Source organism: Sciurus carolinensis, chromosome 3 (genome assembly GCF_902686445.1).
Source record: "Sciurus carolinensis chromosome 3, mSciCar1.2, whole genome shotgun sequence".
NCBI lineage: Eukaryota > Metazoa > Chordata > Mammalia > Rodentia > Sciuridae > Sciurus > Sciurus carolinensis.
This window is the reverse complement of record NC_062215.1, coordinates 31,798,653-31,942,441: the sequence shown is the minus strand read 5'-3', so window position 1 is coordinate 31,942,441 and position 143,789 is coordinate 31,798,653. Positions and strand designations below refer to the sequence as shown.

Below are 143,789 nucleotides of genomic sequence, written 5' to 3'. Positions count from 1 at the left end.
ACAACCTACTCTAAGAGACTGTCACCCGTTGAAAGGATACCGAGCTAGAGGCCAGGGATGATAGGAGGAGAGGCAGAATTCACCTTAGTTGCAATGGAAACAAAAACAAAACTAACCACAATACACAACTACAACACAACCACTTGCTTGTGGTCAGGATGTGACATTTATATCATTATTTCAATAAATATTTACTGAATGTTTATCATGTACCTTGCCCAATACCGCTCTTCCATTTCTCACTGAGTTGCATCCTTTATAACATACTGGTAATAGTTAAGTGCTTGTGTGAGCTCTGTATTATTCCCTGGGGTGGAACGGGGGGAACCCCTGAATTTGTAATTGACCTGGCAGAAATGAGGGTGGCCTGGGCATCCCACTTGTGGCTGGTGTTTGAAGCAGGGAGATCTTATGGAACTGAGTGAGCCCTTAACCTGTAGGGCCTGGGTAACCTTGGATAGTTAGTATCAGAATTGAATTGAATTGTTGGACACCTGGTTGGTATCAGAGAATTAGAGAAGTGATATTGATTCTTTTTTTTTTTTTTTCTTATTTTTTTGGTACTGGGGATTGAACCCAGGACCTTGTGCATGCTAGATAACCATACTACCCTTCATCCCTGGAGAAATGATATTGGAAAAGACACCACATATTTGATATCAGGAAGAGAAAAAAAATCTCTCATATATTAATAGAAAAAGGGAAAATATGCATGACCATCTCAATGGACATGGAAAAATTAATTGACAAAAATCCAAGCTTTTTCACAATAAGAACACTAAACAAGCTAAGAGGAGAAGGGAAAATTTATCAGCCTTCATAAGGGCATCTATGAAAACCATTCACTAATGACTACATAATAATGGAAGGTGGAACACTCTCCCCTGAAGATCGGCAATCAGACAGGGATGTCCATTCTTGACATTTCTATTCAACATCATTCTAGAAATTCTAGCCAGGGCAATTAAGCAAAGGGGGGGAAAGAGGCATCCAGAAGGAAGAGGATGAAATAAAACTCTATTTATGGAACATAATCTTTTGCATAGAAAACCCTAAAGATAACAAATATGTTTAAAAAAAACACTTTTAGAGTTAATACATGAGTTCAGCAAAGTTGCAGCATCAATACAAAAATTCAGTTTTGTATATATACATTTTATGTGATGCTGGGGATCAAACAAGGCCTTGCACATGCTAGACAAGTGTTTTACTACTGAGTTACATCCTCAGCCCCACTTGTATTTCTATACATCAGCCATGAATGATCCAAAAAGAAAACAATTCCACTTCTTTCATAATAGTAGCAAAAAGAATCAAAGACTTAGGAATAAATTTAAGGAAGGAAGTGCAAGATTTGTACAGTGAAAACTATAAAATATGGTTGGGAGAAATAAAAGAGAACTAGGGATGTTGCTCAGTGATAGAGCACTTGCCTAAGCATGCATAACGTCCTGCTCTGAGCCCCAACTTAAATAAACAGAGGCCATGTACTGGAAGATGAAATATTGTTAAGATGGCAAGGTGGCAATGCTCTCCAAATTGAGCTATCCACCACTTCAAGAGCATCTCTATCAAAACTCCAGCTGGCTTCTTTGCAGAAATGAATGATCCTTTCCTAAAATATACATGGACATATTTCAAGGGACCCCAAAAGCCTCAATAATTTTGAAAAAGAAGAACAAATTTGGAAGATTCACACTTCCTAGTGTCAAAACTTTCTTACAAAGCTATAGTCATCCAAATAGTGTGGTACTAGAGTAAGATGAAAATACAGATCAACAGAATAGAAGTTAGAGCGCAGAAGACAAGGGTGCCAAGACCATGCAAAGTTGCCGGGACAACTAGAGATTCACCAGCCAAAGAATGAAGCTGGATCCCTACCTCACACCATATGGAAAAATTAATCCAAAAGGAATCAAAGGCCTACATTTACTACTCTTGAACTCCTAGAATGAAACACATAGGTAAATCTTTGTGACCTTGGATCAGGCAACCATATCTTAAACGTAACACCCAAAGCATAAGAAGCAAAAGTAAATGTAGATCAATTGAACTTCATCCAAATTAAAATTTTTTGTTCAACAAAGAACTCTATGAAGGGTTGGGGTTGTGACTCAATGGTAGAGCACTTGCCTAGCATGTATGAGGCACTAGGTTCAATTCTCAGCACCACATATAAATAAATGAATAAAATAAAGGTCCATCAACAACTAAAAATATATATAAAAATTTAAAAAAAGAACACTATGAAAAAAGTGAAAAGACAAACCTGCAGGATGAATAAAATATTTCCAAGTCATATATCTGGTTAAGGGCCCAGAATATATGAAGTCTCCAGAATATTTAAAGATTTCTTAACAATTCAACAATAACAAAAAAAAAGACAAAAAGCCCAATTTAAAAACAAAAGACTTAAACTGACATTCCTCCAGAGAAGATATACGGGTAACCAGCAAACACAGGAAAAGATGCTCAATGCCACTAGTGATCAGGAAAATGAAAAACAAAACCGTAACAACATACCAATGCACACATACAGGAGTGGCCAAGGCATGAAAGACAATAACAAGTGATGGTGAGAACGTGGAAATTCGGAACTCTCAGATATTGTTCGTGGGAATGTAAATGGTTTTGCTACTTTACAACCACTGTGGAAAATGATTTAGTACTTCCTCAAAAAATCAAATGCAGGATTACTATAATGACCCTGCAAAGTCAACTGCTAGGTGTGTACCCAAAAAGAATTGAAACAGGTGTTGAAACAAAAACTTGCACACAAAATGTTCATAGTAGCATCATTGACAATAGCCAGAAGGCACAAACAACCTTCATATGTCCATGAACTGATGGGTAAACAAAAGGAAGTACATTCATACAATGGAATATGATTCAGCCATAAAATGCAATAAATAAATGTTTCCTCTTTTTTATATAACTTTATTTCATTTATTTATTTATTTATGTGGTGCTGAGGATCAAAGCCAGGGTCTGTGCTAGGCAAGCGCTCTACCACTGAGCCACAACTCCAGCCCTGCAATAAACTCTTGATACATACTGTAACATGGATGAACTTAAAAATATTATGCTAGGTGAGAATAGCCAAACAGAAAAGGCTACACATTGCTCCACGTAGATGAAATGTCCAGAATAGGCAAATCTGTAATACAGAAAGTAGATTGGTGTTTGCCAAGGGCCAAGGAAGGGGGAGACTGAGTGACTGTTAAATAGGGTTTTTAGGGGGGTTAGTGAATACATTCTGAAATTAATGATCATATTTGCACAGCACTGATGCTAAAAGTCAGTGAACTCTACACTGGAAAGGGGTAAGATGGTGAATTTTATGTGGTGGTAATTCTACCTCAATTTTCTTTTTCTTTCTTTCTTTGTTTTTTTCTTCTTCTTTGTACTAGGGATTAAACCCAGGGGCAGTTTACCACTGAGCCACATCCCTAGACCTTTTTATTTTTTGTTTTGAGACAAGAGTCTCACTAAGTTGATTAGGGTCTCACTAAGTTGCTGAGGCTGGCTTTCAACTTCCAATTCTCTGGCTTCAGCCTCCCAGTTTGCTAGCCTCATTTTTTCATGTGCCTTTGAAATAATAAAAGGTGGTTCAAGATTTGCTGGCAGAATCAGTTTCCCAACAATGAATTTACTTCTTGGCTCTCTGCCATGTATATTGACACCAGTCCCTTGGTTTTTTTGTTTGTTTGTTTTTTGTTTATATTTTTTTGTTTTTTTGGGGGGGTTATTTTTGTTTTTTGTTTGTTTTTTGGTTCTGGGGACTGAACCCAGGGCACTCTACCATTGAGCTACATTCCCAGTCCTTTTTATTTTTTATTTTGAAACAGGAACTCACAAAGTTGCCCAGGTTGGCCTCAAATATCCAATCCTCCTGCCTCAGTCTCCTTAGTAGCTTGGCTTATAGATAGGAACCACCGCACCTGGTAGCCTCTTGTTTTTACTGTTGTGACCTGGACAGTCCACAGCTGTCTCTTCCCAAGACTGAGGGCAGAGACAGAGACTGGACCAAGGAAATACTGAGAACAGTAAGGCTTCCAAACTTTGAGGAGCCACAGAGACAGCCAGTCTAGGGAGGAAATGAGACTTTGTTCTTGTCCAAATCTATAGGTAGTCCTTTTTTGAGTATGATATGAACAGAAAAAAAAAAAAAAAAAAAAGAAGAAGAAGAAGAAAGGAAAAAAGAACTCCCAAACACACGACAGTGCAGAAAACCTATCTGAATTCCCTCTTTTCCTCCCTTCCTACAACATCCAAAGGCATCAGAACAGAAAAAGAAAACCTCCTGGGTCAGGTGGCCCAGCAAATACCACGGTCACTAAAGGAAATGGCACTGATTATGGAAACGTGAAGGTCCCTCCACGCGGACCTGGGGAGCTGTTGAAGGCAGAAGGCGCCCTTCCCATGGAGGAGCAAGGAGTTACGATGACAGAGCTTGGAACGTTTATTCCAGAGCGAGTAGGAAAAAACACAAGCCAAAGCCATACTTCATCACCTGACCAGTCGCCCTTGTCCTGGAGCTTGGCCGAACCCTACTCTCAGATTCTCAGACACTTAACTCATCTTTTCTCCTCACCACTGTGAAAATCCATCTAGGGGTGTGGGCGGCTTGGCCCTCTCAGAATCGCCCAGTTGCTCTGTCTCTTCGGGTTCTGTATCGGGTTAAATCTTACAGCTTCTTGCAGCTCGCTAACCATCTCCATCCCTGGCCAGCAACTCAGGCCTCTGCAAGACTCAGCTGAGAATCCCCCTCCGGAGGGAGGTCTTTCCTAATCTGCACGCTGGCCTTCTCCCTACTCTTCTTGTGTTCTGTCTTCTCTTGAAATCTCAGGCGATTTGGCAACATCAGGGCTCATACTAATGGGTGGAGACATCGGCTCCCCCTTTGGGTGGGACTTTGCTGGACCCCCACTCTGTCAATCTTCTGTAGGTGTGGGATGTGACCACGCCCACATTCCAGCTCCACATCTGAGGCCCGACTCTGCCCCATCCAACTCGCTCTTCCTTCTTTGCTATTCAGCACTGGATAACCACTTTTAATTTTTTTTTTTTTTTTTTTTTTTTAATTAGGTGAGAGTTAGTGGATAGCCGACATACAATTTTGGGGGGTATTTTTAGGGTTTTGCTTTGTTACTTTCCTTGTATTATAAGGCAGTAGCCACGAGTCTCCCTATTAATTTCTCAAACAATTAATCACCAGATAAGATTTAATCATCCTTAGAAACAATTAATACCAGTTTTCTGGAAAGCACCATTGCTTTTAGGTTATACAACTCACACTTCTGCCCCTGCTTCTCAGCAATGAAGCAAGAACAGCAAACTCCAATTTCAAAAGCACATTTCAAAGGCAATCCAACTGAATGTGGACTTTTGAAAAGTACATCGAATGCTTGAGCAAATCCTACCTATATATAACCATTTAAGCAATTTCAAATACATTTCCATTGCATAATTATGCAAGGACCTTGGTCATAAAACATGCTGCTGCAAACTTAAGTGAAATCACCACAGATTATTATTTGCAAGAAAAATGCCCACTTGCAAGGTAGACCTGTCATCAGCTTCTCAATGGATTTCCATCTTGTCGTTTCCCACCAACCAGTTGGCCCCAATCAGTTCACCCTCAGGTCATTGAAAAAGCCACACAAAATGTAAGCACCCAGCCCAAAAAGGAAACTCAATTAGCATCTAGCTGGGGCTGAGCAGATTGGCTCCTAATGCTGGGGATTTTGAGTTTGAAAGCAGAAGTCATTACGTTCCTGAATGTTAGGGGAAAGGGACCATTATTTTCTTCAGGAGCCTGCTACTCCTTCTATACTCCTGATTGACAGAGCTTAGAGCACGGTCCTCATCCCTGGGTGTGCATTAGGACATTCAGTGGGCTTTAAAAAAAAATTGCCAATGTCTGGGCACTATGGCAGACCAATATAATCAGACCTTCAGAGCAGGGTGCCAGCTGGCACTGAACTGGTAAGCCCTTGGGTGATTCCATTTGCAGCCAGGGCTGAGAACCAGTGGTTTATTGGAAGGCACCGGTTCCCAAAATGTGGTCCTCACATCAACAGCATCAGCATCATCTGGCAACTGCTTAGAGGTGCAAACTCTTGGGCTGCACCCCAGACCTATTGAATCAGAACCCCTGGGGGAAGCAGTAATTGGGATTTTTAACAAGAATTCCAGGTGATTTGGGTACGTAGTTTAAATGTGGATCATAGGTTCAGTCAGGCTTAGGTCTCAACCCAAATCCACCACTTAAGAGCTCTGTGACCTGAGGCAAAGGCTTGCCTAGCTGAAACTCAGTTTTCCCATCTGTGAGTTGGGGATAATGAAGATTTAAATGCAGCAGTACATCGAGGGCAGTTATTTTTATTTTTATTTATGGATTTTTTTGATACTGGGGATTAAACCCCGGGTGCTCAACCAATGAACCCCAGACCTTTTTTATTTTAAGACGGGGTCTCTCTAAGTTGCTCAGAGCCTCACTAAATTGCTGAGGCTGGTCTCAAAATTGTGATCCTCCTGCCTCAGCCTCCCGAGTCACTGGGATTCCAGGTGTGCACGACTGCACCTGTCTATCCATTATATTTAATACTCTGCCTGACACAGAATCAGCACCCAATTAAAAGCTGGCTAATCTTACCCAGGTGCCCAACCTGGAAGCGATCCTCCGTTTCACTTCCCCTCATCCCCAGATGGCTCCTTGACCCTGTCCGCCCATCCTTCCCTTCAGGCTTCTCCCTGCTTCCTTCCACCACTGCCTTGGGGTCTGAGTCTTCATTAACCCTCACTGGAGTGAGGGACAGATACATACCTTGGAATCCATACCTCACTCAGAAGCTCTGGTTCCTCCGTAGGATGGGAGTCCCCGGTCACAGAGCCCCTGAGGGTTACTGAGTCAATTTTTTTTTTCTTTTGAGATGTCATACTGGGTGACAGGTGTGACCCTAAAATTTTGTGGAAACCCTTTAGACGGTAGATTCGCTGTCCTAGCAGAGGACCAAGACCTGCAGCTCCCTGTGTTAATTGTTGGAGCTTGAGGTGTCCTTAAAACCGAAAGAAAATGTCACTGATCTGTCCCCGGGTACTACTGCCCAGAAAGCAAGTGGCATGTCAAAGACCTTGGCCACCAAGCAGCACTTACAGGTGGCCCAAGGCTGAAAAGGTATCGGAGGACTTCAATCCTCACGAGTCTCCTTGAAGGGCATGATACCCATCAGGAGACGCGACCTCTCATTTGACCTGCTCCTTCATGAGTGACCGTTCCCAAATTGTCTCCCCAGGCAACAGTCACATGGTCGGAACACGGGAGGAAAGGGGATTCGGATCCAGAGGGTTGAAGACACATAGGCTGTGACGTCACGGCCAGCTCAATGGCCTTACTCTTCCCCACGCTCACCAGGCACACTCCCATGGCGGGGCCCCCCATGCCAGCTGCCACTTCTGCCTGGCTGGCACTTCCGCCAAAGAGCCTCTAGACAGCCTCCCCTCTCCTCCACAGTTCAGCTCAGAGGCCACCTTCTCAGGAGCCCCACCTTGAGCATTGTATTAGCTTCCCTTTACGGCAACAGAAGAGCTGAGATAACTATAAGAAGCAAAGTGTTGTTTTGACTCAGTTTTAGAGGTTTCCGTCCACGGTCAGGCGGACCCATTGCTTTTGGGTCTTTGGCCAAGCAAGGCATCACAGCAGGGAGCCGTTCATCTCAGGGGCAGGATGAGAAGAAGAGAGAGAGAGAGGAGGGGGATCAGGGACCACAAGTCCTTCAAGGGCATGCCCCAGGGTCCTGAGACCTCCCACCAGGCCTTTGTTTTTGTTTGGGATTGGTTTTTGTGGTGGTACTGGGGCTCGAACCCAGGGACGCTCCACCACTGAGCTATATCTCCAGCTCACTTTTATTTTTTAGAGACAGAGTCTCACTAATTTGCCTAGGCTGGTCTCAAACTTGCCATCCTCCTGCCTCAGCCTCCAGAGTCACTGGGAGTATAGGCCTGTACCACTGCACCTGTCCTAGGCCCCACCTCTTAAAGTTCCACTACCTCCCAGGAATGCCACTCTGGGGGACAAGTCTTTAACACATGGACCTTTGGGGGACATTCCAGATTCATCCTATGGCATTACCCAATTTAAAATCCACATATTCACTCCCTCCCACCCTGGACTCTTGTTCATCTGTTACTTACCACCTTTAGCTCCGGCCTTCTCAAAATTGAGCTTCATCAGCATCACCTGAGGGGTAGTGAAAATAGGCTGCAGGACCAGCCCCGGATTCTGATTCTAACAGGTTCTCAGGGAGGCCGTGTGCCCAGGACCTCACTCAGAGAAACTCAGTGCCAGCTCTTCCCAGGCCCTGCAAAAATATAAGCCCAGATGGGCCCAGGAGAGCCTTTGGTTAGCTCTCTGTATATCCCAAGAGTTGTATATCCCAGAAAAGAGTTGGCCCTAGAGTAGGTGCTTGATAAATTTACCATTTTGTTTTGGTTTTTATATTTATGTATTTATTTACATATTTGCACTGGGCTTGAACCCAGGGGCACTTTTCCTACTAAGCCTCATCCCCACCCCTTTATATTGATTTATTTTTCTATTTCAAGATGCTCTGTAAGTTGCTTAGAGCCTCACTAAGTCACTGAGGCTGGCCTTGAATTTGTGATCCTCCTGCCTCAACCTCCTGAGTTGCTGGGATTACAGGCATGAGCCACTGTGTCCAGCAAATTTCCTGTTTTGAATAAAAAGCAGGAAAATGTTGGAAAGTTTGACCTTGAGAGTCAGACAGTTCTGGTTCAAGTGCAAAAATCCCCTGTTCCCTAGCTGTGAGCTTGGGCAGGTTATGTAACCTCTCGTAGCCTCAGTTTCCTCATTTGTAAAATGAGTTTAATCATAAGTGCTACTGAATTTGTGGGGCCCATTGCTAAAGGAAAACGCAGAATCCCTTGTTCAAAAATGTTTAGGGGCCCTGGGGTGGTGGTTCGGTGGTAGAGTGCTTACCTGGCACGTGTGAGGCACTGGGTTTGAGCCTCAGCACCACATAAAACTAAATAAATAAGTCAAAGAAAGTTATTGTGTCTGTCTGGACAAAAAAAAGTTTGGGAATTCCAAGGTGGTGACAGCAGAGCTCCGTCTGTCTCCGGGCACAGGTCTCTGCATGCTGCCGGCCACCATGCTGGGCTGCGCGTGGTATAAATAGGATCCACGTCCTGGGCTGGTTGAGAAGACCAGACAGGACAAGGGACATGGAGCACACAGTTCCTGTGCACGAGTGTCCCTTACACCTTACCCGCCTCTTCCACCCGTCGGTTACCTCTCAGCACAACAAGCTTCGGGCTCCAATGCCTGTAGTCCTTGCCCTTGAGTTTGGCCCTGCTGGGAACTCACAGAAAAGTCCTCTGCTACTGTCAACTTGGCCTTGCCAGCTGTTCCTGGGCTGAAGAGGGGGATGTCCCTCTGCCAAGGACACACTGATAGCACAGAACCCGGGCAGTTCCAGGGAGGAGTGTCAGGAGGAGCAGGTGGGGCAGCAGGAGAGACCCCCAGCCCGCCCAGTGTGCACGAAGCTGCTGCCCTTGGATGAATGAGTGATCACACTGAGCATCTGTAGGACCAGTGAGTTTGTCCCATCCAGAGCTCACGGCTGCTCCTGCCACCCATCCAAGGGAATGGGCAGAAGGAGCAATTATTTTTGGCACTGGAAAACATTCCCCATCACTTGACTATGTTAGCTTACCTCTCAGATCTGCAGTAAACAGACCAGGAAGGAACGATTGGCCCTCCCACGGGTGTTGAGATGGGAAGAGGAGGGGGAGAGGGGGAGGGAGAGAACGAGAACCCCTCCCCCAAGTCCTGAATTCTGTGGGCTACAGATACCTCCTACCCCAACCTGCTGAAGCAAAGGGCCAGCTGGGGACCTTGCCCACTTTGGGGTCACTGTAAACCAAGACAGGACACCGAACTTCTTGCAGTTGTACACTTGATAGTGTCTGATTGGGAGTGGGGGCAGGGGGAGTGAGTCCTAGTAGCTCCTGCTTTAGGGAAGTTCTAGCTACAAACACCTACAGACTTACACAAAAGATATGATCCCCCGGGCTGGGGGCGTGGCTCAGTGGTAGAGCCCTTGCCTAGCATGTGCGACGCACTGGGCTGGATTCTCAGCACCACATATAAGTCAGAAAAATAAAGGTCCATTGACAACTAAAAATATTTTTTAAAAAGGAAAAAAAAATATGATCACATTTCCCAGAGGCCTCAACTCAAGTCTCCTTTTAGACCTTTATTTTATTTTTGTCAGCTCTCCTAATAAATAATGTGATTCAATTGGCAAAACTTCCATTTGTGCTTTCTTTTTCTTTTTTCTTTTTTTGGTTCTGGGGATTGAACCAGGGGCACTTTACCACTGAGCTATATCCTCAGTCCTTTTTATTTTTTATTTTGAGACAGGGTCTTGCTGAGTTGCTGAGGGTCTCACGAAGATGCTGAGGCTGGCCTCGAACTTGCAATCTTCCCCAGTCGCTGGGATCACAGGCGTGCACCAACGCGCCCAGCTCTTATGCCTAGTCTTTGAGGTAAGCGATGCTAGTGGCCTGAAGTGGCTTCACATGCATATACCTGTGTAAAAGCACACACCCCTGCACATATCGCACAAGCCTACAACTGCCATTAACAGAGGCTCCACGTCCTGGAAACCACAGGGCTTCTGGCTGGGTCTGGTTCAAGGTCTGTGATGTCGCTTTTAAGTCACCTGACCCTGCTGGAGATACTTCATTTTTCTGCTCTGCTTCTCATTTGCCCATGGAGGAATCAGGAAGATGAGGGAGAATGAATATTAACGAGGTGCCTGGCACAGAGTAATGGTTAATAATAGCAAATTGGCAAGTTGTTGGCCTGGTCACAAAGTAGCACAAAGTAGCGAATGCACCTGGCAGGTGGGAGTTGCCCAAAGCAGCCACTGAATGGAGTTGAGGAAACTTGGTCCAATATCCACACGACTTTCCCAGGTGTCATATTGGACCCTCCCTTGCCCCCTCCTCCTCCCACTCTGGTTCTTTCCTTCTGGGAATAGTTATCCTTGTATTCTTTGTATAGTTATCTTTGTATTCTTTTCTTTTATTTTTCTTTCCTTTTTTTTTTTTTTTTTTTTTTGGTACTGGGGATTGAACTCAGGGATATTTAACCGCTGCGCCACATCCCCAGCCCTTTTTTGTATTTTTTTATTTAGAGACAGGGTCTTGCAGAGCTGCTTAGGGCCTCGCTAAGTTGCTGAGGCTGGCCTCCAACTTGCGATCCTCCTGCCTCGGCCTCCCAAGATGCTGGGATTACAGGCATGGGCCACCATGTTGGGATTAGTTTTCCTTTTTATTACCACTTTACAAATTAGTTAAATTGGGAGTAGCGTTGGCCCCCTCCCCCAACACTGCGGAGACAGCTAGAGGGCCACGCAGAAGGCTGGGGCAGGCAGCTCCTGAGACTTAGCGCTGCATCCATGGGGTTTAAGCTGCTCAGCCTCCAAGGACAAACTAAACTTCAACATATCTCTAAAATGCTGCATTCGGAGTGACGCTCAAAGGCTGGAAAGAAGATGGCCTTCATACTATAACTTTATTTTTTAAAAATATTTTTAGTTGTAGATGGACATAATACCTTTATTTAATTTATTTAGTTATTTATGTGGTGCTGAGGATCGAACCCAGTGCCTCACACATGCTAGGCAAGCATTCTACCCAACCCCAATCCCTATACTATAACTTGAAAAGTATGTCCACTCTCACGTGCTGTTACGGGAGGAATCATTGTGCAACGGTTTTGGAAAACTGTTTGGCAGAGTCGTATGTGTGTGTACCCTTGTACCCTGTCCAAGAGAGATGCATGTGCAGGTCCACCAGAAAAGCACACTCAAGAACACTCACAGTTTAACACCAAAAATACAAATCACCCAGTCAATAAATGGGGTAAGGAACTGAGCAGACACTTCACAGAAGATATCCAATCAATCAACAAATATATGAAAAAAATGTTCAACATCTCTAGCAATTAGAGAAATGCAAATCAAAACTACTCTAAGAGTTCATCTCACTCCAATCAGGATGGTAATTATCAAGAATACAAGCAACAATAAATATTGGTGAGGATGTGGGGCAAAAGGTACACTCATACATTGCTGGTGGGACTGCAAATTGGTGCAACCACTCTGGAGAACAGTATGGAGATTCCTTAGAAAACTTGGAATGGACCCACCATTTGACCCAGCTATCCCACTCCATGGCCTATACCCAAAGGACTTAAAATCAGCATAATACAGTGATGCAGTCACATCAATGTTCATAGCAGCTCAATTCACAATAGCTAGGTTGAGGAACCAACGTAGATGCCCTTCAATAGATGAATGGATAAAGAAACTGAGAATGGAATATTACTCAGCCATAAAGAAGAATAAAATTATTGCATTTGATGGTTAATGGATGGAGTTGGAGAATATCATGCTAAGTGAGATAAGCCAATCCCAAAAAACCAAAAGCCGAATGTTTTCTCTGATAAACGGATGCTGATACATAATGGGGGGTGGGGCAAAAGGGAAGAATGGAGGAACTTTGGATGGTGTAGAGGGAAATGAGGGGAGGGGAGGGAGCAGGGGGAAGGAAAGATGGTGGAATGAGACAGACATTATTCCCCTATGTACAGGTATGATTACACGAATGGTGTGACTCTACATGGGATGCTGTAAATATCCTGGGTGGCTGTGACAGGGGTGCATAATAAAAACCATCCAGAGAAATGAAAATTTGTACCCCATTTGAGTACAATGAATCAAAATGTATTCTGCTGTCATGCATAACTAAATAGAAGAAACAATAATTTAAAAAAGGAATGCTCACAGCACCTTATTCTCAGGAGCCCCAAACCAGAAACCACCCAGATGCCAGACACAAGAAAATGAGTAAATTAATTGTACATATTCATAGGCCTGGGAAACTACACAATAAAAAGAGTAGACCATGCTACATGCAGAAACATGGAGGGGTTCTCAGATATGATGATCACAGGAAGAAACCAGACACTGTACTATTCCACTGATATAAAACTCCAGAACCATGAGGGTAGTCCATGGGGGTTACCTCTTGGAGACTACTGACGTTGAAGGGACATGGGATGCTGTAAATATCCTGGGTGGCAGTGACAGGGGTGCATAATAAAAACCATCCAGTGAACTGGGCATGGCACCTGCCTATAATCCCAGTGGTGTGGGAGTCTGAGGCAGGAGGATCACAGGTTCAAAGCCAACCTCAGCAACTTAGCAAAACCCATCACAAAATAAAACATAAAAAGGGCCAGGGAGGGGCTGGGGAAATAGCTCAGTTGGTAGAGTGCTTGCCTTGCTGCTGGTTAGACCCCCAGCACCCCCCCCCAAAAAAAAAGGGCCAGGGATGTGGCTTGGTGTTTAAGCACCCCTGGGTTCAATCTGAAAGACACTGCCCATCCAACTGAATACCCACGATTAGTGCACATTTCTTTCTTTTCTTTTTCTCAGTGCTGAGAACTGAACCTTGACCTTGTACATGCCAGGCAAGCACTCCACCACGGAGCTATTCCCTTGGCCCCGAGATTAGTGCACTTTACACATACTTCACAGTTTATAGGTTGTACCTCGATAAAATTGAAAGAATAATAATTATGCTCCTTTACCAGATTCTACTGTGAGCTCTCAATAAATTAACCCAGTAACTATCTTGGGGAAAATCATGCTTATATTACAGTATATTGTGGTGGTGTGTGCGTGTGTGCGCGCTAATGGTCTTAATTTTTCACAGGCAGACCACAGTTTCTGCAGCCCATTTCCACATTTCTTCATTGTTCAGTAAACCAAGGCTTAGGGAAAGGGCCATGGAAAGGGCCGCAGCCCCCGACACACTGGCCACAGGAGGGGCACAGATCCAAGCAGAGGGGTTCCCAGGACTCGGGAGGCCCAGCCAGGAGAAGGGTCGGGAGTGGCGGCAAGCAGGCCTGGGAGCCCCGGCGCACGTGTCCTCTCTGCTTTCTGCCTGGAAGGAACCTGCAGCTGCCCGAGGTTTCAGAACCCAGTCTGCGCCCGAATTTTTATAGTGACCGCGCACGTGTGTCCTCTCTGCTTTCCGCCTGGAAGAAACCTGCAGCTGCCCGAGGTTTCAGAACCCAGTCTGCGCCCGAATTTTTATAGTGACCAGGGTGTCATGTGGTCCATTGCCTGGGCGGGGGTGGTTTTGTCCATCCATGAGGACCCCACCTGGAAACAAGGATCGGAGCTGGCGGACCGTCAGGGAGCTACCTGAAGGGGGCGTCGCGGCCAGCTGCCCGGGGTGCATCCTCCGCGTGGCCACGCTTGGAAAGGTTGTGCCAACACCGTGGTCGCCGTCTTTTTCTTTCTTTTTTGTTTTGGCACCAGGGATTGAACCACCCACTTAACCCCGGAGCCACATCCCCTGCCCTTTTTATTTTTTATTTTTTTGAGACTGGATCTTGCAGAGTTGCTGAGGCTGGTTTTGAACTCGCGATCCTCCCGCCTCAGCCTCCCAACTCCCTGGGATTGCAGGCGTGTGCCACCGAGTCTGGCCCGTGGTCACCATCTTAAAGTGCTTAATGATTGTTAAACCAGGGGCCCTGCCCTTTCATTTCCTGGCAAATTTGGTGACCTGTCTCAGAGGGAGCAGAGGGCGCTGTGACGGCCACGTGCCTGGAGTCTGCGGAGTCCCCGAAACCGCGCTGTCCTTGCAAGCTGAGGCGGTTGGCCAAACTGCTGAGCCGCTGTGCCTCAGTTTCCCACCCGTCATGTGGAACCACAGCTCTGCCCATCCAGAAGGTGTTCAGAGAATCCAGCCAGCCCTCCGCCCTTGGGCCCCGTGCATCCGAGGGCCGGGTGCAATTCAGCACCTGGCGTTGGGGTGACTGACGGTCATCCAGGTGGTAGCCTTGTCTGGTCCTGGCTGCAGAAATGCCTTTGCTACAAGCAGGCGACCAGGAAAGGATGCTTTTTCTCTATCCTTTCCCAGAAAATGCGCGGGTCTGAGAACCCCGAGGATCCGGCCGTGCGCACATTAGCCTCCGGCAGCCCCCGCGCCTGCTCTTATGAGTGGGAAGCGCACAGAGAGGGCAGGAAGACAGGCGCTGCAGTCAGAGACGGGACCAGGCCGTCTGAACACCACCGCCTGCCAGTCCTGTGGCCTGGGCATCTTGCTGGGTCACTCTGTGCTTCTGCTTCCTCATCTGTAAATAAGGACGGTATGGTACCCACCTCCCAAGGTTGTTGAGGACCAAGCGAAATCATATACACAAGGTCCATAGGATGGTGCCTGGAACTTAGTAGTGGCTCAGTAAACACCAGCTGCCAATCCTGAGCATCAAGCCACAGCCCTGCAGGAAAGCGGCAGTGGCAGCTATTATTATTGTTATTTAGTCTACCCCAGGACCTTTGGCCTGGTGGATATAGACCCCTTCTAGGGAAGCTTTCAAAGGTAGGAGACCCCTGAGGGGCACCAGGGATTGCCAAGGTCTAGGGATAACTTCAATCTGAGATTTCCTCAAACTTCCTTGCTCTAAGGATAGGACTGTAGAAATCAGGGTCATTTAAATATCAGAACAGAAAAGGACCTTAGAGGTCAGTGAGTCCCCATTTTTCACTTATAGAGGAAGAACTGAGGTTCTGAGAAGGCAAGTGACCTGTCCAAGGTCACACAGCGAAACAGGGGCTGAGATGGGAAGACAGCTCAGGGCTCAGGACCTTGTACAGTCTGCCCTGCTCATTCCTGCCCACAGCCCATTCTGTCTCTCAGAACCTCGGGCTCTGCCACGTCTCCATTTCCCAGATGGGTTTCCTACTAGGTCATGGGCTCATCGAATTCTTGGCCACATTCTCCTGGAGACCCATTTTTCTTACTGAATCGGGCCGCCATCGGGTCCTGAAAGCCCCATAAGTCTTCTATGGATGAGCAGATCCTTTAATCTATTATTCCAGAGCCCTATTTATATATATTTATCCATATGGCTATATAAATAGGGCTTTGAGACATATACGTGGCAGGTTATTGCTGTAGCATAGTTCTTCTCCCCAAGAGGAAAACAGAAATGATGTATGGCGGAGGCTCTTTTCCACGCGGAAAGCTCCCGCCTGATTTATTAAGAGCTAGCTTGCAGCCACATGCTCTGAACTAGAGAATCTATTGCAAAGTTATCTAAGAACAGGATGCTCTCCACTCCAGAGGCCAGGAAAGGCAGGTCTAGGGCCTGGAGGGAGCTCAGCACCTCGGGACAGTCGCTTCCTAGGCACTTGCCACACCTTGTGCATGAACTGGGACTTCTGGGCTCCAAGTTTAAGCAAAAAAAATTAAAAAGGGGGGAGGTTATCACAGGAACACTGGTGCTCTCTGGAACTCAAGGAGCGGAACAGGGCTGGGTCCCTCTCTCCTCAGGTCTGCTTCTCTCCAGTCTCCGTCCTGCTTTTCTCTCCCCCTCTAGATTGATACGCTCCAGGTGGGAGAAACCTGCAGCCCGCAGCTCCCAAGCTTCATCTCGTCCAGCTTCCACCGACTGACTTTGTGCTCTCGCTGGTCCCATGGACAAAAAAATCCCCACGAGATGGAACTCGTGTCCCCTGATTGACACAGGGGTCGTGAGGGACCACAGCAGTTGCTGCAAGAGTCACAGGACTGGACGGGGAGTGGGAAGGAGCCCTCCCCAGATGCCGGTCATTAGGCAGAGCGACCAGGATGCTTTTCCTCTTCGTTCACGGACTTGAAAAAAGGCCCTGGACCACTCCGTGTTTCAGAACCCTGACGTGGAAAACCGGGCGAGTTTGCTGCATAAAGGCAGCGAGTTGTGACAGTTTTGTCCACTGATAGCTCCCCCGTGCCCGATCCATGCCTGGGACACCATGGTGTTCACTATCTATCCATCAAATAAATAAATGGATGACAACTCCCTTGGAGGATTATGGGGAGGGTTAATTGAGATAATGAAAAGTGCCAACACTTAGGTCCCAAGAAGGGTCGCAAGCATGTAACTTAGTCGGGTACTTAGCCTGGTGCCGTGCCCGTGCACACCAAAGCCAGCACTCAAGTCCCGGGAAGTAAGCAACTGGCCCAAGCTCCGGAGCTGGCAAAATCAGGACTGGCCCCTGGGGCTTGCTCACACACCGTGGTGCCCTTCCCTGCGGGACGTTCTCTAGTCCGGTGGTTGCTGACCGCGGGCTGTGAGTTTGGGGATCAGGGAAGGGGAGGCGTAAACTGGAGGATGGAGTCCGGCTTCCTTCCCATGTGCCAAAAGCCCTGAGCTTACCCTGCGTGAGCAGGCCGACCAGACACTCGTGAGAGTGTTCAGCGAAGCACCGATTGAGAGTGTTGAGCGTAACCGCTCTGTTTTCTGTCATCCAATACTGCCAGCCTATCCGCTGTCACCGGGGAGATTGGTGAAATTTTAATTTTGGCAGAAACATTCACATGAAGACCCTCTGCGTTAGGCCGACCTCCTCCTGGGACAGAAGACAGTCAAGGTCCCCTAAGGTCACACAGTAACCAAGGGTGGACTCAGGGCTGGGACCAAGGTCCCAGGACCGTCACGATTTCCAGAGCATCACTCGCCAGACTGACGGGGAGATTTCCCACCCCAGCAGTACCCGGAACAGGTGTGGATGTGGAGCGACAGGCAGCCAGGCCCTGCCCCCGAGGGAGCGGTCCACGCTGGCAAGCACTTGGAGGACAATCTGGCACTTTCCAGCAAAGCTGACCAGCAACTGCACTTTTAGGATTATGCCCTGGACACGTGAACAAGGAGACATTCTCAAGATCCTTCACTGGCATTTTAAAAAATGGAAATAGGTAAGTAACCATCCAGAGGAGAGCAGATAGAAGTATTCAGTGCCTATCTACCCAGCAGTTGGAAAAATAATCCAGAGTCACCTTCCTCCACAGAAATAAATCTCATGGTAGGAAATACAACAACCTTGGCTTGTCCTTGACCTTTATTTATTTATTTATTTGTTTATTTATTTATTTATATTATTGTAGTGCTGGGACCAGACCCAAGGCCTCTGCGCGTGGCAGACAACTTGTCTACCACTGAGCTACATCCCCAGCCCATTGTCTTTGACTTCTTGTTAGAGCTTAGTCCCTTCCCCTGGCCAGACCTCAGTTTCTTCATCTGTAAAACGGGGCCTTGTGATTAGATCCATAATTCTTCCATCTGTGTTTGGCAAAAGCCTCAGGGATGCTTGGCTGGTTCCGCCAATGTTTGATTCAAATGTCATCTTTCAAAAATATTCGACACTCTGGAAAGCAGTGTGGAGATTCCTTAGAAAACTTGGAATGGACCCACCATTTGACCCAGCTATCCCACTCCTCAGCCTATACCCAAAGGACTTAAAATCAGCATACTACAGTGATGCAGCCACATCAATGTTCATAGCTGCTCAATTCACAATAGCCAGATTGTGGAACCAACCTAAATGCCCTTCAGTTGATGAATGGATAAAGAAACTGTGGTATATATACACAATGGAATATTACTCAGCTATAAAGAATAATAAAATTATGGCATTTGCAGGCAAATGGATGAAATTGGAGAATATCATGCTAAGTGAGATAAGCCAATCTCAAAAAACCAAAGGATGAATGATCTCGCTGATAAGTGGATGATGACACATAATGGGGGGTGGAGGGGGCAAGAATGGAGGAAGTAGGGACTGTATAGAGGGAAAAGAGGAGTGGGAGGGAAGGAAAAAAATAACAGAATGAATCAAACAACATTACCCTGTGTAAATGTATGATTATGCAAATGGTATGCCTTTACTTCATGTACAAACAGAAACAACATGTATCCCATTTGTTTACAATAAAAATAAATTTAAAAAATATTCAAAACCTGGAAATCAACATGCCCACTTCCCATGCTTTGCACCAAATGTTGAGCCCATGCAGCTCAGCACTGCAGTTATACAGAATGTCCACTTTGCCCATTCTTCTGGAAAACCCCGAATGAGCCTCTCCTGCCTTCTGGGTTTGATTGAATCATATCCTGAGACCGCAAGAACAGCTGTTAAAATCTGTTGCTGCTTTCCATTGCTTAGCTGGGAGAGTCAAGATTTTTTTTTCTCAATATTGTGAAACAAAAGTAAAGCAGCAATAATTTGTATATGGTAGAAGACAATCACTGTCATCCATAACTATAAATTCAAAATTATACTTGTTCATTATTTAACCTCTATTCACTAAGGCAATAAAAGTTTCTAAATTAACATTTTTTTCCTTTGGGAATAATTTTAATACTAGACAAAGGTGCCAAAAACTTACAATGGAGAAAAGACAGCCTCTTCAACAAATGGTGCTGGCAAAACTGGAAATCCATATGCAGTAAAATGAAATTAAACCCCTATCTCTCACCCTGTACAAAACTCAACTCAAAATGGATCAAGGATATAGGAATTAGGCCCAAGACCCTTCACTAAATAGAAGAAAAAGTAGGCCCAAATCTCCATCACGTTGGCTTAGGACCAGATTTCCTTAACAAGATCCCCATAGTGCAAGAAATAAAAGCAAGAATCAATAAATGGGATAGATTCAAACTAGAAAGCTTTTCCTCAGCAAAGGAAACAATCAATAATGTGAAAAGAGAGCCTACCGAGTGGGAGAAAGTCTTTTCCACACAATCTTCAGACAGAGCACTAATCTCTACAATCTATAAAGAACTTAAAAATTTTTACACCAAAAATACAAAGAACCCAATCAATAAATGGGCTAAGGAAATGGGCAGACACTTCACAGAAGAAGATATACAGGTGATCAACAAATAAATGAAAAAGTGCTCATCATTCCTAGTAATTAGAGGAATGCAAATTAAAACCATCCTAAGATTTTATCTAACTCCAATGAGAATGACTCTTATCAAGAACACAAGCAATAATAAGTGTTGGAGTGGATGTGGGGAAAAAGGTACACTCATACATTGCTGGGGGAGTTGCAAATTGGTGCAGCCACTCTGGAAAGCAGTGTGGAGATTCCTCAGAAAGCTTGCAATGGAACCATCATTTAACCCAGCTATCCCACTCCTTGGCCTATACCCAAAGGACTTACAATCAGCATAGTACAGAGATACAGCCACATCAATGTTCATAGCAGCTTAATTCACAATAGCTAGATTGTGGAACCAACCTAGATGCCTTTCAATTGATGAATGGTTAAGGAAAACGTGGTATATATACACAATGGAATATTACTCAGCCATAAAATTATGGCATTTGCTGGTAAATGGATGAAGTTGGAAAATATCATGCTAAGTGAAATAGGCCAAGCCCAAAAAACCAAAGGCCGAATGTTTTCTCTGATAAGTGGATGATGATACATAACGAGGTAGGGTGGCGGCTGGGGAGAGAAGAATGAAGGAACTTTGGATAATGTAGAGGAAAATGGAGCAAGAGGGGTGGGGGAAAGGAAGATAGTAGAATGAAACAGACGGTATTACCCTATGTATATGTATGATTACATGAATGGTGTGATTCGACATTGTGCACAACCATAGAAATGAAAAGTTGTACCCCATTTGTGTGCAATGAATCAAAATGCAGTCTGTAAAAATTTTTTAAAATTTTAAATTAAAAAAAAAAAAAGAAAGATAGTACCAATGGTTCCTATATTTTGGCAGGGGGTGGGGACTGGGGTTTGAATCCAGGAGTACTTTACCTCTGAGCTACATTTCTGGTCCTTTGTAAATTTAAAATTTAAATTTAAAAATACACATATTTTTATATTTATACATTTTTATAAAAATACATATGTTTTTTGAGACAAGGTTTCACCAAGTTACTGAGGCTGACCTCAAACTTGCGATCCTCCTGCCTCAGCCTCCAGAGTCACAGGAATTACAGATGTGGGCCATCACATCCAGGCAGTGCCAACAGTTTCTAAACAGCTCTCTGCTGGTGTCAGCTTCTCCTAACATTATCTTCAGACATAACCCCAGTACTCGTGTCAAAACTAAGATACCAACAGGGGTCTATTACTACGAAAGCAAATTCCAGATTTTATTTGATTTCACCAGTTTTCCCATGAAGGTCCTTTTTCTGTTTCAGGATCCTATCCAGAATGTCACATTGCATTTAGTGAAATCTGTATTTTCATCAATCTTAATGTTTTTATACAATAATACTCCTATAAGTGTCAGCATAGACATTTATTACTTATTTATTTATGGGGATCGAACCCCGGGCATCACGCATGCTACTGACCTACATCCCCAGCCCATGCATACAAATTCAGACAAATAAAATATTAACTTTGCCTATTTTGCAGGATGGAGTTCCAGGAAGCTTTCTTTGGGGGCGCGGGGAATCTACTGGTCCTGTGTTTTGCGTGCGCCTGGTGCTGGGATGTGAATCCAGCGGTGTCTAACACTGAGCTATGTCTCCAGCCCTGTTTGACTAGTATTTTTTTAAATGTTGAGACAAGATCTCTCTCAATTACCCAGGCTGACCTTGAACTTGCAATCCTCCTGCCGAGGCCTCCCAGGTGACTGGGATGGGGAGTGCACCACATGCCTGGCTCCACTGTGTTCAGACAGCAAACGATTGCAGGAGCTGTCCCTTAGGGCCAGGCGTGACCCTGACAGGCTTCAGCACAGAGGGAGGTTCTGCCAGGACTGACTAAGGGAGCGGAAGACGCGGATCTCTCCTGTGGAGGTTACATGGCCTTTCCAGGTTGAAGCTGCCTTGGGCCTTTCAACCCACAAGGACTGTGTGCTCTTTTCCAACTGAATGACCCCAAGCTTGGTATTCATCTATTCATTCGCTTTTTTGCTCATCTTTTTAAAAAAAATATATATATTTTTTAGTTGTAGGTGGACACAATACCTTTATTTTATTTCCACGTGGTGCCGAGGTTCAAACCCAGGGCCTCTCATGTGCAAGGCAAGCGCTTTACCACTGAGCCACAACCCCGGCCCTCATTTGCTCTTTCAAAAAAAATCCCTGAGCACCTGCTCTGTGCCGGGCACTCTAGGGATGGGGGACGGTGATGAACAGAGAGACTAGTTGCTGGTCTGGCTGAGCAGAAGGAAGCTGTAGGATGTGCTGGACAGGGATGCCTGCCAAGGAGAAAAATCCAGAAAGCGGAAATGAAAGGGCAGTCGGAGGGTGGGATTTTAGATAAGGGGCCAGAGCAGCCTTCCCCTGGGCGGAGGCTTCTGAGAAAAGGCCTGAAGAACTCAAGTCACAGTGGTCTGGGGGCGGAGCCTCCTGGGCAGAGGGGAGCAAGCGCACCCTCCTGCGTTCCCAGGCCACCAGGGAAGGTCAGTTAGAAGGCTGGCGTGGAAACATGAGAGGAGAGCTTTCCAGAAAGCAGCAGGCCACCTCGTGGGGCAGCACTGAGGCTTTTGGTCAGCAGCAGGGCTGGGCATTTGTAACAGGAGCTTTCACGTGAGCGTGCCCGTGTGAGCACCCCGAGGGAGCCTGGAACACGCCCCAACGAGGGAGAGTGGCAGCTGTGTCCTGGCCGGGAGCAAACTGGCAGAGCAGGGCTGGCCCGGGCGTGCTCTGTGGCCAGGGCCCCTGCTGACCCAGCTCCCTGAGGCTCCAGGGCCACAAGCACGCCTTAGCCTGCCTCGTGGGCCCGGCTGCCTGCCCCAGGTCTGCCTGGCAGGTCTGCCTGTGCTGGCCAGGGAGCCAGCCCTGCTGCTCTGGGGGAAATGAGGGGAACCAAGAGAAAGGAGTGGACAGGGGAGACGTTTCCACGTGAAGGTTAAACCCAAATGTCCTTCAGCAGGCCACTGGATAAACAAAGTGGGGCACGTCCATTCCACAGAGCCCAGCAGTGAGACGGAAAGAACCGGGGATCCACAATGAACGCGTGGCCAGGTCTCAGGAAAGTTCCGCTGAGTCAAAGAAGCCAGACGGAAGAACACGCCAGGCGATTCCAGAAAAGGCAAAGGAATCCATAGTGACAGAAAGCGGATTATGGGCTGCATGGGGGATGGGAGGGCCAGTGAGGGGAGACAGGGAGATCACCAAGGGTGCAGTGACCCTGTGGGGGGTGAAGGAGACCTTCCTTATCTGGATTGTGGTCATGAGTTCCTGGATGTGCACAGATTCTAAGAGTCATCAGGCTGGTCCTGTATCCCAGGGGACAGCCTCGCTTAGCCTGTGTCAGGCCTGGGTTCCCTTCCCAGCCCTGCAAATAAAACCCCCAAAGCAGAACAATTTTTTGAGTTGTGTACTTTAAATATGCAAATCACACATCAAGAAAGGTCCAAAATGTGAATGAGCTAAACCCTTCAAAGAAGAGAGATCATCAGGATGGGAAGGATAAAAAGATGGGATTTATATTATATATATGAGAGACGAGATTACACATTCTAATTTTATGTACTTTACATACATGATTACATATTATGTACTTATATTACATATTTGTATTATGTAAACAAATTTGTTATTTTTTAAATTTTTTAAAAATTTCTTTTAGTTGTCAAGGGACCTTTACTTTTATTTACTTATATGCGGTGCTGAGAATCGAACCCAGTGCCTCACACATGCTAGGCAAGCACTCTACCAGCTGAGCTATCTCCCCAGCCCCTATATTTTACGTTTTATCTTTCATAGGATTTTGGACCTTGGTATACTTCTCATAATGTATATCCATATATTATTTTGCTTTTATACATTTTAAATGTTGTAAATACTGTATATTTGTGTGTGTGTTTATATATAGAAAAGTACAGATGCCAGCAGGGGTCTCCTGGACCCTTGAGGAAGGTGACGCTGATTCCATCCCCCATTCCACTGTCTACAGCTCTCTCCAGGATTCCTCTAAATTTCCAGTGGCCTGAAGTTCTGAACCTCCAGCTTGGCACTGCATCTCCTGATGGTGGCTTTATCTCCCCCCTGGCATTAGCTCACAAATGACATAATACCTCTTTTTCCTCCCCCAACCCAACCCAACAACATCCAGGACAACAAGGCTGATGCTTAAAATTCAAATTTGGGGGCTGACTAGGAGGCTTCCAACTGGGTGGCTGGGACTTCTAACCCACCCATGGTCCCTCCCTCCCCAGCGCCCCTCCCCAAAGGATCACCACCTCTGCCCCAAATTCCTCCCTTTTCAGAGCAGGGCAATTCTACTTGTCCAGAACCTCCTCCCAAACTCTCAAGTGTTTGGTAGAACAAAAGGCCGATGGCAGAGAGAAAGAGCTGGCCACAAATAGCTGGTTTTTTGTTTTTTTCTGCCTCCTCTATATACAGGTTTGGAACAACACGTGCATCTGTATCCATGTGCCTCTTGCACACACACCCCGAGCGAGCTGTACAAGAAGCTAACCCAGAAAGCAGAGCCCAGAGCCGGCAGGTTCCCTCCTCCCTCCCCACGCTCCTCCTGTGATCCTGATCCCCATCCCGGGGGCCCAGGATTCCTGTCTCACCTCCTCCCTCTCTCTGAAGTGTCTTTCCTTCTGTCCTAAACTGTTGCTCTGCGTCCCTGAGCTTTGCCTCTGAGGGCTGCGTTTCCTGAGTACGTAGCAGGCCAGCCAGTACAAAGGCTGAATAAACAGTCGGCAGAAATTAACTCGAACGTTCAGGGAGAAGAACAAAGACTTTCGACGTGAGCTGGGGAAGGAATTGTAATTGCCAGAGAGAGAGGGGAGGCCCAGTCGCCAGGTTGCAAAAGACACAGAAGCGGGGATGTTGACAGTGGCAGTCGAGAGGCTGCTTTGATAAGTAGAAGGGTGAGAATTCTAATGTAATGACGATGTTGATGGAAAGGGGAATGAGACTTGCCCCTGTAACCCCAGAGACTCTGGAGGCTGAGGCAGGAGGATCGCAAGTTTGAGGCCAGCTGTGGCAACTCAGTGAGACTCTGTCTCAAAATTTCACAAATTTTAAGACAGGACTGGGGATGTAGCTCAGGGGTAGAGCACCCCTGGGTTCAATCACCAGCACACACCACACACACACAGAGGAAAGGGAAAGAGGACTAAGAGGAGAAGCAGGTGAGAGGCCCTTAGATCACCAGCTGATGCTGCTGCGCTGGGACCAGGCACACCCACCTCACCTCCCAACCCCACTGGGGAGGAAAAGGGCTGGTGGCAGCAGGGGCCCAGCAGCAGTGTTCCGATGGTTAACTCATCCTGGAGCCCTGATGACAGTCACGGGGGCAGCACATGGGGTTCTGGGAGGAAGGTGGAGCAACATGGAGAAAATGATGGATCCTTCTGAACCCACAGAAAGGGGGGGTGCCCCCACCCTGGAACCCACAGAGGCAGACAGCAACAGCCCAGTTGAGAAGCTTCTATAGAGGAGGATCTTGTCCTCATGCCCGCTCCATGCAGCAGCTAAAGGACATGGAGAGTAAACAAAGTATTTATCAAGTGTATCCTTGATGCCCAAGAATTCACGTTTAAGTCCTTTGAAGTGGCAGTTATTGACCCTAGTTTACAGATGAGCAAACTGAGGCCTAAAGAGGGTAAGTCTCTTCCCCAAACTCACTTGGCTCTGAGTGGGCACGAGTTGGGAGGTTTCAGCCTTAAGGACACAGACACGTGGTCAGAGACATTGTGCTCAAGAACCTGAGGCCCAGCAGGATCCTACCTTCCCTTCATATCACCTCACTCCTCTCCTGCCAGACCTACCTGGATCCACCAGAAGTGACCACCTGTCCTAAGCCTCCACCAGTCACCAGGGAGAAAGGGGGCCCCCTACTGGTGGGAGGTGTTCTGCGCACATTTTCTCTTAACCTCACCAGACATTACCTGAAGGCCAAGGGGAGGCCCTTCCGGACAAGGAGGTGTGCGGTGCTGGAATACAAAACCCAGCAGAGTCACGGCGTTCTCCTTGGGGCATTTCACCTTCTGTCACTCGAGTCTCTGTCTGCTTGGGGCCAAGTGTACTCAATTGCTTTATTCTCTCAACCCAATGTTTTTGAGGGCCCATGGAAGTCTGGGTCCTGTTTTATATCTGGAGTCATAGAAGACAAGACTCAGGCCCTGCTCTGAAGGGGTTCCCAAGACTAGGAGCTGATGTGGCGGAAGAAGGACACTGGGTACACTCTGGGGACACTGGGGACTACCACCCACACCTGGGCTGAGGGCTCAGATTTATGTCCTGGGTGGGCCCTGGAGGAGGGAACCTCGGAGCAGAGTCTTCAAGAACGGCAGAGGGACAACTGGGGACAGAGTCCTGGAGGTGTAACAGGAACTTTCTGTGGCTGGAGGACTGGAAGGGAAGACCCAGGGGAGGTGGGCCTGAGGTTCTGGGGGCCACATGGATGGCAGCAGTGGCCTCTGATGAGGGAGGGAGAGGGGCTGGTTCCCCATCCAGCTAAGAAATGGGATAAATGAAAGCTTTCTGGAGACTCTGTCCCTGCCATAATGGAGAAGGCTCCAAAACAACAGGAGGGACACTCGGGGGCCCTGCTGCTCTCTGTCTCTATGTCCCCATGCCAGTGGACACGCCATACATATTCATGGCTGGAAAATCAAGACAATGGTACCTCAGGCTCTGGAAGAATCTGTGGGAGGGCACCTGGCTTTTGTCCTTTGGCCACTTTGCCTCCTGCCTTTAAAGACTAGGTCCAAGCCCCAGGAAGGGCTACACCTTCTAAAACCCAGTTTCCTTAATTTGTTTAACAAAAGACATCTCCATGCTCTGTGGCCTCTTAATTTCCCGTAGATGTTAAAGTGCAGAGAATTAAAGAATCAATGGGCAATTAAGGAGGCACTGGCAGGTTCTGGCCAAGAGCATATTATTTATTTATTCAGCCAGCCACGCTCATTTTTAAAGAGCTAACTTTCCATTTTGTTTCTGACATCAAAAATAAATCAAACTAAACTGTACACGTCATAGTTGAAAAATATTATTTGCATGATACATTGCCCCTTTGAAGCCTCAGTAGTCACCTGTGAAAGGAATTTTTTTTTGTCAGTGTTAAAAAGAAGAGAGAGAGAGAGAGAGAGAGAAAGAGAGAGAGAGAGAGAGAGAGAGAGAGAGAGAGAGAGAGAAAAGAGAGAGATGAATTCATTTGGCAATGGCCTCCCCTTAGGATACAGATGGGATTGAAAAGCTAGAAATACGATTTTAATTCACCAGTGATTTTTCCACCCAGTCTCAAGCTTCGTTTTGATTTCTGAGCATCCATTTTCCTGAATTGTCTTGGGAGGGTTGCAAGATTTCAGTCCATTAACACAGTGGTGGGTTGGTGGAATTTCAGAACAGGCAGAGATAAACAGCCGTGGCGGGAACACAGGCTGGCCTAGGGCTCCCCACAGAACTCAGCCAGCCTCTGGGTTTCTGCTCCTAGTCCAAGATCTTTCACCTAAAGTGAGGGTCCCTTAGTAATCCCCCCTCTCCTCCATGCAGCTGATATCATGAGCTATGATTTACCTAGGGGGCAAAATGCAAAATCCCCACCCCATCTCTTACTCCTTTATGGCTCCCTGTTTGGATGAGCCCTGTGGAATTAATTACCCTGCACCACTGACCTTCACCCACCCTCCCCAACCCCTCCTGCCACCCCCACTCCGACCCCTCTGGTCCTCAGCATACCCTCTATCTCAAAGCTTACCACTCTTCTTCCCAAGCTACCCCAAGGTTGATTCTAGGTCAGCAATTCTCAAACTGAAGTGTGCATAAGAGCCACCTGCATCGCGTCACAAGTGTCTGATTCAGTAGGTCTGGGGTAGGGTCTGAGTATTTGCATTTCTGATAAGTTCTAATAATGAGACCTCTCTTGGAGAGCCACAGTTGGCAGGTGGTGAGACGGTGGAGGGAGCCGGTACCTTCAGTAGCTTGTACTGTGGCGCCATCTAGTGGTTAAAGGTCAGAGCGGCGGCAGCCTGCGCTGTGCGGATTGGCTGAGTCTGAAAATCACCTCTCCCCACACACCTGACACCTTCAGGGCTTGCCTTGAATGGTTCACCTTACGATCTGTTTTGGGGTAAGCTTTTTACTGAAGTTAAATGATCTCTTTTCATTCCTCTGAATAACCACAGGAGAAAAGGATCATTATAGACTGTGTGTCCTGCCCAGTCATGCGGTGGTAGAACTGAAATTGGAGGACAGGCGTTTTAAGGCCAGAAACTCTAATCTGTGCAAATAGATATTGTATTTTACTCTCCAGTTACTTCTCACAAGGCTCAGCGAACACATTAGAAGACACCAAAACAGCCATCCAGAGTACATAACAAATCCTAGTTTAACCCAAACTTAGTGCTGAACTAGGTACCTAGCCACAAGACTCCATAGGAAATAAGAGTTCTGGTTTTCTTTCTTTCTTTTTTTTTTTTCCATCCCAAAACAAGGAGGCATACCTGTTGGAAAGGAAAATCAAACTGCCACAGTTCCAGCTGGGCATGGTGGTACAGGCCTACAAATCCCTCCCATTTAGGAGGCTGCCACGGGAGGATGGCAAATGGATGTCAGCGTGGGCAGTTTAGCAAGACCTGTCTCAAAATAAAAATAAAGGGTGCTGGCAGTGTCCCTCAGTGGGTTCAACCCCAGAACTGAAAGGGAAAAAAAAAATTTTCTGCAAGTTCTAGGAGCAGTAGTTCCCAAATTTAAGACCAGAATGCTAACTCAAACACACATTCCTATTTCCTCTCTTTTATTTTTCTGGTACTGGGGATTGAGCCAGGGTATCTATCACTGAGCTACACTCCCAACCCTTTTTTATTTTTTCATTTTGAGACAGGGTCTTGATAAGTTGCCCAGGCCGGCCTCGAACTTGCAATCCTCCTGCCTCAGCCTCCTCAGTAGCTGGGACTATAGGCATGTGCCACAGCTCCCAGTTCTGACCCACTCTTAAGAGTTTCCGATTCCATGGGCCTGGGGTTCCCCACACTCCAGGTCAATTCTGAAGCAAGAGGCCAGAGTCCTGGAATTTGAGAAACATTATCTGAAAGGATGTGACCGTCTATAAAAATGTGCCCCTAGCCAGCACAGTCTAGCAGAAACAAAGCACCCCATGTATGATCTCAACTCGTCTGCCAGCCATCCATCCTTTAAAAAGTACAAAGGACAGGTGAAACGCATCACCTTTAACCCACTATGTCCAAGGTATGATTTTGTAATCATTCTTTTTCTTGTAAACACATCTCAGTTTGGACGAGTCACCTTTCCAGTGCTAGAAGGCTCCAGGTGGCCAATGACTACATAATGGATAACGCCGTTACAGCTGCAGCACCACCCGGTAATGGAAGCATTCTGCTCCGCCAGTCGCCATCCTTTCCTGAGTCACTTTCTACGCACCAGGCCCTGTGCCAAGTGCTTACATGCTTCATGCCAGTCCAACCTCCATGAAGCGTCTCAAGGTACAGAGAACGTGTGAAGCATCCACTGCCACTACTGTGTCCATATGTGCCGAGAGCCCTGTTCAGCAGGACCCCGAGGGCACAGGAGGAGGAACTGAACCAAGTCTGAGTGAGCCGGGCGCAGTGGCGCACTCATGCATGTGATTCTCTGAGACGCGAGAGACTGAGGCAGAAGGATCGCAAGTTCTAGGCCAGCCTCGGCAACTGAAAAAAATAGGAACGAACTGGGAATGTAGATCACCCCTGGGTTCAATCCCCTAATACTGCAAGTAAAAAGAAAAATGTTCCTTAGGTAGAAGTATTTGCCAGATAAGGGCATGAGAGAAACTCCTGAATCCAAGAAATATCCTTCTGTGGTCCGCTGGTGAAGGTTACCCAGATGTTTACTTAGGAAAGAAGGCGTTGCATTCTGCACTCGAGAGCTGAGTACTTTATGCACCCGGTGCACATGTTATATTACAAAAGTAGTAATTTTTAAACCTCTCTCAATGCATAACTGCAGCCCAGATCAAGTAAATCTACATCCCTGAGAGTGGGTCTCAAGGCATCGGTAGGTCTCAACGTGAGGTCCACATGCAGCCCGAGCTGAATGCCCTGCCCCGTCAGCCCTCACTTAGATGGACATACAAATTGCCTGCAAGTCATTAAAAGGAAGATGAAGAGCTGGGCACAGTGGCGTGTGCCTGTCATCCCAGCTACTCAGGAGGTTGAGGAGGATCACTTGAAACCAGGAGTTCAAGGTCAGTCTGGGTAACACAGTGAGACCCTGTCTCAAAAGAAAAAAGTATAAAACAGAGGGTTTAGAAGGACGGACCACCAGGACCATAGTTTTCTACCCCACGGAGGGTCCTCCTGGTCTATCCTGGGTTATGTGTTCATTCCCTGGGGGTGGAGGGTCCTGTGCCTGATCACTCTATCAGGAGTGAGGCAGGAGGGAGCTCACAAGACATAGCTGCCCACTCCAGAGAACCCTATGGAAACAGATTCTGCAATTTTCAAAGTCTAGAGAATGCATGATTGGAAAAGAGACAGGAAATAGGTTACCTCTAAGTTTGATTAAATGATGGGGTGGGACAAGAAATGTACAAGAGTGTTTACAGCAGCATTTACAGCATACAGTCTTTAAGAGACTAGACATTTAGCTGGATGTGGTGGTACATGCCTGTAACCCCAGGGACTGGGGAGGCCGAGGCAGGAGGATAGCAAGTTCAAGGTCAGTCTGGGCAACTTAGTGAGACCCTATTTTAAAAATTAAAAGAGCTGGGGATTCAGCTCGGTGGGGGGTGGGGGAACAACCTAGATATTTTGGATTGTAGGGCTCACAGTCTGTCTTAGGTGCTCCATCCAGTGTTTGTAACACCATTCAGTCAGGCACTATGCAAATGTGTGGCTGCATTTCCAGTAAAACTTTATTGGCAAACACAGGTTTAGTTTGTGAGCTTTGTTTTAAATTATGCTGATAGTGCGTGTGTTGGGTGAGGAGGGATTGACCCTCCAGTAGGAAACACAAGAAACTAATAGTAGTGTCCCCCAGGGAGGGAATGTGGGTATCTGGGGGGCATGGGAAGGAGACTTCTTCTTCATTGGTTATCCATGGCATCTTTGGAATCATGTTATCTTTACCTAGTAAAAAAGAAATTACAATCAGAAAGGACGTATATAAATGATGTCAGTGCAGGCAGCCTCCTTGGAAGATGTGCTACAAGTCTCTCCAAGTATTGGTGGCCGACCCTACAGGATCAGCCTGTCCCGGCAGGGGATGCCTACCCGCACCAGGCACCAGGCCCCAGGCCCCGGGCACAGACTGTGCAGCTTCTGCCTCACTTCCACTCCACTTCCGGCCGCCTTTTCTTCCTTCAAGACCTTTCAGAGGCCGCCTCCTAAGAGGAACCTTAGTCAAACCTGGCGAGCACATCAGCACTCACCTAATTCACCCCCACTTTTACAGGCCAGGAGCTTGTGGGAGTGGAAAGAGCAGGTACTTTCCCACAGTCAGGCAGAACATGGTGCAGACAGCCTCTGGGCAGAGCTCTGAGGCAAGCTCTGGGGCCGAGAATAGTACCACCAAGCAGGTAAGGCCAGGCCATGGGGGACGCACCCCCAATCTTGGTGGCTTATGACAGACATTTGTCACATCAGACCTTGAGGATAGGCTGCAGCTCTTGTTCCATGGCATCTTCACACAGGGACCCAGGCGGACGAATGTCTCCCTGGGATGCAGCTGACACTCAGGCAGCAGAAGTGGAGCGTGGGTGACTTTTGAAGCATCAGCCCTGGTAACACATGCCACCTCGACTCCCCCACCTCTCACTGATCAGAACGAGACTTGTGGTCACACTGGAGTCCAATAGGACTAAGATGTACCGATCTTGTCGTGGGGAAGAACGACACAATCGTTGACAATTGACCGGAGACGCCCAGCCAAATGGCTGCGAATGTCAGGACAGGGAGACGAGCATGTTTGGCTGTGTCAAGTTCAAACATGTTCTGGCCACAAGAATTTTAAGACACGCAGATGTGCAAGGACCCACCGTGCGCGTTTGTCTGTGTTTGAGACAGGGTCTCGGTAGGTTGCTGAAGCTGGTCTTGAATTGTGATTCTCCTGCCTCAGCCTCCTATCACTGAGGTTTCAGGTTTGCCACGCTGCACCCAGCGAGGACCCATTGTGTTCTAACCACAAAAATATTCAAGGATGGGCTCCAAACAGAGGAAAGGTGAGTCAACACAAAGGACTTGGGAACAACACACTGGAGAGGCAGAGCTGGGCCAAAATGCTTTTCATAATAACACTGATTGAAGTTTAAGGTCCCATTCAAACATTCTTGAGATAGATCCATTTGTGAAAAGAAGTTTTCTAAGAAAAGATAGAGAATTCTGAACCATATTCTAGATGATTCTATCAAAACCCAAGACAAGAGAATTGGGTAGATGTGAGTGTGCATAAGGGCACACACACGCAATGCTCTCATAGGAAGATCGCCGGAAATCAGACTTTCTGCCGAGTTTTTCTGTACTCAGAATAGGAAGAAAGGAAGGCTTTGCTACATGAAATAAACGTGAGTACAAATATTTTTAAAACTTTAAAACTGTTTATTGGTAACAAGAAATAAGATGTTGAAAGCTAAATTTACCACAGGGGGAAAAAATTACTTAAGCAAATAAGAAAGCAAAAAACATTCAATAGGAAAATGAATGAAATGGCAAATAACATTGTATCAGTGATCACAATAAATGGGTTCATCTATGAGGTTTTTTCCTAATATAGGTAGTGCATACCTAATACCTATAACCCCAGCTACTCAATGAGGCAAGTTTAAGGCCAACCTGTGCGACTTAGCAAGATCCAGTGTCACAATTAAATAAATTAAAAGACTCGGGATGTAGCTCAGTGGTAGAGCACTTGCCTCACACATATGAGACCCTGGTTCAATTTCCAGTCCTGAAGGAAAAAGAGATTTCCCTTTAAAATTAAAAAAAAAAAAAAAAAAAGGCAATGTTCTATTTATATGCCACCCACCTGAAGTGACAGAGAAAAATGATATTAACTTCAAAACAAAAAGCACCAAACTGAATACCAAAGATATTTACAGTGATGAGAAAATTCCATTCATGGGCCTTTTTGAATGAAGAAGCATAACACAGTATGAAAAAATACAAGCTTTCCCATGTCTACCACATGCTGAAATGATATTGGTTTAAACTATTAAAATTAACCTTTTTTTTTTTTAATTGAGGCTCTTGGAAAATCTTACACATGTGGTTCCCATTGTGTTTTGACAGCACTGGTCTCAAAACAAATCCAGATTTTCTATTTTCTGTCCATTTCCTTTATGATGTATTTTAGTGGAGATTCAATTTTCTTCTAGAACATTAAACCTTACGAACATTGACCTTTGGCCCAGAAGCTGCAGGTTTTTCCTGGATTTATTCATGTTAGTTCACTTTTAAACTTTCACATAAGCAAAATCATTTCTCTCTCCCATCATGGCATTTTTTTCCACCACTCTAAGCTTCAAAACTTTTCTCTGAATTGACCCTTTAACTACCAGGGCACTTCCTAGGAGCCACGGACTGAGGCAAGATGAATCCACGCCCCATTAGAGGGACACTGGTCACCTTGATTCTCACTCAGCATTGTTCCAACTGTAGATCACTTTCTAGGTCACTGTCTTTTATTGCTAGGGTCAGTCCGCTCATCTGTGCAGGAGTCCCTGCCTCTCCGGGTTGTCCTGAGGATCAAGTACCACCGAGCACAGAGCACAGTACCTGACACACAGTGAGCGACTTATCTTCTTTCAACCTTAAGACTTTCATGGTTAGAAATGTCCTCTTGGTCTGAGGCATAACCAAGGTTGTACATGGTCCAGGCAAGAACCTCAGAACCCAGCCTCCCCTAGAACCGGCCATTCCTCCTACACCTATTGGGTGCCCAAGGACACGAACACCTGAATGGGAATAGGAAGAATCTCTAGCTTTCCACAGCTCTTCTGCTCGCCCCATGGTCAGATCTCTCTAGTGCCGGCTTCTTTCACACATTTTCAGTTCGTACCAAGACCTCCTGGATGGCCCACGACTAATTCCAAAGGAAGTGTATCTAAAATGTAACTTGCCCAGAGGACTCCACAAATTAGCTCTTTGATAAAAGCAACAAACTTTCAGGCAAAATGACCACAAATCAATTTTCAGAACCCTGGAAATTAATCAAAAGCAACCTAGGAAGAATTTGTTCAAAGAATCATTGCCCTTCGCCATTTTCCAACTTGCTTCATCCCCCAAATTCTGAGCCATGTTTCGTGAAGCCATTCACAAAGAATAAGACCCCATGCCCCTCACCTCCGCTCCCACCACCACGCCGCCAGGGACTTACCTGAGGATTCTGCCTCCATCACCTCTTGTCCATCCCACAGGAAGCTCTTCTGTCCTGTCAGGAGTGCCTGAGCTTCAGTCTCCATCCTCGACCTCCCACACCCTCCTCCCTGTCCAGAATCCTGTCAGCTGAAGACCCCTCAAAGCCCAATCTGTACACCAGGCTTTGCCAGCTCTCCTCAAATGTGTCCGAGGGCCCCAGAGATGCCCTTGTACTGCGGCAAGGCTGGACTGTGTACCTGAGGCTCAGACCCAGGTGTTGCAAGGTGTGGCCAAAGTCACACCCAATGACCACTAGGACTCAGGGGTAACAGCAGAGACGACGGAAGAGCTTGCTGGGGCCCAGCTCTGGATAACAGGGACATTCTGAGATTTGACTGCCTTATGAGATTATACCAGGAAGGAAACTGAGGGGAAGACAGGACAACTCCCACTCAGACTCCAGCGGCTGCAGCCTTTGGGCACAGCAGAACTCAAGGACAGCTAAGCCTGCTGGGTTGGACTGGGAGATGCTCCAAGAGGGGGCAGGAGGTGGGCTGCTTGGTCACCAGAGAGAATTCCAGAGGATATATCTTCTGCCTAAAATCCCTCAGGCCATCTCTACTCTCTGCTGCCCTGCAGTGTGGGCACAGCACAGGCGGCATGGGCCAAATCTAGGAAGACACTGGCCGGGTAGTTTGCCCAAGGCAGTGGGAACAATGAATCAAGCCTAGGTACCTACTTCTGCTCTCTTCAATATGTGCATTTTCTATAGCCTTATCACAAAAGTAGACTAAACGACATCATCGATCTAATCTACTAAAGCACGGACTGCACAACTGACTGGTGTCAGAAATCAGAGCTTTGCATAGAATCTGGCTCTATCAGAGATTCAATGGCAGAAGTCAAAGCTTGGCTGCCGCCTGGTGGGGCAAGAAGAGGGGGAAAGGCCAGAGAGACAATTTCAGCCAAACTATCTTCAAAGAACTGGGCTCCTGGGCTGGGGTTGTGGCTCAGCGGTAGAGCGCTTGCCTGGGACGTGTGAGGCACTGGGTTCCATCCTCAGCACCACATAAAAATCAATCAATAAAAATAAAGGTATGTGGGCTGGGGAGATAGCTCAGTTGGTAGAGTGCTTGCCTTGCAAACACAAGGCCCTGGGTTCGATCCCCAGCACCGCAAAAATAAATAAATAAATAAAATAAAATAAAATAAAGGTATGTGTCCATCTACAACTAAAAAAAAGGAACTGGGGGTCTCCTTCAGTTGCAGTCCTGGGGGCACATTGCTGGACCCTCCAGTTCACCCCACGCACGACCACCCTCTCTTCACTCCCCCCCCCCAATATTTTTCACCACTGGGAAAAGAAAAGACTCAAAGTTATAGTTTATACAGTTCAAGATTTATATAAGGTCAAGTTATTTATATCATTTAGTTTTAAATTGCACAATGCTGAAGCCAGCCTAAAAAAAGAATCAAACACACCACTACAAGGTATTCAATGAATTACTTTTTTTTTTTTTTTTTTTTAAACAAGTGTGTACAGCAAAAAAATCCCCAAATGACAATCTATCCCAGACAGTCACCTGTCCAATATGCAGGAACCCCTGGAATTCCTGGAAGAGGAGCCAGGATTGGCAGCCGCCCTCTACAGGATTCATTTCTACTTACAGGTGAAGTGTGTGGAAAAACCTTGAGTTCCCTTTGTTCTCCAGTGTCTCTTGTACAAAATAATACATTTTTAAACATATATTTACAGAATTTGCACAAATAGAAAATGGTTATAAATTACAACCAGGCTTGGCAAGATAACAGTTCCCCTTCCCAATCACAAGGGCTAGAGGTGTGACGATTGCTCCATTATTTACACCTGCATTAAAAAAGTCTGGGTTTCCAGAAACCTAGAGGAAGTGTATAAAAACTGATCAAACACCATCAATTCATTTATGTTGAGCCGTACAGCGAACTGGTACCAGTCAGTCAGTCCATGGCTGGTTCCCTGAAGAAAGACTTTGAAGTAAAAGAAACCCTTTGCAGCAAGCCACACCACACGGCCTGTGGCCTGCCTGCTGGAGTCTGTGGAGTTTTGGTGGAGAGGGTGGGAAGGAAGAAGACGGGAATGAACGGAGGGGAACAGACACCTGGTTGAGACCGCTTCTCTTCAATTTTTCATTTTAACCAGCTTAGGTCAATGAGGTCGAGCCAGCTGGCTTGTCAAACACCATCCAATGGCTTTGAAAGGAACCCGCCGTTCTGTCCTTTTCCCTCGGAGAGGAAATGTCTTCTCGATAGGACCTACAGAAGGGGAAAGAGAGGACTCGAGAGGACGATGTTTATTACTCTGATGTTAAATCTTTGCCTTGAGTGCCAAGCCCAATTTCAACAGTGCAAAAAAGACTCAAGAAGTGGCTCAGGAGCCGGGGTCAAAGGCTTGAGTAGTAGCTGTCCACCCACTGCGCGAGGCCTCGCTCCACCAGTGACCGGTTTATCAGCACCACCTAGAAAACAAAGTTCCCTTGAGAGATTTTCCCATGGTGCCTGGGGCCATTCTCAAGCCAACACAGTCTCCTTCCCAAGTGTCCATCGCCATGCAGGGCCTGACGCCAACAGGGGCTACCCCGTTCAGTGTTCTGCGGCACCTCTGGCACGAGGCTGGGCTTTTTAATAGGCTGAGGACACCTAAGCTTCAGAAGGCCTAGGGCAGGGTTTCTCCACCGCGGCACTAACGACTTCGGATAATTCTGCGAGGGAACGTTCTGGGCACTACAGGATGCTAAGCAGCACCCCTGGCCTGGACCCACCAGATGACCCTCCCACACCACCCCAATCATGGCACCCAGAGTGTTCCCGGGCGCACTGGCTTATCATTATACCCTCCGCTTAGTGAGGAGGAAGCAATGCCAGAGCCGGAGCCACACTGTGGCTGGCGTGGCAATTCGAACGGAAGGGCAGGACTTACTTCGTCTCCAACCACACTCCACAGCTGAATGAGAGGAAGGCCAGTTGGACTGTAACTTGTCACCTGGAGGAGGGGGAGGAAATGTGTAAAGCTGCCCCATGTCCCTCTTTTACTTCTATTCTTTGAGGCAATGAGGTGGAACCCAGGGCCTCGCACACGCTAGGCAAGTGCTCCACAGTGAGCTACACCCCAGCCCTCTTTTAATTTGGAGACAAGGTTTCACCAAGTCACCCAGGCCGCCCTCAATCCCCCAAACAGCAGGAATCGTAGGCGACCACCATGACGCCCAGCTGAACACCTCTTTTTGAAGCCGCTCATTGACCCGAGTGTCCTGCCGTGGAAAGGAAGGAGTTGAAAGGTCCATTCTTAACTGAGCGAGGCGGGCGGCTCCCCACTGACCCGGTCCAGCTGGCCCCACCGTCAACCACAAGCACACACCTGCGCCAGAAGCGCCGTGTTGCCTGTCATCTCGCTCATCGCTGCGTCTGCCTCAGGTGAAAAGTGGTCGTCATCTTGGCGGGGAGAAGGAAAAGCAGCATTTAGACGCTCATCGAGGCAAAGCACTCCTGTCACCCACGCAACCCGACCGCCACCGAATTCTGAGCAGGAAGTTTCAGATGCTGCAGGGACTTGAGACTGCTCGTGGGAGCCACCTGTCAGGTAGAGCTTAGACCTCCACAGGACTCCAGTGGATAAACACAGGATCCCAGATGCGTGCCACCCTCTGAATGACAGAGGACAAAGGAGGGAACCTCTGCTTTCAGTGGAAATATCACCCCCACCCATCTGGGAACCAACAGTGCTGAGCTCTTCCACCAAATCAGCAATACCCTAGAAGAGAGGTGTCACGCCTGTTTTACAGGTGAGAACACTGAGGCAGAGGTCAACCGCCAGAGGTCATCCGGCTCCCAGAGTGCGCAGCTGAATTCAAATCCAGACAGCCGGCCCTGCATGGGCAGTCGCTCTCTAGTGGAGGAGGCCCTGAGGCCACATTCTGCTCTGGTGGTTACAGAAGCAACGAGAATAGACCCAAGGCAGAAGTGGGAGGAATGGGAGGCAGGTGTTTCTGAAGGTGTGGGAAAGTCTCATGAAGGAGGGAGCGTTTCAGCGGGTTGGGACAGATCATTCAGTTGGACAGAAATGGAGAGAAAGGTTGGGCAAGAGCAAGGAAGGAAAAACTCCAAGACCTTGCCGGGTGCTTTGGCTGACTCCGGCTACACTGGAGTGTTTCTAATGCACTTACACTGCTGCAGACAAGCAAGAACAAGACCCACGGGGGCCAACCCGGGAAGAGCGTGACGAGTGAGCACAAACCTACAGCCACGCATCGCTGCTACCTGACCACCTTCCACACACCAGTCCCTGGGGTTTTATAATTTGCACAGCCGCCTTGAAAGACAGGTGCCATCCCCATTTCCAGAGAAGAGAATGGAGGCTACGTAATGCCAGCCCTCCTCCCTCTGGTAATGCTTTCAGCCTGACACCAGACAGCGTGAGTGAGAGCAAAGTCCCCAGGGTGCTCCTAAGCATCTGTGACCCAGCTGAGCAGGGCTGCTGACCCAGCACATGCCCTCTCCAAGTCTGGACTATGTTCAGGAAGGTGCTTTTGCTGAAAGCCTCTTAATGCTGGCCCCTTACGTCTAGAAAAGTGGACCCCCAAAGTGGTCTACGGAGCAGCAGCACTAGCTCCACCTGGGAACCTGACAGAAATGCAAGTTCTCAGGCCCTGACCCCAACTCCAAACTGTTCCACCAGGAATTCTGATGGTGGTGGCGACTATTTGTATAAACCCCCCAGGTGAAATCGAGACTCTAAGGAAGACCTCTGCTTGGAACTGCCCAGCCCAGGCCCCACCTGTTACCTGACAGGGGCATCACACTGTCCAGAAGGACTTCCGCTCCCTGGAATGGCAAGGTCACAAAGTCAGACCTGGAAAGCCAAGAAAGGGACGAGTTAACTCAGACTCGAAGGCCGACTTCATTGCCAGTCAGTTATATCTACCTTCTGACACCCACGCCCCAGGATGACGTGGCAGGCCACTCATGGCACACTGGAATGCAGGCGGGCAGCCCTCCTGCATCAGCCTCAAAAGGGAGCCTGTCTCCCTCTCCGTGTCTGATGCTTGGGGGTTTCTCTCACAAGACAGGCCTTCAAACCCATTTGGCTGAGGTGAGTCACCAAGTTTGGTTTCTTAGACTGCTAAAACATAGTAGGCAGCCGGAGGGAAGGATGAACCCTCATCCAAGGCTGGGTCGAACTGAACCACACCCCGGCACCAAGCAGGACTGTGCCGGAGGGGTCTCCACTCACCGAATCTGCCGGAGCACGTCTACTTTCACCCTCTTGTATCCACCGTAGTCCACGTAGCGAATCTCTACCTCGTCGGTCTCCTCGTAGGAGGCAACCACTTGGGCTCGCCACCAGGCCCCGTCCGCACCAGGGGCGGCACAGATGACGGTTACTGCAGAGCAGGAAGAAGAGCGTGTGGACACACCTGGACCAGGCGCGGCACCAAGGGCCATTCTGGTCACTGCTACGTGCCTCCCAGCATTACTTCTCAGAGGTCTATCCCTCATGAGTAGGGGACAGAAATGGCATGAGTCCCCAAAAAAGCCTCCCCCAGAGCCCAAGAAGAGCTGAGGAAGGCTGCAGGACATGGGGAATTCAGTCTAGCGTGTGTGACACCCCAAAGCTATCCAGACCAAAAGACATCCAATCCAGATCCATTATTCTGAAACTTACTGAGGCCTAAGAGGGACATTGACCAGAGTAAACCAAGTGTAACATAAAACTCAGGGAATGTGGGCCAGGGTCTGCCTTGTATTCCTAAGGGAAAGAGCCTCTGAGTGCAGCAGAGATCAGTGGCCTGGTATCCAGGGTTTGCTCCAGTCCATGAAACTCAGATTGAGGGCCTGGCCAGAAGGGCACTCCCAGGCCTGAGCCCCATAACAACTAGCCTTTGCCTCAGGTGGTGGAAGGCACCCGGGTAGCTACCATCCGTAGCTACCAGCTCCTGCTCAGGGGTTACCTGAGCAAATGACTTAAAGTTAGAAGCTCAGTTCCCTCACCTGTCACATGGGATGGCCAACCCGCTGCCTGGGTTTGCTGGGTTTTGGCTCTTTTATCATATCCCGTTATGCATATTTCACACATTAACAGAGTATCCAACCCAACTTCCTGGAACAAGCGGTATCACCCCACTTAACAGACATAAAGTGGCAGGACTGGGATCCGAGTCTGCGTGCTAAAGCTCCACTCCAGGCTGCTGCTCTGTCAGCCAACGGAAACCCTAGCTGAGCTAGCTGGGAGACTCAGGGGTGCTGTCCCATGAAGGATCCTGGAACAGCTTCCTCCTGGTCAAGACAAAGGGCAGTAGAGGCAGCCCCCCGAGGTTCTTTCCCTGGCCTGGCCAGAGTCCAGAACCTCCCTCCCGGGCCCCCAGGACAGCACTTACTTTCCACGGGGGTGGGCAAGGTGGGGATTCCAGGCTGAGAGTAGCAGAGGTACATCTGCTGGTCCAGGCTGCGCAGTGCATGGAAGGTGGGGTGCGTGTGCTGCTGCACAAACAGGTGCCCAGCATTGACCTGGTTGACCACGATTACCTCCACAGTGATGCCATCGGGCAGCATGAGCTGCAGAGGGGAAGAGGCGGCGGACAAGGCATCAATCCTCCTCTCCTCTTATGTGGGATAAGCCTCGAGGCCCCAGGACATGTTTCTCAACTGGCACATTTTTGAAAAGGCACAGCAACCCCAACAACAGAACACCCAGGAGGCAGAGCCCAAGAACCACTTTGGCCAGGGCAGCTGCTATCCTGCAATACCTTGAGCAGCCATCAGGGGCAGCCTAACCTCAGGGCTGGCTTGTAGCTTCTCAGAAGCCAGGCCCTATGATAAGGCCCGCAGAGGTCACCATGGACTCTAAAAGCCTTCATCCTCAGGAAATGGTTTTCCTGATGCCAGGCTACAGGCAGCAGGTAGGGCTCTAGACAGTAAGGTGCCTATTCCACTTTCAAGTCTGGTGGCCCAGGGAGAAAAGAGCTAAGAATCTAGCCTCCATGGGCACATGCCAGCCCTGCAAACCCAGAGGTACTCCAAGTCCCACTGAGCCAAGCGGAATACAAGGGAAGGAAACCATCCACACAAACCACTCCATAATTTAAGGAAAGTCTAAGGCCCAAGCCTCCTGGGAAAAAAATCTCCACGATTCAGGAGTAAAGTAAGGAATATGGTTTGCCCCACTTCCAAACACTCACAAGAAAGGACAGGAACACCCCATTCCTTTCCCCACAACATAAGGGCCTCTAGTTGAATTATCCTAAACAAAACTTAAGGGGGCAATTTCCATGAACAGTAAGTTCAGCCCATCTGTGTGCAATGCAATCCACAGTCCTTGGCCCATAGAACTCGCCATGCCCACTCCCAGTGAGAAGAGGCCTGGCTAGGGCCAAAGGCATAGGTGCTGCAGAATATGAGTGACAGGCCCCCAAAGACCTTGAGAAACCAGCACACAAGCCCTAGAGAAGTCAGCCTCTCCTCCTCCTAACCCACTGGGGCTTCCTGGTGGGGAGAACTCTGACTTTACAGGGTATGACCTACATAGTTCCTGGAAAGAAGGAAGGAGGAGGGATCCTTTTCCAGGGCCACTACTTAGCCTGGCTCAATGAGAAGAAAGGATGGAAAGGAATGGAATGACCCATCATAAGCCCTATACAAATCCCAGGCAGGCCTCAGGTGCAGGGCAGGGATCCTAGACACGGCACCAGCTTTAAGAAGCCCCCAACCTGGTCCAGACACACCCCATCTCCTGGCTGAACTATCCTTTTTAGGCAAATGCCTAAATAAACCCAAAATACACCCAGATGGCAGTGCCAGGGGAGCTGGCTTCTTGTCAGTATTTTACCCCATCCCCAGAGAGCACAGGCTGGAGGCAGAAGTGACCAGTGGAAGCCAGAGTTGAGAGGGCAGGGACAGCAGTGTGCCTACGGCCTTCTTGGCCCACAGTCTGGGGAGTGGCTCTCTGGAGGACGACTTGGGGGAACGGGTGCCACAAGTGCGCTGACCCAGGAGCATGCTTACCCAGGACGTCATTGGTAGAGAGGGCAGTGCCAGCGAAGGCAGCGGGGGAGCGTAAATGTTGGTGAGGTTCAGTTCCTTAAACTTCTTTCCAATCAAATTCAGAGCTTTGTCCACATGATGCTGAGAGCCTGAAGTGGGGTGGGGACAAGACAATCACTGTGGGAAAGAGAAAAGTCACAGCAGAGACAGACTCACCCACATGCCCCACTGCACAGGACTTTCTAGTGTTCAAGGGCATCTTTAAGTTGCCAAAATGCTAAGCTTTGCTTCAGGAAGAAGGTTGCCTAAGCCCACAGGCCTTTCAAGTGACACCTCTGTCGTTCTGACCTATGGCGTGAATGCAAGGGGAGGCAGGAGGAGGGGAAAGGGCTGGCCCTCTTCTGCTCTGTGAGGAAGCCTGTGTGGGGTGACGGGCACCATGAACCCAGGACCCTGGCCCTGCTCTTCCGCCCATGCCTCTATTGGCCAGAGATCTGGTGAGGAAGGACCCATGTCTCCTCCAAGTCCCCAAACTGGGGAAGAAGGCCAGAGGGAAGGCACCCAGTGCTTCCGCCAGCTGGGGTAACAAGCCATTTCTATCCAGAGACCGACTCCAAAAGGACAGCAGCTGGGACTCAGATGCTTCCATGTACTCACACTGCAGTAAGAAGACAAAGCCCAGGGTAACGGGTGCCACTGACCTTCTATGTGGCAGATCTGGATGTTCTGGGTGTAAGGCAGGGTTGAGATGTAGATCTTGGCACCAGAAGTTTGCTTCAGGAAACTCACGTACCGCCCCTGCTTGCCGATTAGCCGACCAACTAAGTGCTTCCCGGGAGAGAGAGAGAGAGATGGAAGGGTTAGCAGGAAACCAATTCCCCACATCCCAAAGACCTACTTTTATTTTCCATGAGATCAAGCTCAAACATATTAGCTGTTACTATGTCAGCCTACATTTTCCTGGACTGTTCCAGGCGCTTACATTCACTCGCAGTACCTGAGGAACAGACAACTTTATCATCATTTTACAGAGGAGGAACAAACCCAGAGAGGCTAAGGAACCCAGCCCAGGTCACACAGCTGCTAAGCAGCTGAAGAAGGCAGTCTGGTTGCAGGGCCCAGCAGCTCCCACTTCATCCCGCCAGACCGAGACGACTTAAGGGAAGCAGCACCTCCTCCAGCTCACAAGTGAGCAGTTTCAGCAGCAGAAGGGCCGACTGTGATTCCTCAGAGCCCTGCTTCTCCATGTCCACTCAGGACCAAAGATAAAGGGCTCTGTTGGCAAGTAAAGGCCTGAGGACACTTGGGTTCTTACTCAAGGGACAGTGGCCTGGAACCTCTGGAGCATAAGGCATGCAGAAGTGCCCAGTGTGCCAGAGTTCAAGGCAGGCAGGCAGAAGCCAAACTTAGCCATGATGTAAGACAAGCTCCAGAACAATCCCAAACGACCCCTCCCCAGCAGGGCGACGAGGACACCGTCCCTCCTCACCGAGGCCTGCCTTGCAACCAGTGTTCACAGAGGGCATGACAACAAGGTGACCAGGGGAGGAAACCAACATGGGAGCCAGCAGCCCGGGGTCAACACGGCCATCCTGCCTCAGAGCTCAGGGCCAACCAGGTCTCCACCTCTGCACAGAGCCAAGTGCCCTGGGAGAAAGCAGCCCAAGCAGCCTGCCAATTATTTTTGAGCCCCGGAGATAAACATAAAGATCAAACTAATAAGTTATTACGTTATAATAGTGAGTTTAGAAACTGCTGGGGCAACTCAGTTACTCGGTACTGGTGAGGCAAACTGACATTCACACAATGAAGAATGCAGTTAGAATTATGTTTCCAAAGAATAACAAGTAAATTAAATTGTTAAATACTTTAAAATATTAATTAAAGCAACACAATCTCAGTTTTGTTTAAAAACCACAGGGTGTGAAACGAGAAGGAATTAAGTCTTTGCAGTCACTCTCAAGGGTAGGATTAGAACTGGTTTTTATTTTCTTCATACATTTCTATGCCATTCAAGTGCCTCTGAAATGCGGGTTTATGCTTTGCTTGATTATAAAATGCACTTCACACGGGAGAGCTAGAGGGGGCCTGGTTGCCCCAGTCCTCAACTTCATTTGCATTAGCAAATCTGCAGGCAGAGTCCAGCCCCAGCACATTCAAGAGGAGATGGGGAGGGGACAGGCCTGAGATTTAGAGGAGGACAAGGGTAAGATGCTCTGAAGGCCACTGGAAGAATCCATCCACAGCACATTCTGAATCTTGGCAAACTTCAGGCCTTTAGCTCATTAGGGGCCCCTTCTGGTTCACTGGCCTCCCCCACCCTGGGCAGCAGGGAACTTAGGCTTGCCACAGAACTCGGCCCCAGGGGATGCAGCCTCCCTTACCTTTGGCACCTCGATCTCCCAGATGATGAGGTCAACCTTTTTAGGGTTGGAGCCTGCCTGGGCATTCTGGAAACTGTCAGCCTTCCTGAGGCTGCAACAGCTATCCACAGAATCCATGCTGTTCCCGTCGGAACCTACAGGAAGGAAGCAGCATGCACACACAGACCCGGCTCAGAGCCGTCAATACCCACGACTTCCAGAATCCACATTACTGGGAGTGCCCCCACCCCCCACACTTGGCAGGTGACTATTAACTCATTCTAGAAGGCCCAGAGAAATCCCAATGAAAGAAGGACTAGAGGTATCAATACACCTAATTTTAGCCTGTCACTTACAGTCCCACTTGCTTATTTGGCAGCTGCACCAGCCACAGCTGCTGGAACAGACACAAGTGGTGAACAGGAAAGAGACCAACTTTGCGTCCAGGGAGGGGAGTCCACAGGTGGGGGAGGGGACACTCCACTGGTCCACATGGTCCTGGGAGCTGATCTGGACTGCCACCTCACAACCATCTCACCCTTCCAAGTGTCCCAGCCCCTCTTCAGACCAAAAGTCTCTACTCCCCGAGGCCTCAGGCCTGGGCTCCCAGGCAGTGGCCTGGGGCCAAACAGAATAAGGAAGTCTCTTTGGCTTGTCACCCCTGATCAGGGCCCACTTGTTTCTCTGCCAGATGTGGACAAAGGAAGGAGAGCCTTCTTTCCTGGCTTAGGCCCGGCTTGTGCAGCTCGGAATTCTCTTTGGGGCTCAAATATTCTCTGTTCAAAAGATGGAGCTAAGCTCATTCCCAAGAGCACGATGGGAAGGGGGACCCTGGCACCAGCTTGAGCTGTTGCACTCTCCAGGCCACAGCAAAGGAACCACTGCAGAAAAGCAGGGGTCCACGCAGCTTAAGAGAACGGCTCTGGCTTAAATATGGACAACTGGATACCTAGAAATACATCACTCCCAGGAGTCGACTGATTAGGTTATTTTTTGTAAGGTTTTCCCAAACCCTAGACATAAGCCTCTGGCAAACAATCCATGCACTGTCTGGATGCAAAGGACTAAGGCTTAAGAGTCTGCTCCCAGAAAAATAACCTCAGGGTCACCTCTTCTCCCTCAACCAGCAGCTCAGAATATAGGCTTCTAGCAGGGAAAACCCCTTTTGGAGCTGCTCCACAGCTTACTGAAGCAGGACACGCTGACGAGGGCTCTGCTCATTTTCAGCCTCCATCCAACAGAACTGGAAGGGCCAATACCTGTACCCCAATGGCACCCAGGAGTGGCTCAGAACCACACCAGGAGTGTAGCAAGCTGCATTCGAAGGCCAGCTTCCAGTTCCCTTAGCTTCAACTTCCTCATGCTCAAAGCAAGGTTAACATGAGAACCCTAGCCTGGTGCTCAGCACCCACTGAGCACTGGATGGGTGGTGTCACAAGGCTCTGGACCGAACAGCCATCCTGAAACTTCTCCACCTATCACAGGAGACTCAGAGCATCCTGTTCTGTAAAGTTACACTCAGAAGTCCTCGACACATCAGAGCAGCTAGAATGATCAACCTGAAGTTGACGCAACACAGATGGACTCACTAATTAAGCTGATGGGCAACAGGCAAAGGGAAGTTCTTTAAAAAACAAAAACAACAACAACAAAAATCCAAACTTTTTTTTCACCCATTTTAAGACACCATATTTTAAAAAGCATTTTAATGTTAGGACATTTTATGGTATCTGGCCCTCCACAATCATGATTGGCAGCAGTATTTTCTTTTAGACGTATAGTAAACAATAGTGGTCTCGGTCAACAGCATCCTGCAGTGACAGACCAGTGTTATGTACAGCAGATGCTGCTCAAAGCAGTCAAACGCCTTAGAAAGAGTCCAAGCTTCCTGGATGGAGCTGAAATGGTAGGGAAGAGCTCCAGGACAAACAAATCAGAGAGCCACTTGGGAAGTCATGACATTCTCTGAAATACATGAAAATATCCCGGGGAGAGCCACAGAAGCAGGGCCAGGAGCTGCTGACCTGTAAGTTAGCGGTCTGAACTGTCTACGCTGGGGTCAGCACTCGAAAAACCCAGTGACACTTCGTTATCAAAGTGCCCCTCTTTCCCGGGGTGGAACTGCAGCTGCACAGAAAAAAAATGGCTGAGACTCTGTGAAGGAATAGGTGAGAGCGACAACGGAGGAGCACTTGAGCCTCCCCAGGGACTCAAGGCTGTGGCTGTTCATGGGACACTTACCCTGTAAGAGCTTCTGGAGAAGGAAAGCAGGTGAAGACATGGAACAAGCACAGGATTAAAAGGAGGTCAACCATTAAGAAACACTAGCCCAGACCTGGCCCTCGGGGGAGATAAGCTAAGGAGGCCTCTCCATTAAAGACCCACTAAGAGTTAGGGCTCTGAGAAGAGGGAACACACCAAGGCTAACTGGTGACCCTACTTTAAACTGGGTCCTTCTGAAGGGCTAAGGAGGCTCCCTGGCTGGTGAGCCGAGTGACAGCTCCCATGGCTTTGGGGTGTCAGGACAGCCTGACTTCTCAGGTACCCACCAGCTCTCTGCCACGCCTGACTCTCTGCAGGCACACTGGGACAGAGTTCAAGAGCACCTTTACTTTGCTGCAGAAGGGGTCGCAGGGAGGGACAGGCTAGCATCTTTTCCCTAACAAATAAAGGAAGCCCTCCCCGATCCTCCAAGTGAGCACCCGAGACCCACCTACCTCCCGAGTGATCTGCTTCTGGGTCCACGGTCCATCCGTCTTCAGCCCCCAAGTCTGACAACTCCCCTTTCAGCACCCCGTTACTGAAGGGCACAGTACTATCTGGCAGTGGCGGGGTGACAGCCTTGTCCCTGGGGCTTGAGTTGGTCTCTGTGCAAGAGTCTTCGAGCCCTGAAGTGCTGACGGAATCTGAGCACTGCTCCGAGGCGGCCGTGGAAGGAGCACTCTGGCTGTCTGACGCACAGGTAACACAGGTGGCATCTCCCGCCAGGATGCAAGCCTCATCCAGTGACTCTCTGAGGGGGGTTGCTGGAGGTGGGCAAGGGGCCAGGGAGATGGGGTGTGCGGAGTTCTTTGGTTTCCTGTCCTTGGTGGGGCTGGACAGCGGGCTGCTCAGGCAGCTCACATAGGTCTTTGGTGATGGCAGGTCCTCTGCTGGTGGGCCTGGCGAGGGAAGGGCAGAGTCCGCTAGGCCAGCAGCTGACCCCACTATGATTGGAGCAGCCTCTGCAGTGTCTTGCTGCAGGGCAGTTTTCTGGCTGGCTGGGGTACAGTTCTCCTCCTGTCCTCGAGTCTGACTGCCTGAGGCCTGATATAACTGACCTGCCATCTTGCCCCCCGTGCTGGCCAGCACCTCTTCGGTCGCTTCCGAGATCACCTGGGAGATTATCTGGAAAGCAGCCTGCTCAATCCTCTCCTTATCCAAGCTCTCCTTTCTGCCTAGTTCTCCTGCCACGTCTCGGACCTCAGATGCCTGCATCTCTTCATCCTTTGCCAGCTCTGCGTGAGTCGACTTGCCAGAGCTACTTAACAACTTCCCGACTGCGGACTCTTCTCTGGGTGGGGAGAAGGAGCCACCGCTCCCCTTCTCTCCTCCGCCTCCTGGCGGGGCGAGGCTGAGGGCCTTGCTGTTCTCTAATTCTGAGACACGCTCCTGCGACAACAGGCCTTCTTCAAGCCCACTCTCCCCCAGCACTGCATCGCCGGTCCCCTCGGCTCCACCTGTCTCTCTTGCCTTGTCCCCGGGGCCATACTTCTCTGCAGCGCACACAGACTGGCCAGGCCAGCCCCTCCCTGGCACCTTACTGAACACCACCTCTCGCTTACACACCTCAACGGCTTCGTGGGGGAACAGAACATCCTTGGGAGATGGGAGGGGACACTCGAGAGGAAGAGATCTGGCTTCATCACCCATCAGGGCGAGTTCCACCTTTGCGCTGTCGTCTTTGCGTGTTCCTGGTTGAGATCTCGAGTCTGTGGTGTTAGGGAGGCAGCCTGAGGACTCTGATCTGCGACAGGTCAGGTGTGTGCGCAGCGAGGCTGGGGGCTCCACGGAGGGCTTGCTAGCAGCGGACTGTTCCTTTTCTAGTGGCTGTGTGACACTGGGAGGTGTGGACACAACTCCAGGACAGGCCTCTTCCATGGGGGGCGATTTCTTGATGTTGGGGCTGGCCCTCAGCACCACAGCACCAGACTCCACCGGTTTATCATTGCTGCTCACCTGCTCTTTTTTACGGGAGAAAAACCACCACCAGCCGAGGAGCGCCAACATTCCAGGCAATGCCAAGGGGAAGAGTGAACGGAAATGGATTGCCATCCTGGAGGCCCGAAGTAGTTATGCCTGGGAAAAGCAGGGAGAAAGGGAGAGAACTGGTGTTACGAGGGCCAGGGAGGAGGGCACAGGCACTGCACACAAACACGGTGGGTTTCGTCTGGGTTTGCCTTTTGTTGCAGAGGTAAGAAACGTCAATGCTTTAGCACTCTCTGGGCCATTCTGACATTCAGCTGAAGGCTGGGAACCAATGCTCTAGGACCTTTCTTATCAAAGTACAGTCCAGGGACCAGAGCCCTGAACATCACCAGGGAACCTGCTAGAAATGCAGTGCCTTGCCCACCCCAGACCTACCCAATCAGAGCTGCATTTTAAGATGCCCAGAGGAGTCACGAGCATATTACAGTTAGAAGCAAAGCTAGGAGATGTGCTCTGCCCCCAAAGTGCTGGGCATGAGGGAGTACAGGGAGGTCATCTCGAGGAAGTCCCTCCATGTTTAAAAATGAGCATCCTTGGTAATATCTGAAGATGAAGCAATGAGATTGGAAAGTACAGAGCAGGGCTAAGCAGACTTTATAACTAACCCGGGGTGGAAGGCTTCAATGACGCTACCTTATCACTTCACAAATGCCCAACCTCGCTCGATGCTCTCCTTTGTATCACTTAATCCTCAACCACTTGGTAATACAAGGAATGTATTACCTTGAAGGTTAAAATAAACTCAAGGTCATGAACGGGAACTCAGCCTCGATTCCACATCAAATCTGAAAATCACTAGTTAGTGGACTTGTGGGGAAGATGCATTGGATGGGAAAAGGGGAAGTTTGTACTACCTTTTTGGAGAGTTTTAGTTAACAGCTCATAAAACCTTGTAAGCAATACCCTATGACCCAAAATCCCACACTGTAAGCTTTTTTTTTTTTTTTAATTCTTTTAGATGGACCCTTATTTTATTTATTTATTTTTTTATGTGGTGCTGAGGATCAAACCCAGTGCCCCACACATGCAAGGCAAGCGCTCCACCACTGAGCCACAACCCCAGCCCCACACTGTAAGCTTTTTAAAAACAAAACGAAACAAAACAAAAAAACCCCTCTGCGTAGGCCGAGGTCTATATAAGAATGCCCACTAGTGTATCATTTGAAACAAAATTGGAATTAACCTTTCAGGGGAAATCACTACTAAATATATTGTGGAATCCATGAGTAGATATATTAGGGTTAGAAAAAGAAGTTGGTTTTGCCAGGCGTGGTGGCACATGTAATCCCAATGGCTCAGGACACTGAGGCAGGAAGACAGTGAGTTCAAGGCCAGCCTCAGCAACGTAGCGAGGCCCTAAGCAACTCGGCAAGAACTTCTCTCTAAATAAAATTTTAAAAGGCCTGGAGATGTGGCTCAGTGTTAAGCACCCTGGGTTCAATCCACAGTACAATAAAAAAGTTGGTTTCATGTACTGACATGGAAAAAGCAGAAAACAGAAGTTAGAGACTACTGTGTAGGCAATGTCTATACTCACATAATCCCATGGAAAAACCAGGAAGGACACACCCCTGGCCATCCTGCTGGGGTGAAGAAAAGTTTCTGCACTTTGATTTTGTATCCTGTAACCTTGATGCATTCATTTATTAGTTGGAATACCTTTGTTTTTTTTTTTTTTTTAGATTTCTTAAAAAATACACAAAAATTTTCATAGTGGTTCACCAATTTGGATCCACAATAGCATTACTGGGGGAGCTTTTAAAAATCCAAGGCCAAGATGGGGATATAGCTCAGTAAGGCCCTGGGTTCAATCCCCAGGACCATCAAAAAAAACAAAACAGAAAGAAAAAGTTCAAGGCCAAATCAGAATCTCTGAGGGATAAGAATCAACACCAGTTCTTTAGTTTCTGTTTTAAGCCCAGATGATTTCCAATGTGTAGTTAAGTTTAAAAATCACTTTCTCCCAAAAAAAGTAGATTAAAGGAGATTTGCTTTATATTTGCTTCATGTTCGGTGTCCTTCATATAAAAGAGGAAAGACAATTAGAGATGGGAAAGAAAGACGGGGACGGGTGCGCTAGGGTGAGCCCATGGCCTGCTGGCACAGAGCAAGTCCTACCCAGCAGGGCAGGCTAACAGGAAGTAGAGCTGGGCTGAACCCACGCCAGTAAATTTAGATTCTGATTCCTTATTAACTAGGGAATCCTCCTGTACCCCCTTTTAAAAAAAACAGTGCTAGGGATTGAACTCAGTGGACTTGCACATGCCAGGGAAGCACCCAGCCACTGAACTACAGGCCCAGCTCTTTTAAAATTTTATTTGGAGGCAAGGTCTCAAGATGTTGCCCAGGTAGGCCTCAAACTCGTGACTCCCCTTTCCTCAGCCTCCGGAGTAGCTGGGATCACAGGCACGCGCCACCATGCCCCGCAGCAATTCCTTTTTAGCAGGGTTTGTAACTGGGATTCCCACCATATTCTAGCAATTCTCTGATCTTAGGAAAAATATTAAACGAAATGATATCAAGAAAACAAACCCTAGCAACCACCCCCATAGAAGGGAGTCTCCCCACTTAACACACCAAGGCCCAAGGCTGCAGATTCAAATTGGAGTGTGTGAGGGAGGGGTTGTTCCCCAAGACACAAAATGCCTCCCAAACCAGCTAGAAGGAGCCCTGCCCATTCAGAGGTCAAAGTTGATCCCCAGAGTCCGGCTTCTCCAGCAGCTGCTGGTGACACCACCCCACCTCTCGAGAAGCTGGCTACACTTATATAGGGAGAGGCCCAACACACAAATACACCCTCCAGTGGCCTGGGTCCTGCACCCTGGGTGATCCACACTGATCCAGTCCTCAGCCCACCACGTCACTGTCCTCTCTCCATATCATCAGCTCTGTTCTCAGTCCTCACTGACAGAACACCCAGAACCAGCTGCCTGGAATCACGACACAGGCCCTGCCTGCCACTCTGTAGCACACCAGGCCACCACTGCCACTCACCCACCCAAGTCTCAGCCCAGGTTGCTCCCTGGAAATTGAGGTCCTAAGCCCCCAGCGCTTTCACTCCAGCAGAAAGTCAGCTATAGCTACTCAGCTGAGACTATAGCCCAAGAAACACGGTTGCTGTGACATTTCCATGCCAGAGACCTACTGCTGTGACAGGAAGGTTTCCTAGAAGTCATTAAAACTGCCAACCTGAGAACACCCAATCAATAAAATCCAGAAAGATCCACTGGGATTCCTGTTGCCCACCATTCTCCAGCCTCCACCCCTTAAAGGGTAGAGTTAGAGACCCACTGCTAAGGAACCAGGAGTCACCACATCTGCGTAGGACATGGCTCTGGTTCTCCCAGTACGCTGTCACACTCAAGAACAGAGGCATATCTCATGGATCTCCCCAGAGAGCCTAGACATGGACTGGATTTATTTTTTCTTGCTACCTGAGCATTGTGATTAGTGATAGGAGGCACCCTCCACCAAGAACAGCTCCCCTGGGATCAGCAGCCACCTGCACAAGGTGTTGCTTTCAGCACATCAAGCCTCGTGGGGTCTCACGAAAGGTGCCCACTGCCAGGAGGCATCTGATGCCCCTTCCCAAAATCTCGTTTCCCACCAGTCAGAAAATGGCTGGCCTCTCGCTTCCTCACTGGAGGCATCTCATGTCAGTCAAGCAGACTTTTTGCCATATTCCCCAACTGACGGTCTGATAGGCCAACTGGAGGTGGCATATGATGCTCCAACCTCTCCCAAATGTCCACCCAGGGCTGCTCGCACATACACACATGCACTCCTTCAGCCTCACGAGGCTTTCCTTCTCTGGTAGACTGAGCTGCCATCTATGTACTGGGTGTTTTATTTTTTGTTTTTTGGGTTTTTAAATTTTTTTTTAAGTTGTAGATGAACATAACACCTTTATTTTATTTATTTACTTATTTTTATGTGGTGCTGAGGATCGAACCCAGTGCCTCCCCTAGCCCGGGTGTTTTGTGTTTAAACCTGAATTTCTCAGGGTTTACGTGGATTGAACACCAGGGTCCCAAAGTGCTCAAGCTCGCAATCTAGCTGGAAGCTGCCTCCCAGGACACCTTCTCCCTGCAGCCAGGGGAAGCTGCCCACAGGATGCCGCAGAGCCCTGCCCTCGGGTTGGCGGGGAGAACTCTCAGCTATTTTGAATCTGTTGGAATTAAATAGCTGCCTGCTTATTTTTAGCAGGTCCATTTGCCAAGGAATAGATGCACGTGGCTCACTGCCAAGCGGTCACACAGAGCTGAAGGAGGCACGCGCTACAGCCACAGGCCCTCGCATTCTCCTCACTCCAGGTTCTAAAAGGAGCCCTTTTTTCCCCTCAAGAGGTACCTGCAGCTTCTCAGAACAGCCTTTGGAGAAGTAACCCACTCATTCCCAACCCAGTAACTGCAGTCTAGAGCCTTCTGCTAAACAAGAAAACAAAACCCTGGGAACAGTACAAAAAAGTGTTGGTCCCAGTGACTAAGTCAATTTGGCTGCAGTTACTGTGAAACAGGGCTGCGCCTAATTGACAGGCAAGTCAATCATAAAAACAACAGTAAGGAGCCAACAGTCCAAGTTTATTCTGGGCTTGGACCTGGTCAGCAAACCCACATCCACTGTGTGTTCTGAACGAACACTTACACAGCCTCTCAACTGGAATGGGAACATTTCTGCCACCATCCCAATGTTCACGTTGCCAATGGCTGTACCAGGGTGTTGACCACCAGGAAGGTGCCTGCCCAAGACACCCCACCAACAGAGTGCCCGGCACAGCAAGCTGTCACTGAGGGCAGGTCTCCCCCTGGCAGGGAATCGGAATGAAAAGCCCAGTGCTCTGCCCCAGCATTCAGAGAAGCGGCAGGCTGTGAGCCAGGCGCAGGAGCCTCACACTCTCGGAGATCTTTCCCTGTCCACATGAGTGCCTCTTGCTGAACTAGAGGTGTTCTCCCAGGCCCTCATCGGATCACAGCTGTCCACCTTACTCTCACATCCAAGTACATGTGCACTGCCACACAGAAGCCCCAATCCAGGCGGAAGACTCGACCTCTCTCACTTGCAAGCCCCACACTACGAGCAGCAAGAAGGAAACCAAGAGAGCCCAGGACAGCGCTCGAAGGGCAGGATTTTCCCAGGCCACAATAAGGGGAAGGCAAGGCGAAACAAAGGAAGGTTCTACTGCCTTGAAAGGTGGGAGAGGGCAGCAAGGCCCAGAGTTGCGCCAGAACAAGTCCCAGGAGTGGACGCTAAAGAGTTGGTAAAGGGCCAGACAGGAGTCTGACCTCTCCGGTCAAGGCAACGGGAACTACACCAATCCGCAGAGCTGTGGCAGGGTCAAGGTGGAGCAGGTCACCAGAGGCAATGGTTGGGGCAATGCTCCTGAGGCAACTGCTATCCAATACTGGCAGCCACAGGGGTTTACTGAGCACTTGAAATGTGACAAGAGTGACTGAAGAACTGAATTTCTTTTTTCCTTTTTCTTTTTTTTTTTGCAGTGCTGGGGATGGAACCCAGGGCCTTATGCTTGCAAGGCAAGCACTCTACTGACTGAGCTATCTCCCCAGCTCGAATTTCTAATTTTATTTAAAGTTAATTTAAATAGCCACACGCAGCTGATGGCCACTTACTGCACAGTACAGTTCTAGGGGTGCTGCTGGGCTGGACAAAGGCCGCAAGGCCATAGCCTACCTTGCGCGCAGTGTGCAGTCCTGCCACTGAGGGTGGGGGGCGATGGTGAGCCGGGGCCACTCTCCTGCGGCAGCATGGCTGGGCCCAGGAATCAGAGCGCTGGAGCCATGCCTCAGGTGTGCTGGTCTTGGCCCAGCCCCGGTGTTCCTTTCATCCTCGGGGCCTAAGCGAGCTGTGACTCATGAGGGCACTCTCAAGATTCCATGTTAGCTCACAGTGGGGCTGCGAGGGCCTGCCCAGGATGTCCCCACACCCTCCATTGTGATGGCCCCACAGAGCACAGGCGAGCTGGTACAGCTAAGCCAGGCACACTCTGGGGGCAGCTCTGGTCCTCCTAGGCTGGCCAGCTGTCAGGATGGCACGGAACATGCTTCCAGCCCTCTGTGCAGGAGGCCTGAGGCTTAACCCAACATCTGGGTGGGAGAACCTGCTCAGCAAAGCCATCTCTGACCCAAACGGAACACCAGAGTCTAGAACCAAACGCTAGTACCAGGTGAGAAAAGCTAGAAGCCCAACATCCTATCTGGACATGGACTCTTCCTCCTCCAGTCCAGTCAGAAATTAAACTAACTTCTGGTCTGGAAAACTTGGTATAATAAGGGGAGCCACACAAGGGTATTGAGCCATTCCCTCTCTCTGCTGACCAGGCCTATGGCAGGTCCTCGCCCTTCTCGAGCCATAGGGGAAAGGGCATCAGCGTCTCCTGCCAAGGTCTTCCAACTGCTTCACCTGGGAATAGGGGTGTGGTTTTAGAAAACTCTGAAGACCGTGTCCTGTCCACCCCGCCTCTCACTTCAGGCTCTTGGCAACCATCTGGCTTTACAAGTGAATTCCGTCAGGCTTCTGAGGCTGGTGACAAAATAGACACAGGAATGTCCTCCTGGGTACACGAGTTCCAGTCCGTGACCACAGAAGGCTGGAACCAAAAGGTACAAGCAGGGATCTGATGGCAAGTGAATGCCAATAAAGACAGCATGTGCCTTCAGGAGAAATCAGAAAAGACGGCGCATGGCGAAGGCCCCTTCATGCTGCTACCTTCAGGAGGCAGAGATGAGACCATGATTTCCAGCCAGCAGACTGCAGTACCAACAAGAAATCACATAAAGGTTTAAGAGGGCAATTTCTATTCTACAGATATTTATTGGCACCTACAGGGTACCAAGCACACGGGACAGAAATGAGTGAGATGAAGTGCTGACTGTGAGGCACTTTCAATCTTTTCACAGTTACTTGGGAGGCAAAAACAATAATCGAGCTTATTACGCCACCTTCTGCCATGGACCAACTCAAAGGCTGGTCCGAGAGACAGGTAAGTGCCCTTCTGGCACAGGGGAACAAACAAAACGGGGGTGCCCATTTATCTAGACTAGGATGTTCTAATGTCCTGGGGTGGAGAGTAGCCTGAATACTACCATTATAGGCACCAAGAGGCTTGGATGGCCCCATTCATAGGCAGAATTTCATTCAATACCCATTTGCACTCCCTGGTTCCCAGATCCAGACCTCAAAGTAAAGCCAGCACTTCTGCTTGGTCAGGTGGAAAGAACCTACCAGCCCAGCTCTCTGTGCCTACTCTCCACCGACTTCCTGTGTTCAGCCACTCACTCTTGTGCACGCCTTCAGAGGTGCCTGCCCTTCTGCAGGCATCAGCTGGCTTCTTCCTGGCCACCCACCCCTGCGCATATTCTTTTTCTGAAGAATGTGCTCCACCAAGAAACGAGGTTGCATCAGATCCAAGAAAGAACACAAGTCAAAGGCAGAGGAAATCCCCAGAGCCGGGGAAAGGGATGCTTCCCAAGAAAACACGCAACTGTTCGGCAGAAATGGGCTGTTAACACAGCGAGAACAGCTTACCACCAGTGGCACAAGTTCCACAGCAGTGGCAGCGGCTCAGGGGAGAGTCAAGGAGCGGGTTAGAGATATAAAGAGTGAGCAAAAGTAAGGGAATTAACTAGAAGAGGAGAAAGGAGGAGACAAGAAAGAAAGGAGAACGACAAACTCTGCAGTCGTAAGCAATGTTTATTACAATATATGCTTGGAAGAGTAACTTGGCCAGAGTGTGCTACCTCTACACTGGGAGGAAAAGGAAAGATTCCTTTCTTCCTTTCTTCCTCTCTCCCTCTCTCTCTCTCTCTCTCTCTCTCTCTCTCTCTCTCCACTGACCACTCCACCACTGAGCTACATCCCTAGCAAAGGAGTATCTTTCTGAATCTGTGATGCTCAAAAAGTCATGTCTTTCTATAAGCAACACTGTGACTGAAAATTCCTTCTAAAGCTATATACAACACCACCACACGGTTTTATGTGTTTCTTGTTAACCACAATACTACACATGAGGGTCAACTCATCTATATACAAACTTACAATGTTTTCTTTTCCATAATAGCTGATGCCAATTTCACTTCAGATACCCTCAAACTTCCCACTGACATAGCAATAATAACCCAAAGGAGAACGCGCTTGCTGATGGACCTTTTCAGAACGAAGGCAAAGGTTTCCCCACCTCACTGAGGCTAGCCAGCATCAGGTAGCAGGACCCCCCCTTGGGGCTGGTCACTTAAGAATGATTTTAATACCCACTGTCAGCTGGGTGGTTCCATAAGTGACACAAGGGAAAGAGTTCTCAGGAAGCAAGGGTGGAGGGAGGGACAGGGATTCAAATTTCAGATAATAAGACATTACAGAGAGGATTCAGAAACTAATGTAATATACTGCAGCCTGTCTCAGCTAGCTCAGAGAATGGGACCCTAAGGCATCCCCTGCACGTGTAGTGAATTAAATACACAGTCCTGTGTGTAGCAGCAAAGTGGCAGGGCTGAGAAACGTCCCCTCAGTCCTTTCTGTGTACCCTGATTTAGATAAGAAAGACTGGGGAGGGCATTTAGGAGGGAAGTATGTCTGGGGAGAACGTGGGGGGAATCGAGGGACTGCCTCTTGGAAGAAGTGGTATCAGAGCTAGAAAAGTAAGGAGCCATGCCAGCACCTGGGGGAAGGCGGGAGGGAGGGGGAGAAAGTTCCAGGCAGGGTGAACATGTGCCCAAGTCCTAAGCCAGGAACAAGTGGGGCTGACTCGAGACACCAAGAAGGGGTCTGAGCTCTGCTGCTGCCAGAGGACTGGCTCCTCAGCACCCCTGCAGAAGTGGTGCTCAAGATAGAACCCAAGCACCAGGAGGTACCGGGGTCCCAGGACTCCCTCTTGAGGGAAAACTCACTGGCCCAAAGGGCTGTCATTCTTTTTTTTTTTTTTTTTTTTTTTTTTTGTGGTACTGGGGATCAAACTCAGGGCCTTGTGCTTGTGAGGCAAGCACTCTACCAGCTGAGCTATCTCCCCAGCCCCAGGGCTGCCATTCTTAATTCATAAATACAAGCTGCTTCCCGAATCTCTTCCAGAGGGCGAGGGATACAGCTCAGTGGTGGACCCCTTGCTTAGCATGCATGAGGTTCTGGGGTAGATCCCCAGCACCATCAAAAAAAAAAAATCTATTCCAGAAACAAGATGCCCTTGGCTGGGGCCATGACAGGTATTCTGTGTGGGAAACAGGGGCTCGCTTTTTACTTTGAGTTCTCAGCACGTGTTTTTGCTGGGAAGCCCTGCAGCCGTACTGCACTTTAGCTTAGGGGACCAGTGCGGCCCCATACCCTCAGCCCTGTCCCCCATCAAATCAGTCTGCTCCAATAAGGCGCTCCAGCCCCTAGGGGTGGGCGAATACCCACACACACAGCCCCTGTGAGCCCTTGCCGCTTCTTTGAATCATACTTCACAAAAACAACCTTGCTCTCCAGCCAACATAAACCATAGGCAACTGAGGGCCTTATATGGCACTAAGCTTTCTTAATCAGAAACAGATAGATGGGCGGGAGTTGGCAGCAGACAGAAAGAGAAAGGTGGGGGAGAGGGAAGAAAGGGGAGGGGGAGAAAAGGAGAGGCGTGCAGTGGGGGGGGGGGAGGGCAGGGGGAAGAGCAGGGGGAACAAACTTGTTTTTCAGTTTTTTCACCCCTCTTCAGCCTTGGTAGCTTCCCAGCAAAGAGTTCCCACTAGGGACCATGGTTTTGCCTCCTTCCAGACTACCTTGGTTTAAGCCAGAAGACACCAGTAATCAGATTGCCAATCAAGCCAGGTTTAAGAGTTTTTTGTCCACTTAGTGGCTGGCCCTTAGGTTGAGCGACTTCACATGAAAACAGGGTTACAAGGTTTCCTGAGAAACCAGCAACGGGGGTCCTCACTCCCCAGGGCAGCAGTCCTGACCCGGGGCTCCCCGGCTCACTGGACAGCCTCAAGCCACATGCCTGCCTGGCCCAGGAGGCGGCCTTGGGCCCCTGCCACAGACCCAGAATAGAAAAGGCAGCCCCAGAGGCCTCTTAAGCAGCCAACCCATCCACACAGGCCATGGCAGTTTCTAGGGTGGCTTATTCTCTTCCCTCTCCTGATTAGGCGGCGGTGGCAGCAGGACCTGTCTTGGACACTGCAGCCACAAGCACTTGGCTCTCCTAAAGGATGCCACCTGCTAAAAATAGCACCAGCACATGCTTGGCCGAGTGGGCCACACCAAAGTCAAAGGACAAAGCAGGGAGATTATTCTCAGCCCTGCCGTTTCTCCTACAGACAGCTCCAGGCCCATACATAAACAAGTGCTGCTCTCTCCTAGGAAGCTCAGTAAGTTGGGAGACACTTTTTTGTCAGAGGGGCAAGAAGAATCACAGAAGTTGGAGCTACCTTCAGTAGAGCTGCTGTCCCTGGTCCTCACAAAGGCACACCCAGGTCAAGGGCAGAGAGAAGGGGTGGGGGCTGGGACAGAACTCGCTGCCTCCTCCAACCAGGACTAGGCGACTCCTGGGTGACAGCCTGTTGAGGGCCAGGGGATGGTCTCATGACCTCCATGTGAGGTCTGACAGGCCGCGTTATTATTAGCTAGAGAATGAGTCTTCAAGGTTGTCTTTTCAACCTGCTCAGTCTTCAAGGCAGTTTCCCAGACCTTAAGGCACAGCTACCTAGTCTCTAAGGCATCTTATTCACAGACATCACTTGCCCATTTCAAAAGCGTATGGCCAAAGATGACTTTGGAAAGATACGAGTTAAGATCATGAACTTCGGTTTCCTGTAAAATGGGAATAAGAATAACTCCCTCATAGGGTTGTAATGAGACCTAAACAACTCAGAACAGACTTGGTTTGTGAGATAAGCAGTTTTAATTCTTTAAAAACCCACTTTTATTTTCTGGATGAGGACCAAGTGATAATGGGGCAGTAAATAAGAAACAGCCTCTGAGCATGAGGTAAAGGGAGAAGAGATATAGGGCAGATATAGTGGGGAGGGAGAGGGTTTCCTGACATAGGTCAAAAGTTAGCCTAGGCAGGCACAGTGGAGCACACCACCTACTCACCCACTTGGGAGGCTGAGGCAGGAGGATCACAAGTTAGAGGCCAGTGCGGGCAAAACAAAAACAAAAACAAAAAACCCGACCAGCCCAGCCCTCTGGGATCAGCTTGCCCTCTTCAGGGACTCAGTTTCCTCATCTATAAACTTGAGATACTTAACCTCAGAGTTGAGAATATAAAAACAGCATTGTTCAAAACAGAAAAAGAAAAAAAAAAAAAAATCCCCTCCTAGTCAATTATGGTGGCACAAAACTGTAGTCTCAGATACTCAGGAGATAGAGGCAGGAGGACTGCTTGAGCCCAGGAATGCAAGGGTAGCTGGAGCAACACAGTGAGACCCATCTCGAAATTAATAAAAATAACCTTCCTAAAGTGCCAGTAGGTGCAACAGGTGTCTGTTATGCATCTGTTACATCTGGCTCAAAGGGGAAAAATATAGATCTCACACTACATGTCAAAGGCCAGTCTAGCAAGGTTCAAACAAAGCACAGCCAAGACTGGATGAGATGGCAGCTGAAATAAAGCCCCTCCTCATTCAGGATCAGCATTATGGCCCCGCTCTCTCCAATGCCTTCTGTAAATACAGAAAAACATTCCCTAATGTTTAAATAGACAGGAGGGAACAATAAAAATCCAACCCGGCTTAACTGAGGGCCCACACTAGGGTCCTACAGGAAGTCATCACGTAAAGTAGCAGATCTAATAACATTTGCCTTTTAGAGACCAGAGAAATAAGAGAACCAAAAAGACCTTCATGCTAATAAACAGGCTCTTGAAGCACCACAGCTCTCTAAAGGCCTGGCCCTTCTGCTTCATGCTCATGTCCCCAGCCCCTCACTAAGCTCCTTTCCCAAACTGTTTCATAATTGATCACTCCTAAGTGTAGACCAGAACTTGCTTATCATGTCATGGAAAGAAAGAAAGCTGATGGGCTTATGGACTATGGAAGCCTAAACCCAAACACATGTTGTTTAAGAGATTTATAAGTCAGTCACTTTTTTGTTTCAATGTTGCAGGACTGGCAATTGAATGCAGGGATACTTTACCACTGAGCTACACGTCCAGTCCTTTATTTTTTGAGACAGGGTTCGAGACTGGCCTGGAACTTACAATTCTCCTGTCTCAATCGTCCCAGTTGCTGGGTTTATGCCGTGTGCTACCATGCCCAGCTAGCAATTAAACTTTTAGAGGTGGGCAAAGAACATATTAGACCAGTGTTGTCAGAAAGAACCTTGATGCTGAAAATGTTCTTGACCTGAGCTGTCCAGGACAGCAGCCCAAACACAATCCTCCAGCAGCCCCCAGGCACCCTGTTCTAACTCCAGGGCTCCCGGGACAAAACCTGAATACCATTAACGTTCACCAATCCTCCTTTACCGGTTGAGGAAACTGACACCCCAGAGGGTCAACAGGTCTGCCTAAACAGGTCAGCACTAAGAACTACGCCAAGTCCAAGGTTCTTGCCACTAAGCCCAGAGGTGAAATAAATCTAACTGGCTCCAAGCTCTGCATACTTTAACTTCTAGAACTCACCTGGGTGCCCTGCTTTGTTCCCAAGTGCAAATAAGACCTTAGTGACACTCGGTTAAGTGAACACGACCAGCCAGTATTACAGGATGGGGAACACAATGTTTACTACCTACGGCTGTAAACTACCAAACGAGCTGCAGACATGTCCAGATTAAAAAGACCCAGACAGAATAAAACTGCTAGCACTTAGGAAGAGAGAAAGAAAGTTAAGGAGAAGGACACCCTGAAAGCTACTTATTACTGGAAAGCCAGTGCTCAGACTGCTGATGATGACATACACAACTTCACTACAACATCTGCTAGAAAGCAGCAGAAAGAAAAAAACCCAAGGAATTAAGAATATTCCTTGGTTCTTCTCACAAAAGCCCTCCGGGAGACCTGGTTAAAACCAGGTCTTGTTTCTTGTTTCTCTACCCCTCACTGAAACAATCCAGAATGACCTCCAGTTCCAGGGATGCTCCGAGGTGTAAGGATTAAAGGATTAAGGAGATGCTTGCTTGCAGCTCACCCATGGCATAAAACCGTCAAGGAAGAGGCAGTCTCTAAATCTCAGTTCTCCAGCCAGACTATCCTGCTCCAGACATGTTCGATGATGGCACTTTTCATTGCAAAAGTTTAAAATTAGGTACCAGGTTCACTCAGTGGAGTGCCACACATACCCACGTTAAATGTGCGAGTGAAACCTGTGTGAAGTAGATGTACCAGGAAGGGAAGTAGGAGAAAGAGAACTTGCCCAAGAAGCAAGGTTTAAGACTAATAGGCACCCCACTATGCAGACGGACAATTCTCAAATAGTATGTGATTTCAGTGGACCAAGAGGCCCAGAGAACTCAGCACCTCCCCATAGGACAGGAAACTTCCTAGGAGTACTGAACCAAAGGCATTAACCCATAGCTAACACAACTGTCTGACTTCCCCACAACAGGAAGACAGATCGAGCTGCAGAGAGGTCAGTCATTCTAAAGTCCCCAGGAAGATCAGGAAGGAGTGGCTGGGAACCAGCTCTCCAGGCACTCAGGCTATAATCTGCCACTCTTCAAAGCCCTAAAATGCTCATCTAATCATGACACATTGAACCAGGAGGCTAGCCAGCAAACTGAGGAAACCAATTTGTCTCCCTTAACTTTTTTACCAAATTTCTAGGTCAGAGGCTAGGAAGAAAGGAGTAATTTAATAAGATTCAAATTAAGTGATTCAAGTGAAATTTAACTCAATCTTGGATTTCTTGGAGTGAGGCAACAATATTTAAGCACCTATCATATACTAGGCACAGACCCAGGTCTCACAAATATGATCTCCATCTGTTTTCAGAATGGAAAAGGAATGCTGTGAAGGTTAGAACTACCTTCCCTCACAAACTATGGCGATGACCAGCCTGGGTCGAAAGCCCAAGAATAATCTGGGTTACCAGGCAGCAGGACAAATTGCTTTAAAATATTGATGCTCAGCAACCTTACACTGGAGATACATCAACTTCACACCTGAGCAAGCTACTTAAAACAGATACTTAACCTCCACTGTCACCCCGCAGTGGCCAAGTGAATGTAAACGCATTTCCTAGAAACAGCTGGGAGATGGGAGAGACACTCCTGCAAGGGACTCTACCTACACACAAATCCACTAGACCTGTCTCTCTCACAGGCTTGTATCAGTTACCTGCCTTGGTTCAGTTTTCTTCACAGAACATGAATGACAATGGAGCCTACTTAAGCCAGAAACAACCAAGGCTTTAGTGATTCACATACCTGTAGGATACAGACCTCCAGTGTAGGTCCATATTTCACAAGGTTACACACAGAAATTATTACCCATGACAAACAAAACTAGTTAGAAGTGAAACAAGAAAGGTTCAACACAAGTCAAAAAGCTCCCAAAACACAACTCCACTTGTTCCCAATGCTCAAAAAGAATCTTCAATAATCAGCAGGTGAACGCTTGGATGATAAGAACAGAGGAATCAAATGATCAAATCATGATGCCTTCATTTCAAAGATGCTCTGTGCCTTTAAGAGCAGTGTGGCTGGATGGTGCTAGGAGTTCAAGCTTCCCTTTCTAAAAAAAGGGTTAAAAGGGGTACTAGTTTGGGAAGGGCCTAGGGGTTAAATGAACATGTAAGGTTATCAGTGCCAGAATTAATAGCTTTTTGTGAATCAGTAATTGAGACATGGAGAGGAGGCGGATAGGAAGCAAATCATCTAACAAGAGGTGGTTGCACCAGGTCCAGCGGCCCAGATTTCACTGCAAAAGATAATTTAAATATCCAGTAGCCTGCACTTCAGTAGGGGAAATACAGGCAGTTTAACCTCACTAATTGCCCTGCACACACACCTTACCCTACCCAGCTTGAGAGGCCTCCACTCACACCTGGAGCGAAGTCCACCGGGTTTGTGTTAACCATAGCCCAGGGGCAGGAAGGCGCCTGCCACTCTGCGCATCTCCTCCAGGAGAAAAGAGACAAGTCCCTTAATGCTCAGGGCTTCCCAGGAGTCGTGTCTGTACAGTACACCAACACCTAACTCTTCCTCTCTTATACCTCCCTCGCAGGGGAAATGGGAAGAACCATAACCTACGGCACAAAATAGTTGAACACTTACAAATCCCATCCCTGAGGTGTCCAGCCCCACGGTCTAAGAACATTTTAACCTATATCCCAGAACATGTGTGGTCCTTCCAGATCGCGAACCAGAGTTGGGGGGCGGGGTGCGGAGCACGTGACTCTGCGTCCCCAGGAGTGAAGACAGCCGGCATACCGGGCTGGACGGCCTCCACCTCTCCGGACACGCTTAAGGAGGCTGCAAATGCGAACTCTCCTCGAGACACCCAAGCCCTCGTCTTCTAGACCCTAACTCGGTTCTAACGGTCTCTTCGCCCCACACACAGTTCCAGGCACAGCGGTCTCCCAACCCATCCTCCCGGCTCGGTGCGCCGAGCCCTCTTCACTTGTTCACCACGCTAAACTTCAGGGGTTGGGCTACTGCTCGGTATGTCACCGTCACCGAGCCAAAGAGGTCAAGAAGTTGGGTTGGGCTCCGGAAGTGAACAATTTAACTCCTACCCCCCAGTGGGAGACCGGGTCCCTGCGGGGTTTGGAGGACCTCCTCGCCCTTCTGAGCACCTGGCCCTGCCCACAGACCGCCCCGCCGCCGCCTCTCCGGGTTCATACTGGGTACACACGACCTTTGAAAAGTAAACGCGAGTGGGGCTGGGCGACCTTGGGTGGGACGCGCTCAGGTTCGCCTCCCAGGAGGTGAGCGCGCTCCCGGAAAGTTAAGGCGCAGAAGGGGCAACCGGGGTGTCGCGTCCTCGCCCCCGAGGGCGGTGACGCGCGTGGGGGGAACCGCGCGGCTCAGAGCGCCGCCCGCATCCACGCATACGCGACCTGTCAGCAGGAGCCCTCGGGCAGGCAACCCCGCGGAGGAGTACCACTGGGCACCCTGGCGACGGAGGCAAGACGGGCCTGCTTGACAGCAGACGACAAGCGTGAGCCCTCTGCACACGCTCGCGGTCCGGATCCTCTGCCTCCCGGGTACCTGGAGCGCGCGTCGCGTCCTGCACCTGCACCCCAGGCGCCCCAACAACACGACGGCGCCCTCCCAGGGCCCAGGCAGGGGATGAGCGGGCCAGGTGACCCTCCCCATGCCCCCAACTTACCAGCTCCTCTGCGACCGTCGGGGTGTAGAGCCCTGGCGCCGCCGCCCCCCCCAAGCCCCCGCCTGGCCCCACGGCCCAGCCCCGCAGCTCCGTGCTCGGGCCGCTCCCCCACGTGCTCGCCCAGGCCAGTGGAACACAGAGACATTAAATACTGAGGACGCGCAGCGACGTGCCCGCGGCGCGACGCAAAGCCCCGCCCCTCGCCCTCGTGCCCCCGCGCCCCTGCTTCAGCCTCTCACCTGCGCGTGCGCGCGCCGTCCGCTCCCTCCCGTACCTCGCGCGCCTTTCCCAGCTGCGCCAGAGGGGGCGCGGTCTGGAGTGCTCTGCTAACATCCCGCTACCGCCGGGAGCCAGGCTTGCCTGTGCTCTCGCGAGAGGAGCTGTAATCTCGATGGGGGCCGGGAGAGCGGCCTGGCTGGAATGTTGAGATCCCGGAGGACTCTGGAGGCCTTGCCCCAGGGTACCCGCGCCTGTTGCCCCGCTTTGGCTTTGGGAGATTGCAAAGGATCGGTTTGACTGTCTCCTGCCTCGGGACCGAGAGTCCCATGGAAGAGGCGCAGAGGCTGGTAATGGGCAGCAACCCCCACACCCTTGCATGGGAGCTTTAGCTTCCTTGTAACCGTTGTAACATTGTAATGCAAAATTAAGTGGTCATTAATAATTGCTCAGTAAGTATGTACTCGGTACCACTCGAATGCAACTTTCTGGCCCATTTTCACAACTTGGTGATATCGAAGTGAAACACTTTCCTCCAAATGAGTTCGGGTTTTGGAATGATTCCGACGAAGAGACGGTCACCATGAGTCACTCTCTCCTCCAGGAACTCAGAAAAATAAATTCCCTCCAGACAACTGTCAGGGTGGGGTTTGCGGCTGGCCAGCCCCGCTCTGATTCCTAAGACATAGGGACTTCGAACATTCGTTTGGACAAAATAAAAGAGACCACGCTAAGAACATTACCATTACTTGGGGAAATAATCTTCACTAGCAATCAAGTGCAAATTCAAATGACAATGAGATACTGTTTGTCTATTGAGTTTTAAGTATGAATTCATGCAAATGTGAATCCCAAGTGCATGGTGTGATGGGTGCCATGAGGGAAATAGAAGGAAGCAGACAAAAGAGAAATAACAAGGCGACTTTTAGGTTCTGCAGTCAGGAAAAGTCCAAGGTGAAACTTGAACATCTACTGGGACAGAAGCAGCCAGCCTTGCAGATTGAATATGGGCATAAGGGTGGGGGGTACTGCACAGAGGCACAACAGGGAAAAGCAAGAAACAGCTTCTGGTGAACTGGAAAATAATGAGGGGGTAGAGTGACAGGATGGGGGTCAAGGTCGAGGGAGCGGTTGTTTCTTGGTTGTGAGTTTATTTGTTGGGGGTGTTTTTCTTGGTTGTGGGTTTATTTGTTGGGAGACTAGGCCATTTTATAACCCAAAGTCAAGCTTGGATTTATTCTTTTCAGTCCCAAAGTCAGTCATGATTTCTCCTCTGGGCCTTTGCTCTTGCAATCCCTTCCACCTGAAATCTTCAGAGAACTGCAGCAGTTACTCTCAAGGCTTACTCAAGGAACTGGGGGTGTGGCTTAGTGGCAAAGGCTTTCCCTGCCATTCCTGAAACCATGGGTTCAATCCCCAGCACCACAAAAAATCATAAATCATCTCTTGCTCAAATATCACCTCTTTTTAAAATTGTAAACATAAATGCACACAATTACCCATCCCTTACCCCTTCAGGGTTTTTTTTTTTTTTTTATGTTTTGTTTTTTAAGTAGCTTTTACCATCATCTACTATCTACTACATTTACTTCCTGAGGTAGGGATTATTGAGGGGACCTGCCATCTAAGGGCTGCTCAGTAAAAATATGTTTCGTGAATGAATAGGAAGCTACTAATGAAGGTTGAGTGACACCATATTCTTTTTTAAAAGCAAGCAGTATCTGCTATGAGAAGAATGGATTCAAGGGAGACCAGAGTAGAAGCAGAGAGCAGAAAGGAAGTTGCAGCAAGCGGGTCAGGTGAGCAATGAGGCTAGCCTGAACTAAGAGCCCAGAGCTAAGCGGCCCTGGGGATCAAGAGTCTGCTTTATTCTCAAGCTATATTTTTGAAGTAGAGTAACAAGATCACTGGTGTTGCATAAGGAGAGAACAATGACTGATGAAGCCTCAGGCTTGAGTTACTATGTGAACTGAGAAGGGGAAGATGGGAGCAGAGAGACGTTGGTTTCGGACCTATAAAGTCTGTGCTGTTCTTATGACATTCAAGTGCAAACTGTAAGTAAGTTGCATATGCAAGGCTGTAGCTCAGAGGAGTAGTCTGAATGGGAAATACAAATATGTATCAAAAATCATGTCAAAAGGGATCTTTGAAAGATAGGTAATGCTTAGTGGTAGTGGAGTTAGGAAAGGGGAGAAACTGAGAAAATGATGTCCAAGGGATGAAGCCCTGGAAACACTGGCAGAAAAGAACAGGGAGAGGGAGGAAGTAAAGAAGGGAGACAACGGGTATGAGAAAAGCAGGTTGAGTGAGATCAATATGTCAATCAAAGCCAATGTAGGAACCATGGGCAAGACCAGCCAAGAAAAAGGATGAGAAAAGAAAGGAGTGGGTTAACTGGATTATGAGGAAAAGTGCCAGTTACAAGTCAAAGCAGGAACAAGGCCAAGGGAGTGACCACAAGGTCAAGGCAGTGTAGCGGTGAGAAAGATGGTCTTAGTATAAAATTAGAGGGATGAAAATGAAGGTGTAAGGTGATCCTAAGAACCTGATCATGAAGAAAAGATCATGTTGCTAACCTTAAACTTTAACATAAGCCCCAGATGGGCAAGGTCTGTTTAAGGTCTTTAAGATTTTGGTTTTTTTTGGGGGGATGGCTGCTGGGGATGAAACCCAGGGCCTCTTGCATGCCAGGTAAGTACTCTACCACTGAGCCCCAAGGCAGGAATTTTAACTCAAGATGCATAAAACAGCTTCAAGGATGTCCATGAACCTTCCTGAAGTTGTTCACATGGTATTTTAAGTATTGTTTGACATTTTTCTGCAGAGATTATTATGGATAGCTTCTCTCAGATTCTCTGATTCTGACCTTAAAAAAGAAGAAACCCGTGAAGAGAATAAAACACTTTATCCAAAAAGGGAATGTGCCGATCAGAGGGAGGAGGTAAAAAAAAAAAAAAAAATAGAAGCATTCAAAGGAAACATTGAAAGAGGAGAAGAGACAGAGCCCAAGGGACATATGTGCCTCTCTGATAAGTCAAAATGGTCAGTTAAGAACCTGATGCTATTATTCATTTAATTCTTGTATCTTGAGCCCTTCAGTCTGGACTCCATACCCCCCAAGCAGCCTTCTGATAACTGAGAGAGGTCATGATTAGAACTACAAAGGCAATTGTACACTGATGACATTTTTGTCATTGTAAGTTATGAAAACTGCCCCTTTCATTTTCTGCATCTGGTACATCTTGCAAACATTTTTAGTGTGAGTCAGCTTGCAGTTCTGGGGCTGGAACACGGGAATTCTCTGAACCTGCTGTAAAGCTGAATGAGGGATTGATATAGGACCATGGGGAAAATTCTTCAAGGTGGACATCTTCTTGTAAGGCTGTTTAAAAAGTCAGCAACTTTTTGTTTTGTTTTGTTTTGTTTTCCCTTTTAGCAGTCCCTCCAACTTCAAGGTTGTATATTTGAGAAATGGCCTACTTTTTCTTTTGGAAGAATCTACAAAGGAACTTTTGAAATGCTAGTAAATGTGAATCATCTCCTATATGGGTATATATTAAAGAAGTCCCTCTCACCTACACCCCTTCACCCCACTCCTAATTCCCTTATTAAAAGAAAGAAGCAGCTGGGCATAGTGGCCCACACCTGTAATCCCAGATACTCAGGTTGCTGATGGAGGAGGATCATAAGTTTGAGGCCAGTCTCAGAAATTTAGTGAGTCTTTGTCTGAAAATAAAAAATAAAAAGGACTGGGATGAATCTCAGTGGTAGAGCCCATCCTGGGTTCAATTCCCAGTACAGAGATGGGGGTGGGGTAAGGATACCTATGGTTAGGCCCAAGGTCCATGTGTGTCCTCAGGGAAGAATAAATGAGCTGCTACTAGAAAAGTCAATGGGAAGAGTTTGGGGGATAACAACATTAATGGCACTTAAATAACTAATGTTCAGTGAGCACTTAAAGCCCAGCACTCTGCAAAGTACTTAATTCTCCACCAACCTCAAAAAACCTTATTACAATGTACTCCTGTCTCATAGTCTCATAGTCACACAGCAACAAAGGCAAGATTTTAACCAGAGCAAACTAATTCAGAACCCATGAATTAACCAGCTCACTTACTGTGGCTGGAGGCAGACCCAGACATGCAGGAAGTATGTTTTATTTTATTTCATTTCATTTTATTTGGGGGTGGGGTTACCAGGGATTGAACGCAGGGGTGCTTAACCACTGAGCCACATCCCCACCCTGGTTTTTGTTTGTTTGTTTTTGTGACAGGGTCTTGCTAATTTACTTAGGGCCTTGCTAAGTTTCTGAGACTGGCTTTGAACTTGCGATCCTGACTCAGCCTCCAAAGCTGCTGGGATTACAGGCATGCACTACTACACCCAGCTAGGAAGTGGGTTTTATATACAGAAATATATCTGCTATGGGAAGAATGGTGTTCCCAAAAACAGATATGTTGAAGTCCTAATCCCTGTTCCCTCAAAACATGTCCTTGGAGCTGGGGAGATAGCTCAATCGGTAGAGTGCTTGCCTTGTAAGCACAAGGCCTTGGGTTCGATCCCCAGCACTTCAAAAAAAAAAAAAAAAAAAAAAAAAAAAAAAAACATGTCCTTGTATAGGTACAGGACTGTCACAGATGTTGAAGCACGGTGAAGCAGACTGGCCTCTAGTCCAATATAACTAAAGACCTTGTAAGAAGAGACCCCACTCTAATACAGTGCCCATGACTGATGGAAGGCAGAGAGACATAGAGAGAATATCAGATGAGGGCAGAATTGAACTGAGGTCTCTGCAAGCCAAGGAACATCAAGACGGCCAGCAAACCACCAGGAGCTAGAAAGAGGCAAGGGAGGCTTCGCTACAGGTGGCAGGGAGCATGGCCCTGCGGACACGTTGATTTTGGACATCTTTTCTCCAGAACTGTGAGGCAATAATTAAGTTGTAATAATAGGTTGTTGTAATCCACCTATTCGTAGTACTGGACTTTGTTAGAGAAGGACAAGGAAATGAATACAGTGCCCTTCTTTCTTGAACCACAGACACCAGTTGGTTAGAGGGAATGGGCTGTCAGTGGGTGATAAAGGGGACTGTTGTCTGCCTTCCATTTGACTGCACAGAACAGGAGCCCCACCCAAGTGGCTTTGATGAAGGGACCTCAAATGACTTCTGCCCAGGCCCTGGTACCATCACCACCACATACTTCTTGGCATTGGTCAGCTCTGTATTTATGATCTTAATTCTCGTTCTGTTCAATGGGTGGTTGGCAGTGTATGGGTGGCCATTTCCTAGGGCCCCTCCACTCTTCCCAGCTTCTTCCAATGGCAGTTTAGCTTGAAAATGGAGCATAAGGAACTCTGCACGCTTCCTCAAGCAGGGTAAAGTCCACGCAAAGCCAATCCAGGGCCTTCAGTGACAGCAAAGCTCATCCAAGTAGAGAAGCAATTAAATGTGGGAGATTGTTACCTATTGTGTTTGATTCTGTGGGAGACCTCTTCTTCTGGTCCAACTGTTGGGATCCTCCCAAAAGCCACCCGAGCATGCTGGGTGCCTGTGTATGAAGGTTGGGACCGCTTAAATCTGTAAGAAAGCTGCACCGAGCTCTCTCTGTGTGAAGTGTGTAGTGTGCTGTGCCGTGTTTACTTTGGTAGTTTGAACATCTTTCTGTACACCATGGCCCCACAGGCAATCCAGAAATCTCAGATAATTGTAAGGAAATAGGAACTTCCCTGCAGATGAGACATTTCGCCAAGGTAAGCCACTCCCAGGAGCGATGGGCAGAGTACATAGCAAAATGGAAGCTCCAACCCTGCACCCCAAATTTCTATTGTCTCCAACTTCCACATACCTGCTGCTATCTCTCTGAAGGATTTTCTGGCTCATTTAAAAACTTTCAGGGGGCTGGGGATATAGCTCAGTTGGTAGAGTGCTTGCCTTGCAAGCACAAGGCCCTGGGTTCAATCCCCAGCACTGCAAAAAAAAAAAAAAAAAAACTTTCAGGAGGCAGGGGGTGGGGAGGAAAGATAATAGATGAGACAAACATCATTACCCTATGTACATGTATGAGTACACAAACGGTGTGACTCTACTTCATGTACAACCAGAAAAAGTTGTACTCATGTGTGTACAATGAATCAAAATAATAAATAAATAAATACATAAAAAAAATAAAAACTTGCTAAGTTTCTGTCTCCTGTTTGATCAGACTTGCCAGTTTCCCACAGACTAATGAGTTCCACTCAGGACTGCCACTAGCCCCTTATGCAAATTAGACAGCAGGTGTCCCATCCCCCAAACATGCACAGCCCTGTGGCAGGCACCATGGTGAGCCGAGTCTAGCTATCAGCCCCCGCTTGCCCTTGGGCTACATGCCCATGTGCACAATCCTATGCATTCCTGCATTGGGAGTGAGTCCTAACAGAAATAGCGCAATCTACTGCCAACCACCCAGACCTCCTGAAGTGCTTTTTTGCACTGAGAATGCTTTACCACTGAGGTGCTTTACCACTGAACTACATCCCCAGTACTTTTTTTTTTTTTTGAGACAGGGTTTTGCTAAGTTCCTGAGGCTGGCCTCAAACTTGTGATCCTCCTACTTTGACCTCCCAAGTTGCTGGGATTACAGGTGTGCACCACCATGCCCAGGTGAAACCTCTTAAGGTTTTATGTACCAGGTTGCAACAGCTTCATTCATTCAGTTGCTGCCAAAGACTTGTTCAACACAAACACTTACAAAACACTGGAGCTAATATCAAGACTAAAACATACTATTTGAGAGAGTGGAATCTGGGAGTGAAAATGAGTACAACTACTTTGCATGATAATCTGGCAAAATCTAGTAAAGTAAAAGATTTTGATATGTTATATCCCAGTAAGCACTGCCCTGGATGGAAACTGTTGCAGATCTATACAAATGTCCATTGGAACCTTGTAATAACTGCATATATGTATATATATACACACACATACACACATATGTATATATAGTAATAGCAATATATATGTATATATTTATATATGTGGTAATAGCAACATTACTGTATATATACTATATATATGTATCTATATCCATCAGCAAGGATTACTAAATTATGACATGCTTCTATAATGAAATACTATATAACATTAAAAAACTACATGTATATCAAAATGGATGAATCTCAAAAACAATATTTACTGAGTGAGAAAAAGACACTTCTGGTACAGAAGGGTGCAAACAGTATGTGTCCTTTTGTGTAAAGTTTTAAAGAAGCCATGATACATTGCTTATGAATGTATCCATATGTTGAAAAACATAAAAACAAGCATGGATTTATAAACACCAAACTCAGGCTGGCAGTTGTCTTGGGATCAAGAATAGGGAGAAAGGAAGGACATACAGTTGACCCTTCATATATTTAGGATCCGTATCCATGGATTCAACCAAACAAGGATAGAAAGCATTATTTAAGATTGTGTCTATAACCAAACATGTTCAGACTTTTTTTTTCCTGGTCATTGTTTCCTAAACAATACAGTGTAACAAGTAATTACACTGAATTAGTTATTATAAACAATTTAGAGATCATTTAAAGTGTGATGGAAATATGAGTAGGTTCTACATAAATACTACATCAATTCATATAAGAGAGTTGAACATCCATAGATCTTGGTAACGGTGGGGGGGTGGGTCTTGGAACAAAACCCCCGAAGATCTTGAGGTTTGACCCTCCACCCACCTCATTCCATGCAATTGGAAGAGTACATAGGGAACTTCAACTGAATCTCTTTAATATTTTATTTCCTTAAAAGCATGATAAATATTTGAAGCAAATATACATAAAGTTAAGGCTTTAGGGAAACACGACACAGGTGGGTGTGGACCACATCTATCTCTCTAGTCAAGTTGTATGATTGCAATGTTTCATGATAAAAATTTTCTTTTTGCAAAGTGAGATCCCAGGCATGAGATGGCTCCCATTTAAATCTGTGGAGCTCCACAGGAGTGTAACCTCACACAAGTCCTATAACCTGGGCCTACTCATGAGGTTATTGTGAAAATTAAGTAAGAGAATCCATGTAAAATACTTTGTACAGTGCAAAGCCAATAAACAACTATTATTCCTTTTCAAGGGCTCTCATCAATCATTCAAGAGTGAGTCAAAATTCATTCAACAACTATGCATTAAACAACTATTCTGTGTCAGGACTTGTATAAGAAGCTGTGGTTACCAAAGTGAATTACAGCCAGTTTGGTAGGGAAGGCAGATGTTATATAAGCTAAGGTCATGTGCAGTGGGGTCAGAGTTGTGATGGAAGTGAGTGCTAGTGGCATGAGAGATAGCAAATGTCATTGAGTTTCATTCAACCCTGTGAGGGTTAGCGGAGACTGAACATTTTGCTGTTGCTCTTTATTTAAATTTGACATTCACCAGAATAAGCTCTGTTGCTTCAGTTATCTTTGTTTTAAAATAAACCACAGCAACACTTAATGTCTTTTAAAACAACAACAGGGACCGATTGTTTCTGCTCCACATGTCAACTGGGTGATTCAACTGGGGGATGGAGATCTAAGATGACAACTCTCCCTGTCTAGTGTCCCAGTTGCACCAGGCAGGAAGGCTGGAGCGGCCAGGCATTTCCTTCTTTCTGTAGTCTGTCTAGAAAGAGCACCTCTTTACATAGCTCTCCAAGAGGGTGAAAGCTGATACTGCTAGGTCTCTACACAGGTCTGGAGGTGTAGCTCAGGAGTAGAGCACTTATCTAGTACAACTAAAGCCCTGGGTTCAATCCCCAGTACTGCAAAAACATAAATAAAACAGCAACACAGCTCATTGTTTATAGCCACTTGATTCACCATGGCTTAACTATGGAACCAACCTAGGGGCCCTTCAACAGATGAATGAATAAAGAAACTGTGGTATACATACACAATGGAATATTACTCAGTCAAAAATAAAGGAATGAGATTATGGCATTTGCTGTTAAGTGATGCAACTGGAGACTATCATGCTAAAGTGAAAGAAGTCAATCCCAAAAAACCAAAAGCCAAATGTTCTCTCTGATATGCAGATGTTGACACACAATGAAGGTGAGGGGTACAGAATAGAAGTTCATTTGATTAGACAAAGGGAATGAAGGGAAGGGAGGGAGTGTGGGAATAGGAAAGATAGTGGAATGAATCAGACATAACTTTCCTATGCTCATATACAAATACATGACCAATGTAACTCCACATTGTGTACAATCACAAGAATCGAATCCTAATTAGAATAAGTTATACTCCATGTATATATAATAGACCAGAATACACTCTTAACTTTTTAAAAAAGTTACCAGTTCACTGTACTATCAGCATCTTGGGAGGCTGAGGCAGGAGGATCATGAATTCAAAGCCAGCCTCAGCAAAAGCAAGGCATAAGCAACTCAGTGATACTCTGTCTCTAAATAAAATACGAAATGGGGTTGGAGATGTGGCTCGGTGGCCAAGTAAGTACCCCTGAGTTCAATCCCTCAGACCTCCCCCCAAAAAGTTACCAGCTCAGATTTGAGGGGAGGGTCAATAGACTCCACCTCTTGAGGTGAGAAGCAACTCTGGGCCTCTTTAACCTACCACAGCTATTGTATCAAACTTCACTGCCAGCCAATTTATGATTTAGGAGGAATCTTAACTAGGGAGATTCTAGAACTACTTCAGGAAACAACAGTGTAAAATGCAGCATGATACAGTAGTGTTAAAACATAGGGTTCAGTAGCCCGGCATGGTGGTGCACGCCTGTGATCCCAGCAACTTGGGAGGCTGAGGTGGGAGGATGGCAACTTTGAGGCCCTGTCTCAAAATAATAAAAAAGGGCTTGGGATGTGTCTCAGTGGTTAAGTGTCCCTAGGTTCCATCCCCAGTACCAAAACAAACAAAACCTCACAGGATTCAAATCCACGTCTCAGTACTGACTCGCTTGGGCAAGTTATTAGACCTCTCTTTCCATTCTTTGCTCATCTGTCAGATGAGGGCCAGTAAGATCTAACCTCCCAACATTCTTTTAGAAGTGGAAAGGATGCAGAAAATGTGCAAGTGATGGTAGGTGAAATGGTCAGGTAGCACCATGATCTGCCCTCTTGTTATTAAGTTTCTTGCCTATTTTTTTAAGTGAGGTTTCATGAATGGTACATTTGGAATCATGTCTTCTGTCTGTCCTGGGAGAACTCAGGTTCTGAATCTGGTACTGCCAGCGTCTCCCTGAAACCTCAGCAACCAAGGAGTAGGACATGGCTCTGCGGATTTGTTCAACCTTTTGGGAGGCAATTTAGTAATCATTAACAAGAGCCATAAAAGACATTCATATCCTTTGACCCAATAACCAGATTTCCAGAAACATGTCCCCAAGGGTATGGATTCAAAAGGAAAGCAAACTCCATATACATCAAGCTCCTTATTGCCAATTCCTCTATGGCACCTAAAAATAAAGTCACAGCTTAAATGTACCATTTTAAGAGGATGGTTAACGAAATTACAATAGAAATAAATACTTGCTAGAATATTATGCAATTGCTGAAATGACAGTTATGGCACTATATGGTGGTATAAAAACTTTAAAAAGAATAAAATGCAAAGTGACAAATTAAAAAATTCAAAATTTTCTCTACATATGAACAAGGATCAGAGCCAGACATGGAAAAAAAAAATATTTGATTGTATTTGGAAAGTTGGTTTGGACTTAAATAATTTTCTTTAAAAAATTATTTAGCCAGGGGCTGGGGTTGTGGCTCAGTGGTAGAAGAACACTTGCCTGGCATGTGTGAGGCACTGGGTTTGATACTCAGCACCACATATAAACAAATAAAATTTTTAAAAAAGATCCATTGACAACTTAAAAAATATTTTTTAAAAAAAAATTATTGATCCAGGCTGAGTGCGATGGTGCACGCATATAATCCCAGCATCTTGGGAGGCTGAAGCAGGAGGATCACAAGTTCAAAGCCAGTCCCAGCAACTTAGCAAGGCCTTAAGCAACTTAGTGAGATTCTGCCTTAAAATAGAAAAATAAAAAAGGACTGGGGATGTGGCTCAGTGGTTAAACTGGGTTCAATCTCTGGTACAACAAAAAATATATTTTTTTAGCCAGTCATGGAGGTTCATGCCTATAATCCCAGTGATTTGGGAGGCTGAGGCAGGAGGATCAGAAGTTCAAGGCCAGCCTCGGCAATTTAGCAAGATCCTATCTCAGAATTTTCAAAAGGGGATAGGGATGTAGCTCAGTGATAGGGCATCCCAGTGTTATATCCCCATTGTATATACACCCATGCAATTCTTCAGTGTTATTTTAAACCAAAATCAGAAAAGAAATTTAGGCAAGGGCTTACTGAAAAATGGTTGACCAGGGCTGGGAAGGGAGCTCAGTGGCAGAGCACTTGCCAAGCATGTAAGGCCCCAGGTTCAAACCCAACACTGAAAAAAAAATTTTTTTCTTTATTAAAAGAAGACCTAATAATAAATGCCAGAGAATGAATTGCAAAACTTTAAAAAAATACTACTGCTTGAGCCTCTCTCTGGATCTTCTCATTTAGAGGGCGCCAGGGAAACCCACATGTTTTCTGAGCTCCACAAGCAAGTTTGATGTACACCAGGGTGAGACCCACTGAAGACCTTCATTATCCTCCTTTCAAGTAACACAATAAACATGTCTGATCCAGAACTGCAATATAAGGGAAAACTAACACAATCAGAACTTTTTTTTTTTTTTTTTTTTTTTGCGGTGCTGGGGATTGAACCCAGGGCCTTGTGCGTGCTAAGGCAAGCACTCTACCAACTGAGCTATCTCCCCAGTCCCACCATCAGAACTTTTTACCCCTAAATGAAATAGGCCTCTCCTTGGGAGCTTTCCCATTTCCATTTATTTAGTTGTACTTTAATTTGTAGCCCGGGTACACAGTCCGGAATGCAGAAAAGACAGTTTTCAATAAACACTGTGGTTCTGTACAATGTAAGAAAAATAACATGGCATAAGAGTGGATAGGCTGAAGTTTAGCAGGAGGAGGAACAGAAGCAGAAAAAAAAAATGTCATCTCCATCTTAGTCAAAAGATATGGATGGGAATCCCAAAAACTCTTTCCCACTGTGACTAGTGGGGAACTCTTGTGAACAGAGGAACTGAGTAGTTCTGGCATCTGGTTCTTCTTCTTTTTTAATAATGTTGGAATTATAAATGGATGAACTAGAGAATATCATGGTAAGTGACATAAGTCAATCCCCCCAAAACAAAGGCTGAATGTTTTCTCTGATAAGCGGATGCTCATCCATAGTGGGAGGTGGGTAGGGAAGAATGAAGGAACTTTAGATTATGCAGAGGGGAGTGAGGGGACGGATGGGCAGTGGGGATGGGAAGGACAGTAGAATGAGACAGACATTATTACCCTATGTACATGTTGATTCCACTATGACTCTACATTTTTAAAAGAAAAAAAGATCAATATCACCATCATCATAATGTTGGCATTAACCCATTGGAAGTTATTGGTTTTTATTTAACTGACACATTAAAACTGTACATATTGGGCTGAGGATGTAGCTCCATGATAGAGCACTTGCCTGGCTTATGTGAGGCCCTGGATTTGAACCCCAACACCTCCAAAATGCACATTTATGGGGTACCACGTGCTGCTGACAACTATTGTTGAAGACCGAAGAGTAGATCTTGGATGGAGGTGTAACTCAGTGGTGGGGCACTTGTTCAGCATGTATGGCCCTGGGTTTGATCCCCACCACCACCAAAGAAAGAGAGAGAGGCTAAAGGGTAGGAGGAAAAAAAATACACCCAAATAGGCCCTTGTTCTACCTAGTCTATCTTCTACAGATTACAGTGAAGGAGAGAGAAGATTCTTTGAGAAAATTCTAGGGTTAATTAAACTTGTTTCACAAGACCATGAATTTTAAAGTGTGTTCTTTGGAAAAGTAGTTTCTCAGATGACCGAACGGTATTGCTTGGTAAGTAGTTCCATGATTGCTTGGTAAGTAGTTCCAAGTTTGAAATAAGTTTACCCAAGTCTGAGGAATTTCTCTGCAGGATTTCTCAGGGCCTTTGTGGAATTTCCAGAAAAAGAATGTGGTATATAATATGAAAAGCTTCTCACCCGGCACGGTGGCACACACCTGTAATCCCAGCAGTTTGGGAGGCTGAGGCAAGAGGATCTCAAGTTCAAAGCCAGCCTCAACAACTCTGCAAGGCTCTAAGCAACTCAGTGAGACCCAGTCTCTAGATAAAATATTTAAAGAGAACTGGGGGAGTTGCTCAGTGGTTAAGCACCCCTGTGTTCAATCCCTGGTTAAAAAAAAAATAAGTCAGGCATAAAGTCAGGCATAGTGGCAAATGCCTGTAAGCACAGCAACTTGGAAGAGAGGCTGAATCAGGAGGATTGAAAGTGGAGGTCAGCCTCAGCAACCTAGCAGGACTCTCTCTTAATTTTTTTTTTTTTAAAGACCTGGGGATGTAGCTCAGAGGTAAAGTGCCCCTAGGTTCAATCCCCAATACAAATAATAATAATAATAATAATAATAATAATAATAATAATCATCTGGTGTTTGTAAGCATTCCAGTAAAGTGCAAAAACCTCTCAAAGCATATTAGTATAATATCAGATTCTATGAAGGCCCATGCAATTTATTTGTGTCTTTGAACCACTAGATCTCTTTGGATACCTAAACTAGAAAGGGCTTTTGTTATGCTCAAAATTGTCCAATTTAATTTTACTAAATGAAGTGGAGGCCTCTTCCTGACCTACAACAATTCTCCCAGTGACCACTTCAATATTCTTTATTTTTTTCTTTTTGGTACCGGGTATTGAATCCAGGGGCTCTTAACCAGTGAGCCACATCCCCAGCCCTTTTTATATTTAATTTGAGACAGAGTCTCAATAGTTGCTTAGGGCCTTGCTAAATTGATGAGGCTGGCTTTGAACTCAGGATCCTCATCTTCCTGAGCCACTAGGATTACAGGCATACTTGCCTGGCTCTTTATTTTTTCTTTAAATAATAAACTCAACCACAAGGGCAAGTGACCCAGGCTAGACCAATTACAATGACTCAGTCTTCTAGCCTGTGATTGGTCCTGGCAATGGACACGTGAGCCAGTCTGGTCCATCCTTTCCCCATGTAGGGAAGAATAAAGCTCACAGGAAAAGATGAGCAGAGATAGGAAACCCAGAATTTTGAACCCCTGTCTCTAGTCACACCTGCACATTAATGGATTGAGTATAGAAGCCAGAGGCAGTCCCTTTTTTTTTTTTTTTTTTGGGGGGGGGGGTGCTGGGGATTGAACCCAGGGCCCTGTGCTTGCAAGGCAAGCACTCTACCAACTGAGCTATCTCCCCAGCCTCCTTTTTTTTTTTTTTTTTTTTTTAAACCACAAGTAAGCAGGTAGAAGCTTCTGATATGTCGATTTCCCAGGGATCTATGCAGACTCCCTTGTAATATAGTCAGAGGTTATTCAGGAAAGTCAAATCACTGCATTTTATGGGATAATGAACTTATGACAGAAGGAGACCCTACACATTTGCAGGGGGATCTGGGAGAAAGGAGGGTGAAGGGAGGGATTTGAGAAACTATCACTCATGGGTCAGTCTGAGGAGCTAAGCACATCCGGCCTCTGAAATGGAGTAGCAAAGGCGAGGCTTATGGGAGGTGATGGGGGACCACCGACTCTGTGTAGCTACTGCATTGTGAATCCCTGTCATGCATCTGGCAATGAGTTGGGGGACCCGGTTGATAAATAGGATCAAGATAAATTAGCAAGAAGCGGTGGATCAGGAGCAGAGAGCAAGGTCAAGCTGGAATCCATGGGCACCTCTGCACCTATCTATAAACCACTTCTCATCATGTCAACATGCAGAGGGTAATGGCTGCAGTTTCTCCTCTACTTACTTCCCAAATCGTACACAAATTCCTCTTTTGCTCACCTCCTACCTGGCACCACACAGAGAAGGAAATTCTTGGAAATGTAGACCTCCAGTATATTAAAGTCGATGTAGCACAAATTACTCTTGCCTTTATCCAGGCTACCCCACCCTGAGAACTTCACACAAAGTTTCCCCAGTAAAGAAGAACTAGTTGTGACACCACTTGACTGGTCCAGGGGTTCTGCAGAAGTCTGACCTTATACAGACAGTCGCTTTTCTCATTGGGAAATTTTTCTCACACCCTTTTGGTTCCTAGCCTCCACAGCCCCCTTCTCTGCACCTGAGAACCTCCTCCCAAACAGGAAGGCTCAGGATGGATCCTGAATTCAGAAAGGAAGGTTAAGCCTGGGCACGTGCACAAAGCTTGCTTTGGAGCCAGCTTTGACTTCTTGCACCAGTGCCCACAAATTTGATTTCCAATTACAGTCAACACGCCACATGCTTGAGCAACTTTCTTCCAAGCTGTCTTCAATCTACATTGTTTGTACAGCTAACTCTTGTTCTCCAGCGCCAAGAGGTCACTTGCTTCTTGTGCCAAGCCTCATATCACATATTAACCTCCTTCTTGACTTTCACTAAAGTTTAACTCTCCCCTGATGACCAGGTTATTGCCATCTTAAACAGCTCTGTTAATCTTTCTTTCCCTTCTTGCTTTTCTTCTCCTTCTCCTTGTCTAGAGTACAAGTGGGATTATTTATCTCTTCAAGCCCAACGGCTGGATATGACATTCAGTTATATTTCATTTTCTCATGGAATTTTCTTTTGAGTTTAATACCAAGAGTGGCAGCTGACTTTATTTTCCAATGAAGAAAATCATTGTAGTTATTGTCATTTCTTAATTACAAAAGAAATATCTGCATTCCCAACCATGCACAAAGATCGACAGAGCTGGGGCTAGGGCTGTTGAGACCCCTGGTTCAGTCCCTAGACCACCAAAATATCAAAATTAAAATTAAAATCATGGTCAGACAGAATACTAGTCACTTAACTACTTCCTGCATGCTCAAATATTTAAGATACTGGTCCCAGCAAGATGGCAGATGACTGTACATCATGGATTCTTGGGGTCATTAAAAAATGTTTTAAAATGTTTTAAATGCTGTCCAATAATGCCAAGGATTTTAATTTAATACCTGATCTGTTGCTACCCTCTGTCTACCTCTTGTTATACCAGATGACTCTGATATTTCCCATTTTACTAGCTGACTACTTAATTGTCTTGCTCCCCGGAGTCCATGTTCTGCCTGTCAAATTGGGCCACACTGGGTGCCTTCCCAAGGCAATCCCACCCTACTGGGTGTGACAAGTGCCAGTCAGCCCACCCCACCACCATGTGCCTTGTTTCTTTGGTGCTCTGGACTAGGTTGGCTAGGATGACCATGATCATCATTAGCAATAGCACATTAAGCACCAGAAGTATTGACTCATGGAAATCATTTAAAAATACCTCTGCTTGCTCCAGGGAAATATATCAAGAGATAATAAAGGTACAGATGAAATATTCTTGGATCATTAAATCATCTCATATGAGCCATGCTAAACCCTAGCAAGTCAAGCAAGAGTATCATTGGCCACATTTATAGCCATGGGATTAGGCTTTAGTTCAAATGTATGATCCAATGATACTTTGTGTGCTCCACAGTTCACTGGACTCCCTGTATAATCACAGGGATTAGAGTACATTTAAACCTGTTTTATGGAAGCTGGAGCTGCACATTTTTATTGCTGCAGGTGATTATAGATTTTATAATCCTTTTTCTTAGGAGACATTTTTTTACCTATTTAGTGCTGAGTCCTTGGTCAGGAACATACTGTCTCATTTGAACAGTAGTTCTGAGAAAAATGCAATATATTTGTTTATTTTATTCAATGAATATTTCAGTGTTTAAATGATCCAACCTCTACCACTCATGAGAGTTCAACTTCTGGTTTGCACTCTGAGGTTTTGGGTGTATGCTTCAGAGGACAACGGGAAGGGCCTGAAACTGTAGTTAAGTGACTAGTATTCTGTCTGACTATGACATTGTGGATTTTAATTTTAATTTTGATATTTTGGTGGTCTAGGGACTGAAACTGTGAAATGGATATGATCTTTGGAGAAAAGGCTCCATTCTAGAACTAACAAGGGAGTCGGGGAAGGAGCCTGCTGGTTGAGATGACCCTGAGCCAGGTTGCTCCCTAGGACTTAACATCTTCAACTACCCCTAGTTTTCCTTGGGCATTTCAGTTTATTCTTGACCCTTACTCTGGACAAGATGCAGTCATTCCCTCTTTCCCTGGTCCAACTTTGATTAGAGGCCCTAATAATACCTGTCTGAAACCTCAGATCCCCCTTGGGACCTACGGTAGGACAAATGATGATCCCCTGTAAAGATATCTGCATCTTACTTTCCAGATCCTGGAAGTGTTAAAGGCCACTTTGCAGGAGTCACCAAATGAAGGACTTTGAGATGGGAAAGTTGTCCTGGATTACTATGTGGGTCCAATATGATAACAAAGGTCCTTAGAAGAGGGATGTAGGAGGGTCTGTGTCAGAGAAGGAGAGGTCAGAGTGGAGTGGGGCCATGAGCCAAGGAATGTGGGCATCCTCTGGAAAGTGGACAAGGCAGGATTGGTTCTCCAGAAGAAATGCAACCTGATCACCATTTTGGTTTTGGACAGTAGACCCATTTTGGACTTTGATCTCCAGAACTGTAAGAAAATAAATTTGTGTTGTTTTATGCTATCAAGTTTGAGGTAGTTTTTTATAGCAGCAATAGGAAACTAACACAGCTTCCCTGCCAGTACTGACTGGAAGATAGAGACCAATTATCTAGAGCTGAGCCACCCACTATGCTCACCACTAGCTCCATGTGGCTATTGAACAGTTGAAATGGGGCAAGTCTGGTGCTGTCAGTGTAAAATATACACCTTATCATAAGACTTAGCTAATATTTTAGACATATTGGATTCAATAAAATATTTATTAGATTGACCTTCATCTGTTTATTTTTACTTATGCTAAAGTAGCTACTTGAACACTTTAAGTGATATTTGTAATTGCATTCTATTTCTTCGATTAGTGTTACTCTAGAGAATCAGATGATCCTCACCACCAAGGTCACTGGGAAATCCTACTGGGTTGGTCCAGGCCTTCTGCAGCTAGATCAGATGGCTTTGGTGCCTTTGGAGTATTCCAGGACACTGCCAGAAGGGGACACTGGCCTGAATAATTTGAACCTGTTTGGCATGGTCCCTGACACTCTGCCTTAAGTTTTTCAAACTTAAGTTTTTTTGTGGGTTGGGGGCCAAGTTCAAGAAGAAGAATATGAAATTAAATTAGGCCTGGAGCTTGGAGCAATCTGTGCAGATGAGGGAGCTTGAAACGTAACTTTCATTGGCCTCATGGTAAATGTGCCTCTGTCCTGTCTCCCAGATCTCACATAGGGTGGCTCCTTTTCCCCATTCCCTAGCTTGCCAGGGATCTTATTCTCCACAAACTTCTCACGAGGTCCTAAGATAGCATCCAAAGTGACCACTGCCCTTAACCCAGGCGAGCAGGACTTTCAAGTTCAGAGGACTCCACATATAACATACACAAAAGATCAGAATTAACCTCTCAACAGGAATGCCAGTGCTGGCACATCAGAATCCATGAACTAAACACTTGTTCTCATGATTTATGCCATTCATATTCCAAGAAATCGCTTCCCTGTATTTTAGCCCTGTGTCCTGTAACAAAGGAATAAGCCAGAATGCTATGAAGACTCCAAGTTGTGCTGCTAGACACTGCTTCAGAGCACAGGAGGAGGAGGCATTTAAGAAAAAAAAAAGATGAAGTAATTAGCTTGTCAAATCCTTCCTCTTGGATAGCATGAATGCAAGGGATTCTTGCATAACAAGGTATCAGTCCTCAGGGGTGCAGGGTTCTGGTATTTGCAACAGTTGCAAAAGACAGCTGAGGAATATTTTGTCACATTAAATAATTCATAGTATTCAAGTTTGTATACATGCAGGCCTAGATGCAACATTCATGAAACATGATCTCAATTGGCAACTAGATGGACAAATAAAATACAACCGGATGCACCTTGAATACTAGAATCATAATTTGGCAGGTGCTGGGGGTGTTGAGGATCAAACCTCAAACATGCTAGGCAAGTGGTTCACCACTGAGCAACAGTCCCAGCCCACATTATAATTAATTTAAATGTATTTTAATTGAAACACAGTCATTGCACATATTTATAGAATACAGTGGGACTTTTTTAAAACAAAATTTTCGTTGTAGATGGACACAATATCTTTATTTTTTAATTTTTATGTGGTGTTGAGGATGGAACCCATTGCCTCACACATGCTGGGCAAGTGCTCTACCACTGAGCCACAACCCCAGACCCCCAGTGTGACATTTTAATACATGTATACAATGTATATAATGATTCAATCAGAGTAACTGGCATATCTATCACCTCGGACATTTATCATTTCTTTGTGTTGAGAACATTCAAGATTCTCTCTGCAAGCTATTTTGAAATAGTCATTGATTGTTGTCAGCCACAGTTACGCGATGGTGCTAGAGAACACCAGAGGTCATTTTCCCTACCCAGCTGCATCCCTGCATCCATAGCCCAATCCATCCTTTCTCCACCTCCCCTCTCCCATGCCCTTCCCAGACCGTAGTAACCACTGTAGAATTTCACATTTTTACAAAGTCATTCTGATGGAATTTAAATTCACCAATTTAAATATAAATTTAAGCTTTATTTAAATAGGTTTGAAAATGAGTATCTGTCATTCTATTATCATAGAGATAGAAAAGAGCTCAGAGAAGAAAAGGAGATAGGGAGCAGACTGCGTACATTTCTAAAAACAGGAAACCAGGAAACAGAGGAGGATTTTGCTGAGTCTGACCCACTTAAAATCTGCAAACAGGGCTTTGTGAGTTCTTTATTTAATGAAGATTTAATTACCAATTTAATGAAAATGAACAAAAGAAATCTTCGAATCCACAATTTGAAAAGATTGGATGAAACCCCTGCAACTTCATATTCTTCATTAAATGGAGACTTAATTATTGATCAAAACAGTGAGAACAACAAAAGAATTATGCATAAGAAATTCATAATTCAGAAAGTCAAAAGCAACTCTGATCTGTCCACTAATATATGAAGAAAATTGCTTTTATAAAAGCTGCAATTGAATGTGAAAACCAAGTTTTACTCTGCTTATTGGATATTGAGCCTGAAAAATGGCTATCACATCCTTCTGACAGCAGAAATAGATTCTAGCAAAATGCAATCCAGTTCAAATTAATGATTACAATTTTCCATTTGCATGAACACAGCAAAAAATTTAGTATTTAATTTTACATCAAAACCACTTTACATAGAGAAAATTTATTTTTAAAAATAGTTTTTATGTTTTTTTTAATATTGTGAGTACACAGTACATATTTTGTCACTACTATCACAGAGTTTTACAATAGACCTTCAAGATCTTCTTTGGCCAAATGAGGTATTTCAGTCTGGAAACACTTATGATATTTTCTTTCTTTCTTTCTTTCTTTCTTTCTTTCTTTTTTTTAAAAAAAAAGAAATGTCTTTTTTTTAACCTTTATTTATTTATTTTTATGCAGTACTGAGGATTAAACCCAGTGTTTCACATGTGTTAGGCAAGCGCTCTACCACTGAGCCACAACCCCAGTCCAACACTTATGATCTTGACATATACTTTTTAAAAGAGAAACATCATTCCCATACAAACAATATTTATGCAATTGCTAAAATTAACTTTTAAAAGATTGAATGAATGACAAAAGAAAAATAATACTGAACAAAGACAAATAACATTCTCATGTGATGTATGATATTCTTTTTTTTTTTATATTTTTTTAGATGTTGATAGACCTTTATTCATTTATTTATATGTGGTGCTGAGAATCGAACCCAGTGCTTCACACTTGCGAAGCAAGTGCTCTACCACTGAGCCACAATTCCAGCCCCAATATTCTTATAAATTAATATTAGTGACCAATATTTAATCAAGCATAATGGTGCTTCTTGTAGTAATGTCTGCTCCATATTTATGGAAAAAACAATGAAAAATTTCAGTTTTCATACAAATTACATGAGACAAAAATGTTCAACTTGTAACATGGGTTTTAAAAATGGATTATAGGGCTGGATGTGGTGGCATATGCCTGTAATCCCAGTGGCTCAGTAGGCTGAGGCAGGAAGATCACAAGTTCAAAGCCAGCCTCAGCAATTTAGCAAGACTCTAAGCAACTTAGCAAGACTCTGGCTCAAAATAAAATATAAAAAGGGCTGGGGATGTGGTTCAATGGTTAAGTGCCCTTGGATTCAATCCCCTATACCAAAAACAAATAAATAAAAATAAATAAATGTATTATAGGACTGGGGATGTAGCTCAGTGCCTACCATGTCTTAGTCTCTGGGTTCCAGTCCCAGTGCTATAAAACAGAGAACTCAAAATGAGACTATTATTTTAATGGATGTAAAGAAAGAAAAATTCATATATAGCACATGTAGTAGATGCAAATCTTCTCTAGTTGCTAAATTTTGTTAGATTATATTATAGACAAAAGTTATGGGAAACAAGTCATGCACATTATACCTGCTGATGAACTACCAAAGCCAGGGGTAGGTGGATAGGGAATTGAAATAATAAGTATTTCATTAGTTTTACATCTGTAGTAATAATTACATTCAGTTATCTTTGCATTTTTCTGACTTTCAGACATACAAAACTCACAGTTTTAAGAATATTTTTAAAATTTTGTTTAAAGAAGGTATGTTTGTGTTATTTTTATGAAGTTATATTTGTTGAAGGGAGAAGTTAGACTGTATTTATATATCTATTTACTTATTTATTTGGCAGTGTTGGGGATTGAGTCTGGGCTGCTCTACCACTGAGCTACATTCCCAATCCTTCCTATTTTTTATTTTGAGACAGAGTCTTGATAAATTGCTAAGCCTGGTCTCCAACTTGGGATTCCTCCTCCCTCAGCCTGAGTCACTGGGATTACAGGTGGGCACCACCAGAACGAGCTAGACCATTTTATTAAACAGTTTGCTAGTTTTATTTGAACTTCTAATTATATAGACATACAGAACCTGGGACTCCATTTATACTCCTTCCCTGGCTTTATGAATTCTGTGAATGGGCCAGCACCATCCGGATCTGACTCTCTCAGATACTGAGGGTCAGTTCAGTGGGCTCCTTTGAGCTTCCCGCTCAGCAGGAACCCAATTACAGCCGCATGACTATGTCAACTCCCAGTCACATCAATTCCCTACTTCTTCCTCAAACTACCCAGGCAGTATGAGATACCAACAGATCACAGGATCAAACAAACACACATGCATAACTACAATAAGAATCCCAGACGTGGCTGGGTGCGGTGGCACAAGCCTGTAATTCCCAGCAACTCTGGAAGCCTAGGCAGGAAGGTCACAAGTTCAAAGTCAGCCTCAGCAACAGTGAGGCACTAAGCGACTCAGTGAGAACCCTGTCTCTAAATAAAATACAAAATAGAGCTGGGAATGTGGCTGGACTCAATGGTTGAGTGCCCCTAAATTCAATCCCTGATTAAAAAAAAAAAAAAAAAAAAAAAATCCCAGACATACCAGGTGCTGTGGAACATGCCTATCATCCCAGCTACTCAAGAGGCTGAGGCGGGAGGCTAGCAAGGTCGAGGCCACGCTGCACAACTTAGCAAGACCCTGCATCAAAATAAAATAAAATTTAAAAAGAGCTATGGTGTAGATCACAAGTGGTAGAGCACTTGCCAGGATACTAGAAGTTCTGGGTTCCATACTGGGGGGTGGGTGGGGTGGGGGATCCAAAAGGTGTAGGACACAGACTCACAGATACACTCAGAATACTGAGAATACCTTACCAGTTTAGGAAATGGTCCTTAATCTTTTCTCCCACTGTGTAGAATCTCAGATAATCAGATAATCACTATTTGGTATGCATTTGAGAATCGGGTTCATCAGTCCTATGGCAAAGAGAGAGAGATTTAGGTTTATACTAGTTTTTCTCCCTAAATCCTAATTAGGTAGTAGATGAATAGATAAAGAAATTGTTACACATACACACACACACACACACACACACACACACACACACCATATTCAGCTTTTAAAATGAAGAAATCCTGCCATTTGGGACAACATGAACCTGCAGGACCTTATGCTAAGGGAAAGAAGCCAGGCTCAGAAAGACAAATGTCACAGGATTCCGTTTACATGTGGAATTTTAAAAAGTCAAACTCATAAAACAGACAGTAGGATAATTGCTGTAGACTAGGGTGGAGAAAATGGGGAGATGTTGGTCAAAAGGTACAGAGTTTCCACTGTAAGATGAATAAACTCTGGGGGTGCAATATATAGCACAGTGACTATATTTAGTGATACTATATTGTTTACTTGAGATTTGGTAAGAGCAGATTTTACTTGTCCTTACCACGCCCCTGCCCCCCCCCCCCCACGAATCGCATGGTATCTGTGGGTGGTGATGGAAGTGTTAATTAACTTGATTGAAGGATGCAATAATTCATTGGCTTGTGGTATTCATTACATAATGTATATATTCAACAAACCATGTGGTATATATTGGATGTACACAATTTGGTCAATTAAATATTGCTTACTTTTAAAAAATCAACTGCTTGGCTGACCAGGTGGCACATGCCTATGATCCCAGTGAATTGGGAGGCTGAAACAGGAGGACCGAAAGTTAGAGGGAAAGTTCCCTCAGTTACATGGGGAGATCTTGTCTCAAAATTAAAAAAAAAAAAATAAACATAAAAGGAGCTGGGGAAGTAACTCAGAGGTAGAGTGCCCCTGGGTTTGATCCCCAGTACCCCTAGCCCCCGCCCCCAAAATGGAGGGCTGCAAGTTCAAGAAGCTAAAAGGAAAAGAACATCCACGTACCTACAGTTTGGTTCACACTTCTCCGATCTCCCTGCAGGGCCCATTGCTAGTCCACAGCCGCTTGGGAGCACCCTCGAGTTGGGCTGACCTGTTCTTCCTGCAGCCAGGTGCTTCAGATCCAGCCTCAGGGACTGTCAGAACCTTTCACTTTCATTAGCCCCAGCCGGGAACAGGGCGTGTCCTCTAGGATTGGCAGGAAGCTGGCACTCAACAGTTAAGAAACAAAATCGTGGCCACTCCTTCCTGAGGGAAGGGTGCTAACATCGCCCGGCGCGCCGGCCACCCTCGGTGGAGGCAGCTCCCAGGCAGAGAGGCAGTGTTCGCACGGGTGGTTGGACCCGTATTTCAGCCTCCCCCAACGCTCATCACGTTTCTGGGGTCCTCTCTGCACACCCCATCTTTGCAACTGTCGCCCTGTTGCAGAACCAGAAAACAAAGGCAGCGAGTACGGAATGGTGACATTCGAAAGCTGAGATGGGTAGATTGGAAGGCACGTTTGCAGAGTAAGAGGTGATGGTGTGTTTTTATGTGTGTCTCCATTTTTTTCCCTTTAATGTGATATGAGAATTTCGGAGTCAGAGAAATTCTGAATGTAGAATCCTTCTGGATGGTAACAATTTTATTTCAGTCATTCAAAGTTCTCCCTCCCCCCAACTCTTCTCCTCTCCCCCCCCTTCCTTTCCTCCCCTATCCCTTCTTCTCTCCTCTCCTCCCCTCCCCTCCTTTCCTCTTTTCTCCTCTCCTCCCCTTCCCTCTCCCTCCCCTCCCCACACCCTCTCCTCCCCTCCCCTCTTCCTTCCTCTCCTCCCCTCCCCTCTCCCTTCCTCTTCTCCCCTCCCCTCTCCCTTCCTCTCCTCTCCCTTCTCTCTCCCCTCCCCTCTCCTTTCCTTTCCTCTCTCCCCCTCCCCTCCCCTCCTCTCTTATCTTCTCCTCTCCTCCCTTTCCCTCTCCCTTCTCTTCCCTTTCCCTCTCCCTTCCTCTCCTCCCCTTCCCCCTCCTCTCCTCCCCTCCCCTCTCCCTTCCTCTCCTCCCCTCCTCCCTTCCTCTCCTCCCCTCCCCTCCTCTCTCCCTTCCTCTCCTCTCCCCTCCCTGCTCCTCTCCTCCCCTTCCTCTCCTCTCCCCTCCCTGCTCCTCTCCTCCCCTTCCCCCTCCTCTCCTCCCCTCCCCTCTCTCTTTCTCTTCCTTCCCCTCCTCCCCTCTCCCTTCCCCTCCTCTCCTCCCCACTCCTCTCTTCTCCCCTTTCTCATGCTGGAGATTGCTAGGTACTCTGTCCCACTGAGCTACACATCCAAGTCCATTGAAAGTTAATCAAATCTAACTCTGATGATTTATTTCAACAACTCTCCCTTTTTGAGAAATGTCTAAGGTGGATTTCTCTCTCTCTCTCTCTCTTTTTTTTTTTTTTTTTTAATAAACAGACTTTATTTTTTAGAGCAGTTTTTGGTTTGGAGAAAATTGAAGCAGAGTGCATCGGGTTCCCATACACCCCTTTGTCCCATGCAGTTTCCCTTTTATTAATATCTGGCCTTAGCGGGCTACATTTGTTATGCTTGGTGAATCAATGTTGATACACCAGCAGTAACTGAGGTCCATAGTTTACATTAGGGTTCACTTTTGGGGTTGTGTGATTTTATTAGTTTTGATAAATACATAATATCATGTGCAGTATCAAAATAGTTTCATTGCTCTAAAAATCCCCTGTTCTACCTTTTCCTCCCACCTTCCCTCCAGTCCCTGGTAATCACTGATCTTTTTACTGTCTGCATAGTTTTGCCTTTTCCACAACGTCCGGAAGGTCACATGGTGAAAATCATACAACTGTATCATTTTCAGACTGGCTCCTTTCTCTCAGCAGTAACTCTTTTTAGGCTCTTCATGTGTTTTCCTGACTTGGCTCTTCTCTTCCTTCCTTCCTTCCCTCTGTCCTCCCTTTTATTTTAGTTGTAAAATATACTTAACCTAAAATTTACCATTTTAACTTAAAAAAAAAAAAAAAGCATCCTGTTTATGTTTTCTTTTGTGTTTACAGTACTGGGATCAAACCCAGGGCTTTAGACACCAGGCGAGCATTCTGCCACTGAGCCACATCCCCCATGCTTCTCACCCCTTTTTCTTCTTTGAAACTTGTTCTGTTGCCCAGATTGTCCTCAAATTCCTGGGCATCTCAGCCTCCTGCTAGCTGGGAATACAGATGCACACCACCATTCCCAGTCTTAACCATTCTTAAGTGTAGAGTTCCGTGGCATTAAATCCATGGTACCATTCAAAACCCTTTTCCTTTTGTAAAAATTGAGACTCTTTCCCATCAAATAACAACTCCCATCTCCCTTTTCCCCAACTCCTGGCAACCACCATCTAATTTGTGTCTTTAATTTGACTATGCTGAGCACCTCAACTTAAGGTGAATCCTGTAAGTACAGCCAGGGTTTGCTGGTCATTGTCTTGATGGACACTTGACTTGCTTTCACATTTTAGTTACTGTGAATTGTGCTGTTAGTGAACATGGGTGTGCAGCCATCTCTTTGAAACTCTGCTTTTGAATATTTTGGGTTTTGCCCTAGAAGTAGAACTGCTGAATCACATGGCGATTCTGTTTTTAATTTGAGGAACCACAATGCTACTTTCTACTGTGACTGAATCATTTTGTATTTCCAGCAACCGCGCACAAGGGTTCCAATTTCTCCCTATCCTTACTGAGGTTTGTTATTTTCTCCCTCTGTGTGTTTATGCAGTATTCAGCCTGATGGGTGTGCGGTGGTGCCTTGTGATTTTCCTCGTGATTACTGAGGTTGAGCATGTTTTCCTATGTTTATGTCTTCTTTGGAGAAATGTCTGTTCAACTCCTTTGTCCATTTTTGAGTCAGGATATTTCTTGTTGAGTTTTAGTTCTCCAAAAACTCTGGATATTCTGGAATTTAACCCCTTATTCATACATGATTTGTAATTGTTTTCATCTTTTTTTTTTTTTTTTTTTGTAGTATTGGAGATCAAACCTGGGGCCTCAGCCATACTAAGCCAGTGCTCTACCATTAAGCTACATCCTCAGTGAATCTCTCTTTAAAAACAACAACAACAAAAATTTAGTTGTAGATGGATACAATATCTTTATTTTTTGTTTATTTATTTTTATGTGGTGCTGAGGATCAAACCCAGTACCTCACACGTGCTAGGCAAGTGCTCTACCACTGAGCTCCAACCACAGCCCAGTGAATATCTCTTAATGCTAACTTTTTAATTTTCTTGAAGTCCAACTTGTTTATTTTTTTCTTTTGTTGACTATACCTGTGGGGTTATATCTCAAAATAAAAAATAAAAAGGGCTGGGTATATAGCCCAGCGGTAGAATGCCTCTGGGTTCAATCCCCAGTACTACAAAAATGATTGATCGATTAATTAATTAATTAATTAATGGGGGTCCTTTATCTAGCAGTTTTGCCTGTCCCACCCCATCTCCACTGAGAGTAGAAGGACACTTTCTCTGAGCCCTAAAACACACCTCAACCCCATGCGACCCTGCCTGTCGCCCAGGTAACCACCCCACCAAGTGCAGATCAGAACATGGTCATGGGCCTGGGGCATCTAGAGAACTGGTAATTCAGAAAGCAAAGCAGAGCAGCACTGGATAGAACCAGATCAGAATCTCCCAAAGAGTTCAGGAAGCCTTTTCCTGTCACTCCCATGCCATCCATAGATGGAATCCAATTCTGAATCCCCCTCATGTATTTCCAGGGGAGGCTTCACAGAAGCAAAGAAAGCCCACCCTAAAATTCCTCTCTGCTTTTTTGACAGGTTCTGAAAGGGAATCCATTAAGACTTTGTTAATGGGAGGTATCCCGGGAGTGAGCGTCCCTCACCTTCTGTACAAGGCTGCTCTGGCTTTGTGGAGCTCTGAGCGGCTGTTGTTACAATGTGAATCAAGTTTCATTCTTCAGCAGCCCTTCGGCAACAGGAAAAACCCAACTTGCTCAGACAAGTTGTATCAAATGGCAAGGTAATCTAGCAAGCTCTGTCCTCCTCCATTTACTTGGGGCACAATACACATTGAGGACTGAAAGCCAGGTCGGCACGGTGACACATGTCTGTATTCCCAGGAGCTCAGAAGGCTGAGGCAGGAGGATCATAAGTTCAAAGCCAGCCTCAGCAACTTATCAAGGCCCTAAGCAACTCGGTGAGACTCTATTGCTAAATAAAATACAGAAAAGGGCTGGGGATGTAGCTCAGTGGTTGAGTGCTCCTGAGTTCAATCCCTGGTACACAGAGAGAGAGAGAGAGAGAGAGAGAGAGAGAGAGAGAGAGAGAGAGAGAAAGAGAGAGAGAAAGAAAAAAAAAAGAAAGAAAGAGAGAGAGAAAGAAAGAGAGAAAGAGAGAGAAAGAAAGAGAGAGAGAAAGAAAGAAAGAAAGAGAGAAAGAAAGAAAGAAAGAAAGAGAAAGAAAGAAAGAAAGAAAGAAAGAGAAACAGAGAGAGAAAGAGAGAAAGAAGGAAAGAAGGAAGGAAGGAAAGAAAGGAAAGAAAGGAAAGAAAGAAAGAAAGAAAGAAAGAGAGAGAGAGAAAGAAAGAAAGAAAGAGATAAAGAGAGAGAGAGAGAAAGAGAGAAAGAAGGAAAGAAGGAAGGAAGGAAGGAAAGGAAAGAAAGAGAGAGAGAGAGAGAGAGAAAGAGAGAGAGAGAAAGAAAGAAAGAGAAAGAAAGAAAGAAAGAAAGAAAGAAAGAAAGAAAGAAAGAAAGAAAGAAAAGAAAAGAAAAGAAAAGAAAGAAAGAACAGCCAGGCATGACTCCACCTGAGTAGGAAACTGCCCAGACCTTGAAGACTTTCTACCTGTGTGTCTTTGCAAACACCCTTTACCTGACATCACAGGCACCTGCACCTGGCAAATAGTTTCCCACACAACATAATAGTTCTGGTTGTGATTTTATTTGTTGTGAGATATGCCATACACAGAATAATAAATAAGACGTGTATGTGGTTTAAAGTGTTACTATAAATTAAACATCCATATATTCACCACCAGGTCTAGAACAGTATTCAGCTCCCCAGAAACCCGAGTGCCCGCTTCCCTCCAAGGAGGCCACTGTCCTAACACAGGGAAATCACTTTCTTGCTTTCTTCTTCGCTGTTACTGCCGCATGTGCCCCACCAAACCAGCACCTGTTTCTGAACTTCGCATAGGTAGAACTGTTGACTACATATTCCTTGTGATTTCTTTCTTTCTCCAAACTGTTTTTAGACAAGGCGTCAAAGGTGCCTCGTGATGTTTTCGGACTTATCGATTCAGGGAGATGCTGTCTTTGCAAAAATGACTGGCCTTGAAGTCACACTGGCCAGCTTTCAGCCTCTTAGCTCAGCCATGTACTGCATGACCTTTCCTTTCCTCCTTTGTGCAATGGGAACAGATTATGCCACTGAACACCAGCTCCTCAAGAATAGGAAGTGTGCCTCATTTGTCATTCTGTTCTCAGAAGCTGTTGCGAGCAGTAAGAGAGGAATCGAGTTTGGTTCCAACAAGTGGATTTTATTCATGCAGTACACACTCGACTTACCATTCCCAATAATAGCAAGTCAATTTCATATTCCTAATAATAGTAAGTAACAAATACATTGAAGATTCACCCTCTTATTCACCTAGAGTCCAATCCCCTCGGACTTACTCAATGCAACGTCTCTTAGCCAAGAAGTCAGTCAATAAGACCGAAGGGATTCTTCTCGACCATAGCCTCCCTCTGCTCCTTGGATGTCCCCGGATGCCCTCAGATATCCGATGAGTCGGAGGCTGGATGTTTGAGATGGCAGTCATTGTTGCTGGAGCGGTGGTTAGTCGTCTGGGCTCGGTGACAACGGTCGATCGGCAATCAGTGATAGTGTGGACGGCCGCCGGGGCAGTCAAGAGACAGAGCGACATGGAGTCCTCTGGTCACAGTGCTGCTGACAGTTTGCTCCAAAAGTCCAGGGGGTAAGTAGTGATTTTCAGCCCAGTCAAGCTCTGGTCTTCATTGATAAAGACCAGACTAGACTAGGAGCCCCCACTCAAATCATAGATAAAGTGTTCAGGAGTGTCATCCGGCCACACAGCAAGATTGTCACAGGCGCCTGCTGCATTTTATGATTTTAGTTTTACAAGTCCAGGTAAAGGCCAAATACAGCTTATTATCACTGTACAACACACGACGATAGCAGTTCCTATTATTTCCTTGTCTTATTACAGAAGCTCATGGTGCCAGAGGCGTGATGAATCCCAAGCACATAAAGGAGTCGGGGTGGATGAAGTGAGACCTAAGGCCACACCTGACTCCTGGGAGCCAGTCTTACCATGGTCGCCAGTGCTGTTTATTTGAATACATGCCTCACCCTCTTAGGCCTGCCAATGTTCCCCACCTCCTGGTATTCTTGAACTTGAACCTCCCTTGAGTGTGCATTGAATATATCGACCCACTTCTAACAAATGGAACAGACCAGAAGTTATAGGATGGCTTCGTGTTCTGTGTGGCTATCACAGAACGCCTGAGATTGGGGAGATTAAAAAGGACAGAAATGGAGAGGCTGGAGTTGTGGCTCAGTGGTAGAGCGCTTGCCTAGCATGTGTGAGGCACTGGGTTTGATTCTCAGCACCACATCTAAATAAAAGAATAAAATAAAAGAATAAAATAAAATACAACAACAACAAAAACAGAAATGGATTCAGTTCTGGCGGCCAGGAAGTCCGAGATCAACATGCCAGCAGCTGACAAGGGCTTTTGGGCTGAGTCCTCACATGGCAAAAGAGAAGGGGAGGAAGAACGCACTCCTACAAGCCCTTAAATAGAAATATTCACCTACTCATGAGAGCAGAACCCTCATGACCAAAGCTCCCCAAATGCTGCCTCCCAATGCAGCTCAAATCTCCAACAAAGGAATCCAGGGGACTCGTTTGGACCACAGCATAGAATGTCTTATATATGACCTATATTAGCCGGAAGTGGTGGCATATCCTGTAATCCCAGTGGTTAGGGAGACCAAGGAAGGAGGATTGTGAGTTCAAAGCCAGCCTCCGCAACTTAGTGAGGCCCTAAGCAACTCAGTGAGACCCTGTCTCTAAATAAAATACAAAATAGGGCTGGAGATGTGGTTCAGTGGTTAAGCACCCCTGAGTTATCTTTGGTCTTCTTTCTGTCTCACATTGCTTACCCTGGAGGGAGCTGCTGCCATATCATGAGCAGCCTGTGGCGAGGCCCATGTGATGAGGAACCGCCACCTGCTCACAGCCACAGCAGCAAGATTTTCCTTCCCACTGAGCCTTCAGATGAGACTGAAGCCCTAGCTCACAGCTTGCCTGCAGTCTCACGTAGGATCTTTAGCCAGAGGTGGCACAAAGCCACGCCTAGATTCCAGGATCATGAAAAACGTAAGGTAACAGAGGCTTTGTTGCTTTAAGCTACTACATTGTGGGACAACTTGTTACACTGCAATAAATAGCCAATACACTGCTTTTACTTGGGTGAGAAGTGTCTGGCAATGTGTGAAGCCAGAAGCAGATGGGGAGATGCACTGGTCAGTTCTCTGCTTAAGGATGGACTCACTGCCCAGCTGCAGGGGGTTCAGCAGACAGACAGCCTTGAGGGTCCAACCTGACTTGTGAGCTGGGTCCATGCTTCTCATGGGGCCAAGCCAAGTGCCAAGCAAGGTGATGACACAGGTCTCACCATCTCTGCCCAAGTCGAACCTTCTAATGGGCAGGCAGCCTTTGCCTCAGAGCTCCCCATTGGGCTGGCAACAACTTTAACAAGTCTTTAATGGGGTCTTCCCCTTCCAGGGGTTTGCTCTCCAATAAGCCTTTCCCATTTCCACTTCATGTCAGCCCCTGTTTCTCAGAGAATCTATTCTGCAACCAAAGACAACATAGTCTGCAGAGAAACCTAAGCTTTCCAATCAACCCAGACCAGGGTCCAAATATAGACTCCGCCCCTTGCTGGCTCTGTGACCCTAAGGAAGTTACTTAACTTCTCTGAACCTTGTTTTTCTCACATGTAAACTGGATAACAAATAATGTGGGGACTGAACTGGGATATTTAACACAATGCCCAGCACGTAGTAAGTGCTAGGAAAAGGATGGCCATTGTCTATCCACAGACTACACACCCACTAGCTCCTTCATATTCTGCCTAAGGTTTTATTGGAAATAAGTTCAATACCTTGTCTGCTATATTTATAGTAGACTTTTGACATTCATGAGGCTTAGTCCCACAACCTTCATGAAACCCCAAATACAACCACAGCATATGTTTACCCATGAAATAAAGTACAACCCAAAATTATATGACTCCTTATGTCCTTAATAGTTCCATCAATAAGAAACTCAAGCTTTATAAAGCTGTTAAAATAAGCATGGTCGGGGCTGGGGTTGTGACTCAGTGGTAGAGCACTTGCCTAGCATGTGTGAGGCACTGGGTTCCATCCCCAGCACCACATATAAATAAATAAAAATAAAGATTCATTGACTACTAAAAAATATTAAAAAAATAAGTATGGCCGAGTCAGGTGTCACGGCACACATCTGTAATCCCGGTGACCTGGGAGGCTGAGGCAGGAGGATTGTAAGTTTGAGGTCAACCTCAGTAACTTAGTGAGACACTGTCTTAAAATAAAAAGGGCTGGGGGGCTGGAATTGTGGCTCAGTGGTACAGTGCTTGCCTAGCATGCATGAGGCACTGAGTTTGATCCTCATCACCACATTAAAAATAAATAAAGGGCTGGGGAGATAGCTCAGTTGGTAGAGTGTTTGCCTTGCAAGCACAAGGCCCTGGGTTCGATCCCCAGCACTGCAAAAAATAAAAAATAAAAATAAAAAAATAAATAAAATAAAGGTATCTACAACAAAAAATATTTAAAAAGGGGGGGGGGGCTGGGGATATGACTCAGAGTGCCCCCCAGTACAAAGGAAAAAAAAAAAAGTATGGTTGGACTAATTGGACTAATGCCAAAGCAATTTCGTGGTTGTTTCTCTTGTTTGCATTGGACTCAATCACATCAGAGGGCTGAGCCACTGCTGAATGTCACCCTTTTAATAAACCCAGACATCTGCAAGTTAACAGGTCCAAACCTGTTCCTTCCACAATCTGCCCTACCATGATCGCTAATTTCAAGCCAGAAAATGGAAAGCCACCCATGGTTCCTCCCTCTCTCTCATTCCCCACATCCAAGCCAACATTGTTTCAGAAAGGTCCTTGCAGCCTTCAAGTAGAGAATGTCTGGGTGGTGGGTGGGGGGAAGATAAGAGGTAGAGCCATTTGCTACAGTATAGATCAAAAGAAAAAGAAGGGATTGGAGGACATGATAGGAAAAATAATTAAGCTTCTCTTTTAAGAAATATTGAGTTTGTGATGACTCTGAGCTATTCAAGGAGAAATTTTTCACACACAATGAGTTAAATGTCTCAAAAAATCATAATATCTGTTAAAATATAATGCTGCTATCCATTATTAATAAGACTCTTAGTCCATTTTCTATTGCTATAACAGATTACTAGAGACTCTGTAATTAATAAATAAAAGAGGTTTATTCTGGCTCACAGTTCTAGTTGCTGGGAAGCCCAAGAGTGTGGAACTGGCATCTGTTCAGTTTCTGCTTAGGGCCATATACTGCTTCAACCCACATGGGAAATTGGAAGGTCAAGGGCAAGGGCAAGAACTCACTCTCAATAGAATGACATTGATCCATTCATGGGTTCTACCCCCCATGAAACAAACAGCTCCCCCTGGTCCTCATCTCCTAACACTGTCACATAGAGGAATTAAGATTCCAACACATGGACTTTTGGGGACACACTCAAACCATACCAAGAACATATACTCCAATCTCTATTTCTGGAGCACTTTATATTTTTGAATGTGATCTCACGTATATGGTTCTGTGCAGTATTTTCTGGTTAAGAGTGTGGGCCCTGAGCACAGACTGGGTTCAGTTCTCTCAACTGCCACTTTTGAACTGTGTCATCTTAGGAAAGGTATTTTAACTTGCATCGCTTTAAGTTCCTCGCATGTAAAATGAGTAGAATAAACAGTCCCAGCTCAGGTTGATGATTAATTGAATTAAGTTATAAAGCACTTAGAACAGGACCCCCTCCAGCAGGATGGCTATTATTCCTATTACTGCAGTGAGCCCTGCTGTCCTCCCACTTCTGGGACTTCCCTGGGGAGATGGCATGAACCCTTACCTGCAGGGTCTTCTGTAGCGCCCCCTTCTAGTCACTATGGTTCTTACCTGTCCTATGGTTGAGAGGAATGAGATCTTAAGGGGGGTGGGGGTGGCTCCTGGAGGGTCCAGGATGGGGCGTGGCCTCTCAGGAGGAGTGAACATTACAAATGGCAGTCTTCAGTGACAAAAGCCTTTAGGAATGTCTTGGGGAGAGGGACTGCTCATATGGAGACCTGCCCCAAATGGAGGAAAAAGCATACTGTTTGATTCATCGCAAATGAGTTTGACTTAAGCTGGGTACAGTGGCATAGACCTGTAAGCCCAGTGACTCTGGAGGCAGAGGCAAGAGGATCACAGTTTGAGGCCAGCCTCAGCAACTTAGTAAGATCCTGTCTCAAAAAATAAAAAGGACTGTGGTTGTAGCTTAGCGCTAGGGTGCTCGTGGGTTCAATCCCCAGTATCACACAAATGAACAAAGAAACCCACGCACGAACAAATGGCTTTGACATAACTTGTTCCATTTTGGCCAATCTAGGTTTCCCAGCGATTCTCAAAACAACTCCCTTTGCTGAGCTGACACCATGCGGCTCTAGTTGTGGTTTGGCCAAACCATGCAGAAAGACACCAAGGGGAGGCCCCCTGGGCTTTCGCCAACCCCCAGTTACCTTCCAAGAAAGTACCATCACTGTCTTGCTTTTGCAGTTGAATGGATTGAGGTATAGAGAATCTTAGCAGGTTGTCCAAGGTCAGACACTAGTAAACAGAGCTAGAGTTAGGATCCAAACCCAGAGAATCTGCTCCAAACCTCATGAATTTATGCCCCATGCTGAGTTCCTCTTACCAGAAACAGGGGCCACTCTTGGCCACTAATTTCAGATGCTCTAGAGCCCTGACCAGGGGTAGGAGGAGGGTCATGCATGTCCAGATAATTAAGACACGTGCTTTGGAGACAGGCAGCCCTGCCTTCACCCCCAGCCTGGGAGCCCTCTTAAGGGCTGCCTTTCAGCTTGGCTTTGAGCTCCGCTTCTCCACTGAAGACACCTGTGGCTCTTGTCTCCCTTCTGCCTTTCTCCAGGACTGGGGTGGGAAATGACAGGGCCACGCCTGCTGGGGCTCCCCGCCTTCCTGCCCAGCCAGGCTCCCTCCTGTTCCCCACCCACCATCAGCAGGCCACTCAGCATCTGCTGTTTCCCCACGTGGGGAATGCACTCCCCACGTTCAAGGCCACGGTGAGCATCAGAACTGTACGGAAGGTTCCAGAGCATAGCCCCCGGGAGGGGATGTGCTGGAAAACACAATTTCAGTTTTATGCTTCCCCGCTCAGTCCAGTTGCTCGGCACCCTCCTCCCTTGGCCTTTTCCCCACGCCAGGGTGGGAGGAGGTGACTGGGAGCCCTTCTCTCTTCTCCCTGTTGTTCCTTGCTCTCCCGCTCCAGACACATACTCCCTGCCCTAGACACCCAGCCTCCTCTTGGAGCCTCCCCCAGACCAGGAAGCTTGCTCAATCCCACAAGACTGCTTTCCCTGCCAGGGTTCCTCAGCTAGCCCCCAAACCCGAGCTCCTTACAGAGTGGGGGAAATGGGAACAGCCAGTAAGGCCAAGCAGTCCCCTTGCTGGGGAGGAAAAGGTCAGCTGCCTTTGACTGCACTGGCCTTTCCTCTACTTGTTCATCTCTGAAGGTCACTGGTTTCAAAGGTCTCAGCAAATCTGTTCTGTTTTCCCCCATGCCTGGGCTCCTAGCTCCTCCTAACAGGGAGAGAGGTTTGTCCCCAAAGGTTGCCAAAGGCAGTGGCAAGAACCTCTTGGGCCGATTACCTTGAAGAGCCTTCCCCGGTGAATAGGTTCTTTCTCTTCCAAGTTGGAAAATTCTCACCTGTGCCAATTAGTCCAGAGGGCACTTGGAACTTTGCCCGCTGAAACACTCAAACCCTTAAAGGGAAAGTGAGCAAGGAACAAAAACAGCCTTCCAGGAGCTGTGGCAGCAGCTGGGTGGCTTTAACACACACAGACACACACACACACACACACACACACACACACACACACACACACACGGCAACAAAGAGCTGGTAGAACACACTGGAATATAATGTTAAATCCATTTTCAAAACACCTATCACTGATTAAACACAGGACTTTTCCCCCAAGGGAATATAGATTTTTATTCCCATGTTTTACAACCTACCCTGTCACTCTGAAAGGAAGTACCTATTCTGAAAAACTTACGAAATCAGAAACATCCTGAACTCTACACATACATGGATAATTTGACCAGCAGAAGGTTCATAATTTATGATTCTAATAGAATGGGCCAATAATGTCTGCATGCATCTTACTAATTACACTGGCTTTGGAGGCATTGTATGATTGTATTCCTTTTTAAATTTTATTTATTTTTGAAGTTTTTTTTTTTTTTTGGTGGTGCTGGGAATTGAACCCATGGCCTTGTGCTTGCAAGGCAAGCACTTTGCCAACTGAGCTATCTCCCCAGCCCCCAATTTTATTTATTTTTAAAAAAATATTTTTTAGTTGTAGGTGGACACAACATCTTTATTTATTTATTTTTATATGGTGCTGAGGCTTGAACCCAGTGCCTTGCACAGGTGAGGCAAGCGTTCTACCACTGAGCCACAACCACAGCCCCTTAATTTTATTTGGCTAAGTTGCTGAGACCGGCCTCAAATATATGATCCTCCTGCCTCAGTCTCTGGGGTTGTTGGGACTACAAGTGTGTGCTCCTGTGCCCACGTGAATATTCCAGAAACAACAGGGCCACGCCCACTGCGGCTCCCCTCCCTGTGTCCAGCCAGGCTCCCTCCTGTTCCTCACCCATCATCAATAGGCCTGATGTTGATGCACTGGATACTGACACTGGTTGTTACTACTGACAAGTTCTTTCTTTTTCTTTCTTTCTTCCTTCCTTTCTTTTTCTTTCTTCCTTCCTTCCTTCCTTCCTTCCTTCCTTCCTTCCTTCCTTTCTTTCTTTTTCTTTCTTCCTTCCTTCTCTCTCTCTCTCTTCCTTTCTTTCTTCTCTCTCTCTCTCTCTCTCTTTTTTTTGTGTTGGAGGTTGATCCGAGGGCCTCACACATGGTAAGCCTATGCTCCCCCGCTGAGCTACATTCCCGTCTCTGCTGACAAATTCTCCTGGTCAGGAAAGATCACATGCCAAGATGAATGTAAACCATCACAGCAAAATTCTGCACTCCCTTCACTGTCCCTGCAAGTGACCACAATTTTTTTTTGAAGAACCAAAAACCTGATTTCCCCATCGTAACTTTTAGTAGATCCAAGCCCCCAAGCATCTGTGTTTTCCCCAGACTCAATTCATTGTAACCCTGTACACGCTAACACAACTTCCTTTCGGTTTGGGCTTTCTTCCCTTTCGATTGACATTTTTATTTTAAAATATTTTCCCAGAGGTTTCTATTTCCTAGTCCATATAAAAACAGGGCTTGACTTGAACTTGACCAAATTAAAGCAGGTTCTCCTCCCAGGAGTGGCATCAAACGTGCTCCCCGTAGATGCCAGCGCCACTTTATTTTTCGTGCTTCTCAAGCGACCTTTTAATAGCTCTCGGAGTAGGGGCGTCATCCTTGGAAACAAGATAAACAGGCAGAAGGCTGCTTCCCTACCCCTAACTCCTTGTGATTCCCTTGATAACTGGGGCAACTAAATTGAAGGTTGAGTGCTGTGGATTCTATAATTTTACTTGGAATTTCCTGCTGTGGTTACTACCTTTTTTTTCTTTTTTTTTTTTAATGTTGAACACATGCAAAGTCAAACCTCCCAACCCGGTCTCAAAGTACACTTGAAATACTTTTTCCTGTGGCAGTAATTCTCAGTTTCTCCAGGCTTATGAAGAAGAGTGGGACCATACCTTTCTCAATTTCTAGATTCACACTAACTTAGATTCAGGGAACTGGGGGTGTAACTGAATGGTAGAAGGTGAGCTTAGCATGTATGGAGGAAGCCCAGGGTTCAATCTCCAGCACACACACACACACACACACACACACACACACACATTATTTTGTTAGATTTAGTCTTAACTATAAGTGGTAGAAAACTCAAATTCAGGGGCTGGGGCTATAGCTCAGTTGGCAGAGTACTTGCCTTGCATGCAATCCCCAGCACCAAAAAAAAAAAAAAAAAAGAAAGAAAACCCACATTAAAAATTGCTTAAGATAGAAATTTATTTCTGTCCCATATACAAAGAGGAAAGTGGAAAGTCTACCTCTTAAAATCCTCAGGAACTTGAACTTCTTCCAGCAAATCCCCACCATACCTGATAGGGTCCCTATGTTCATGATCCCAAAGGGTTGCATCTACATATTAGCTAGGAAGAGGAAGAAAAGAGGTTAAAGGTTTCCAGCTACTGCTGGAAAACACTCTGTTAATGTCTTATTGGCCATAACCTAGTCACATGGCCATACCAAACTGCAAGGGAGGCTGGGAAATGTAGTTTTTTCCTGAATGAAAAAAAAACTTCCTTCTTCCCTCCCTCCCTTCCTTCCTTCCTTCCTTCCTTCCTTCCTTCTTTCTTTATGGTACTAGGGAGCAAACCCCATTCCTTGAGCATGCTGACAAGCACTCTACCACTAAGCAACACTCCCAATCCCACCCATGCTTTTTTGAGATAGGGTCTCACTGTTTCCCAGGCTGGCCTCAAACTTCTGGGCTCAAGCAATCCAGCCTCAGCCTCCCATGTAGTGGTTACTGTAGGTATATGCCACTGCATCAGCTTGGATGCAATTCTTAAGGGTTTTGCTAATACCCATCCCTTGTGGAAAGATGGACTGGAAATCAGGTAGGCCTCCTGAGAAGCTTAAAATGCCCCGGTGAGCACATTTTTTACCAGTGGGAAGGATAAATGAGGAGAGTCACACAGGGTCATGCTTTCTCCTCTGACCTCACTCCTGATAAGAAGAGTTCTGAGGTGAGGGAAGTAGGAGAGAGTACGTGTTGGGCCCCTGTAGTTGGCAGCTTCTAACCAACTCCTGGAAATGCCCATCTCCTGCTCACGCCCTGTGCAAACTGCAGTGTGGACTGGACCTATTGACTTGATTTTAAAGAATAGAATAGGTGACAGTGATGATGCATAACCTCTGAGGTTCTGTTAGACAGTGACTTCTGTCTTTCTTGTGTTCTACTTTCTCCCTCTGACTCATCTTCCTTGCTCTGAGGAAGCCAGCTGCCTTGTTGGGAGCTGTCCTATGGAAAGGTTCGCATGCCCAGGAGTGGACGGAGGCCCTGAGTTCAACAGCCCTGTGAGGAACTGAACCTTCCCAGTGACCTCATGGGTGAGTGTGGAAGCAGATTCTATCCCGGTTGAGTCTGAGACAACTGTGACTCGGGCCAACATCTCAATTGCAGCTCTGTGTGAGAGACAAAGGTAGAAGACCCAGGTAAGCCACGCCTGAATTCCTGACCCATAGAAACTGTCAGATAAAAAAACTAATGTGATGGGCTGACAGATCTGGCTCCATGAGAATGTTATAGGCCAGACTCTAAGGGAAATGACTAAACAGACTCCATTTTGCTCTGAGACTCCATGTTATGTAGGAAATAAGTTTCTCCCATGGGAACACCCCGCCTCTGCACCCATCAACAATTGCTCTGCTTCTTCCATGGGAACACCCTGCCTCTGTAGCCATCATCAGTTACTTAGTGTGATATGTTTAACAATACAAAATGACAATTCTTATATAATAACAAATTGCTCTCTTTTGATCCCTATTGCTCCTAATCAATGTACCATGTAAATGGTAATTGTATGGTTATTAGTAACCATTCTTTAGTTTGTACCTAGGTGACCCACTTCCCCCCTGTCGATGATCTCATGATGTTAGTTTGTAATTTAGAATCATAACAACAGATACTTATGATTGAGGTGATTTTTGGTTTAAGAACCTCTACAACCCTGTGGGCAGGGCTGTTCTCCCAATAGGCATTTTTTGGGGCATTGTGTGAGACAGTCAGCCGGCCGGCTTAATAAAGACTCTCAAATTTGGACTTCTCAGTGGTGATCGGTCTGTTCTTAAGTTGCGCCCCATAACACTAACATACCCATCAAATAGGAAGTTCCAAGGTTTCTTTTGACTTTGTTTCTTACCAAGTTCATCTTGAATCAAAGGGATATAAATGATGAGCGTTTCTGCCATTAGGTAGCAAACACTTCCCAAGTGAGCCACAGGGATTAAGTTCCCAATATTTATTGCCCAAGATCCCAGCATTCACCTTTTTGAGGAAAGACTAAACAGACCATAGAGATCCACCATATCCAGTCTTCCTGAACAAGAACCAAATAGACAAACCAAAAAATAACCAGATGAGAGGGATGGGTAATTAGATTATATAATTCCTGTCCCCCAAAGATGTAAGTGAATTAAAAAAACAAACACATGAGGCCAGACTCAGTGGTGTGATCCTATAGTCCCAGTGACTCGAGAGGCTGAAGCAGTAGAATCAAGAGTTCAAGGTCATCCTGGGTAACATAGGCAACATAGATAACAAGACCCTGTCTCAAAAACCCAAACAAAACAAATGAACAAACCAGAAAACAAACACATAAACATAGGGTGGGGGGACCCTGCAACTGAAATGGAGGAAATTAACACAAAGTACAAAAGATGGAGGAGGAACTTTCCTTTGAAGAGTCACACCAGGGAATTATAAATACTTTGCACCCTTTCAGGGAAATTAAAGTAATTGGGGAGTCTGTGAGATAAAAAAAATTAAAAAGGAGATAAAAAGACAAGAGTAATACGGTGAAATAGTAATACGGTGACATAATCAGGGAAAATGAATTAGGGAGAAAGATAATTACAGAACTGTGAAAATGAAGTAGTGATATTGAGAGCAGTCTTGAGAAAAGGTACTTAGAACAAAAGGTAAAGGACAAAAAAAAGTGGGAAACAAATCCTTAAAATCCTCAAATATCCTGGAAAACATTGCCGAACTGAAGATCTGAACCTGTGGATGAGAGCGCTCACTAGGTATCAGGCAAAATTAAAAATGAGAAACGTCACCAGGTGCGGTGGCGCACACCTGTAATCCCAATTACTCAGGAGGCTGAGGCAGGAGGATGGCAAGTTTGAGGCCAGCCTCAGCAACTAATAAGATTCTGTCTCAAACTAAAACTTTTTAAGAAGGACTGGGATGTGACTCAGTGTCAAAGCACCCCTGGGTTCAATCCCCAAGACCAAAACAACAACAACAACAAAATAGAAACATTAACGTAAATATCTGAAAGTACCAATGTACATGATTAAACAAAGAAGTTTACAGCATCTGGGTATTAAGATAAACTGTTTCCATGACTGAAAAATAAAAGGCAAGTTGACTTTAAATTCATTGGTTAGATGCCAACAAGAAGGGAAAGCTATCACTCAAGTTCTATGTCTGATGAAGTTATTGATGCCATGTACAAGTCACAGAAAGACATCGCCAAATATGCAGATCCCAGTTGGGCACGGTGACACACACCTGTCATCCCAGCAGCTGGGGAGGCTGAGGCAGGAGGATCTTGAGTTCAAAGCCAGCCTCAGCAACAGCAAAGCGCTAAGCAACTCCGTGAGACCCTGTCTCTCAATAAAATGCAAAGTAGAACTGTGGATGTGGCTCAGTGGTTCAATGCCCCTGAGTTCAATCGCTGCTAAACGCCCTCCCATCCCCCCCAAAAAATGTAGATCCCAGTCATGGGGAATTTTCAATCCATTAAAATAATGAAGTTGAAACAACTCTATGAATCAGAATTCATTCAGAGAAGCAGAAGCACGTATCCCGGTGTGTTACTGGGGACTTGACTTCTGCAGTGTGGGGCTGGTCAGGTGTCTTCAGTGGGCTGTCGTGGTCCATGACCTGTGTGGAGATGGCTGGAGCAAGCAGTGGGGAAAGGACATTGGATGGGAAATGGAGAATCCACGCCTGAAGTGGAGGCCAAGAGGTCAGTGCACAGGACGGAATCGCCCAGGTCTAGGGCATGTCTTCTTCGCATCACTAAATGTGCTCATCTGGCTCAGGAGACTGACGTGCTCCAAATGGATGCAGGCCAAGATGGAGTGGTTACCGTCTGGCTGCTCGCTAACTGAATCAGCATATAAATGGCAAGTGTCTGAGCTAAAAGTGGTTCTGCTTCACATTCGCCCTCTAAAGCTCCGTAAGAATCTCTCTCTCTTTGGTACCAGGGATTGAACCCACGGGTGCCTAACCACTGAACTCCTTCCCCAAACCTTTAACAAATTTTTAATTTAGAGACAGGGTCTCACTAAGTTGCTTACAGCCTCACTAAATTGCAAAGGCTAGCTTGGAACTAGTAATCTTCCTGCCTCGGCCTCCCCAGCCTCTTGGAGAGCACAGGTGGGCACCACCACAGCCAGCAAGAATCTCTCTTATGTGCCACCCTAACCTGAAATACACAGGAAAGTAATTCTGGAAAATATAATTCAGTCTAGCCAAGTTGAAACACTACAAAGGCTTTACAGTCCACCCCTTGTCAACCTGGCTCCCACATGTGTGGTCTTAAACCACACTTCACCTCCAGATGGGGACAATAATAAAGTCAGATCACCATGTTCCAACTATTTCTTACGACTAAAAGCATTGAGCTTTTCCCCAGGAGAGCAAAAGACTATAACAAAAAGACTTACATATTAGCTGAATGTGGTGGTGTGTGCCTGTAATCCCAGCAGTTAGGGAGGCTGAGGCAGGACGATCTCAAGTTCAAAGCCAGCCTCAGTAACTTACCGAGACCCAAAGCAACTCAGTGAGATACTATCTCTAAATAAAATCTAAAAAGGGGTGGGGATGTGGCTCAGTGGTCAAGTGCCCCTGGGTTCAATCCCCAGTACCAAACAAAACAAAACTTTATACATTAAGTTATCTACTATTAGCACATCTTAAGATGATAAAGAGATGACAGAGGAGATGGAAATGAAAATATTTGGTTAATATTATTAAAATAGATTCACACCAAAGTAAGGTAGAAATGCTTATAAATATTAGTCCTCATTGATCACCTATGATAGGTGACAGGTCTCAGTTACTGTATCCCATGTCTATTTCTTTGTTTTTTTTTTCTTTTTCGGTCCTCAGCAGAACCTCAGCTGGTCATGGTTCCTTGCCTTATGGAATGACCCCAATCTTTTTTTTATTGGTCCATTATAATTATACACGATAGTGTGGTCAAGTGCGCCATCTTTGTGTGAGCACATAATTTGATCAATCTCATTCCCCCGTACCTTCCCCTTCCCTCCCATCCTCCTTCCTCCGATCCACTTGCTCTACTCTGAACTCCCTCCTATTCTTATTCTTTCTTATTTATTTTGGTACTGGGGATTGAACCAGGGGGTGCTTTACCACTGAGCCATATCCCCAGCCCTTTTTATTTATGTATTTTATTTTAAGACAGTCTTCCTAAGTTGCTTAGAGCCTTGCTAACTTGCTGAGGTTGGCCTCAAACCTGCAATCCTCCTGCTTCAGCCTCCCAAACCACTGGGATTACAGGCAAGCACCACTGCACCCTGCCATTATTATTTAGTGCATTATGATTATACACACACGTGGAATTCATGGTGGTATATTTGAATGTGGACATAGCATCATGTGGTAGATTTGTTCCCTAGTACTTCCTCCTCCCTTCCTCTACTCTACTGGTCTCCCTTCTACCTCCAGATCTATTCTTTTGCAAACAGTTTGGGCTATTAGAAATCAAAATCAGATTTATAGTCTTCCATTGACCTTAATCAGAGGATATTGGAGCATTCAGGGGTGACCCAAAGGATTTCCTGCATTCTTCCTCCTTGCCACCATCGTGTACGAGCAACCCAATTTCCCCTGATCCTCGGGACAGTCTAGATCCATCACTGCAGCCAGTACTTTGCAGGTTGATGCAGTGCCCAAAGAGGCCAGATGTCAACTTCAAGTTCCAGTTCAGTGGTGTTTTGCAGTGTCTCCTGGTGAAAACATCTCCCCCTTGGAACAAAGACCTCTAGACCAGCACAGCTTCAGCTGCAGAGATGGAGAGCAAAAATTTCCTGCTGGGCGGGGTTACCAGTAAGAGGAATCACTTTCATTTTTATTGCTCGATTCCCAGACTTGATGAGTGCTGAGTAAGGGAGAAACATAGTTGCTGATTTAGAACTTGCATCACTTTTTGGAAGACAATGCCCCGGCCCTGCAAGGTATCACCCCCTAGCAGGCACTGTAACTGAAAATTTCAAAAAGTCATTTAACCATCTGTCAAGGCAGTTGCTTCAGGATGATGGGGAACGGGGAGACATCAGCGAGTTCCCTGTGAATAAACCCACTGCTGCAGTTCATCTGCTGTGAATGCCTTGACTGTGGAGAAGATATTCTGCAAATCCACAGATGGTGGTTTTGGCAGAAACACTGTGGGCAGGGAAGGCAAGTCTCTGTCCAGAGCAAGCGTCAATTCCAGTAAGAAGCAAGTGCTGCCTCTTCTGTATTGAAAATGGTCCAATATAATCAACCTAATACCAGGGAGCTGGCTGATCTGGAGCAATGGAGCCACATGAGAGGCTCAATGTTGTCTCATCTGCTGGCAGATGAGGTTCCCCACAGTGGCTGTAGCAGGGTCAGCCTTGGTGAGTTGAAGTCCTTATCACCAGTCCATGCATGACTTCTATCTCTGTTGCCTTTGCTCCTGATCCAAAGGAGTGGTTGGCTGGAGAAGGAGGCTCTCTGGTGGCCTCAGACTGGGTCATCCCCCTTGCCTGATGATTACGATCTTCCTTTACCCTTTCGTGAGCTTTCACATGGGACATAATATCTTCATGCTCGCCATTCAGAGAAATCTAGCTTTGCATCTTCCTCAGATCATGTCTTAATTTTCTTTCTTTCCTTTTTTAAAAACATCTTTATTTATTTATTTATTTATTTATTTATTTTTATGTGGTGCTGAGGATCAAACCCAGTGCCTCACACATGCGAGGCACGCGCTCTGCCACTGAGTCACAACCCCAGCCCCCATTTTTCGTCTTAATTTTCAATTGAGTTTTTCCCAGCCAAACCAGCATTTGGTACAGACCTACTCTTTTTATTTATTTTTGCAGTACTGTGGGTGGAACCTTCCAGGGGCATGCACATACTTAGCGCACATTCTACCACTGAGATGCACCTCCAGCCCAATGCCCTAACTTTTTGTGGTGCTGGAATTGAGTCCAGGACCTCACACCTGCTAGGCAAGTCCTCTATCTCTGAGAAACATCCCCAGGTCCCAGTGCACTGATTTTTAAGACAAGAGACCCTGAGAGGTCAGGAATTTGATATATTGTAATTCAATGATTTTAAATTTTTTTTATTTATTGGTGATTTACCAGAAGACTCAAAAAGTTATACTCATAGCTAAATTTTTCTTCCTTCCTTCCTTAACAGAGAAGGATACACAGCAAAAGCAGCAGGAAAATAGATATGCGTTGGTAAAGTCCAGGGGGACCCAGCACAGGCTTCTAATGTTCTTCCTCTCCGGGGCACACAGGACTGCTTGCTCACTAATAGTGAAGTTCAGAGTAAAGTCTCTGCCCAAGGAAGCCTGCTGGAGGCTCAGGTTGCAAAGTAATCTATATACCCGAGTGTATAACCTGCCACATTCTGCAGGAACAGACTTTGGGTTTGGTTTTCCAAACAGTCCTCTAATTATAGGACAGTCTTGGAAGCTATCAGGTCCCCTGTGCAGGCCTTGAGCTGCAAATTAAAAATTAACTGTCCTGCCAGGCACAGAAGTAAACGCCTGTAATCCCAGCAGTGAGGGAGGCTGAGGCAGGAGGATCTCGAGCTCAAAGCCAGTCTCAGAAACTCAGTGAGGCCCAAAGCAACTCAGCGAGACCCTGTCTCTAAACAAAACACAAAAAAAGGGCTGAGGATGTGGCTCATTGGTTAGGCATCCCTGGGTTGAATCCCCGGTAGCAAAAACAGTAAAAAATAAAAAAATAAAAGTCCTGAGTTTATTATTTTAATTTCAAAGAAATGTGGCAAGCCTTTGACTAAAGAATCATACTTTTACAATTTTACTGTAAGGAAACAGTAAGAATGTGCATAAACCTATAACCATCAGGATGAATCACCAGAGCATCATTTAAAGCAGTGACAAACTAGAAATCACTTGTGGGAAACAACCGGGAATTTGGTAAATATGGTATGACCACAAAATGGAATGCTCAGAGTCCATTAAAAAGATTACAGAAGAATTTATTGACATTAAAAGGCGTTCAGGACATGTTGATATCTGAACACATTGATATGGTAAAATAACATACAGCAATGATTTCATTTTTGTAAAAAATATAAATGTATGTGTGTGTGTGTATATATATATAACAGACAAAAACACCTGTGAGGCTAGATACTGAATTGGTAACCGTGTTTACCCCTGGGAAGGGAGGATACAAGTCTTTATTTTGTTCTTTGCTTCACTGTATTTCCTACCTTTTTTTTTTTTTTTCCATGAATCACATCATTTGTTGTTATAATCAGAAAAAGTCAATCCAAGACAATCCTTCATTTTGATAAAAACAAATCCATTAAAAATAAAACTAAGTTTTCTTAAGAAGCAGAAATGATTTTCAAGCTGCCACAGAGACGGTGATTTTATGGTCCACGGCAGCTGGTGGGGCCTTCCTAATCCCAGCCCGAGTTACCCGGGGAGGAGAGGCAGAGCTTCCTCCGGTTTCCTGGTCCCGGTTCCGCTCCTGCACCTCCAAGCCAAGCCAGCTCATCTCAGTCCGGTACGTCCTACTCCTGCTGGGTCACCAGCCTCATCATCTTCAGAGCCATGTCCCCTTGGTCAGAAGGAACCTAGAACCAAGCAGGACCCAAGTTAGTGCTCCTCGTGTTGTTCCTGGGCTGGGACTGGGGTGACATCCTGAACCCTTGCTCCCAGAAGAGGCCAGTCTTGTGGACAGCAACCAGTGGGGACAGTTGCACCTCAGTGTACCCCTTTGAGAGAGAATCCCTTTTGGAAATGAGTCCTGTGCTGGATTAAAGTTCTTCTGGGTTCCTTGTGTCGGGTGACAGGGGCCTGGAGAAGTCAGCGTGGGAAAGATCTTCTACTCCATTTGGGGCTGATCTGTTTCTTTCTTTCCCTTTTCTTCCCCTGGTGCTTGGGATGGAGCCCAGGACCTGATGCATGCTCACAAGAGCGCACGTACTGAGCTACATCCAAGGCCTTATTGGTTTCTTTACAGAGGCTATGCTTAGGGGACTGGGACTCAGCCTGTTCAAGGAAAGAGGATGCTAAACATTTTAAAGAATTCTCTGTGTAGAAGAGATCCCAGACTGGGAACCGCATGGGAGACAGGCTGAGAGGGAGGCTAACAGGAGAGCCTCAAACAAATACAAACAAACAAAGCCCTTGTTTTGGATGGAATCCAGAGTTTTTGCATTGTTTCCTTTGTCAGTGACTTAGGAGGTCAGGCAGGAGGATCACAAGTTCAAGGTCGACCTGGGCAATTTAGCAAGGCTCTCTTCCAAAATAAAAATGGCTGGTGGTGTAGCTCAGTGGTAGAGCATCCCTGGGTGCAATTCCGAATGCTCCAAAAACAAAAACACTTTCCCATGCACCATCAAAAAAGGAAGCGTCACGGCCAGGCACAGTGGCACCCGCCTGTAATCCCAGGGGCTTGGGAGACAGAGGCAGGAGGATCAAGAGTTCAAAGTCAGCCCCAGCAATTTAGCAAGCTCTTAAGCAACTTGGCAAGACACTGTCTCTCAATGAAATACAAAAACGGGCAGGGGATGTGGATCAGTGGTTGTGTGTCCCTGAGTTTAATCCACAGTACTAAAAAAGAAAAAGAAAAAAGAAAAAAAAAAAAAAAAAAAAGGAAGGGTCACAGGCCTCAGTTTCTGAAATCCTTGGTTCCACAATTGTCTCTGGTACATTTCTGTCCTGGAATTCCCCTGGAAGCCCCCAGGAGGCAAGGCATTTAACCAACTAAAGGGGAAGTGATAGGGGGTGACAACAACATTCTGTAAAGGCTATTTCAAGAACCTGTCCCCAACTGTTGTTCTGTGACAAACAAGAGGAAATGGGTCTGCACTCTAGCACTGAAGCAAGAGGTTAGCTCATGGTGCTAGGGTTTTGCTCTACGACTTCCTGCTAGCTTTAACCCAGTCAGGATGAAGGGGCCCGGATACACAGAGCCACAGATGATGCTCTTAACCCCAGTCCTGCTGCCTTGCTTGTCCTCTCAAGGGGAGGGCTACCTGCCTCCCTTTAAAGGAAGCTGTTGTTTCCTCCCTCTCACTCCTCATTCATGATCTTCCCCTTTCCATCCGCCTTTTGGGCCTGCCCTTCCACTGAAACGCTCACCATGACGCTAAAGCCACCAGTGAGATCCAGTCACTGCACTTCAGTTCTCTGTCTGGGTCTAAGTAGCACTTGACATGAATGGCCCCACCCTGCTTTGGGAATGCCACCTGCCCTGGTCTCTCTACTTCTCTTGCAGCTCCCACCTTAGCCTCGGTGTGGCTCTTTCTCTTTGCAGCTCTTCAGTCCTGCTGAGTCCTTTTCCGTTCCTGGCTCCCAAACCTCCATCTCCAGAACATAAACTTGTCTTGACTGCAGATCTTACCTATTCTCTTTATACATTAATTGCCTGTGGACTTTGCACTTGGCTTCTAAATGAAACTCAGCAGGTGCAAACTGCCTCCCCTTCCGGAACCAGGGCACCGGAGCACAAGCCAGGAAGCCACCCTTCATTTCTTTTCCACCCCAAATGATTACTAAGTCCTGCCGATGCTCCCTTCTTCTGTGTTAGCAAGTTCATTGATTTTTCTCCCTCATAGATCGTCTGCTTCAGTCTTTCCCTATGCCCTCTGCTGAGAAGATGATTTCTTAGACAAATCTGACAATTGCACTCTGCTGCTTAAACCCCCTCCATGACCTCTTACTCTCTGAACTCCTCTGTGCGGTGTCCCCCTTCCCAGTTCACCTCTCCCCAGCTCACCTCTGGAGGCCTTGCTGCCTGCAGGACCCTCTTGAACTTGTATACACTGCTCTTCCTGCTTCTCCTCTTTACCTAATTCGCTCCTGCTCAACATGGAGGGGCCAGGTTTCTACAGCCCCACACCTGGGCTGGGGGCCCTTCCCTGGGCCAATGCCCTTTTAGCATTACTTACTCCATGCTATTAAGTATCTATTTGCACTGGTTGTGGTGGGCATGTCTGATATCTCAGTGACTCAGGAGGCTGAGTGAGATAAGATTGCAAATTAGAGCCCAAGCTGGGTAAGACCTTGTCTCAAAATGAAAAATAAAAAGGATGAGGTGTAGCTCAGGGTAGAGCAACCAAGGGTTCATTATCCAGTATCACACACATACACACAAATACTGTCCTGTCTGCACCTCTAGACCATGAAGTCCTGGAGGGCAGGGACTAGGAACCATTCATCTCTATGTTGCCAGTACCCACATAGCACAGAGTTTAGCACTTAGGAGACAACCAGATGTTTGCTCAAAGAAGTCTCTGGGGCCCTTGTGCCTCCTGCCAAAGTTTCCTTAACTCTTTTTCAGGTATGTGGATGGGTCAGGGAGTGGGGGCAGGATTAAGGCCTCCATAACCTCCCTTAGCTCAAGAAAAGTCACTCGATCAACACATAACCTAAGGGAAAACAGTATGTTAATTTTGTAAGTGCTGGAGTGTGACACACACATGGCTCATCTCTGCACCCAAAGCCTCTTCTTAACAAATCCCAGGGCCACCACTGCTTGGAGACATTCCTGGCCTCCATTCTGTGACTCAGTTTTACAGAGAAGTAGGCTTTCACTTTCAATTCCCTGAAAACGGTCAAGGAAAGGCAATTCCTCCCTGCTTCCTCCAGGAAAAATTGTTAAGAAAAAAATATTTTACTAATTCATTTAAACCAAAGAATAAAGGATAGAGAGCCCAAAGTAACTGCAGGAGGATTTACTCTTTAAAATGAGTTTGTATTCATTCTCAAAGGAATGAAACATTCTCACGGGCTGAGAATACCTTATCTGAAATGCTTGGGAACAGAATTGATTTGGACTTCGGATCTTTTCAGACTTTGGAATATGTGCATGTAGAGAATGAGACATCTCAGGGATGGGACCTAAGTCTAAATATCACCTGTCCACACAACCCAAAGCTCATTTCATGCAATGTTTTCAGTGAACTGTGTCTAACCACATCAACTGTGTCTAATCACATCAGGTGTGAACATCACGTTGGAATTCAGCTCAGCACAATATTTTTTTTGTGTGTGTGTGTGTGGTGCTGGGGATTGAACCTAGGGCCTTGTGCTTGCAGGGCAAGCACTCTACCAATTGAGCTATCTCCCCAGCCCTTCAGCACGATTTTAAGACTCTCACCATGTGACCAGCTCGTAGAATCCAGTAGAAAGCCAAGTTCTTGTAGGACTTGACAAAAGCAGATGTTTCAGAGGATTCAGGATTACTGTACAGGGCCTTCCATTTCAACTGATTGAATTTGGGCAATTCTGGCCACTGCAGCTTCCGTACCCATGCCTCCTGACCTGGTAGAGGGACAAAGAGAAGGGCCCGGTATTAACAGCTGGGTGGAGAAGGGGGTAAAAAATCTTGGTCCTATAACTTCATGGTTCCCAAACTGTAATGTGCATAAAACTCACTGTGATCGTGTTTAAATGCAAATTGTTATTCAGTGGTTCTGGGTAGGGCCTAAGCACCTGCATTTCTAGCAGGTTCCCAGAGATACTCAGGCTAACAGCTGTGAAGCTATTTTTGCCTCTGACTCTCCCACTGCCCTCTGCTTTTAGGAAGGAACCAGGGACCCTTGGAAGCTGACAGGGCTGTCAGGAGAACTGAGAAGTAGCAGAAAATAAGAGAAAATGAGGATCACCTGGGCAGCTCATGGAAAAAAGTTGCAGCTCTTCAAGCTGTCCTTAAGTGTCCTTGCCTACAAGTTGAAAAGCCACTCAATCCTGCCAGCATCAAGAGGAGACTCACGCCGGCCACATCTCGGGCCTTGCTGTGCCTACCAGTTCTGAGAGCCTGTCTCTGAGCCTCCACCTGGTCCTGCTGAAACCAGAAGTGAGCACAGGCTGGCCAGCAAGGCAACAGGGCAGTGCTCGGGACCCCACAGGCCATTTCCCCTGAGCCCGCAGGTCTGGAGAGCTGTTAGGTTTAATTTTAATTCGCTTTGCCGTGCAAAGACAAGGTTTCCCCTGAATCAGTAGTGCATTTATCCAGTAGCCAGAAAAATGTCTTGTTTTTGATTTTCATGGTGGAGGCAGGCACTGTCCTCTCTTTTAATCATAGTCCAGGGCCTCAAAACGTAGCAGGCCCAGAGTTCTCGAGGGGTCACAGCTGCTTGCAGCTTCCCTCTCTTGAACAGCCAAGGTCAGGGGTGGATGGATGTAGCAGGAAATGGCCTTCCTCCTGAGACTAATGTCACCAACCCCAAGACTCATGTGTCTATGGCCTGATCCCGTCTAGCTCCATCCATAAAATCGCCTCCAAGTGTCCCTCACGAAGGGTTCCTACCCATGGTGTCCACGATGAGATCGAGTTGTCCATTATACACAGTCACATTGACCCCAGCTTCCAGCAACTCATCCACAATGCTGATGACCGGCTTCATGAAGTCCCCCTCCATGTTTAGGAAGACATTAGAAGACTGGGCTGCACAAGGGAAAGAAGAAAAAGGTGGCAGCTCAGAATCTGCCAGAACAAGAGGCATCTTTCAGCCCAAGCATCCATGGTGCTGGCACCTAGAAGTCACCACCACCCATCTCCTAGCAAAGGCTGAAGGACAGGTGCTTCACAGACAGGGACCAACCAGTTCAGCACTAAGTGCCTGAGCTGACTGAGTAGAAGAGAAACATGAACAACACACGCGATCCCATCACTTGGGAACTTGTGATGACAGCAGATGCCATTTTTAATAAGACATTGAAACCTGAAGGCGGCTTTGTCTAAGGAAAAGGGAAGCAAAGGCCCAGGAAACACTCTCTAGGCTGGTCCACCTAGGGAATAAATGGTGTTTGGGGCCAAAGTTATTCTTCCTTTTGTGCTGAGTAACACCAGGGCCCCGTTCCAAGCTCTGAACAAGGTGGGCTACTTTACCGTGAACCAACCCAGAACTAAACCAATTCACAGCTGGCCCACAGGAAAGCAGAAGTAGCAAGAGGCCCTGGGTCAGAGAGGAGGCGGTCAGCTTGGCAATCCTGCTGGATTGCTGCCATTGGCAGCGGTATCACGTTCGATGACTAGAGTAACAGCAGAAGCCACCATTTATCTGCCAGTCACTGTGCTCAGTGAGCATATTATACATGACTTCCCATTTGTTTTTCATCACTACCTTGGGAGATAAGGGGCCTTAACTTGTACAAAACTTAAAGAAAATGAGGCTCAGAGGGGGCTGGGGAGATAGCTCAGTTGGTAGAGTACTTGCCTTGTAAGCACAAGGCCCTAGGTTCGATCCCCAGCACCCCCCCCCCAAAAAAAAAAAAAAAAAAAGAAAATGAGGCTCAGAGAAGCTAAGAAAATTCCCAGGGTGGAATAGTTTGTCAGTGGTGAGCTAAGACTTGAACTTAGGCCTGGCTGACGCTAAGTACGTAAATTTCACTACAGACTGCAACTCAAGACTCAGGTATCGGCCAAGAACAATTTGTCCTTTCTTAATCACACATGGGCAGATACGGAGCCAAAGAGAGGTTTTGTTTGGTTTTTGTTTCCTCTTTCGGCAATCATCTGCAAAAATATAATCATCTTGCCCATTTGGCCACTCTGGGAAGGGAGATGGTGGGGCTGGAAAAAATCATCAAGAAGACAAAATGAGGGAGGTGAGCGGAAAAGATGTTCTTGTGAGAGCTTGCTCCACACTTGGTCTCCTGTGATTCCCCACGTGGCTCCCAGGCATGACAGCTCTCTGCAGTGGTACCACCCCCTGCAGCTTCTGACAACATATTCTATCCTTGCATTTGATCCAGGAGAATGAGAGAACTAGGTCCAGAATGAACCTTCTGGTGCTTGCAGGTTGGGATAAGATGGCCCATGATCCTGGAGGAGCCAGGACCAGGGTCAAGACCAGCTTTTTGGCAGATGCCAAGGAGCCACCCTAGAAAGGGGCCTCCTGACTCCACAGTCTTGGAGTATCTTGGATGCAAACAAAACAACTCAGCTTGCAAGGAATGTTTTCCCTCCAGAAACCTGAGTGCTGCTCACTCAAAGCCACCACGGCTCTGGTCTCTCGAGATTCCAATATTTCCATACTATGCCCTTAGGACCAGAATGTGGTATATGGCTGAGCACGTCCAGCGTCGGGTTGTTGGGGGAGGCTGACAAGAGAGCTGGTCAAGACCTGACCAAGCGTAGGAGCATGTCTGCATCCTTCAGAGGTCCCCTGTCTGGAAATCTCACCTGTGACCAGCTGCAGCCTTGGGCATGCCTTTTTTTTTTTTAATCAAATATATAAATACATAAACATAAAATTGTATGTGTATACACACACACACACACACACACAAATATGGAAAATTTCAAACTGATACAAAGGTAAAGAGAAGAGTATAACAATTCCCATGAACCCATGTCAGGCTTCCACAATTATTGACTCATAACGAATCACAGGCCATTTCTCTCTCTACCTACTTCCCTACCGTCCCCTGACTTTGAACCAAATTTGACATGTCACTGACTGTCTCTACATCAGCTTCCTCATCTGAAAAATGTGGATAGTATCGCTTTACCTGCAACATACCATCACCAACAAAACCCACTGTACCAACACAGACCTCTGAAGTTGCATCCTCTTCCCCCCAACTCAACAGACTAGGGTCATGTAAGTACCTCCCCAGGAGATATCATCAGGAATAATTTTGAGCTTCTTTCTGATGGGGCCATTCATAAGCTGATTTAAGGTATCTCGTTGTAGGTGTCTCACATGGCGATGAAAAAGACGAACTGAAACCAAACGGGAGGCAGTGAGTCAAAGGACTGAAACAGGACCAAGGGGAAGCAGCGCAGTTAGAGGAAAGTTTTCGGCTGGAAAAGTGTCACCTGGATTCACCGTGGGTGGAGGAAGAGAGCCAGGTAGAGGCTGACAGAGGGGAGACTATTCATGTTGATTACTGCATTCCGTGCACTGAGGGCCACTGGGATTATCCAGAACAGCCCAAGAAAATCAGCCAAGAAGAGGAATCTAGTGAGATCCTACAGCTGTTCAGGCCTTTTATGGAGGGAGGATGCCAGGCTTTGGCCTCCAAAGGAAAGTTGGGTCAGAAAGACCACCGAATTCAGCTCTTTGGGGATCTGACATGGCACTACGGTGGACAGAAGTTGGTTCCCTGGGGGCTGTGAGTGTGGCTCAGGAGCAGAGCACTTGCCTAGCATGTAGCAGGCCCTGGATATGATGCTCGGCACAGCTAAAAATAAAAAACACAAAAAGCAAGATAAAGAAAAAACGAAAAGCATATGCTAAGCAACAGAAGCCAGATGCAAAAGACTATTGTCTGATTCCATTTATGTAAAAATGTTCAGAAAAGGCAAATCCGGAGGAACAGACTGCAGAGGAGTGGCTGCCTGGGGCTGGGTGGATTAGGAGAAGGGAGTGTACGCACAAGCGTGGGATCTCTTTGGGGTGTCAGAAATGTTCTAGAACTGGATTGTGGTGATGGCTACACGACTCTGTGAATAACTAAAACCCACTGTACACTTAAAAATGGGTGAATATTATAAATGATAATAAAGCTTTGGAAGGGCTGGGGTTGTGGCTCAGTGGTAGAGCACTTGCCTAGCACCTGTGAGGCCCTGGGTTCGCTCCTCAGCACCGCATGTAAATAGATGAATAGAATAAAAGTCTATCAACATCTGAAAAATATTTTTAAAAACTAAAGCTTTTTAAAAGATGGGTTCCAGGGGCTGGGGAGATAGCTCAGTTGGTAGAGTGCTTGCCTTGCATGCACAAGGCCCTGGGTTCAATCCCCAGCACCACCAAAAAGACAAAAAAAAAAAAAAAAAAAAAAAGGGTTTCTTCTTGGTTAAAGACTGAGGCAGGAACTAATGGCACTAAGGTTCACTCACCTAAGTGACTCTGTGTGAACTCTAGGCTTGACTCCATGGTCGACGTGGGATCACTTTTAGTTAGGATGTTATAGAAGTTCACCCCATCTGCATTCTGAAAGACACAAGTACATTTGGCCGTTTTTCTTTCCTTTTCTATCATAAGGTGCAGAAACGAAAGGCACGTAGTCTCCAAGGATGGCTGTAGTTTGGGGAATTTACTAGAACCAGAAAGAAATGCAGCTGAGGGTACAGAAAGCAGCTGTGTCAGCCGACACTTCAGAGCCCATCTCAGATACCACAGGAGTGCGCTGAGACTGTGTCCCAGCTGCGGACCCTCCGCAGCTGGTGCATTCCTCCCTTCTGGTTCGTTGGAGTCAGAATACTGCTTGGCAAGGATCCAAATAAGAATAGCCAATAAGCCGGGTGCAGAGGCGCACACCTGTAATCCCAGCAACTCAGGAGGCTGAGGCAGGAGGATCACAAGTTCAAAGCCAGCCTCAGCAACTTATCGAGGCCCTAAGCAACTTAGCAGGAACCTGTCTCAAAATAAAAAAATAAAAAGGGCTGGAAATGTGGCTCAGTGGTTAAGTGCTGCTGAGTTCAATCCCTGGTACCAAGGGGGGAAAAAAGAGAGAGAGAACAGACAATAGCTCCAACCAATACATTCACCTCTGCAAGACACGGTCTTTCTTATAGAATACACTCAGTCAAGGATATGTGACTTTCTGATCCTTTCAGGGGTCATTATATTACCACAGTTCAGATCTGTCAGGTTTATCATTTTGCATATAATTATTTCAAGCTTTGTGGGTAGACCCCACCCCAATCCTGACAATACCAACCCTGAGTCCTGCACTCATGGACAAAAGTCAACTCATGCTGGTCCTTGAGCACGCCCCCCCATTTTACCTTTTCAATGACCGTTTCTGCTTTCCCCCACAGCTCGGTGGCCTCCGTGTAGTGCCCTCTATTTACAGCATCCAGGACTTGCTCAGCAACATCGGATACCTCGGCCAGACCTTTGTCTTCCAGAAGAGACTGGAATGCAAACCAAGAACAAAAAGGTCCCCTTTTCTTGGGAACAGAAATCTGGTATTGCAGTGGCCAGGGATGGGCAGGAGAAAGGGTGGGAGGAAGGCGGAAGGGGAGCTCACATGTGAACGGGTATTGTCGCAAGTCCCACACGGGTCCTGGGATCAAACCCTGGGCTTATGCATGCAAGGCGGGTGCTCTACCCCTGAGCTACACTCCCAGTCCAAGTCACATTTTTTTGATGATATGAGGAATTCAGTAGACTGTTAATGAACCGAAAAGGTGGGTAGGTGGGTGTTCACCATGATCTTCTCACTTTGAGGTGTATTTCAAAATTCTTATGCTAAAAAGGGAGCTAAAAATTATGTTTCCTATACCTGGAAAAAAAAGGAATAAGTGTGCTGATTTTCTTTGAATTTCTCCCCAAGGTTGGCGGTTGCATAGAGTCTCCAATTTTAATTTGGACTAATTCCCTAAGGAGCACTATCAACCATCTGTGCAGACTCATCTAGCTTCAGCTTCCTGGGGACAGGAGGTCAGGATGGGGAGGTCTGCGGGGCTGTTTCCCACAGAGGGTGTGAAGGTGTGAACCCACTTACTCACCATGCTGTACAGGTAAGGTCCCCACGACAGCACTGAATCTAAGGAAATGACAGAGGTACAAATTAAGTGGGGAGTGGCTATCTTCCCAAAGAAATGCCTCGTTGGCTTTCCTCCAAACACAGGTGCAAGAAGTTCAGTGGCTTTGGCTTTGAAGGCAGCTGAGCTCCCTCGCCCACAGAGGAGATGGGAGGAGGCTTTGGTGGGGTGAAGCCGACTCTCAGGACTAATGGCACGTTGATCTGACCTGATACTGGCCCAGCCAGTGAGTCACACCAGCGGTGCATCCTCCCAGGCAGGCGGAGGTGAGCAGTGCAGGCTCTGATCTGCAGTCTTCTAGGCTTTTTGACAGCTGAGAATATTCTCCCACCCTCACATCTGTGCTCTGCATGTTTGCTCCTCCAGCTGAGAGACTCTAGCTTATGACTCAACTGTCCGTGGCTCTCCAGCCGATTTTCAGTTCTATCCCACAGCCATACTCAGAAGGGACCAAGGATATGAGGGCAGCAAACGGCTCAAGGAGACAAACAGGAGCAAGATGATCCCTGCCCGCAAAGAGCACAGTGAGCTGGCCTAGCCAGGCTGGCAGTTCCCTGATCTCGAGGTAAGAGGAGTGCCCTGGAGAGATGTCAAAAGAATCAAGGACATCAACACATAATGCACATTTCAGAATGTCACTGCTTTGCTTAGAAGCCTTCCATGCCTCCCTAAGGCCAAGTTCCCAAAGAACCTCAGTTCTCCAGGATTTTAACATAGGCAGCAGGAAAAGAAGTTTCTCAGCAGGGCGCAGTGGCGCATGCCTGCAATCCTAGTAGCTCGGGAGGCTGAGGCAGGAGGATCAAGAGTTCGAGGCCAACCTCAGCAAATGAGCAAGAACCTGTCTCTAAATAAAATATTAAAAAAGTTCTGAGGATGTGGCTGTCGTTAAGTACCCCTGGGTTCAACCCCAGCAACAACAAAAAAAGAAAAGAATAATGTCTCATTAAAAACATTTGCAGGAGCTAGCTGATATAGCTAGGGATATAGCTCAAAGGTAGAGTGTTTGCATGCATGAGGCCCTGGATTTGAGTCTCAGCACCACAGTGAACAAACAAAAAGAAACAAACGAAAAAACCCAACCTTTTGGGTTATACAAAATGGAACATATTTCTTTACTGTTGAACTTTGTAGACTCCAAGGAGGTGGAGCCAGTGTTTAGCACTTTCAAAACTTATATGATGGACTGGGGTCGTGGCTCAGTGGTAGAGTGCTTATCTAGCACATGTGAGGCACTGGGTTCGATCCTCAGCACCACATAAAAATAAATAAATAAAATAAAGGTACTGTGTCCATCTACAACTAAAAAAAAAAAAAAAAAAAAAAAACCAAAAGTTAAAAAAAAAAAAAAAAAAACTTGTATGACCACAGAGTTCTGTGTATAGCACTTCCTTGGACAGGTATTCAGTGTTCTCCCTGAGAAGGCCTACCAGGGTATAGCAGGTCCTGTGTGACCTAGCTAACATTCAACACTCCAATTTAACCTTCAACTTGAGCCTTAGTTTCTTGAAATACCAAATCATTTATGATTCTCTAGTGCATCTCATTTTCTGCTTGATCTAGATCAGGGGCTGGCAAGTTTTCTGTAAGGGGAAAGATGGTAAATAACCTGGGTTCACAGGCTAGCTGATCTCTGTTGCAATTACTCGGCTCTGTCCGTGCAAACTCCAACCAGCCACACAACATGTAAATGAACAGCGTGGTTGTGTTCCCATTAAAAGAATTACTTATGTAGGCGTCAGGGTCGCAGTTTGCCAACCTCTGATGTAGACCTGCACTGCCCGGAACTTCCTGTAAAGCCGGAAATGCCGTGTAGCTGTGTGGTCCACAACGATGGCCAAGAGCCATGTCTTTTTTTTTCCTTTTTGGTACTGGGGATTGAACCCAGGGGCGTTCTACCACTGAGGCACATCCCCATCCCTTTTTATTTTCTATTTTGAGAAAAGGTCTAAGTTGCTGAGGCTGGCCTTGAACTCGTCATCCTCCTGCCTCAGACTCGTGAGTTGCTGAGATGACAGGTGTGAGCCACTGCACCTGGCTGGTGTGTGTGTGTCTTTAAACAGGGATTTCTGTGAAGAAGTCAGTGAATGTGTGGGTCTGACTTCAGTAATTTGGAGCTGAAAAAACTGCAAGAGTCTAAACTCTGAACATTGTCTGCTCCTCAGTCTTCCAGCACGAGAACGTCAGAGTCTGGCAGCCAGGCTCCTCAGTCAGACGGAAGCCCCTTCAGAGAACTGTGCCGTCTTGCTTCCGGATGTGTGGCAGAGGACTCAGCTCCATTTTGGGGAAGCAACACTGCAGGACATTCACTGTGACTATCACCTACCTGAGTGTAATACCACATAGTTGGAATTCTTTTGATAACGTCCCCTTCTAGCAAGTCAAGAAAAAGTTGTTCATGGATATTAACAGTACTTCCATCTCAAATAGGAATGCTTTGGGGAGCGGGGAGTGATACTAAAGTACCTATGGATGGGCAGATTAAGATCCGGACAGGCAACTGATCAAAGTAGATTATTGTGTGCATGTGTGGATATATAACAGTGAATTCCACTATTATGAACAATTATAATGTACCAATACAAAGTATGGGAAAAAAGATCCAGACAGGCAGATTCATAAAGGGAAATGGGTCATTGTGGCAAGGAGAAAAGGCAGATTCTGAAAAGAATGAACAGTCTTTAGAAAGCCATGAGGCTACACTTCCTGGTCTGGTGAGGTAATGCAGCATAGTGGTTAAGTGCAGGGATTCCAGCCCCTGCTGCCTGGGTTTGAATCCTAGCTCTAACACTTAAGCTGTGTAGCTTTAAGAAAGTTACTTAACCTCTCTGAGTCTCTGTTTCATCACATACAGAATTAGGAGAATAGCAGCACTCATCCTGTGGAGGTTTTGTAATGATTAAATGCAATTAGCACGTGCATTTAGTGCTGTGATTAGACCCCATGAGGAAGTGTGAAGGCCAGCACTGTAATTCTGAGTCACAAATCACTCTCATCTGTGCTCCCAACAAGGATGCTCAGTTATGAAACCACAGTCCTCTGCTGCATCAGACCTGATCATCGCCTTGTCTTACCACTGACATGACCTAGACAGCAGGGTCTGACAAGAGGCCTGCTGGCCCTTGCGCCTCTGACCAAGGCTTCTGCAGTTCCGTGAAGTCCTATGAGGTCCCTCTGCCAGGAAAAAGCAATCAGCGGCTTTCCTTTTCAACCCAACTTGATTTTATGCAATTTCGGTCCTACCCTGGAGAGGCCAAGCATGACGGCAGGAAATAACCATTCCCAGGAGCATAGAACCTCCCCAGTCCATCCGGGGATGTGGCTCTGAAACAAGCCCAATTCTCTTTTTAGGGGAAAAATACTACCGTTAGTAAACTGTTATTTTTAAAAACTGAGCCATAATCACGTATTATAAAGCAAAAATGTACTGCTCAGAGTTTTGATCACATAACCACCCCCCCCATCGAAATAGGTCTCTGACAGCCGAGTAAGTTCCCTTGTGTCCCTTCTCAGCTTGTCCCAACACTCTTTCAGAGGCAAGAGACCTCTTCTGATTTCTAACTCTAAAGTTTGGTTTGCCTGTAAAAAGTCACCATGGGTTAATTTAGAATAGTATTTTCCAATCAGCAATGATTTTGTCCCCTCTGGGACATTCAGTAACATCTGGCAATTTTTTTTGGCAGGGGCGGAGGGATGGATCCTGGGGATTGAACTCATGAGTGCTGAACCTCTGAGCCACATCCCCAGCCCTTTATATATTTTATTTAGAGACAGGTTCTTGCTAAGTTGCTGAGGGTCTCGCTAAGATGCTGAGGCTGGCTTTGAATTCTCGATCCTCCAGCCTCAGCCTCCCAAGCTGCTGGGATTATGGGTGTGCGCCACCATATCCGGCTGAAGATATTTTGGGGTTGTCACACTGAGGTGGTGCTAATGGCATCTAATGAGCAGAGGCCAGGCCTGCTGCTGATAAATATCCTACAATGCACAGGACAGGTCCTCTCAACAAAAAAATCATGTGACCCCAAATGGTCAACAGTGCTGAGGCTGAGAAACCCTGGGGCAGTTAACCCCATAAGATGATCACTTCTGACAACTGAAGACACACCCCGGACTTCTGTGCCATAAACAACTCCTGCTGTTGCTCCCAACAAGGATGCTCAGTTATGAAACCGGGTGCCTGAGTTGTAAGACCTGATGATCACCTTATCTTGCCATCGACACTATCAAGGGACGGAAACATCACCGTGAGTACTCAGGCCAGCATCAGGGTGGTGGAGGGAACAAGCTCCCAACAGAGATTCGCCCTCTTGCTGAGTCACACAGACCTGCCTCTGAATCCTTACTAATAACTCACTCTAAGCGCCAGAGGGTATATTCCACCACCTCTCTGAATCTTTGGAATATCTCCAACTGTAAAATTCAATTCCTTTGTTGCAAGAATCAGTAACAACTCAGTCCAGTGGTAGGGGCTCTGTCAATGCAGTCTCACCCCACATTTCCTGAACGTTCCTGGGGCAGACACTTTCTGTGCTGAGTTCTCCACGGACCCAGAAAACTCTGCTGCCTTGTTCTTCCATCTGGACGACACAGCCCAAAGTCTCAGCAAGGGATGGGACCAAGAGAAGTAAAGAAATGTACTAAAAATTCTCTACTTACCAACAGGGGAGATCCAGGAATCACCCAAAACAACCCCAGAAAAGTTGCACTTGATGGTCCCTTGCTGAACAGCCTGAAAGAGAAGCCGAGAAACATCCTCGCAAGGGACCAGGGGCCTCCGGCCCTTGCTCAAAGAGGCAGGCTCATCCACTGCCTTTCCTGAGCACAGAGAACTTCTGCCCATCCTTTTTGAGATTCTCTGGGCATTAGAAGACCCAGACCCCACCAAAGAGCAGGGGAGCTCTCCTGAGGCATTGGCAAAATGAGGAGGAAGTGCCTGGCTTCTCTCTCTCTTGTCACAGGGTGTCGAAAGGATGTGAGCGGGATCTGTCCCTAGTGTCTCTGGCAGGAACATGGTCACCCCTCCCCTTGAGGTCTGTGATTCTGCCAGTGTGCTTGGAAGCCAAGTAGCAGTCACTGAAAGGCTGGAGGCCCTGACGGTGCAATGGATGCCTTAGGACAAGAAAACTTGAACCTCTGCTTCATTTATTTGTTTAAAGAATATGAGTCTGTCCACTAGCAGGAAACTGGAAACAACCTAAATATTTAGGGCTGAGGAGATAGCTCAGTTGGTAGAGTGCTTGCCTTGCAAGCACATAGGACCTGGGTTCAATTCCCAGCACCACCAAAAAAAAAAAAAAAAGAAAATTATCAGTAAGATGGGCTACATGAATTCTGGTCACTTCTATGGTGTATAACAAATCTTTAAAAAAAAAATGGTAAGGCTCTTTATGAATTGATATGAAAGTATATATGTTGTTAATGTTTTTAAAAAAGAGAAATACATGGCTGGGGAGATAGCTCAGTCGGTAGAGTTCTTGCCTTGCAAGCACAAGGCCCTGGGTTTGATCCCCAGCACCGCAAAAAAAAAAAAAAGAGAGAGAAATACAGGGCTGTGGTTGTGGCTCAGTGGTAGAGCATTTGCCTAGCATGTGTGAGGCACTGGGTTCAATTCTCAGCACTGCATATAAGTACACAAATAAAGGTCCATCGAGAACTAAAAAAAATATTTAAAAAAGAGAAATACAGAATGGTGTGTATTACATAAAAATGGGGAAAAGAATATATGTAAATTTATGTAAATTAGTCTACACAGTCATGCAGCAAGGCTGGAAAGATTCAGAAGCAGCTTCATAACACAAGTGCACTAGGGGACAGGGACAAAGGCAAGACTGAGAGCTTAAATCACATCCTTTTTATATGTTTTGAAATTTTTTTATTTTATTTTATTTTATTTTATTTTTGGTGCTGGGGATCGAACCCAGGGCCTTGTGCTTGCAAGGCAAGCACTCTACCAACTGAGCTATCTCCTCAGCCCCTTTGAAATTTTTAATTACGCGAATATAAGTGACTCAAAGATCTAGCCAGGCGTGGTGGTGCACATCTACCTGTAATCCCAATGACTGAGGAAGTTAAGGCAAGAGGATCAAGAGTTTGAGGCCAGCCTCAGCAATTTACTGAGACCCTGTCTCAAAATAAGTAAAAGGGGCTGGGGAGACACCTCAGTGAAAAGGAACCCCTGGCCTCAATCACCAGTACCAGAAAAAAAAAGAAAAGAAAAGAAAAGAAAGAAAAAAGGGGAAAAAGAGCTAGTAAAAGATCTAAAATAAGAAAATAGGGCTGGGGATAAAGTTCAATAGGACAGCGGTTGCTTGGTATGCAGGAAGCCCTGGGTTCAATCCCCAGCACCATCATCTAAATGAATAAACAAAAATAAAACAAAACAAGAACACAATGAATAGCCTGACTTTGAAAAGAGAAGGAATTATGTATTTATTTGACTTTTCCAGGAGAAACTCATTTGAGTAAATTAAATGGTCCCAGCTAGTAAGGGAAGTCAGCCTTGTAGAAAAAGGAACCAAAGGAGAGTAGGATAAAGTCCACACTTGGAAACTTCTAATGAAATGACCAGTTTGGATGAGAATTACAAACTGATGGTAAAACCATTAGGTGAGAAATGGAGGAGGAGTTGGACAACCAAAGAGAGCAGAAACGACCCTACTCCCATCACCCTCCGTTGCTGGGGGTGGCTGAGAGGGTTCCACGGGAAGATCCAAACAGATGGAGATATTATGTGCTTTCTGGTTTGATGCAAAACAAATGCGCATCACCTATGGCAGAGGTCAGTGATTTTTTCAATAAGGACCAAATATTAAATATTTTAGGCTTTGTGGACCTAATAGCCTATATTATAATGACTCAGCTCTGCCACAGTGGTGCTAATGCAGACACAGGCCAACATGTAAACAACTGAGTATTCTAGCAGAACTTTATTTATAGACCCTGAAATTTGAGTTTTATATAATTTTCATGTGTCATGAAATACTATTCTTCCTTTGATCCCCTGACCACCTACAAATGGAAAAGTCGTTCTTAGCTCCTGGGTCATATGAAAACAGGTTGTGGGCCAGATTCGACCTGTGGGTCATAGTTTATTGAAATCTGACCTTTAATATTTTCTGTTTAAAATGTTTACCTTGGGCTGGGGTTGTGGCTCAGTGGTAGGGCACTTGCCTAGCGTGTGTGAGGCACTGGGTTCAATTCTCAGCACCACATGCAAATAAATGAATAAAATAAAGATCTATCAACATCTAAAAAAAATTTTTAAAAGATAAAAAATAAAAAATAAAACAATAAGTAAAATGTTTACCTTGAATGCATCAAGCCTTTAGATATAACTTCCAGTTTTGGAAGAACTACAGTGAATAGAGAAGTAAGTTAAATAATACCACAAAGAAATTACCAGACAAAGCCAAGAAATGTGACATTCTGTAAGACCAATGTTCTGGTCTCTTCAACACATCCTGGTCATGAAGATGGGGACTGCGCTAGAGGAAAACAGTCCTCAGGGACATCACAGCCAGATGTAACTCATGCGTCTGGACTGAATACTGGCTTAGACAAAGCAGCTACAAAGGACCTGTCAGGACCAGCTAACGAAGTCTGAATATCTGAGATGAAAATTGAAATGGAAAGGCAAGGGCTACTGACTGAAGAGAGCAGACTGAGGACAGTGTTTAAAATGATCTTATTTTGGGCTGGGGATATAGCTCAGTTGGTAGAGTACCTGCCTCGCAAGCACAAGGCCCTGGGGTTCAACCCCCAGCACTGCAAAAAAAAAAAAAGATCTTATTTTGGTTAAAAATTTTTTTCATATATACAGAAAAATATTTAGAAAGCCAGCTGGGCGCTGTGGTGCATGTCTGTAATCCCAGCGGCTCCAGAGGCTGAGGCAGGAGGATCATGAGTTCAAAGCCAGCCTCAGCAACGGCGAGGTGCTAATAAGGAACTCAGTGAGACCCTGTCTCTAAATAAAATACGAAAACAGGGCTGGGGATGTAGGTCAGTGGTTCAGTGCCAATCCCTGGTACCAAAAAAAAAAAAAAAAAAAAAAAAAAAAAAAAAAAAAATTAAATTAGAAATTCATACACTAAGGTGTTAACTACAGGTAGGAAAGTGAAGCTTGTTTTGTTTTTTTTTTTTATCCCAGGGATTAAAAACAGGGATGCGTAACCACTGAGTCACATCCATGCCTTTATTTTTAATTTTTATTTTGAGACAGTGTCTTCCTAAGTTGCTGAGGGCCTAAGTTGCTGAGGCTGACCTTGAACTTGCGATCTTCCTGCCTCAGCCTCCTGAGCCACTGGGATTACGGGCTTTCATTTTTAATTTGTGCTTGTTGTGTGTCCAATCTCCCTTCCTCCCTGCTCCCTGTATGTCTCTCTCAGTGGTACTAGGAATCAAACTCGGTCCTTGCGCATATTAAGACCTTGCTCTACCACTGGGCTATCCCCCAGTCTTGGATCTTATTTTCTATAATATACTGCTTCGATGGGATTATTTTCTTTAAATAATTAATAAATCTTTTTTTAAAAAACACTCATATAAGCTCACTGTTACAAAATTTAAACAGAAGTCAGAAGAAAATGTGACGCTTTTACTTTGCTCTAACTGTGCCCTCACACCAATTAACTGGGTAATTTATGTGTCCTCCTGACCCGTCTTTGCCTTCACAAGCATGTAAATATATAGCATTTATAATAAACCATATATAATAGATGTGTGTCTTCATTTACCAGTAAGGTATCTTAAATTATTCTACAGCTTCCCTGCAACTTAAGCAAAGGGTGACACCTCAGCCTCGGCTTGTGCAGATCTCTCCTCTTCAGGACTGCAAAGTGTCCCATCACTTCATCTGAGCAACTCTCCACAGACAGCCACTGAGTTGTTTTCAGTTTGTGGACATCATAAACAATGGCATAATAAATATCCTCTGACAGTGACATATAAATATGTAAACATTTCCAAAGGACAGGGAAATTATTGGGTGAATGGACACATAACATGTTCAAACTTGATACATACTGCTAAATTGCTCTTTCTCAATGACTTGCCAAAAAAAAAAAGACCAATTTCCATTCCCAAAGCACATGAGAGCACTTATTTCTCTAACTTCTCACCCAAACTGGATGCTACCAACCTTTTAAAGAATTGCAAATTTCGCTGGGGATATAGCTCAGTTGGTAGAGTGCTTGCCTCACAAGCACAAGGTCCTGGGTTCAAATCCCCAGCACCGCAAAAAAACAAAACAAAACAAAAAAAGAATTGCAAATTTCCCGAACTTGGCTTACTATTAAGAGTTGAAGATTTTTCATGTTTGCTTGTCCATATCCTTTGCCCATGATTCTAATAAAATATTGTCTTTTTAAAATAGATGTATTGATATATTGATAGGACTACCTTTTTTTCTGTTATATTTGTATAAGTATGTATTTGTCTATATGTACATATTTATGTGCTTGTATATGTATGCACGTGTATGTATACACACATACATATACACAAACACATGTTTCTGTGGATGTTTAATTGCCTATGAGACTCTAAGAAGTTTTAAATTTATATGTAGCATAACAGTGAAACTTTTCCTATTTGGCTTCTGAGTGTCTTATTGGGTTTTTTTGTTTTTGTTTTTGTTTTGGTACTGGGGACTGAATTCAGGGGCATTTTAACACCAGCTCTTTCTATTCTTTGAGACAGGGTCCTGCCAAATTGCTGAGGTTGGCCTCTCACTTGCAATCCTCCTGCCTCAGCCTCCAGCATAGCTGGGATTTACAGGTATGCTACACTCTACCCAGCTAGGTATTTTATAACACAAAGGAAAGCTTGTCCTACTCAAAACTATAAAACTTTCTGTTTTCATACTCCCTTATAGTTTTATGTTTCCAACTGTTTTGTGTTTTAACATGCATGTTTAGATTTTTAATCTATCTAGAATTAATGTTAAAATTTATACAAAGTAAGAATCTAACTTGGTTATCTTCCAAAGTGACAGTCATTTGTCTCTATACCCTTTATTGAATATTCTCTCTGTTCCCAATAATTTGAAATGCCATCTTATTGTTTATGGATGGTTCCTACACATGTGGTCCACATAAACATGCACACGTGCACACACATACACATCATATAATCTGTTTCTGAATCTTTATCATGTTGTATTTTATCTATTTGCCACTGTCAGTTCCACCAATTTACTCAGTATGTAGACAAATGACCTTCACTGTTTTTTTTTTTTTTTTTGTGGTGCTGGGGATCGAACCCAGGGCCTTGTGCTTGAGAGGCAAGCACTCTACCGACTGAGCTATCTCCCTAGCCCTTCACTGTTCTTTTTAAAGTCTTTCATAGATATTATTACAGACTTCATTTCACTCTGCATATATAAGACCCCATTCAAAGTGTATTCAATATCATATTAAAAAGAAACATAATGTTCTTTCCAAAACCGTAATGACAAGAACAAAACCTTCCTTATTACCTTATAAAGCTCTAGACCAATGCCAGCCGCCATTTTTCCTCCATAGGACTCTGAGAAAATGTAGAATGGAACCGTCTAGCAAGAAAAGGAATTTTTAAAGAATTAAATATCCTGTTATTAAGTTGCACAAATTAATTTAAAATTTTTATTGCTTGTAACGTCTAGACAAAACAAATCTGCTTGTGTCCTTCTCTCCACATCTGGTTATTTTGTCTGATTAGAATATTGACTCCAGGGCTGGGATATAACTCAGTTGGTAGAGTGCTTGCCTTGCAAACACAAGGTCCTGGGTTCAATCTCCAGCACAGGAAAAAAAAGAATATTGATTCCATTCTTTCACACTAAAGACCTTTCGAAATGACAGAAACAAAAGCCCACAACCCACCCTTAGGAGCAAAAAGGGTTTGTCTAAAATCAGCAGGGCACTAAACTCTTAAAAAGCTTACAGTTATTCTGATGGACCTCCTGTTGTGACTGATAGCCCTTTACTTAGCTGCTCCTAGGTCTTTGCTTACCTGGAATTCTTTGTGGCAACTGAAGAAGGTCTTCAGGAGGACCATCATGTCAGAAGCCACGGTGGCAAGGTCCTTTGCATACGCATCACTCTTGTTCACATAACTGAAGCCAGTGCCCACAGGATTATCCACAAAGAGGAGGCTGGCAGCCTGGAGCTGCAGGCCACAGAGGAGAACCAGATGTTGCAATCAGTTGGTGATCATGAGTGATATTTCTATGGTTTCATGGGAGCTCAGCAAAAACCACATGCTAATGACATCAGTGTGGTGGAGATGTCTTGCTGCTAAAAGGGATTTTTAGAAAAGGGACAGGAACACAACAGCATAGAAAGTGAGGCAAGGAGCTGAAGGAATAGCTCCTATTGGAGAGCACTCGCCAAGCAAGTGCAGGGTCAGTGGTCCGAGTCCCTGACACCTAAGAGGAAGGGAAAAATAACTCTTTGGGCTGGGGATGTAGCTCAGCTGGTAGAGTGCTTGCCTTGCAAGCACGAGGCCCTGGGTTCAAATCCCCAGCACCACAAAAAAAAAAAAAAAAAAAAAAGTGAGGCAAGAAGGAAAAAGAGCATATAAACAGGGATCAAAGAAGCTAAGCTGCTGCTTTTCACACGTGAGTGCACAAAACGAACATCACACTCTAGTGCCGGAAGCCCCGGGTGGTGCCTGTCTAGGCAAGAAGCAGAGAAGAAGAAGTGAGGAGGCTGGGGTTGCCCCAGAGCAAGTGGGTTGGCTGGAGAAGTTAGGAAAGGAAGGGATGCTAATAATGGGGGGAGAGGTGAGGACTGAGAGCCAGAGACATCAGGAGTGGAGGAACGGGTGCTTGAAGTCACAGTCCAGACACCAGGTGGACTGAAAGAGTGGCCAGAGGGTATGACCTGGAATCTGAGATCACAGAGATGGCCAGCATGTTGGTAAGGACAGGGCCCACGTGTCCACTACAGTAGGTTTCTACAGGCAGATGGAGAAAAGCCACCGAGTGGAGAAGATAAGAGATGAGTGTGGGATAAGCTGTCCTGAGAAATGGAGAAGCCGGATGAGGAGGAAGCCTGTAGCAAATGTCCAAGGCCTCAGGCTAGACAGGCGGGGGGACTGGCAACTCTGCAACCGCCCTGAAAGGCTGCAGGGCAGGTGCAACTGGGGGCTGCCATCCTCGTACCCAGGTGGTTTTTCGTGGTTTGAGATCACAGTCGAGGGGCCCAATTTCCTCAAAGTTTCCAAATCCGGTGCTGGAGCCGCCTGGACCACCCTGTGGAAGAGAAAGTGACAAACATAAACCTAGAGAAAATTTAGTCAGATCTTAGTCATCGCAACAGATGAGCATGTTCCCTATAAACAGCTGATGACTTATTGACCACCTGGTCAGTCTGCGCAAGATGCACGTCCCCAGTGACCCAGGGGCTCCAGGGATGGGCTCCTGCGGTCATTTCTGAAGTCTTCCTCTTTGGAAGGACAGAGGTGGGCTAAGAGGCCATCAAGGGAACTTCCCTGCTTCCTGATTCTGAGTTTGAACCCTGACCCGCCATGGGCTCATTGACTCTCGCCATCAGAGAAGACTTTCAAAACATCTCTGACCCCTCACTTCAAAGAAGAGCAGTAAGGCCTGAAGAAGGAATGTGGCTAGCCCTGGGCCACACAGCAATTAGGGGCTCTGCGAGGACTGTCTGGACCTTGTGACTCCCTTCCCCCTCTGCAAAGGTGGTAGGCTCCCTTCTCTGAGTCCCTGTGGATGGATAAGGCTCAGGCTGAGGGGCTGCTGGTCAAGTCAGCTCCCTGGATTTAATGGAGCAAATGCACAAATCCCAGGACAGGAGACCACTTGATACCGTAGGCATCAGGGCAGGGCAGAGGCAGGATTCTGAACTGAAGCTTGGGGACTCTAAACCGTGACGGGCAGAAGTTCTATGGGCTCTGAAAGGCTTAGGGAGGAGAAGAGAGAAATGAAGGGGCAAAGGGTGGGCTTTTTGAGGGCAACAGGAGAAGGTCAAGGGAAGGGAGGGAACTTTTCTAGAAGCATCTAACGGGTCGGTGGAGCTGGGGGTACACGAGAGCATTATCAGCGAGGGGACAGCCTCCAGGCCTAGAATAAAAGGACAGAGCCTCTCTTGGCACAGTAGGATGAGTAGGAAAGGGAGAGAAGATGGAAAGGAGAGCATTCCAGCACAACAGAAGCCGGGGCAATCTGTGCAGGGAAATCTAAAGGAAAGAGAAGGCAGGGCTGAGGGCTGACTGGACATTGGCAAGAGACCCCAACAAGGCACGAGTGCTGTGACCTGACACCAACCTCACTAAGAAAAACTGGAAGACTATCCCCTTGATTACAGACACTTTGTACCGTAAGATTTCCTAACACAGCAGTAAAAAGCTCACAGTCCAGTAGGAGATGGTCATTCTGTGTCACTTATAGCAGCACCAACAAGAGTAAGGCTGCAACTCGACTATCCCACAGTGGGGAAAAAGAGATCAGCAAGCCACACCTGCAGGGTGGGTCATGCTGTCATTCAGAATCACAAACTATGGAAACAGTGTGGCAACACTGAAAAGTGCTTACGAAGCAACAGGAAATCCATGAAAACCAAGTATATGCCGACGAAAGCGGGGTCCCTTTTTCCCAGCAGGCAGATTAGGATGGGACAGGATCGAAGTGAAAGAGAGGGACACTGGCCATTCATAGGGGTGTGGTCTTTAGGGACCAAAGGAGAAGCTGGAGAAGCTGGCTGGAGGACTCTGCTGTTCTACCTGAAGATACAAAAAAATTGCAAAATCTTCAGGACGGGGCACTATGGTGGCCCAGGGCTACCCCGTGACTCTGAAATATGGTAAGTGTGTCAGTGGATCAAATGAAGTGCATACATAACTTAAAAGTGTCCCTAAAATAGCTTACTACTCTACTCCTCATGTGACCTCAATTTGCAAAGATCCCCCCGAGAAATCAGTGAGTGAGTCCTTGGTAGATGCTACCAGAGAACTCCTTTCATCTGAATTAATTGTTTCTTCCTTAATCATTTTTTTATTTTTTTCCTTTTCCCTTGAGCCTCTAGGGAGATGGAGAAGAGCAATCTTGCATCTTCAGTAGCTAACCTTTAAATAGCATCCCAGCCCAGAGACTGGAGGCTGGGCAGAGACTATGGAGCAGAGTCCCTCTTCCCTGCAAGCTCCTGCTCTTTCTGAAAGGGTGACTCCACCACTCAACTTTGGGGACGGTGACTTCAGATCCAAGCTGCTAGATTTCCTGCTATTTTGAAAGAGGAAGGAGGGCTGGGGTCGTGGCTCAGTGGTAGAGCGCTTGGCTAGCATGCGTGAGGCCCTGGGTTCCATCCTCGGCACCAAATAAAAATAAAATAAAGGTATTGTGTCCACCTACAACTAAAACAAAATTTAAAAAAAGAAGAAGAAAGAGGAAGGAAACCTCCTGATTTTAAAACCTTGGCAAACTGTTTTCACTAAAATGACGCAGCAGCCAACAAAAAGGCTTGCTTGTAGCTTCTGGAATTTGGTGTTTTTCAAATTGTTTTCCAGAGAGCCCAGAAAGTACCTGGGGGTGGCCAGGAACAAAGAGGAGGCCAGACACACAGGACTCAGCACCGCGTCCCACCCCGGCCTCAGCACTTCTGCTTTATCCTGCTCTGGCTCCCGTGGGGAAGCTCTCATCTGGGGGTTAAAAAAATTCTGCTGATTTACAAAAAATATGAAAGCCATCCAAATCCCCCAGCTTAGAAAACCAAGGCTCAGAGAAGGGCAGAGTCTTGCCATGGTTGCGAGTGTCAGGAGGGCACTGAAAACCCAGGTCTCTCGACCAGCAGGCCAGGCTTGTCCACGACCTGGCTCTCCCAGGCAACCGTGCTACACCCGCCCTGCCAGCTGTCCCTCTGGGGCTGCCACACGTGGCTTTCTCTTCTGAGCATTTTCCTATTCATAGCCTTGGGCTGAGCCTCACCTGTAACCCCTAGAGGAGGCAAGTGTACTGATCCTAAGAAAGAAAGGATCCTCCCTGAAAAGTGTCCATCTTCACTTCATCTCAGCAAAAAATCTGCATTGACTTTCCTGGCAGACAAAGCCTGGGCACTGGGAAGCATTTCTGGAGGAAGTCCCATTTGCACCCCATGGAGGTAAGTACCCAAGGTGCCCTACTTATTGGCCAACTAGGCCATGCCCACATCTTTCAGAGGCTGAAGCAAGACTGTCCTTCAACCCCTCCCTTGAGATGAAACTTCCAGGTGTGGCCATCTCTGGACAGATATTACAGGAATGCAGGAAGGATCCTCTGTTCCTAAATACATTTTGAGGAGTTCCTTGCCTTTAGTCCTACAGTCAGAGCTCAAGGGGAAAATGCAAATACATTTAGGGAGAAGGGTAGGGCCTAACATTCACACTAAGCTATAAAAGACTAGTAAGAGTTCTTTGAAAAGATAAGCTTTTCTGGGGGCAAGGTATTAGGGTGCAGGAAAGGATCCTGGGGAGGGGAAGGAGAAGGAACGGTAAGGGAGGGTTGACGCATCTTGGTCTTTGCTTCAGAACCTTTCAAAACACTTTCTATCAGTATAAAATCAAAGACATCATTGGCAGCTTTCAGTCAGGGTTCCTGCAACTGTCTGGACTCAATATAAAAAGACCCTGGCAGCTGGGTGTGATGGTGCACAACTTAATGCCAGCTCTATGGGAGGCCGAGGCAGGAGAATTGCAAGTTTAGGGCCAGCCAAGACAATTTAGCAAGGCCTGTCTCAAAATAAAACAAAAGGCTGGAGATGTAGCTTAGTGATAGAATGTCCCTTGGTTCAAAACCAAACAAGAAATCCTTAAAAAAGGTTAGATTCCCCTCAACCTGCCATTTCACCTCCTTGGCTATACGCTTTCCTCAATCTGCCTCAGGATGCCAAAACCCCAGGCCTGGCTGCAGGACCAAACCAGTCCTACACTGTTGAGCTGTGAGTCCTTAAGAATAAGCAAAGAGGCCAGGTGCAGTGGTAATCCCAGCAACTCAGCACCCTGAGGCAGGAGGATCACAAATTCAAAGCCAGCCTCAACAACTTAAGCAAGGCCCTAAGCAACTCAGTGAGACCCTGTCAAAAAAAAATAAATAAATAAAAAGTGGGTGGGTGCTGGGGATGTAGCTCATTGGTAAAATGCCCCCCGCCCCCAGGTTCAATCTCCAGTACAAACAAAACAAAACTAAGAGGTAAGAGAGGGAGACCTGGCCTCAAGGTGAGGCCAGGCAAGGAATTTAGTTTACCTGAAGCCACATGACCAGGGGCAGCTCTGAGAAGTTCTTGCAAGGGTTGGTAGTGTAATAGAGCCACCAGAACATGTGAGCGTCCTTTCGGACAGTCACATAATCCCATACTTCCTTGCCCTCTTCTGTGGGCCAGTCGATGACAGCTCCTGCAAAAGAGCCTCAGGGTCATTTTCCTGAAGAATGGCTAACGTTCAGCTGAATTCCAAGCCTGGCAGAGACGGCCATGCCAGGATAGAGGTGCCTCCCAAATGGCTGGGAGTACAGGCATGCACCACCACGCCCAGCTAATGTTTGGATTTTTTTTTTTTTTTTTTGCGGTGCTGGGGATTGAACCCAGGGCCTTGTGCTTTCGAGGCAAGCACGCTACCAACTGAGCTATCTCCCCAGCCCTAATGTTTGGATTTTTAACAAGCATGAAGCACTTTAATTTCATAAAAACAAGAGAGAGATTTACATTCTGAGAAAAAGAAATCTCAAGATGCAAGAATTTTTAAAAAAATTTTAGCTGTAGATAGGCACAATAAATTTACTTTATTTATTTATTTATGTAGTGCTAAGGATTGAAACCAGTGCCTCACACACGCAAGGTAAGCGCTTACCACTGAACCACAACCCCAGCCCCCATGATGTTTGTTTTTATATCCCCATTTAACACATGATTAAAGAGGCATCACAAATTAATGGGGCTGAGAAAAAAAAAAAAAGAAGAAGTAGTTTAGGTCCTCTCAACACTATAAACTAAAATAAGGTCCAAGTAACCAAGTGTTTCAATTTGAAAATTAAAACTTTAAAAATAACATAAAAATATACACAGGCAGTCCTCCATATTTGCAATTTTTTTTTTTGGTACCAGGGGTAAACCCAGGATTGGAGCCACATCCCAGCCCTTTTTTTTTGTATTTTATTTAGAGATAGGGTCTCACGGAGTTGCTTAGTACCTCACTAAGTTGCTAAGGCTGGCTTTGAACTTGAGATCCTCCTATCTCAGTCTCTGGAGCCCCTGGGATTACAGGTGTGTGCCACTGTACCTGGCTCCACATATCTTATATCCTTGGATTCAACCAACTTTGAATAAGAAATATTTGGGATTAAAAAAAATATATATATATATCAACTATTTCACACAGCATTTAAATTGTATTAGGTATTATAAGTAATCTAGTTATAATTTAAAAGATATAGGAGGATGTGTGTAGGTTATATGCAAATACTACAGCATTTTACACAAGGTACCTGAGCACTGTAGATTTTAGCACCCAAGGTGGATCCTGGAACCAACCGGAGGGAGGACTGTCGTCAAACATTTTTCTGACCTCTAGATGAGAAGAGGATTTAAGCAAACCCCAGAGATCATAAGAAAAAATATTAAGAGGTGAGGGCAGAAACTTTTCAAATTTCTACACAATGAAACTTCTACACATCAAAAATAAAGTTAAAGAGCTGGGTGTAGTGGTGCACATCTTTAATCCCAGTAGCCTGGGAGGCTGAGGCAGGAGGATAATAAGTTCAAAACCTGCCTCAGCAATTTAGCAAGGGCCTAAGCAACTTAGCGAAACCCAGTCTCAAAATAAAAAATAAAAAGGACTTGAAATGTGTCTCTATTGTTAAATGCCCTGAGTTCAATCCCCATTACCTCCTCCCCACTGTTCCCCACCAAAAAGGGCTGGGGATGTAGCTCATAGCTCAGTGGTGAAGCAACCCTACGTTCAATTCCCAGTATCAAAAAATAAAATGAAATAAAATAGAAAGGCAAACAGGAAAGAAAGATCTGCAATAAAGATGACAAAGAGTAATTTTTTTTAATCATGTAAGTCAATTTTTTTTCAGGAGTCATGGGGGTGAGGATCAGACCCAAGGATTCAGCATGTGCTCTACCATTAAGCTACAGATCAATTAATTTTTTTAAATTTGGAGATATATATTTTATATATTTCTTATTTGCTGAATGAAGAATGAGAAAAAATTTATATTTCCTTGAATCCTCCCATTCCAATTTTCCTTAGTTAACTTTTCTAGCATCTGCAAAATATATATTGGAAAAGGGTAGGGTAAATTATATTTTCTGTCACCTTTTGTTAAAGTAACAACTTTCGTGTTACAGTATCTTTTTTTCTCAAAACCATTGGGTGGAATAAAAAAAAAAAAAAAGATGAGAATTCTGTTCGTTTTTTGCCGATTTTCTTCAATTTCATGCCTTGTTAGCAATTAAAACAAAAGACTGTCCCAATAAGAAAGAGATGGGCATAGATTAGGAGATGATGTAGTCCTGTAAATTAAGAATGAAGACAGTTGGGTTTGATAGCACAAGCCTGTAATCCCAGTAACTCTGCAGCCTGAGGCAGGAGGATCACAATTGGGAGACTGTCTCAAAATAAAAAATAAAAATGGTTGAGGAAGTAGCTCAGTGGTAGAGAGCCCCTGGGTTCCATTTCAAATAAGGGGTGAGAGGGAAAGAAGGGAGAGAGAGAGAAGAAAATCAGAAAATGCCCAAAGAACAAAACAGAATGGCTAGAATATTACAGATGTGGCTAAAAGGCTCTATATACAAGTAACAAGAGGTTATAGTCTCCTTGAAAATGAGTGATAAAACCTGAGTCCCTTGAAAATGACAAAGTTCTAGTTCTTTGAAAATGAGAGGTTCAAGTCCTTCCAAATCTAAGTACTGATTCACCCCTTCCCTGGCAATGATCACTGTTAAAATTTGGGGGAAACATTTCATATTTCTCTGAGCCAAGATGAAGGGTCACATGAGTCCCATTTTACAAAAGAGAACATAAGAACTGTTACATAACTTGCCTAAGATCCCAAGACAAGTTTGTGGCTAGCTGAAATTCTCAGTTCTTTTTTTAATTTTTTTTTAGTTGTAGATGGACATAATACCTTAATTTTATTTATTTTTATGTGGTGCTGTGGATCGAACCCAGTGCCTCACACATGCTAGAAAAGTGCTCTACTACTAAGCTACAACCACAGCGCCAAATTCTCAGTTCTTCATTCAGACGAAGAGATATTTTGCTGAATAAAGTGAAAATCAATTTGCAAGTCATCTTATTAACACAAATTTGGTTTTGCTTATTCTGATCAAGCAGAAGGGGAAGGCCTGATGTAAATGAAACGGCCGGGTCCTGGTAGCACTTACAGGGGTCTTTCTGACAGCGTCCTTCAGTTCAAAACAAAAAGACCTTACAACCCCGTTTGGCAGCCCATCACAGCAGAAAAGGGAAGTAGACTTTAGATCGTGGAAACCTCATTGATGGGCAGTTTCCCCAATGCATACCTAGGCTTAAGGGAGAAAAGAAGCACTAGACCACCCAGAGCCAGAAAAGGATAGAAAAATACTTTGAATTAAAAACAAAAATCGAGGTTTAAAAGCAGTATAAATTAAGTAAAGAATGAGCCTGGGAAAATATTTTTGATTTAAAAAACACAAACCCACTAGCAAACTTTCGTCCCTGAAGAGAGACGGCGGGGTGGGTGCGCACCCGCTGCTGGTGAGCTTTTTGCTCGAACCTACCGGTGCTAAGGCCCAACAGCAGCGGCAGCAGCAGCAGCCGCCGCAGCCACAGCGAGACAGGTAAGCTCCGCGGCGCCAGCTCCATGATGAATACAGCTCCGCAGCCGCAGCAACTAGTTGCACTTAGTGCCCCACCACGTGACCACGGCGGGCGAGGCCTGGGCGGGCCTGGGCGGGGCTTGAACGGGCCGGGTGGCTTATTCCGTCTCGCGCGCCCTCTGCCGGGCAGGGCGACCAAAACCCCTGCTACGGCGCTGGGTCAGTTTTGCGAACCTGCGTGCTTCTGCCGTTCCCCGCGGTTTTAGGGAGGAGGCAAGTCATGCATTTATTCGGCTTCAGTTGTGCGACCGGATTGATCGACTGTAAGGGAATAACCAATACCCTTCCTGCCCCACCCATCTCTGCCTTCTTCAATAAAAGACTAGCATTTTAAAAACTGCCGCATCGATCCCCAATCAGATTCAGCCTGAACCAGCTGTCGTTGAAAATATGGGATTCCATTTTTAATTTTTTTAAAATTATTTTCTTTTAAAATTGCACATATTCTGAACATTTTGTAATGTGAAAAAAATGTTAGGTTATATATAACCATTGTTGTCTTTTGGGATACTTTTGCATAATGTTTAACTTCATCCTTTTGAGCACAGTAATAAAATGTTCTGTTTCTTTCTAATTTGTGATTGACATTATTCTGTATTGCTATGTTATCTCCAGGACAGTCATCGTAAACATTTTAAACAGGGAATTGGGGATTTGGAAAGGGGAATGAAGTAAAAAGTGAATGTAGATTTTGTGTGTGTGTGTGTGTGTGTGTGTGTGTGAGAAAGTAATTTTTATCTTAGGGGTTTACTGAATAACTCACCTTTCAAAACTAGAAAGCAAATACAGCAAAAGCTACCTGAGGGTCAAGTGACTTCAAATACTTTGTTTTAAATGTGCATATAACAAAAGAGAGAGAGAGAGAGAGAGACCAAAATAAAATACACTGTGGCCCTGAATCCCTTTATTTTCTCCCTTTTTCACTCCTGTCTCTCCCACCCCTCATAAACGTACACATCTGTTTTTACTCTGCAGCCCCTAGAAAGGGCACAGCCCAGCCCTGCCCTGCCTTGCCCGTGAAGGGCTAGGAGCAGCAAGCTGCATGAAAGAAAAAAAAGTTTGAGTTTAGGTTCTCTCCTGCTTCTGTGTGAGATGGTTCCCAAAGGGCGAAACCCCAAGATGCAGGTATCAGGATCATCATCTGGGGAAACATTAGAAGATGCGTAAAAGTTATACCCTTAGTAAAAAAAAAAAAGAAACAACTATGCTGAGTGTGGTCACTTCTAATCCAGCAACTGGAGAGGCTGAGGCAAGAGGATTGCAAACTTGAGGCCAGCCTTGGCAATTTAGTGAGATTAGTCTCAAATAATTAAAAAAAAGATGTAGCTCAACAGGGATGGCACCCCTGAGTTTAATCCCCAATGCAGCAAATACCATCCTAAACTGTAATCTGTTCTCCTCAGAGCTTCAAATACACATGCCATTCGACTATAGTTACTGTGTTAGGATTTCAACTTTTCATTGCAAGAATGGCATTATAATAAACATCTATATTTTAGCATATAGTGTTTTTCATATTCAGGATTATTTCTCTAAAATAAAATAGAAGAAACACTATTGTACAAAAGTCTCCTCTGTTAGTCAGTTTTCTGTCACTGTGACTAAAATACCTGACAAGAACAAATTACAGGAGGAAAAGTTTATTAGGGGCTCATGGTTTCAGAGATTCAGTCTGTGATCGGTTGATGTCATCACTCTGGGCCCAAGATGAGGTGGAAAATCATGGCAGAAGCTTGTGGTGGAGGAAAATTGCTCAGCTCATGGTGGCTGAGAAAGAGAGTGAGAGCAAAAGAGAGAGAGAGAGAGGAGATAAAGCACTAGGGACACAATATCAATCCCAAGGGCCCCCGGTGGCCTACACTCTCCAACCATGTCCCATCTGCTATACTTCCCACCCAGTCTATTCAAGTTATTAATCCATCACATGGGTCAGCCCACTGATTACCTTACAGCTGTCATAGTCTAATCATGTCACCTCTGAACATTCCTACATTAACAC

At 46.0% G+C, this 143,789-nt stretch overlaps 2 protein-coding genes and 1 long non-coding RNA gene across 5 annotated transcripts; 1 reads left to right on the top strand and 2 right to left on the bottom strand.

Annotated features, from left to right (window-relative positions):
- Positions 1–35,620: 35,620 nt before the first annotated feature.
- Akap1 (A-kinase anchoring protein 1) lies at positions 35,621–89,224 on the bottom strand. 2 transcript variants are annotated; one of them, XM_047546264.1, is made up of 12 exons: positions 89,111–89,224; positions 88,072–88,173; positions 47,253–48,873; positions 44,557–44,690; positions 42,874–43,000; positions 42,194–42,321; positions 40,570–40,747; positions 39,426–39,576; positions 38,977–39,044; positions 37,554–37,627; positions 37,116–37,178; positions 35,621–36,654 (listed from the first exon to the last, which is right to left on the bottom strand). In XM_047546264.1, the coding sequence occupies exons 3-12, from the start codon at positions 48,847–48,849 to the stop codon at positions 36,580–36,582; spliced, it is 2,595 nt and encodes an 864-aa protein (XP_047402220.1). In that variant the 5' UTR covers positions 48,850–48,873; positions 88,072–88,173; positions 89,111–89,224; the 3' UTR covers positions 35,621–36,579. The 2 variants fall into 2 exon arrangements, with proteins under 2 accessions (XP_047402220.1, XP_047402219.1); XM_047546263.1 differs by lacking the exons at positions 88,072–88,173; positions 89,111–89,224 and adding an exon at positions 65,030–65,156.
- Positions 89,225–89,361: 137 nt separating this feature from the next.
- On the top strand, positions 89,362–104,829 carry LOC124980271 (uncharacterized). 2 transcript variants are annotated; one of them, XR_007107772.1, is made up of 4 exons: positions 89,362–89,620; positions 92,899–93,100; positions 94,733–95,056; positions 104,461–104,829. It is a non-coding gene; the product is annotated as an uncharacterized LOC124980271 (long non-coding RNA). The 2 variants fall into 2 exon arrangements; XR_007107771.1 differs by lacking the exon at positions 104,461–104,829 and adding an exon at positions 95,309–97,415.
- A 6,626-nt stretch (positions 104,830–111,455) lies between these two features.
- Positions 111,456–141,826, bottom strand: Scpep1 (serine carboxypeptidase 1). Its single transcript, XM_047547340.1, has 13 exons — positions 141,692–141,826; positions 138,175–138,323; positions 134,104–134,193; positions 132,951–133,106; positions 132,436–132,510; positions 126,618–126,690; positions 121,929–121,966; positions 121,203–121,331; positions 120,312–120,405; positions 119,079–119,192; positions 116,772–116,909; positions 115,620–115,783; positions 111,456–112,086 (listed from the first exon to the last, which is right to left on the bottom strand). Exons 1-13 carry the CDS (start codon positions 141,774–141,776, stop codon positions 112,024–112,026), a joined length of 1,368 nt encoding a protein of 455 aa, XP_047403296.1. The 5' UTR covers positions 141,777–141,826; the 3' UTR covers positions 111,456–112,023.
- Between the last annotated feature and the right edge of the window lie 1,963 nt (positions 141,827–143,789).

Coding starts and splice junctions, on each gene's coding strand:
- Akap1 (XM_047546264.1), bottom strand. CDS start 48,849: ATGGCAATCCATTTCCGTTCACTCTTCCCCTTGGCATTGCCTGGAATG. Junction 42,322..42,873: donor CCAGATCTGCCACATAGAAG/GTCAGTGGCACC, acceptor ACCCCACTTCAG/GCTCTCAGCATCATGTGGAC. Junction 40,748..42,193: donor CTCTACCAATGACGTCCTGG/GTAAGCATGCTC, acceptor TCCCCTCTGCAG/CTCATGCTGCCCGATGGCAT.
- Scpep1 (XM_047547340.1), bottom strand. CDS start 141,776: ATGGAGCTGGCGCCGCGGAGCTTACCTGTCTCGCTGTGGCTGCGGCGG. Junction 132,511..132,950: donor GTTGCCACAAAGAATTCCAG/GTAAGCAAAGAC, acceptor TTTTCTTGCTAG/ACGGTTCCATTCTACATTTT. Junction 126,691..132,435: donor TTGGTCTAGAGCTTTATAAG/GTAATAAGGAAG, acceptor CTTCTCTTTCAG/GCTGTTCAGCAAGGGACCAT.